The following is a 144,179-nucleotide window of genomic DNA, read 5'->3' on the forward strand; positions in this document are numbered from 1 at the left end:
TCTAGGTGATATTTTGTACTATGATTACATTAATGTGTTAAAGAGCGTTTATTAGATTTATGAAAGTCGTGTTGGTCATGTCACCCATGAAATGTTCGGTCAATGATTCGTCTGAGAATTCCTTGGCGTATGGTATAAAAATAGTTAAAGAGGCATAATAAATGTTAGTTTATCTGATTATGGGGATAACATGGTTGTGGTTGCTTTTTCAACCAAGAAAAAAATTGAAATTAAAACAAATATACCCAATTTTATAATAACGATAATGATAGTTGTCATTTTGTTGTCAAATTAAAACGATTTTAGCGTAGACCTATCTAACGCTAGAGAGATGATAGTATAATTATGGTCAGATGACCCCAAGTCGTCTCCCAATGAATCTAATAGTAAAATCAGTTAAATTCTTCCACCATTGAATTCTTCATAGGTTATCTAAAGATTACCACCCTTAAATTCTTACACAAAGTTAAACCAGATTGAACATGCGTCAATCTAATTCAACTTGAATCTCACCAGTAAAGCATGTGTCTACTAGTTTAATTAGTATCCACTTTATTCCATGCGTATACTCCATTAGAATAATTATTTCCTCTCTCTTGAATCATGCGCCCAATAAATTATCAATCATGCGTTCAAGTATAACCTCTCACAAAAGCCAATTTCCAAGGAGATTAGAAGATTAAAACAAGGAATTAAAAAACGAAAGGTTTATTGATAAAATCCTCAAAACTCAATCGTGAATTACAAAAGAATCAACCAAAAAGGTTTAACTTTCCATGTGGAGGCAAAAAATACTAAGATAAAGAATGCAAAAAAATAAACAAAGAAAACAACTTTGCACTCAAAGATATTGTTGGTGTCCTGTGTGTTTCCCTGACTCTGCTTAACTAGGCATGATCCATGCAACCTCCTTCAGATTCCATGTTGGAGGCACCACCTTTTGGTGAAAAAGATAGGGTAGAAAATGATGGAGAAGATCATGGAGAAAATTTGACTCCAACTTAGTTGAAGAAAATCTCTCTTACTTTACATAAAGTGCTCTTAAATATTTTTCTTATGTTTTGATTTAAAGAAACAACTTTGACTTTGAATATTTAGCCAATTCACAAAGCTAAACACTTCTTATGACCATTTAGTCTAAAAATACAAAATTAACAAAATAATAATTAATGTTCAAATAAACTCAATTATATGAATCTTAATTAAAACAATCAATTTACGTATTATTATAATCTAATAATTTATAATTAAATTGAGTGCTAATAAATTATGTTCATCATATCTATAACTCTAATTTTAAAAGTTATATATACTTCTGTAACTATTTTTTTTACATATTTTCTTCTAATTTTATCTTTTAAGATTGTGATAACTGTTTGTATTATATTACTATTTTGTGTTACTATTTCAATAAAAGTAAAGAAAGAGAATACTTCATTATATTACGTGATAAAATTTAACGCCATAAGTCATAATAAAAAAAAAGTTGATTTAAAGATCTCTTCTACCAACAAGTTCAAGTAAGTCTTTTATTTTTTTAAGTATTTTTTTATTATTAAACGAGTTTCACAAATTTAATAATTGTATATTTCACTTTTGTATAAATATTATTTATTATGTTTAATATTTTGAAACTGAAATTCAATTTTATTAATTAATTTGTTTTTTTATAATATTATATTATCATTTTTATTTAATTATAATATATTTTCTTATATAATTAAAGTAGCATTGAAATGATATTTAAATATAATAATTAAATTTTTAAGTTCTAAAAAGTTATTGTGGAAACTAAAAATCATTATATACTTTCTCTATATGGGTCTTTGTTGTTGATTTCATAATCATTGTCATCCACATTCAAATCTTTCACGAAGGTGTCACGCTCTTCGCAAAGAAGGGCATTAAGGATCGAGGGGGAGTAGTGTTGTGCATCATCATTGATAGTCATTCTCATGCTTCCCTTCTCCCTTAATCTCCTTTTCCCAATTTCATTTTCCCTAAAAGTTAAAATATAAAAAACAGAAATCCATGTCAGATAATGTCACAATACCAGGTGTTCAAATTGCACAATCCATGTGTGCAAACCAATGTCACCATGTGCACCAAGTCATCAACAATTAACGATTTTGGTGAAAACTTAACAAAATGGGCCAAATTGTACATTTTAAAAAAATTGGGACCAAATTGATTTTTTTTAAACTATTGTAGTAAATTGAATACTCACAAAAATGTATGAACCAAAAAGGTAACTAAACCTACATATTATTAAGTTGTTTGAAGAGATTGTGTGAAAATTTAAATAACTAAAAAAGATTATTAAAAGGAAATAATTAATTGTAAAAATCATCTTCGTGTGAGAATAATGTGTGAATAAAGATACACTCATAAAAGTTAATAACGTTTGTGACAAGTTACTAGTATCATGGACTCATACTACTAATCAAAATATAATCTCTATTGTTTGAGAGTTTTGAATTTTCTAATGAGATATATTTCTATACTTGCCATTATCGAGGATAAATTTCAATCCATAAAAGCAAACAAAACACCCATACTTATGCATGTGTCACATTTTGTTTGCTAGTGGAGATATTCTTACACTACAACAAAAATTACTTTAGACAACAACGGAGAATCCTTGTCTAAACTGTAAAAATCATTACTTAAACTTTAGGTAATAAATTGGCAACAAATTATGAGTCGTTGTCTACGTGGTCATGGACTAAAGTAATAGACAATATTTTTTGGTTTAGGCAATAAAATATAAAAATCCGTTATCTAAAATATGAGAATAGACAACAATTTTTTTGGTGTTGCTTATTCTTTTAGGCAATGGTTTTTTTTAGTGTTTCTTTTTCTTTTAAACAATGATTTTGTGTGTTACTTATTCTTATAGACAAACAATTTTTTAAGTGCCCAAATAAATTGTACTATATTATTTTAAATTTTGTTTATACATTTAGGTGATCGTATTCTAAATCAAATATTAATAGATATTTTTTTAAAGATATTAAATAAAAAAATGTATTTTATTAATGTAGTTAAAATAAAATAATTAATTAAAACACAATTTAAAATATATACTGGAATTTAAAATATATCTACAATGATTACAAACTATTAAATGAAAATGGTACCTTCATAAAAAAAAAGTCATATTTCCATTTGAATGGATATCATAAATTGTAATATCTAGAAAATTCATTATGTTACTTATGCGTTTTATTAACGGTTAATATTTTTTTTTGTAAGAGTTGCATTTAAACTTTGTTTATTATTTTGAATTTTGCATATATAATATAATATGTATATGGGTTGATAAACTTAAAGTATTTCTATCCAACCATATAAACTAAAGTACCTAAAATTGAGCAATATTAGATTTTTTTGTGGTTCAAAGTCTTGTAAATTTGGTTCCTACCACCTACTACGAAGAATATTTGTTCATAGACACAAAAAAATAAAATAAGAAAAAGATATTCTATATATCATAAATTACCTAGTTAACCTGACCACATGAACAAAACAAGAATATATAATTGAAGAATGAAATTAGTAGATTATTTTAAGTTGTACTACTAATGTTGGATTCATTTGCAAATTGTGCAACCGATACAATCATGGTGTGACTCTTTTAATTTACAAGCAGGCAAGCACAATGCACATGGAAGGCAACCATTCAACAATAAGAGCTCACAACTTTTTTAAGATTCAAAACAACTTTGTTGAACATCATTAGCAAAAAGAACACTAATATATTGGCTAACAAAAAGGAATTAGGTGTAAGGCTATTCTAAATGGCAAGATGACAAAACGTAACCATAAGCATCCAACACAAATAGAAAGATATACTAATAACTCTAATAATATAAATTTAAATTGTACTTTTGGATCATGATAATCTAAATTAAGATTATGAGTTGATGCAGATGAAGGAAGTAGTGTTATGCTACTTTGTTTGTCCAAAACACGTGCCATCAATTCATCTCCATCATCATCATCTAATTCAGGATTTTGTTGATTAAGCATGAATTTCATCATTGCCTGTATATCTTAAATTTGCTTTACCATGTCACTCCTTTCAGCTTTATATGTTTTTTTCATAACAGTCATTTCTTAATTTTTCTTCCAAACTTTGGTCGTCATAGTCCTTCCATAACAACGCACTCGACTGGGCTTTTCTTTTCCAAACAAAGATTCAAATGTTTGTTCCACTTAATCATTTGAATTTTGAATGAAATTTTGAAGTCTAGTCTAATAAAGAAACACAATGAAGACTAATAAATTTAAGATTTTAAAATACTTAGTAATTAAATCTTAAAATACTTATAATAGCATTTTGTGTCTTCATTTAGTGCTTTTCCTTTATGACTTGCACGACTTTGATGAGTTTTGATAAACATTTCAACATGACTAAGTTCTTCCCCTTCCTCCTTATTGACAAGTTCCATTAATTAAAAATTGGAAGGTAATCAACAAATAAGATTAAAATACATTTTCAAAAGACAAGACATAAACACATTACAATAATAATACCAATTCAACACAAACTCTAGCAAAGTTTATTGTACCGTTTACATCATAAATTTGAAAGGATTATGTGATCTTGTTGGAAGAAAAGCCCCTTATCTAGAATATGATAGAGTCCAAGTCATTTTCATATGTTTATAATAATATGTCATCCAATTTCATAGTTATAAGGAACAAAAAGTAAAAAAAAAAAAATAGCTAGTTCAACCAGTAGTAGGTCTAGAAAATGACATTTTATACTCTTAATTATATTATTGTGTTTCTTTGAATTTAGTTTTTTTTTTATATTTTTTTCTAGACAATTGAAGTATCATTATTGAAAATATATTTAAAGAGTTTTTACACTATGTACAAACGTTATGTTTTTAATTTTGTTTTCAAACTTTAATTTGAATATATATTTTGTCTTTGTTTTAAGGATGTTGACCTTTCAAATATTTACATCATATATGAAAGTTAATTTTATATCACATAAGGATGAATGTCTATTTTAGGTTTTATGGAAAGACTCAATGAATGTCACTCTTGACAATTGTTAATGGACATGTCTAATGTATTAAATTTAACTCTATTAGAATGACTGTGAACCTAAGGTATTATGATTGTTATATGAGTGAGATTTCTTTTGTAATAAAATTAATTGCAATTTTTGTTATTATGGTTATCACAAAATACAACTATAAGGACATATGTTGATTGAAAATTTTATTTTAGTATTACTAGTTATTTTTTACAATAAAGAAAAATAAACTTTAAATGGAGAATGGAACTACGTAAGTTATGAACTATTAATTTTAATAATAATTTTCTATGTAGTTGAACTCTTTATTTGTTATTGAAGGAACTAATGATTAGGTAAATTTGGTTCTTTAAAGGATGAGTTATACATAAAACTTAATAAAAGTGTTATAAACTCTAAATGATGGTGTGAATTGAATAGTCACATTTTGGTGACCAAAACTATCATTATTTTAATATGATTATAGAAATGTAAGGGTAGATTAATGTATCCAAACAATGACTTGAAAACTAAGAATGAAAATTGAATGAAGAATGCACAAGCTTAAACCAAATATAATCAATATACATACAAAATTTGAAAAGAAAGAAATATAAAACAAAAATCTCCTTATGAAAATTCAAAGTTTTGAGAAAATTCCATCCAATATAAACTATGGTCAAATAGTAGACGATTTATTGTATGAGAATGAAATGATAAGGAAAGTCATATCCTTGACTGCGTAAGGGAATAAAGGATAAAAGATTTGATCTTCGCCCCAAAAAGTGTAAAGCAAACCTCATGATATAGCAACATTAGGATGCTATACTAAGGAGAAGTACAACAAATAAGCAAAAAGTCTGATACTTTGTGGAAGTATTTCAACAAGAGGGAATCTTTGATTTGGTACTCCTTGTTGACTTGATTAACGGTCAACTGGAAATCATTGTGACACTGTAGTTTCCGCACTTCCATATCCTTTGTCAGAAGAAGGCCTGTTACCAGAGCTTCATACTCGGCCTAATTGTTGGATGCTTTGAAGCCTAAGTGTAGTGATTGCTCTATTATGATGCCTCCCGGTCTTTCAAGCCCTGTTCCAGCCTCGCTTCCGGTTTTATTGGACGATCCGTCCACATACAAGACCCACCACTCCTCTATGATGGGGTTGCCCTAGAGTTTCAAGATGAAATCGGCCAGACATTGAGTCCTGATCTGTCCTCTAGGCTCATACTTGATTCTGAATTCTAACAGTTCAATTGACCATGCGATCATCCTGCCTACCAGTTCTAGCTTTCGAAGGACCTTGCTGATAGGGGGCAATCAGTTTTAACAATAATCTCATAACTTTGGAAGTAGTCCCGCAACCTTTCGCGTTGTATGCACCAATGCTAGGGCGACCTTCTCGATCATTTGATATCGAATATCTGTATCTTGCAATACTCGACTATTGAAGTATACGAGTCTTTGTTCGGTGGTTCCTTGCGCGATTGTCGCGCTGATGGCTTCTGCTGACACGACTAAGTAAACGAGTAGGGGCTCTCCTCTGTTTGGCTTACTGAGGATGGGTGTTGCCGCCAGGCCCTGTTTTACGACGATGAATGTCTTTTCGCATTCCTCGCTCCATTTGAACTTGTTGGCCTTCTTCATTACTTTGAGTATGAATTTTATCCGTTCTGCTAACCTGGGCACAAATTGAGAAAAAGATGTCAATCGACCGACCAACCTTTGTACCTCTTTAAGGTTTTTGGGATTCCTCATCTCTTCTAGGGCTCTGCACTTTTCGGGATTTGCTTCAATACCTCAGCTTGTAAGTAGAAATCCTAAGAATTTCCCTCTTCCACCTCAAACACGCATTTTTCGGGGTTGAACCTCATGTCGAACTCTCGTAACCTTCCAAAGACTTTCGTCAGGTCCTGAGTATGTTGTTTGGAGTTTTCGAACTTAACGATCATATCATCGACATAGAATTCCATGTTGCGGTTGATTTGCTCCTTGAATATTCAATCCATTAGTCTTTGGTACGTAGCCCCTATGTTTTTTAGGCCGAATGACATCACTTCATAACAAAAGTTTGTCTTGTCGGTCATGAAAGTCGTTTTAGGCTTATCGCCTTTGTGCATGGGTATTTGATTATACCCTGAGCAGGCGTCTAAGGAGCTCATGACGTCATGCCCTGCCACGCCATCGACTAATCTATCGATGTTGGGAAGGGGGTATGCGTACTTTGGGCAAGTTTTGTTCAAGTCCGTGTAGTCGGTGCATATACGCCACTACTTGTTACTCTTTTTCACCAAGACGGTGTTGGCTAGCCAGGTAGTGGATTGTATCTCCTGCACAAACCCAGCTTGTTTCAACTTGCTAACTTCTACCTCGGCCACCAACCTTCCCTCCTCCCCCATTCTTCTCTTTTTTTGTGCAACCAATTTTGTGTCGGTATACCAATAGCCTATGCGACATTATCCGTGGGTCGATTCCGGGCATATCAGATGTTGCCCATGCAAACAAGTCTTTATTTGTGGTTAATACCTCCATGATTCTTTGTTTGTCAGCTTCTCCCAAACTGGCGTTGATTCTCGTATTTTGTCTTGACTTTCCGAGCTGTAGATGAACGATTTCGTCTTTTGGCTTTACGCATGACTCGTCATTTGGCCGCGAATAGAAATCCCCTTTAGCAGCTATTGAGTTCACATCCCTCTTAAGCCGGGTGTACCTCGACAAGATTCTCATACTCGTCACATAACACTCTATGGCAATTTTATGATGCGTTTTGACTCTTGCCACGCACCATCCATCTTCAACCGGGAACTTGATGGTTAGATGGAGTGTTGACACTATAGCCCCCGGTCGGTTCAAGGGTGGCCTTCCCAACAATGCGTTATACAATGTCTTAGCGTCAACTATCTGGTACCAAATTTTAACGGTCTTTTGCTTCTCGTTTTCACCGAACTTGGTATGTAGGTCAACATATCCTTTGGTATACACCTTTTCTCCTAAGAACCTGACAATCTGCTCGTCATATGGGATAACCTCGTCCCACGAGATTCCCATTCTTTTGAAGGTTTTGAGGAAGAGAACATTTATTGGACTTCCTTGATCAACTAGAGTTTTCATCATTGTGCAGTTTGCCACCTCGATAGTGATAACCATGGGATTGTCTTGATCCGTGTCTATTCTTTTGAAGTCCTCGTCGGTAAATTTATCGAGGGCATGGTGCGCTAGTTTCTTCCAATGTAGTTGACAAAATGTAGGTTTCGAGCGTGACGTTTTCGAGTCGAGTAAGTGGTCTCCCCTGTGAATCTTCCTGCAATGGTTTTGATAATCCGTTTTGGGGGATCGTTGGCTTCTTGTTGTCTGTCGTCCCTTCGTTCTGGTGTTCGCGATCTTTACCGATGATTTCTTTGGTGTGTCTTGGCCCCCCACCCCTTATATTTTCCTTCTTCTTTGCCATCCTTCCGCATAGAGCGCCTTAGGTGATCGTCTCGTATCAACTCCTCTATTTTGTCTTTTAGTACAACGCACTCTTCGGTGGTGTGACCATAATTTCGATGGTACCGACAATGTCAGGTTTGATATGCATTTGGGGGGATAGACGTCCTTTGAAAGGTGGTATCAAGTCGGTATTGAGGGTTTCGTCTAGAACCTTGATCTTTCGATCGTCAAGGGGGTGTACTGAAGGAACCTGACCGACTTTGGGAATTCCCTCGGTCTTTCGGGCGGCCGCATAGGTCGTCGTGACTCTTCCATCCGCCAATTTCCCGCATCTTTACTCACCTTCATTTTGAATTCTCAAAGCTCTTCCAACTGCATGAACTTTGTCTCCCGCTATCTTAACTCGTCCATGCTTCCAGCCGGTTGCATGCATAAGATATCGAAAAAAGGCCCCGACTTCAAGGCGATCACCAACTGGTGTAAGGCTACTTCCGGGCTTAGGTCCCAAATGCAGAGGGCTATCTTTCTGAATCTCTCCATGAAGGATTGAAGGGACTCAGATCTCCTTGCTTGATTTTTACTAAGGCTAGGAAGTTAAGTTATGCAGTTTGCTAATGGCAAACTGGGTTGAGAACTTTGATACTAGCGTGTTAAAGCAATCAATTGTACAAAGGGTATGTGAGTGAACCAGTTCAACACGACTCCCTTCAGTGAGGTGGGGAAGACACGACAGAAAAGGGCGTCGTCGACTCTATACAAATTGACCTGAGTAATATACGCATCCATGTGCTCGTCCGGGTTGCCGCCACTGTCATACTTATCAATCGTTGGACTCTTCCAGCTGGTCGGGAAAGGGTGTTTGTGAGATGACATCCCTCCCACCTCATTCAAACACGTGTGGGTCGTACAGTGCTGCGTACTATTCTCCCCTTCCATTTGCGTCAACGTCTTGCTTTCTAAGTACTCACGGGTTCTTGAGTTCTCTTAACCTGTCGGGGTGTGTCTGAGTTCTAGATTCTTTTTCATCATCTCGTTCTCGGCTTGTAGGGCCCTTAACTTTGTTTTTTTGTTTCAAACTCTCAAGTTCCTTCTTCATTGCCAACATCATGGTTATGGGGTCCGCGACCGACTCTTCGTTTTGCTTGTTGTTTCCCATCTTACTCCGGGTGGTTACCATGCGACTTTTCGATAGGTTTTTCTTTCGACCCACGGTGGACACCAAAATGTTCTTACAATTATCCAAAACCGAATGTCCCCTACCGAGTTTCTTCTATCCTCTCTTCAACTTCAAAAGTTCTTCCAGGATGTTTGAGAGAGGGGGTACCTGCAAAAAGCACTTTGGCGCTTAAGTCAGCTAAAGTCAATTTTAGTGATTCAATTCAAGATTCAAAATACATTACCTTTCATCATGAGGGTCCCCTCTTATTTACACTATTCTGGTGGGTCTTATTCTGTCAGAATGGATAAACCAGGCCCAATAGATGTTAATCACGCTTTGCTATCTCTTAATTGGAATTAACGTCCTTATTTCACGATATGACGTGGATCTTGGTTTTTACCGAAAGACTGTTAAGCTGTTTAGGAGGCCGACCATTCGGGCTCTTGGTTTCGTGGTATAACAATGGGTGTTCACATTAGGTGAAAAGTCTAAGTTCTAAGACCTAAGTAGCAAGAAAGGAGGATCAATTATGTTCAACCGAAACCAGAAGGAGAATATATTCGGTGTGACACAATGTTACACATTCTCTTCCATATATAGATAACATCTTATTAATAGAATATTTCAAATATAATCTGCTTAACATAAGTCTATTGTATCATAATTAATATAATGTTTTCTTTAACAAAGACTAATTTATAGTAAAATACAATGATGATACTATAATATTATATAAAAGAAAATGTAACTTCTATAAGATTGAACTAAGCGACTTATCAGATCAAATGGTCTTTTGCTTCATGTTTATAAAAATGATCATTGGGTAAGACACATAAAGGTGTGGATATGCTAGCTTAAGGTTAATGTCAATACTTCAAAAACACAAATTTGAATAGAGTTCCACATGTTTTCTAATAAGTAAAATCTTATGTGTGAAACATGTGTAAAGGCAAGCAAGTTAAAGTACATTTCCAAAGTACAAACAGTGGGTAGGAGTGAATGTTTTTGCGAAACCTATAAATAGAAGCTCACCATTCACATTAAATAATTGACAAAGAGTCGATAAACAAACTGCTTAAAATGCATACATTTACTTAATCTTTCATTCTTTCAAAGTTTGAGCACTTAAATAAATTATCTTCTAGACGACTTTGTAAAAGATAGTTCTTTGTTGCATGTCCTTAACAAATGTGAAGTTATCTCTTAGAATAATGAGTGTTTGTACTTGATATTCACTCATTTGAGTAAATATTGTAAACAATGTTCTTTTTTTGTTTTTATAGCTATAGTATGTCTCATGTACTTTGTTTGTAGAGACTTTGTGTATATGTACATCAACTTAAGGTGAGTAAAATATATAACCTAAAAACTTTGTATATTAATTTTGAAGAGAAATTGGATACTTGGATAGCTTGAAAAAACTTTATATATTTGTTATAAGTGATAATATAATACTTCTAAACATTGGAGAATTAGATATAACTCTTAAGATGACTTAGTATAAAAATTGTATTATTAGTGAACCTTCTCACACATATGATATTGGTTATCTCTTTTGAAAAGTCTTGTGAAGAATTTTGTAAAACCATTAGACAATCACTTATCCTCTCTTGTAAATTCTTTCCAAAGAGTGTTTTATTAACTCTTCAATAAGCTTTTTATAGTTAGTTATAAAATTCTAAGAGTACTTAAAAAAAATAAGCTTAGACTAACTATGAGATTTTATATCCATCTTTAAAATATGTTATTTTAGTGAAACTTTTTTTAATATTATTTGTGGAGATGAGTATAAATTTCGAAAGACTATTATAAGAATAATGCTTGAGAAGTTTTGCTTGAAAACAAGTTAAAGAATACTTGACTAGAAATCAAAAGTGAATAAAATCAGTATTAATAAATATTGATAATCCTTCATAATTAATAAAACTTAATTTAAAAAAAAACTAAATGTAGTCTCTGGTTAAAAAATTTTCAGTCATTAAAAGTTCTTCAAACTAAATATCGTATCAGTCGTTAAGGTAAATTAATATAAAATATACTTGATGCATTAATTTCTTTATTTACAAAGTTTTTTATTTTTAAAAAAATAAAAACAATTATATATATTAAAAAAATTATAACCTTCGTACTCATATTAAATAATTAAAATTTAAATAATAAAAAAATAGTTCATTGAATAAAGATAGGAACATTAATGGTTTTGAAAAATGTATTTATAAGTACAAAATTGAAATTTATGGAATAAGGTGTAAGAATAAAATAAAATACATAATTATATACGGCAAAACAGTTTTTACATTATGAAACAGTATTATTAGTATTAATTAAAGTTTATTGATAATAATAAATTTTAATATATCTCATTTTTTAAATAAATTTCATCATATTACAAAAAAAAAGTATTTCTATATAGTTGTAGATTATAAAAATTTTAAATCCCTTAACTTATTTAATAAAGCTCTCTTAAAGTTTATAATTTCAATAGTGTTTAATCACAATAAAATCTATATTAGTAATATTTATATTGTATAAATTATTGAATGAGTTATTAAATAAAAAACGCATTTTTTGTGTGTGGATAAAATTAAAAAAACACATCTATTAATGAAAAACACATCTAAGATTCATGCCATCAAGTACAATTACATTAATGCAATTTCAGAGTAAAAGAGCAAACCTTCGTCAAATGGTAACTGTTGCTTCACCAATAAGAAGGCGCCACGTATCAACACACCATGCGGTGAACCCCACCAGAACGCACCCGCATCTCTCTCTTCTCCCTCTAATTCCTCCCGATTCAAAGATCTGCAACTCTCTCCCTCCCTCTCTTTCTCTCTCTCTCTCTCTGTCGCTCTCTCGCATGAATTTTCTCTCTGCGTTGCCATGACGGAACCGACGGAGCCATGCACGTCTTCTTCATTGGCGAGGGACTCTAGCACCGTGATTCACCCAAGGCGGGAGCCCTTTGAGCACGGCCTCCTGCCAATCCCACGCCTCATCTTCTCCGACCCCGCGCAAACCCTAATTTCGTTGAAGCGGAAGCTTCTACAGTTATCCTCCAACCAGCGAGTCGACTCGGCGGCCATCTCCGAGGCACTGCAGATCTCCATTGAGCATGCCAGACTCGTCATCGATACGCTCGCCTCGATTCTGCACTCCGACTCCGAACCTCTTGTCGCTGCAAAGCTCGACGAAGCCGATTCCGTCGGCGTCGACGTCCATGATCTGGTACTATTCCTGTACATTCAATCCTACAAGAGGCTCCTCCCGCGGACGCACAAGGACTCCGCTGCCGTCGCCGATGTCTGGCCTTCCACTTCCGCCTTCGATGGCTACTTGTCCGCCCTCTCGCCGCTTCAGGTGAATTTTCCGTTTTCTTTCGATTCCTTCATTTGTTGTGAGGTAATTCGATTTGTTATTAAGCGCTACTAGGTACGACGGTGCTGTTCCGGACCAATCAATTGCTTAGTTACTATAATGTAGGATTAATTTTATCGTAGTGACTCTCACATTTGAACCCCTGGATTAGTTTTTTTAGCAGGTGTTCGTTGCTGTTTCGTTCTTTATGATTAATTTCTGTTTGATTTCCGTATTAAACTGCTGATAATTTTGTTTTGAGTGATTCTGTCGTTGATTTGGTACAAAATGTGTTGATTCTGACGTTGAGTGTTTTGCAGCTTGTGCGCAGCAACAGTAGGCGGTTTATGCCATCGCAGACTGATGAAGAGGCGCATCAGTTGTCATTTCTGCAAAAACACTTGGCTAACATTCTGTCTCTTCTAGCAGAGCCTGTGGATGGAGAAGGCGTAGAACTTCTGGTTTGTTAATTTGTTGTATTATTGAATGCTATTTATTATTTCTCATTTTCTCAATTCAAAATACTTGGTTTATTACAGCATTGTGTGTTTATTATTCTTAAATTTTTTTTTTCATCTTTGGGATATATTCTTGTAATTCAAATAGTGTTTTTGGCGATTTTCCATGCAAACCAATAAAAGGGATCTTGCATGGCATGGAAAGTAGTTTTGCATCACTTGTTGTATGCTTGTTCTTGTGTCCAACTTTTGCTTAGCTTCTGTAGAATGATATTATTTATTACTTAATCACATTTCTACATTGTTTGCGCTTTGCTATTAATTTTGTCTGAAGTCTGAGCATATACTCTGAAGACATCAGCTGTTAAGAATTTTGTAGCAGATTATCCTCCCTCCTGTGTCATCGTTCCGTATGTTTGCAACTAGTTACTTTGTTTTTGTGATATATCGTGAGCATTGCAGTATCCTAAAGGGGAGCAGAAAACAAGATTCTGTAGTTTGTCTCACTCTTGTTTGATTTATTTGGCCATGGAGTGTTTCATGTAAAATAAGAATATTGTGCTAGTGCCTCTATGTTGGTTGAAATTCATACTTTTTTATTATGAATCATGGATACAAATTTATCATTGATCTGTTTTGTCTTCTAGAGTTTCCAAGGGTTGTGATCTTCTAGTTAGGGATGTACCGACTGACAATTTGTACTAATAATGATTGAAATTTGAATTGATCTATTTATATACATGTCATGCATCATGCACTAGAGAGTTAGCATGACTGCTCCATCTCTATCGACAAAAAAACAACCAACTTTTATTTATTTGTTTTGAGTTGAGGGGTAAAAACAGGCAAGCTGGTTGCTGGCCATTTTCTGGTTCTTGTTTGTTATTGCGACATTTGTTCTTGTTTAGGATTCCAGCATCTACTCTTACTTGTTAATCCGAAACCAACTTCTCTTGATTGTAATGCTAGTCCCCTCACTTCTGTGCACTAATTAATTAATTCTTACTGTATATGCACATGGCACTGCATATTACCTTGTGCATTTGGCTGTCATTAGTAATTAGTAATCATAACAATTAAAGGATACGCTAGAGTGTAGAGTTACAGCAACATTCAATTTATTTTACTTGCTGAGGCATTGATTATCACATAGTTAAATGCTACCACCTTTTCATTGTGTCATGATAGTTTTAGGAAGTGGTACATTCCAAAGTTTTTCCCTCCCAAGTAAAACTGACTCTTAAGATCATATAGTTTGTTACTGGAAGGAAAGATTAATGAATTTTTGAACCTTTTTTAATTTGTCTTTGATTAAATGTTTCATTACAGCAATTTATTTTTTATTGAATCAAATTTATGTTTTTCTTTTAGTTTATTATCTTAATATTGTTTTGTTTAATTGATAGGTTTTAACTATGGAAAGATTTGAGCGCCTTGGGTTTCTAATTCAGTTTGGTGACAAGGGATCTGAAGGAAATTTTTTCAGTCAATTTTCTCCCTTTTTTGCAAATTCAGACCCTGACATGCCTGCTGTTCCTGTTCCTGTCGCTCAAGTTCAAGATTGGCTTCTACAGAATATAGCTGCTGCTTTGGAATATATTTCTGAACGGACTTCTTCTAAGGAAAATGGGCCAGCTAGTCCTTCTGATCACGATGTTGCTATGACTGATGCATGCGGTGCCTCAGTTAATAAGGTTTCAACAAGTACTAGAGGTGCAAGTTTCATTGAAGGGATTTCCAAATCGTCATATATGAAGCATGCACCTGACATTAAAGGTTCCACTGTTAAGGTATGTTTCTAATACATATATTCGGTTTTTCAAGTATAATGTCACTCACATTTTGGATTATTTTGAGGTCTCAGTGAAGCTATTGATCCTAAATAGCCATTTAACCCTTAATATTATGTTTTCATACAAGGATGCTAATAAGTGTGGGTATATGTTGAATTTAGAAGGGGAGATTTAAGATGAAATTGCTAAATGAAGAGAATATTTTAGTGAGAAATTCTGAACAAAAAGACCTTCTCATTTAGTTGCTTTTTATGCTTACACACATGCACACTCTTAATAGTCTAAGTGGGCTATTTTCTTGGCTAACATGTAAACGGGTGCAACTTCCTAGATACATGAGTAAAACAACTGGTGTACTTGAATGTGCAATTTCCTAAGCACATGAATCTACTATTTCTTAAGTACAGTAAGTATTGTTTGTTCCAATCCAACATACTCTAGATAGGCATTGGCTTCTAAATGAGTATATAGCTCATAGTTTTCCAACTTGATGTAATAAAAAATGGCCGAAGCTTTTTTTATTTTTTGTATTGATCACATGCAATTTTCTGTATGTTTGGAATCTGAAACTGCCAGGGTTTGTCTGTTTATATCTGAACAAGATATAGGTTCATGATTTGAAAATTATTCTGAATGCTTGATGCATTATGTTAGGCATGAGCTCCAGGATAGAGAATTGGGTTTGGAAGGTATATACTAGGTGGAGGAAACAACGTGGAGTTGGTGATCTGTTAAGGTTAGTTAAACAGACAGTTAGGGTTCAGAAATTTAAATAGGGAGATGGATACAACTGTTAAGGAAGTGGAAGTTTATTTTGTAGTAACTCAAAATTTCTGTTGTAAGGGCAAACCCTTTATAAGGTGGCAGTACAGACTCCTTGTTCATGTTTGTAGAATTAACAAATTTCTTTCACTATTTCTCCCATCTAACTTTTCCCTCTTCTTTCTATTTTATTTTGAATCGGAGACTAATCTGAATCCTATCATATTTCCACTCACTGTATGCATGAAAGATTTGTTTGTGCCTTGTATTATTGTTGTTGCATTGGTTTTGAAACAGTAGAAAGGGTGAAATGCATGTATAACCAATGTCTGCATTTGATGATGTCTGTTATCAATTGTGGATTGTGGAAAATGGAGGAAAACCAATAATCTGCTATGTCATGTAGCAAATAGCGTCACAGGATAATAGCAGAAGTCACTGAATGATTGAAATATATTGTATGATATCAATGATGTATTTGCAAATAATTAAATAGTTCACAAATAAAAATAAAATTCATAAAAATTGGCATAATATTAACTCTAAGGAGGTGTTTGTTTCATGGAATCTTTTTGCATTCTCGGGAATATGAAAGTGAGAATGTTTATTCCTAGTTTTTGTTGGGAGGTTATCAAAATATTCCTCAGTATCTTATATTCCTGGGAAAGTTGCATTATCTGAACTGATTTTACGTGCTAATGGGGTGAGAAAGGTACATTTCCATGGGAATGAGGAAAGTTATTTTTTAACTCTAGTTTAACTTCCATTCCATTTTTATATCTTTAATCATTTTAAAATTTAAAAACATTCCAAGGAATATGAAAAATGAACCAAGCATATTTTTGGACATGCATAGGAATAAGATTCTGACTAAAAATTCTCTGTAATGTTATTCCTGGTATTACAATTATATAACTTAAACCAAGTTCCCCCCTAAATTTCACCAAAGATGACTAGAGGATGTATGCTGTAACCACAACAATGATAGAGGTTGTAATTGAAGATGGATTCGCAATTGTGGATCCAAGAAATACCGCTATGCAGTTGAGCTATATCATCACTATGGCTGCTATTTAACAACTCTGATTGATATTGGTTATGTTATAGCCATATTTGAAATGAGGGCATAAAATTGCCAACTGATCAGTTTGTATTGGGTTAGGTTTGGTTTTCGTGCTTAGTTTTTGAACATCTATAGTAAACTTTTTAACATTTAGTTCCTTAAAAAGGATATGTCACCATTTTATGATATGGTATTGTTTGAGTGAATATATGTTTTTTCTGCTTGAATCATGTGTGTTTGGAAATTGAGAGGTCACTTCAGATTATGGTTGATGTATGTAGTAAGCTAATAAAAATTCTGTTTGATCGTTACAGGTTCTAAATTGCCACGAGTCTGCCATATACATCTTAGCACCTTTGAGATATGCTACTGTCTATGGGTGTTCAGATGCAACAATAGTTCTAGGAGCAGTAGGCAAGGTAATACTTAGTAGCTTTGTGTCCTGTTTGTGAAAGGAGCATAATGATTATACAAGGAATGAACAATTATGAAATTTGTTTTTGTACCATAGTGCAATATTGTTAAATGTTTGGAATGATGGCATATTGGCAGTATGTTACGGTGGAAAATTGATATCTCCCATACAAAGGCTATGGCATGGCATTTTGTTATGACAGGCCATGATGCCTGCAATGTCCGTGGTGCCTAATGTGCTTATGACAGAAATGAAAAAACTTCACACACAGAAATGGTGGAGCTGACCCAACTATTTTCATGGTATAACCCATCACCAAATGTTGTTTGAAACCCTAAAGCAGTAAAATACTTGTTCAGCCAGCAACCCATATTCTGGCTACCTACCGTTATTGGTTTATTTCTTTGTTTTTGTCCCTTTTCTCTTCCATTTTCTGACCAGCTTCTCCAATGACCCTCCTCTTTTTGTTTCAATCAATTCTGTCTCCGTTTTTTTAATTCTGTTACTCTGCTTTTTTCTTGGGCTCTAGGGCTCCATCCCACTGCATTCTGCCCCCTTGCAATCTAGTTCTCTTATGCTCATTTATTTTATTATTCTGTTGTTACTTGAACTTGATGTCTTTTGCTTTAGAATGAACTATTGAATCTTATTACATTGTCTTCAAAGTTTATGGAATATGCTATTTTTAGTCTATTGTTTTCTTAACATCAGTTTTTTGCTTTCTTCTTTCTAATTAGAGTCTGCAGTTTATGTTATTATATGTGTTTTGCATGTGTTATAGCCCCACACCTCTGCCGTAGGCCACAATGCCATCTGCCATACTTTTATGGTGGATTTGTGGCATGCTGTATGAACTGCCATCCACCTTTAATAACACTGTTGAATGTGAGAAACAATATTATTTGGTCATTTTAATGGTAAGGTGATATGCTTGGAAGATGATACTGGTGTGATAGATGTGCAGGGGCTTCAAGTGAATGAGATTTCCTTAGGATCGAAGTTCTACTATGTATGGGGAATGAAATTATGGAACTGGGGGGGTGTATAGGATTAGGATTTAAAATTATTTTAAAAGACTTATTTGTTAAAAAAAGTAGTATGGTATTCAATCAAGACTTTTAAATGATATAAATAAGCCTTGTGGCATTCAATTAATATAAGTAGGATTTTTTAAGAAGGGCAACAAAATCTAATGATATTCAATTAAGATGTTTTTCAACTTCTAAAAATCCGTTGAGTTCTTTCAAATCTAATAAATCCTTAAAATCTTTGCAATTAAATTCTTACATTATAAATCCATTCAAAATCTAAACTGCAAAATCTTAATCATAAAAATCTTTTAAGAATCCTAATAAGTCAACATTTATACACAATCTTTTAAGATCCTTAAGACTTTTTATTCCGAAGTAGTCTTATAGAATCCTGATCCAATACACTCACCTAATTTTTCTATTAGATATTCTTCTACTATTGTAACCTTGAATATCATCATTTCCTAAGGAATACTCTATATTATAACTAAGATGTATTTTAAGTAAAGTTGATTTTAGCTTCCATTGTATGGACACAATTTGGGAAAATGTTTTTTTCTTACTCGGGTGTACAAGGAAATGGACATTAAAGAAAGGATCATAATCTTGTTGATTCATGTTTGTGAGTTCCATAAGAAGTGACAGAAATTATGATCTTCGGAAAATTTTCAATTGTGTAAAAGGAGATTGAAGTTCATGTCTAAGAATGAAAAAGAAAAGCAAAATAAAGGATTGGTGAGATGCCCAATCAATCAGAAAGATTGAATGTTCAAAAGTAAAGACTTCAACTTTCTTTGGGTTGGGGTATGATAGTTGATATCTAAACTTGTTTGAAAGTGATAGTTTCTTGTGCAACTGTTGGTTCTTCACAATAAATTCAAAAAGTAGTATTTTTTTAATCATTAGCTTTTGTGTCTGTAAATTTTCACTTTGTGAAGGACGAGATAATGATTATTGTTTCATCCCCCACACTTATGCATGCAATGGTAATCTGTTATTACTCTGTTGCTTGAAAACCATTCAATGTGATGTTTTTTACTAGAAGTAAATGCATATTTGGAGAAGTTTTTTCTATAAACACTTCTAAGAAAGAAGAATAAGAAGGAAAAATGAAATCAGTTTCTCTGAAAGTTAAAATTAATCTATATATAAACTAATTTGTACGAGTTTTTTCCCTTCACCTTCTTCAGAATCTTATTTGTAACATATGTATAGGCTAATGTTACCTGTGGAGGGGCTGATTTCATTTTTCTTTCTTATTTTTCTCCCCTGGAAGTATTTATGGAGAATCAGATAAGGCCATAATTGTCATCATTTAATATAACACCTTTCAACAAGGTACTTTTTGGTGCCAATTTTGTTTTTATTTATAATGATTTATTCTTTTGGATTCACTTTACTGCATTTTACTACTTTCAGAGATACAATAGAACTATTTACTCATCATTTTAAATCCTTTTGGTAAGACTTGGTAATGGGAGGAGAGGCATTTTACTGATATTCTGCCTACAATTAGTACTAGAATAGCTGGCGCTTAATTTGCAGAAAAGAAGTTGATCTCTGTGTTTGTGTTTTTGTTTGCCAGGCTGTCAGAGTAGAACATTGTGAAAGAGTTCATGTAATCGTAGCAGCAAAACATATTTGTATTGCTAATTGTCGGGAATGTGTTTTCTTTTTGGGAGTGAACCGGCAACCTCTTATTGTTGGTGATAACCATAAACTGCAGGTGAGCTTCTTCATTTACTGTTGCATTTTTATGAAGTTGGTACTTTGCCCTTCCAGGTTGGCTTCTGCATGAAAATGTGCCTATAGATTTTGGAACTATGTTAAGGCATAATGCTTCTACAGAAAATTTTAAAAGATTGACTTGTGATGTTCTCTGTGGCTTAATTGGTATAATTTTGCACAATATAGGTTGATACCTACGAAAAATGGTCCTCTTGGGTTGAGGTGTAGTGTTGGACATTTCTCTGACGCTGTAGGTATACAACACATGTTAGGCACTCCTCACTAGTTGCCTACATATTTTCTTTCGACAAATTAGCTCAAATACTTGTTCCAAACCAACACCTCAATCTTGGAGTCTAAGTACACTTCAAGGACAGTACTATTATGAAAAATGTTCAATATTTTAGACCACTTGACAAGTCAGTTTAAAATATTAAAAAATAATGCATCTCACTTTTTTTTTTTCGGAAGGTCATTATTTGATTATAATAAAAAAATGTAAAACTTTGCAAGTTCTTTTTGAGGTGAGTACACTTGTATAGGAAGATAAAATTCTTCTTGTTTTTGAGATATTTTATAAGCAGAGAAAATGCTTTTTGACTGTGACTCAATAAATATCATATAGGAAGAAAGAGAATGAAAATGAATATACAAATCTTAATTTTTAATTTAAATAATTTGTTTTATGCCTTTGTTCCTCATATTTAATTTCGTCTGAGTCTCTCTCTCTCTCTCTCTATAGACACATACACAGAGAGATAGAGAGAGGGAGATTATAACTGAAAGCACTTTTATTATTTTTGTATTGCTGCTTCTATAGTTTACACTTTACAGGGTTAGTGTCAAGTGGCAATATCTTGGTATTTTTAATCATTGAAATGTCATTTGGCCTTATTTGTATTGTTAGTACATTTGTTTCCTCAAATGTGCAGAAAGGACATAATGAATGAAATCACTGCAAAATATTGGGCAACTATTTATGAAGTTACTCTCGGCCTAGTACTTTTAAATCGTGACACTGTGATACACGAGTGGATAAAATAGTTACTGTAAATAGGTGTACTTTGAGCTTGTTTATGGATCGTACTTTGTTGATGTACTGGTATTATTTGCAATTTTTAATTCTAATGTGTTGATTATTAAATTATTAAAACGCAGCACATACGTATTTATAAGGTATAACTGAGAAAGAAACAAAAAGACTAACTCCATCACCATGGAAAAGCTTTAAGTGGTGAAATGGATAAACCCTTAAAAGTCATCCTAGATTGGTATATTTGGTGCTTTGCAAGAACAAGCCTTGAGTTTGTCTTCAAAATCTCTAGTAACAGATTACTCAACTATTCTTTTAGAACACTGCAGATATAGTATTTGTTTAATTAGAAAAAATATGGTCTCTAAGAACATCTTACCGAAGTCCTTTTTTGACCACATTTATGGATCGTACTTTGTTACTGGTATTATTTGCAATTTTTAATTCTAATGTGTTGATTATTAAATTTTTAAAACGCAGTACATACATATTTAAGAAACAAAAAGACTAACTCCATCACCATGGGAAAGCTTTAAGGGATGAAATGGATAAACCCTTTAAAGTCATCCTAGATTAGTAAATTTGGTGCGTTGCAAGAACAAGCCTTGAGTTTGTCTTCAAAATCTCTAGTAACAGATTACTCAACTATTCTTTTAGAACACTACAGATATAGTATTTGTTTAATTAGAAAAAAATATTCTCTAAGTAACATCTTACCGAAGTCCTTTTTTTGATCACATTTATGCTTCTAGTGACACTACTAGCTTCTTTGTTCTTGCAATGTATGCATATTTTTCTTTATAATTCTCACTCTTCTCTGCTGAATTCCTGGTTTGAAATCTTCTTCCTTATAATGTTAACAGGTGGCTCCCTATAATACTTTTTATTCCCAGTTGGAGGAGCATATGAATGAAGTTGGAATTGTGCCCACAGTTAACCGATGGGATGAGCCTCTAGCATTGGGCATGGTTGATCCGCATGATTCATTGTCTCATCCAGCTGGTGTCTCTGATGTTCAAGCTGAGTCTGCTATGCAGGTGGACCCAGATCAGTTCACTAATTTTGTGGTATGAATTTTTTTCAACACTGCTTGTATGGAAAGTGTAGATTTTTATGATTAGGTAGTCTTTTAATAGATATTCATATGTTTTCCATTAGATAATATATCGTCCAGGGTTTTAAGTAGTGCAATATAGTGCTGCTATTGCAGTGGGGAGCGGCCCTTGCCTGCTACAGGGGCTGATGTAGCGCGGCCATAGCAGATCAAATAGTGGGCTGAATAACAGCCATAACAAGCACTATAGCGACACTTTGTGTTGATTCCAAAATAATTCCTCTGATGGAAGACATTAGGGCTTTGTAGGGATTTTATCATCCAAAATTGAAATCTATAGATGTACTAATAGTGATATAATGATAAAAATACTTGGAGTTAGAAGATGATAATTGATAATTTTTGGCTAGGAAACTTTTATTTGAATTTGTTGGTCTTTGTATGTTTTGTTAAGAGTTAAGACACCGGTGGCATTTTATTTTTAATTATGAATATTATGAATTTTGAGTAATTTTTATCATTATTAAGAATTTTTATATAGTAAATTAATTCAAAATAGTGGCTATCCAGCTATATTGTTTGTGGAACGGGCTACTATTTGGAATTTAAAACATTGATCTTGTATGATTTTTGTAAATTTTCAGGTATGAACAGTGTTAAAGGTGCATTTCCTTAATCTTTATTTAGTCGTGATTTTACTCTGTCCGCATTGTTGTCATGCAGATTCCAAACTGGTTTGGAGGAGAGTCCACTGGGTCTACAAAAAGCAACCCATTCACGTTACCAGATGCTTATATGGCATCTCAGAATAAAAATGTATGCATGCTGTTAATTGATGAGTATATGAACTATTTGATTTCCAATTAAGTGTTTTTTTTTTAAAGAATGAATTTATGTTTCAATTTGAATGAATTTTATCTTTGCAGCAAAAAAATTTAGGGGAGATAAGGCAGCTCTTACGAGAAGCACCTTTAGAAGAAAGTCGCAAACGAGAATTGTCATCTGCTCTCCATGTCTACTTCAGGGACTGGTTATATGGTAACTATCAGTTTTTGCCTTTTAGGCCCAATGTAAATGCGTTTTCCTACAAGTACTTGAAGGAGAAAATAAAGTGAATGTAGAAAGTAAGTTGAATCGAACTTTCCCCATAAGATAATATCAGCATGAAGTAATTAAAAGAATCAAAGTTCTAAATAGAAGTTTTAATCACAAGACAACTGATGGACAGTATATCATAAAAGAAGTCTGGTACAAGGCGGGCTGCTCTAACTATTTTCTGGAGGAGGCTAAGCGGATAGTGCTAATAACTTTTTTTCTGTTGCAGCTTCCGGAAACATTCGTCAGCTTTATTTTCTACAAGGCGATTGATCTTTTTCAGACAATGCAATGGCACAGTTAATGGTACAGGAACGAGGTTTCTGGTTTCCTTTTTGCACTTCCTTCTCTATTCCCCTTGCCAATTATATTGGCGGCATAGGTAGCAGAGTTCCGATCAGGTGAATTCGACTGACACCTATTTATGCCGTGACATCAGCGGTGCACAGAATCGATGAAAAATACAGTTGCTAATCTGATTGTAATATTTTTTTTTTGTTTATGAAAATAATTTACTGTAATATTTTGGTAGCCTAAATTAATGGCGCTTTTGTGGAAATTCCAGCGGCCACCATCTAGTTTACTGTATATCTCCTCTTCCATTTTCGTTTAGTTGGGAATTCACTTCGTACATTAAGGTGGCTGGTTTACAACTCATTGGGGGAGGATTCTACTTTCTACGTTAGGGCATAAGGGAGTGCACGTCAAAAGAGCTTTAGTTATTGGAAAACATATATTTAAAATTTTAATGAATATAATTCAGCACTCCCCTTACAAATGCACAACTTATTCTTCAAGAGTCATTAACTGCCTACATATTCAACCAGCCGTATATGCTAATGAATTATTTGTTTTAAAGTTTGAGTAACTCAAATAATTTTATGAATATGTTTCTAACATGACCTAATATCAAAGTCTGCTAAATGTGTTTTGTTTGATGAATATCTTTATTGATAAAATACCAGTTGAAGATTCATCGCAGAAGCCAAACCAAACATCCACTCCAAGCTAGATTTAGTGGCACGACTTTTTGGGTGGTTAATTTTTTGTCAAGTAGGGTATATTTGTGTTAATTAAGAGTGAATCTATAATTTAATAAATTAAATTAACTAACAAAATATGAAGTAAAGAAGAATGTACTAAATAGTGATTTATTTTCTTTTAGCAGTGTGTTGATAATGAATGTTTAAATTTAATAAGTTAAACTAATTATTATTTAAAATTTGGTGTAACAAAATATGAAGTAAATAATTGATGTATTAATCTATTTAACACTTGATTTTGCAATATTTTAATGAATTGTGTTAAAAATATTTAATAAACTTTGTTGTAGAATTAACTAGTATATATATTGTGGTGTTATAGTACTTTATTAAGTAAAAAAAGATGAGTAAATAGAGTAAAAATAAGAAAATTATTAGAGAAAATAAAATAAATTACATAAAAAGTAAATGTGGATCATAAAATTGTTTTTATTACATAAACTTAAACAAATTATTTAGGAGACATTATGTTACATGGTGGTCTTCCTCTCTGTCTTTAAGGTCATCTTTGCGACTCATGTTCAGTATTAAGAAGTGGTGGTACTGGACTATCATAATTGTGTTCTGGTTGGTTGTCGTCAAGAGGATTATCATATTCGTGTGAATGAATTGTGGACTCATAATAATGCATTGATGATACTGGACGAAATGTGGATGGTGGTGCCATTATGGAAGTGTCAAACATGTTTAATTGATTGAAAAACACATTTGGCTTCGATCGAGAAGTGGTGTAAGTGGATGGAACTTGTTGGTACAAAAATTAGGAAAACATGTTGTGGTGATAGTTCATATATCTGAGTATTTCACTTGGTTGAGCAAAAGTTTGTTGTTGAGCATTTGAAGAAGATTCAGGTTGATAACTGTTTGGAACTCTAAATGAGGTTGTTTAGTCTTTTGTGGTGTTGTCGTACTGATGGAAAAAAATATTTTGTTAGTTCATTTTAAATAAAAGTACAATAACATAGAAGAAATATGAAATGAACTTATATCATTGTCAAACGTAGATTCTAAAGACGTTATGTAGTGGATAGTATGTTCAATGTACCATTGCATGTAAGTTGTATTATCATGCAAGTTAGTCTTTTTGTGGAACTGGATTCTTTCAAATACACGATTATGCTTGCCATTCTACATTGTTATCCACCTTTCGTGATATTGTGGTCAATATTGATCAGTTTTTCCTCTCATGTCCTCTTTGTGCACCTGATCCAGGTTTAATGGGTTTGATGGAATATTTTGGAAAAACTTAATCTGCCACGTGAATCAATCAATTTCATGAAATTCAATTGTTGCAAAATCGATTATAGGAACAACCACCTAACTTACATGAGAAATATCAAAATTAGAGGACTAAGTTCATTGTGGTGATAAGGAATCCACAAGAACTGTCAAGAAATGTCATTATCATTAATAAGTGGTAAATTATGGTAAAATATATAAGTTTGTTGAATAGTGTGATGGAAAACCTATTTAGGATGAAGATGATCAAATATATTATGTAATTGAGTAACTGTAGTGGTGGTTGTGTTGATCCTTTGCATTATCCGAGACCACCTTACATTAACAGTAATTATGTTAGACTTAAACACTATAATGCTTTAGAACCACAAAGTTTATATTTGAGTGCAAAGAAAAATTAAAATAATCTTTACGCAAGAGGGATAACAAGACTTGCAACAACATTAATGGCTTAATAGCCAGAGAAATACATGTAATACGGTTTCAAGTCCAACATTGCATAAGTAATATGCAGTCTCCAATATTGTCTTGGTTGAAATCAATTACGTGGTCTAGATCATGATACAGACATGTCAAAACAGTTAAGCCCCAACTGTAATTTGACACATAATTCAAGTCAGTCAATAATAAAAGATACATCAAATAGACTTTGTTGGTTGATGTATCAGGCATTAATAAATTTTTAACATTAATATGTGTGCTCGTGCATGTTGTGTTGTGACAACGTATAATCTAAAACTTCCTATAGAGAATTGTTTAACCAAGACAATTTGATTGAATTTCTTCTTACCACCATTATGGGTGACACCAAACCTAATAGTTTTTTACATAGGGAAACCTAGTCACCATTAATCACACCACTGACAGGTTCTCCATCAATTGGAAGATCGAGTTGCACTGCCACATCTTTTAGTGTAGTTGTTTCCTGTCCTAGTAAGAGATTAAATGTGTGAGTTTTTGTTTTCCACATCTCCTTTAAAGTTGTGACCAAGTAGTGGTTAATCTCGATATGTGTAAAAGTCAATAACTGTTCAAATTTGACATATAATGAATACAAATTTGCACATGTTGGTCAAGTCGGTTGTGATGCTTGAGAACCTAAATAGAATGTCGTCCAGATCGAAAGTGTCTTTCATTGCCTTCCCATATTGTCTTACTGACATTTTTATTAGAGACGCAAGAGAGATATATTGATGAGAATTGAAATAAAGGTGAAGTTATGCTTCTATATAAAGACTTCTAATATATAGAAATCGTGCCCATGATAAGAACTTCACTTGTGGTGAAGTCGTAGCACATGAAGACAACTTCACATGTGGTTAATTTCAAATGTGATGAACTTGTGATATGTCAACATGACTTCATATAATGATCCTTAAACAAAAACTTATGAAACGAAAACTTAAATTACGACAATTGGTCAAAATTGAATACAATAATAAAAAAAATAATACAATAACAACTTTTCAACATTTAAATTTTTTAAAGTACGTGCTCTAATTTAAAATGAAAGAAAAAATAAATTTTCTAATTGCACAATTTAAATGATGTTACAATAAGTCCTTACAAATTTCAATTTCTATATGTGTGAGATGTGCACAATTTTTGTATTCATGAGTTACAAGAAATGGTCATAAAACCTACTTCAATTCACTAAAGCAAATTTCAATTCAAGGAATCTCTACCCATATCAACGAAAACAAAATAATTACCTAATCCAAAAGCAAATTTCAATCAATCAACCAAGATCACTGCCACATCCTCAAATGTTATATAACACCAATTCAATACCATTCTATACACATATTTTTGAAGGAGTTCAACAACAACAACCATTGTTGGAATATTGAGAGAGTGAATCACATTCTTTGTTGAGAAAATTGCATAGGTATATGTTTTTTCCAAGTTCTCATGTCGTAGGGGATGTTTGCCCGACATCGACATCCTCAACCCATCTATATCAGTCTAATAGTAGGGCGTGACAAAATATTCAATATGACCTTTTTGAACACATGTGCTTCAATTCAAAAGAGTCTATTTTCAATGAGAATAAACAATTTCACATTAAGCAAGACTACAAATTTCTAGTTGTCGAATCAAAGACAAACAAATTGTAGTAAGATGCATCTAGTATGACAACGATTGCCAATGACTACTTCAAGCATCTTATAGAAAAATTCAACATAAATGGGAGATAAAGAAAATTGAAGCGCCTCACATGTGTTTTTCAACCGCTCTTTCCCAGGATTAGGTAATTTTGGATTCAAACCAAATTGCTTTAATTGTGGTCAATTCAATGAAGACAAATCCTTCCATCCTGATTAAAATTTTAATCGCAGAAATAAAAAAACTGTCATGATTATTCTATCACATATAGAGAAGTCTGGAGTGAAAAATAAAAGAATCTTGCAATGGTACTCAATGATTGGGAGGAATCATATATCATATACCAAGATGGTTAGAAGCTATACAACAAAGTATTTTAGGCAAAATTGTACAATATGGTACTCGTTCGTATATTGTTAACAGTGTCCAAGACAACTTGTGTTACACCTTAGAACGCATGTTTTGGCCTCTCAAACCTTGCATAAACGAGTTTAATTATTGCAAGCCCATAATACAAGTTGATGAGACATTTTAGATTGGAAATAGAAACTCCCATCTCTAATGTCGACCTATGTCATTCACACTCAAATTAAGTGAATGGTGGTGTGGTGGTAGGGAGTTTCAAGCTCTCTACTTGCCTTGTCCTCATATCATCATTGTTTGTATTATCATTTGCAACTAATGACATTTGTTGATCTAATTTACAGTCTTCGCTATAATTACAAAGTTTATGAATCCAATTGCATCCAATGCAAAATGAAGATTATTGGTATGCTTATATAAAACAAAATTTCATTATCGATCCTCACATGAGACATACAAAATTTGAAAGAACAATAACTACACATATTCATGATGAAATAAATCAGCGTGTTCCAAACAAAAAAAATGCTCTTATCATCATACTGAAGATCATAATAAAAGCAATTATCCATATCAACAATAAAATATTGTGTCACTTGTAACATTTATGTAGCCACTTTAATTCCATATCATCACTCAACCTAACATTCTTATTTCTTTTACTTAGACTTTTTCTTTTCAACAACATATTTCTTACATGTAGTTTAAGTACATTAAATTGCCTATTCATCTAACATACATAAAATAAATTGATTCAAAATTTCATTTCAAAATTAAATCAATCATGCCAAATTTTAAAGTCATGATTTATCAAATATTAATTAATACAATTCAACACTTTATCATATATATCACCTTAATCCTAAATAAATATAACATTATTTTAAATATTTTCATAAAAAAAGCACTTTCTGATAAACAAAAATTAACAAGTCATATATTTTCTGTTGTTTTTATTTAATATTGAAATCATGTTACTATGCACCACTTCAATTAAATTTTAATCCAACTTTTAATTAAAGTTCTGCCTACCACGATTTCCCTTACAAAATTTTGAATCAATGTTGTTCTTCACGACTTTGTGCTGAGACTTCTTTCAAACAAAGTGGTACCATCATCAAAGTTGTAAATATTTTTTTTTTCTGTAGATTCTGATAATGAACAAACGAAAGTGAATATTTTGGTGAAAAAGAAATACAGATTTAATACTGCTTTGTATTTCTTGACTATTGAACAAAGCAGGAAAAGTGTAAGAGAAAAAAAGGCATTACATAACGAGAAAAATGCAAAATCCAGTAGCTGCAGCAACCACGGAAGCTCTCCTTACACTGCTCGCTCTCAGTGTTTGTACCTCAATGAAAAATTCCGTGCCGCAAAATTACAAAAGAAATACGAGTACTAATCTTCCAGTACAAATGCATTTAAATGTGATTTTCGAATTTTACCAATAGACACTGTTCAGAGGAAGCCAATCATAATGCGCCACGTAACCTCACGACCTTGAGGTAAACCCCACTAGAACGCTCCCGCATCTCTCTCTCTCTCTTTCTCTCTCTCTTTCTCTCTTGTGCCCGAATCAAAGATCTGCAACTCTTTCTCTCTCTCTCACTGTCTCGTTTTCCCATGTTTTTTCTCTCTGCCGTGCCATGACGGAACCAACGGAGCCATCCACCTCATCTTCATTGGCGAGGGACCCATGCACTGTGATTCACCCAAGGCGCGAGCCCTTCGAGCACGGTCTCTTGCCAATCCCACGACTTATCTTCTCCGACCCCGCGCAAACCCTAATTCCGTTGAAGCAGAAGCTTCTACAGTTATCCTCAAACCAGCGAGTCGACTCGGTGGCCATCTCCGACTCACTTCAGATCTCCATTGAGCACGCCAAGCTCGTCCTCGATACCCTCGCCTCGATTCTGCACTCCGACTCTGAACCTCTCACCGTCGCAAAGTTCGGCGAAATCGATTCCGTTGGCGTCGACGTGCATGATCTGGTATTGTTCCTCTACATTCAATCCTACAAGAGAATCCTCCCGCGGACGCACAAGGACTCCGTCGCCGTCGCCGATGTCTGGCCTTCTACTTCTGCCTTCGATGGCTTCTTGTCCGCTCTCTCGCCGCTTCAGGTGAATTTATCGTTTCAATTCTCTGTGACGTAATTTGATGTTCTTTAGCGCTATTAGGCATGGAGGTGCTGTTCTGGACCAATTCATTGCTGAATTCCTGTAATAGTTCATTAATTTCATATTTGAAACTTTGGATTTATAGCTGGTATCTGGTACTTTTTTGTTCATTATGATTCTATTTTATTGACTTCTTCATTAAGCTGCTGACTATTTCGTTTTGCGTGATTCTTTTGTTGATTAAATACTAAAAGCTAGAAAGTGTTGATTCTGATGGTGAATGTTTTGCAGCTGGTACGCAGCAACAGTCGGCGGTTTATGCCTTCTCAGGCTGATATAGAGGCACATCAGTTGTCGTATCTGCAAAAACACTTGGCTAACATAATGTCTCTTCTAGCAGAGCCTGTAGAGGGAGAAGGCGAAGAGTCTCTGGTTTGTTAATTTACTGTATGCTGCCTTTGTTGCTGATTTTAGCTGCAGTTCATTATTTCTTACATTCCCAATACAAGACTTGGCATATGGGATCCATTCTTGTTGAGGTTGCGTACTGTCCTGAAAGTCACCAAGTTCAGTGTCATGGAAGTTATTTTGCATCATTGGTTGTATGTATTTTTCACATACAGCTGTTGCTCCTAAAGCGTTGGCTCCGGTTAAATGATGTTTTTTGCTTTTCGCTTAATCATATTGGTCTTTCTGTACTCATTTTCCATGTATTTTATCCAAACTCAATGTGCTTACAGTTAGACATCTGCTGTTAAGAATTTTGGTGCAGATAGATACCCTTTTATATCCCCTTACAGTACGATTGCAAGTTTATACTCTGATTTTATGACGTTTCACTAGCTTTGCAGTGTGGAGAGCAAAAACATGATTCTTTTTATTGTATGTCTCATTCTGATTCTAATTTGATTTAATTGTGGCCATGGTGGTTTACATGTAAAAGTAAGAATATTATGCAATTGCTACTACATTTGGTCAAAATTCTTGTGTATAATGCATGTTATTTTTGTGATTCAAACACAATTTATCAGCGATCTATTTGTCTGTAAGAATGAGGCTGGGGTTGTGATCTGCTGTGAGAGCTTTGGTTCAGTGAGTTATGAATGTGCTGACAATATACGCTAATAATCAGTGAAAATTGATTTATGCATGCCTAGAGAGAGTAACATGACCAAACTGTTTTTTATTTTACGGACAAGTAGCCTTTTCTTTTGATTTTGGGGGATAAAAAAGGCAAGTGGCTTGTTGGCCATTTCTTTGTCCTTATATGGTATTAATTTGAGAATATATTCTTTCTTCTCCTCAGAGGCTTCACATACCAGTATATCATATAGTTAATCATACTACGACCTTTTCATTTGGGGAATAGTATATTGAGTCATCTGTGGACTTCCTTTTTAAAATCTACTGAATTAAACTTTAACACAGCGAGGCTTATTACAATTGTAAAGGTTACTGCCTCAAATCCTGGAAATAGTTTCTCTGCAATGCATTCTGAAATAATGTTGCCTATACCTTCTAGATTCCGTTTGTTTGGAGCCTTACAGACTGTCACCCTTTTATTAGTGAGCTCGACTTTGTAGGCTAATAGCATTTGTTTACTATGATAGCAAAGTATGAGGAATTTTGTGAAAGATTTATGTTTCCATAGATTAAAATTTACATTTTTTTTTCTTTTAGTTCTTACTTCTATTATTGTCTTGCTTATTTGATAGGTTTTAACAATGGATAGATTCGAGCATCTCGGGTTTCTATTTCAGTTTGGTGATAAGGGATTGGAAGGAAATTCTTTTAGTCAATGTTGTCCTTTTTTTGCCAACTCAGACCCTGACATGCCTGCTGTTCCTGTTCCTGCTGCACAAGTTCATGATTGGCTTCTGCAGAATATAGTGGCTACTTTGGAATATATTTCTGAACGAACTTCTTCTAAGGAAAATGGCCCATCTAGTGCCTCTGATCAGGATGTTGCCATGACTGATGCAAGCACTGTGTCAGTTAAGGTCTCAACAAGTACTAGAGGTGCAAGTTTCATTGAAGGGATCTCTAAATCATCATATACGAAGCTTGCATCTGACATTAAAGGTTCTTCTGTCAAGGTTTGTCTTACACTTCTTTTCACATGTTTGTTTTTTAAGTATTATTTTGCTTGTAATTTGATTTTAATTTTTGATATATCATTGAAGCTATTGATCTTAAGTAATATTTCAACTCTTCATTTTTGTGTGTGTATATAACGACTAATAAGTGCAATGACTTCCCATATAAACATATTATTCTGAATGAATAGCTATTTAGCTCTTAATATTCTTACTTGATGTAATAAAATGACTGATGCTTGATTTTGGGTATGGTTAAGAACTTCAGTTATAACTTTCTGTCTAAAAGTTTGAAATTTGGAACTGCTAGTCTGATTAATATCTGAACATTATGCACGTAAAATTTTTGGAATTACTAGTGTTGGACATCTTTGTTCTCATATTCTGTGTGGATCTGGTTGTTAATATGCATTAAATACCTGTACCATCTTTTCTAATTGTTGCACTGGTTTTACAGTAGAAGAAAGTGAAGGAAAAATCAGTAGTGGCAGGCTGAGTAGTTAGTTAGAGGGGATCAATTAGATAAATAAGGGGAAGAAGAGGAGAACTTTAAAGAAGCCATTTAAAGAAGTTGAAAGTTTGTAAGGAAAGAGAAACCTTAAAGTTATTTTCCTCGTATCCTCAGTTCAATAAAATTGTCCATTTCCTTTGTTTCTATAAAGTTTCATTTTTCTTTTCGGGTTCTTAAAATTATACAGTTGAATTTTGACAAAGAAAATTTTCAAAGTCCTTGATTGTAGGTCAAATGTTGCCCTACACTGAAAAGCTTTAAAGTGAGACATTTTTAATTTTTCATCATTTGTTCTACTGAAATGCCTATAAACCTTTATATGCCTATTGATATTGGTAATATAAACTTATTTGAAAAAACGGGATAAGATAATCAATGCTTGCTGATCAGTTTGTATTGGTTTTGATTGTTAGTTCAGGATGCGTTAAAATTTGAACATCCCTAATGACAGTTTAAGCTTTTTTGAGACAATTTTCCTTGAAAAGAAATGTCTAGCTAGCTAGATAGCTGATATTTGAAGTTTAGGTTGAGTGCTTGTGTTAAACATATTTTTTGCTCTAACTCAGTTTGCTTATGCATATTACTTCATATAGTTTTGGAAACTGAGATCTTGAATTTTTCACTATGGGCATGCTTGTAAAAATTATGTCTGGTCATTACAGGTTCTTAATTGCCACGAGTCTTCCATCTACATCCTAGCACCATTGAGATATGCCACTGTTTATGGATGTTCAGATGCAACAATAGTTATTGGAGCAGTTGGCAAGGTAACAACTAGTTGCTTTGTGCCTGCTTTTAGAAGGAACATAATGATTCTATGCATCTAGAAGAAACAATTGGGAATGTGTTTTTCTACTGGAATATTGGAAGCAATATTATCTTGTCATTCTAAATGGTATGGTGACATACATGTTACACGATAGATGATACTAATATGATAACTGTGAAGTGGGCGTGCCTTGAACTGAATGATATTTCCTTAGGATTATAAGTCCTAGTAGACTAGGGAAATGGAATTGGTTCTTTCTCTTAAGAGCCAATTTGGATAAACCTCCCAATAAAGTACTTAAAGGAGAAGAAAATAATATGAATCATAGTAAAATAAAATAAATCAAACTTATCCTATGAGTTAACCTTTATATAAGCTCTCATATAGGACTGTTAAATTTTTTTTGAACTGAACTAAATTGATACTAAACTGAGCTGCATAAATAAATTTGTATTAATATGAAAATAAAATTGAACTAAATGCTATTTTAATTTAGTTTTTATAAACTGAATTGTTCTTAAATATAACTGCTTGAACCGAACTATAACTATAATTGATTCTTTTTACCTATTCAGTTTGTTTATTTTCTTTACCTTCAAGTGTTTTGTAGAAAAGGTATCTTTCTTTCCAATGTGAGTTTGAATATCATCAATTCCCAAGGAATACTATAACCAACATATTGTTAAGGTTATTTTAGCTAATATAACAGAAAAGATAAAGTGAAAAGATGGAAAGGTGGCATTAAATCAGAAAGATTAAATGTGGGAAAGTCTAGACTTCAACTTTGTTGAGTGAGTGGATGATTATTGTTGCCTAAACTTATTTAAATGGAAAGTTTCTTTTGTCACTGTTTCTTCATTACATGAAATATGCGAGGAGTATTTTTCTCATTTGGCTTCACTTATGTGAATCCGTGCTTGGTAAAGCACTTCCAGGTATATGAGAAGAAGTGTGAGATAGTGATTAATGATGTTTGCCTGCTCTTATGTATGCACATTAATCTGATTTTCAAGCATCGCATAAACCTTTCAGTGAAGTACTTTCAATTGAATTTGTACTTCAAAAGAGGCAATGACATTATTTAGTTTTGTTAAATGCATGTGAGCTGTCTATGTTTGGAAAGACTTGGTAACTTAGAAACATTTTACTGATCTTAAGCTTAGCATAGCTGGCACTTAATAGCAGGAAGGAAGTTGATCTCCACCATTTTTTACTTGACAGGCTGTGAGAGTAGAACACTGTGAACGTGTTCATGTAATTGTAGCAGCAAAACGTATTTGTATTGCTAATTGCCGTGAATGTATTTTCTTTTTGGGGGTGAATCAGCAACCACTTATGCTTGGTGATAACCATAAGCTGCAGGTGCGCTTCTTATTTTCTTTTGCACTATTTATGAAGCTGATGCTTTGCCATTTTGTGTTTGTCACATTTGAATGCAACTTTAAAATTTTGGAATATTGTTTAGGTCTCATTTGGGAGGGAGGCAACTATATGAAGTACAAAACGATTTGATTTTTATATATCATATGTAGCTTATCTGACTATAACCGAACACCCCAAAAAACTCATAATTCTTGGTTATAGAGAGATTATAGTTATAATTTATACTAGTGTTTTAATTTTTAAATTATATTTACTCGGGAAACACAGTCTCTGACCAATATGTTATTTATAAGGTGTTAGTTAAAGCAGAGAAATAGATGAGAAGGTTAGTGATTAAGCTTTAAGTAATGAAATGGATAGTTTTATAAAAGTCTTCCAAGATTAGTATATTTGATTCTTTGCAAGAGAAAGCCTTGGAGTTTATCTTCAAAATCTGTTAGCATATTTCTTTACCATTATTTTAGAATACAAAAGTGTGGTTTTGGGTTTAAAAAAAAAGGTTATTTGGTCCATTATGAAAGGTCTACTTTTTCTGCTCACACTTCTGCTTCTTCTAGTTGTACTAGCTTCTTATAATTTATCCTCACTCTACTCCCCTGGATTGCATGAGAACTTCCTTTCATTATTAACAGGTGGCTCCCTATAATACTTTTTACTCCCAACTGGAGGAGCATATGAATGAAGTTGGAATTGTTCCTACAGTGAACCGATGGAATGAACCTCTCGCATTTGGAATGGTTGATCCACATGATTCATTGTCTCACCCAGCAGGTGTCTCTGATGTTCAAGCTGAGTCTGCTACCCAGGTGGACCCAGATCAGTTCACTAATTTTGTGGTAAGGATGTTATTTTTACACTGACTTTTAGGGAAAATTAAGATTTTTATTTTTAAATTGAGTCACATTTAATGGATTTCAATACTTGTCTGGTATCTTGTTTCCGATCTTTTTTGGCATGAAGAATCTTCAAGGTTCATATTTATTTCTTCCTTATTTAGTCATATTTGTTTTTGGTCCATGCTATTGGCACACAGATTCCGAGCTGGCTTGGAGGAGACTCTACTGGGACTACAGAAGGCAATCCATTCTCTCTACCAGATGCTTACATGGCATCTCAGCATAAAAATGTATGTGCAGTGTCAATTGACTAATATATTATTGATAGGATTTCCAAACTTATAGCAATCAAATTGTAAAGTGCTGTATTTTAAGTGAAATATGTTCTCATTTTAATGAAGTTGTATCTTCTCTGCAGCACAAAAATTTAGGGGAGTTAAGGCAGCTCATACGGGAAGCATCTTTAGAAGAAAGTCGCAAACGAGAATTGTCATCTGCACTCCATGTGTACTTCAAGGACTGGTTATATGGTAATCGTCTGTCTTTTTTATGTTGTGTTTTATTTCAGCACATGTGACTTTTACCTTTATAATGAACACTGTCTTCCCATTTAAGCAATTTTTTTTTTATGTCCTCGAAGTTGAAACTTGGACTAGTTCTCTACCAAGTTTATGATTTCTCTGGTAATTGTTGTGGAGATTTCGCTGGTACGTTTTATTGTGGAACCTTATACAAATAACCACTAAATTAAATAGTGAGTTTCATTCATTAGTCACGGAACATTCAATATTACTGCAATTGGGCTGTGGTACCACAGAATTTTCCATTTTCTTAATATTGCATTGGCCGTTTGGTCTGTCTTCCTGTGCCTTGGACGAAACACAATTTAACGGCACCTATAAGTAACGTGGTTTTTAATGGATTTGATTTTTCTCTTTCTGAAGTAATGCCTGCATCCATTTATGCAGATCCAGCAATAATCACCATCCCTGATTTAATGATTTAAGCATACATGCATTCATGTTTATAGGTTTCAGATATTCTGTACAGAATATTTTATCGACTCTAGTTGCTGATAGGAGATAGTTTAAGGGAGGAGATAAATGTTTATGATTTAAGTAGTCCTAAATTTGTCTGTCAGAAGGCAATTGATGTGATAAAGTTTGGTACAGAGCTGCCTGCCTAAATTCTAATTATTGGCAAAAGGCAGCTACGCAGATAATGCTAATAATTTGTTTTCTGTTGTGGCAGCTTCTGGAAACATTCGTCAGCTTTATTGTCTACAAGGCGATTGATCTTTGCCAGATAGTGCAATCAATGACACAATTAATGATGGTACAGGAACGAGGTTTCTGGCTTCCTTTTTGAACTTCCTCTTCAATTCCTCTTGCCATTTCTATTGGCTCAACGGGTAGCTGAGATCAGATGACGTGAATTAGAGTGCCAACCTATTTATGCCGTGTCATCAGGGGTACACACAATCGAATGAAGAATATAGTTGCTAATCTGATTGTAATATTTTTTGTTTGTGAAAATAATTACTGTAATATTTTGTTAGCCTAAATTAATGGCCTTTTGTGAAAAATTCCAGCTGCCAACATCTAGTGTACTGCATTGCATGTCTTCCAACTTCCACCTGTTCTATTTAATTAAACATCCCGTTAATTTCTGTTGGGTGCTCTCGCTTTCTGAATTTACTGTGTTAACGTTTCTGATTTACTAGTACTAATTGCAATTATGGATTTCAGATTCAATCGCTGACCTATATACCTGTTCTATCACTTTTTTAATAATACTGTAGGACAAGTGACTTAACTTCGGTTCATTGCACAAAACTGATCCAATTTTTAACCCGTTGTGTCTCCATCAGTATTTTGGTTTAAGTTCATATGGTGATCTGGATTGTGTAACAATGAGATGGAAGTGTTAGTTTGGTAGACGTTGGTGTATGGTGGACAACTGGTCTTCATATATCGCTCATTGCCTGATTGTTATAGAACACTAGAATGTCTCGATGGCCTACCGAATTGTAGAATTGAATGAGAAAATCATTCATTTAGTTAAATAATGGAAGTGAATTGTTTTGAAGTAATTAGAATAGCGTAAGTATATAAAAATGAGAATTATATATGTTAGATAGTTCTAAGACTGAACTCTGATTACACCTTAGTATAGTAGAAGAAAGAATCCCGAAAAAAAAAAACTATCTTGAAAGGAAAACTAACAGAAGTAGAGTAAGTAGAGATGAAGAGAATATAGGTAGTTGTCCTTGTAACGTATATTCGAAACAGCTGATACCTTGAACCTAGTAAATCAGCACACACCTTGCTTAATGGATAATACTACCGTTGGACAAAGTCTCAACTCTTCCATCATTTACTTCTCTTCATTTTAGGCTCCTCAATTCTAATCACACCTCCCTTGTTTATGCTACGCGCATGCATAATTAGTGGGGAAGAACAAAACCAGGAGAGACTATAATACAAATTTTCCTTGGATTCTCACCAAACCAGCTTTTGCCCACATTCTCCAACTCCGTCGATATGTTCTTAAACAATAATTGTTAGGCGTTTACTTCTAAAACTAAGCCAAAGAATTATAAAACGTGGTTCTGCAGTTTGAAGGAGAAATGTTATCCGTTCTACATTTAAGAAACCAGCTTCCTCTAACTTGTTTTCTGATGCGGCAGACCTTGAGAGTGAAAAAAAGAAAATCTCAAGTTAATAGATTAGGCTATTAAAACTCAATGCAAGTACAGCGGAAACTCAAGTCAATGGATATATATGTAGGAATTTTGTGCATCTTTTGTCCATACATGCAAGGGGATGGCGATGGGTAACATAATTTACTAAAGTCAAACTCTTAACATTCTCAATTATTTATGCAGAACACTGTGTTGATTCAGTATCTGCGTAAGTTAAAACAATTACACTTTCAACTTTTATATAAACTCTTTCATCTAACCTTTTAAAAAGTTGAGGTATATGATTTGGTTTTAGTTTATGAAAAAATATCATTTTGTTTATTTTATTTTTCCAAAAGTATTACAAATCTGTCTAAATATGCCGGGATCTGGCTAAGAATACCCAAACTCACGTAATGCTGGTCCTTGTTGGTAAATCATTCAGGTAAACTCTGCCAAGTCTCAGAAGCAGAATATGTTTTCTAAATCACAGAGGCCAAGATTTACATTTAGTTTATTACATACTTAAACTCCCTTCCATTCAGGTAATTGAGTTCAACTGCAGCTCTCCTTTCTCATTCTAAACTATACACTTAATACATATAATCTTTGCTCTGGCTGTATTCTATATCCCATTTTATTACAAAGTCAACTTTAAGTATAATTCAATCCTATAAAACCGGTTCAATGAGGTGAGATTTGCACCTACTTATATACAATGAAAGGCTCTAATTCATGTGCATGTAACGCTTTTAAAATATGGGACGATGGAGTGTAAGTTTTTTTGTACAAGTAGTCACAGAGGTGAAAGACCTAAGCACTATGACACTACAATCACTGACGCATAACAACATTGAAGTATGGAAATTATTAATATATAGGCAATGACCTTGATCATATTTCATAAAATATATTTGATAAGCTGATATAATAAAGACTGTCTTAGTTGGCCTGCAACGTCATGAAAAAGGTTGAAGAAAAACCAACCAACTTAAAAGTTTGGTGAAAGTTGGAAATTTCCCCAAGAAAGAATAAGGACAGGGTAGATTATAAGACATGCCATTAAACCTTTCCCTTCAAGTGCATTTTTTGACATTTTATTTTCATATATATACAGATTTCAAAATTTTCAGCCTCATCCCTTTTCACACCCTCTCCTGCATTCAAAAAAAATCAGAAAATGGGTCCCCAAAGCAACCTCCTATCTCTTTTGGTTGCTCTGGCCGCAGTTTTTGCATATTTGTATCTCATAAATCCAATTCCACAGTTTCTCATTAATCCAATTTCACAGGATCTCATAAATGCCTTGTCACCTTCATCTGCATACTTGGCAAAACCTTTAACAGGGAACTTCCACCGACATCACAAGAAACACCCTAGTGGTGGGAATACTGATTCTATTTGTGATGATTTTCCATCAGGAATTCCACCTCCAAATACCAATACAACTTCGTATCTTTGTGTTGATCGAAGAGGGTGTTGTAATTTCACAACAGTACAAGCAGCCGTGAATGCAGTTCCAGATTTTAGTGTCAAAAGAACCATAATATGGATAAACATTGGCATGTACTAGTAAGTTGGTCCTCATCATCATCAAATAAACCTCCTTTTTAAGCTTCCCTTGTTTTGTTTCATTGGATTTGAATCACTCCACTCATGTTTGGAATCTTTTTTCAGGACAAATCACTTAATTTTCTAAAATCTCTGAAAAAGTTTGATAAAAAAAGTGTGCTTAATTTATACGAATTATGACAGCATAACAAACTTACCATATATCTTATTTCCTTGAAAATAATTACTTTTAAACTAATCTTAACTTCATCTATGATGCCATTTATTTTTGGACAGTGAGAAGGTTATGGTGCCCAAAACAAAACCCAACATTACATTTCAAGGACAAGGCTATACTTCAACTGCAATTGCATGGAATGACACCGCATTATCCGCGAATGGAACATTTTATAGTGGCTCTGTTCAAGTTTTCGCCTCCAATTTCATTGCTAAGAACATAAGCTTCATGGTGAATGATTTTTACTTGTATGTCTAGAAGAAAGAAAATATAAATAACATATTACAATGTCACTGACACCAGAAACTTTGTACTCCAAATAGAATTTAGCACCAATGCCAAGTCCTGGGGCTGTTGGGGCACAAGCTGTAGCTATTAGAGTATCTGGAGATCAATCTGAATTTAGGGGTTGTGGATTCTTTGGAGCACAAGACACCCTTCACGATGATAAGGGTCGCCATTACTTCAAAGATTGCTACATTCAAGGCTCCATTGACTTCATATTCGGCAATGCAAGGTCCCTCTACGAGGTACCCTATCTTCATCTCAATTACTACTCTAACCATTCTAATTTTACTTGTTTTTAGTGATATTATTACAATTTACAAATACTGATAAAATGATGTTATGTATGTACTCAGAATTGTCAAATAGTTTCTATAGCGAACCCCGTACCAGTGGGACAAAGGAGCATAAATGGTGCTGTTACAGCTCATGGTAGAGTTTCAGGTGATGAAAATACAGGGTTTGCATTTGTGAACTGTACAATTGGAGGAAACGGTAGAATATGGTTGGGTCGAGCATGGAGACCTTATTCTCGTGTTGTCTTTGCCTCCACATTAATGTCAGATATTATTGCTCCTGAAGGTTGGAATGATTTCAACGACCCTTCTAGAGACCAGTGAGTCTCTTCTAATCAACAAACTCTTCTCTTCAAATAATTGCTAACTATCCATATATTTTAACACATGCATGCATGCATGCAGGACTATCTTCTATGGAGAATATAATTGCTCGGGCTCAGGGGCTAACACGAACTTGAGGGCTTCTTATGTACAGAAATTAAATGAAACAGAAGCTTCTGCTTTCTTCAACACTACTTTTATAGATGGCGACCAATGGTTGGAAACTTCTAAATAACCAACCTTCCCCTTCCAATCCCTGTTGTTATTTCTTTTTCCCTTCATCTAGTCAAAATTCAAAATGTGTTAACAAAGTCATTCAATATATTTAAAATTATTTCTTTTAAAAGCTGGAGATGTTAGAATAATATGATGATAACTTGTTCATTTCTTTATGTATGTTTGACAAAGTTTATCTATAATCTTGCATGGGAGTAGATTCAAGTCGCTCCCAATATTGACATAAATATAACTAATATTTATTTGTTTCTTTTACTTGTTTTTGAAGTATTTTGTCTCTATCTCTATTTTGTGTTTTACATTTTCTGACATTCTTATCCTCATAATTGAAAAAGGAGTGCTTATAGGAGATACTATAATGTTCAAGTCAATAATAAATGATGATTTGTAAGTATTAAATATTCATAAATAAAGTTTTTGAGTTGAGTATGAGATGTGATAATGAGTAATGTCTCCTTGACCCATAGTTAAAATAGATAAACAATTTTTATGCCTTAATTACTTGATTATATGGTAAAGTGTGCTTTTATTACTTGATACCTATCGACAAGATATGTGAAACGGGTTATGTTCTCAACTTAACTCTGTGAGCATTCGGTGAAGGCCTAGTATTTCTCTATCTCAAGGGTGTACAAATTTCCATCAACTTGACATAGTTGTGATCTTTTACAGGCAAAATTAAACAAATGTTACAAAGACTAAGTTGTTCTATCTACCTAAATGATGTGTCATATGGTAGTTTTAGCTTTTAATGCTTTAAATGGAATTTGTGACCTTAAAAAATGAGGCATCATATGTTCCCAACCGTTGATTTATAGAGATCTAATAGTATAAATGTTACATTGCTTGGACCTTTGTGGCTTGGAACCTATAAACAAGGACCATGGTGATTCATTTTGCCACATTCATTTGTTAGTGAAAAATTGGTATGAACAAGCCTTTGGGTACTTTATAAGTTTGTTATAGGTACATATTATTTTGACTATGGGTTCTTTCGAGGAGTCCAAGGACACATATTCGGGGAAGATGTTGTCAGCGGAGGTAGAAGGCATGAATACTATGGGTACATCATCAGATACCATGAAAGTATATTTGTTATCAAAGTTTGCTAAAAGTTATTGTGTAAAACAAGAAATAATATAAGAAGTTATCAAAGTTAGCTAAAAGTTATCGTGAAAAACAAGAAATAATATAAGAATATAGTGTTGAATTGTGTTTTTAAAAATTTGTAATCTTGAACTTATATCATTTGTGTAAGTGCTTTTACACTATACAAAGATGAGATGAATACACCAACAAAAATAAAAATAAATCTTCGATTAGATTTAACTTTTCCATATATATATAAAGAAAAAATATTTAGTATTTTTATACTAATTTTGTATAATCATACAAATTACATTCAGTTATTGACCAACCAGTCAAGTTTAACTAGGAAAGCTCACGTTGCGAAGTACACGCAAGTACTTTTTTCCAACCCATTTTTGGCTCAAACAAGTATTCTTTCAACAAGTTACTCCTGGTTTAACCCGAGTTATCTTTCAACTCCCAATCACTCCTAATCGATCCTATTCAAGTATTCTTTCTAAAGTCACCTCTAACTTAAACAAATATTCTTTTCCAAGTTACTTCTGACTCAATTAAGTATTCTTTTGACAAACCATTTTTTACTTTTACAAACACAAAGTTTGGGTGATCAACAAATCACATGCTTAGCTTACTAGAGAGAGTAGCGTCTTTTGACATATACAATGTCAGGCTATCTCCCTAATTCACTGAAATGAACATAAATTGTTCTTTACATAGCTTTAGAGAACAAAATATTTCAATAGAGTTTCAACACTTGCATATAATGACTCTCTTTTATATTTCTCTTCGAAGCATGTCTTCTTATATGTTTGCAAAAAGTAGTTATTACATTCTTTTTTCTGACCATTGAGCTTTAAACTCTCTTCGTTGTCTTCTTCTTCTACTTCTGCTATTTTTCGGTGAACTCTTTTGTTGAGAAGCATTAAATGTATGACATGCAACATTAATTTCTTTTATCTTCATACAAACTCTCTAATAGTTTAACATACTTATCTTCCTTTCTAATAATTTTTTATACCAAACAATTGTTAAAAGTGAATATCGTACATGATATACCACTGAGTTAGAGTTGAAAAATAGTTGTTTCAAGAGAGTTAGTGGTCATTGCAACTCCAACTCACATCTGAAGAGGTATTTGAACATTATTGTTTGGTGCAAATCTTCTCAAGTCAGATGTAGAAGGCATTCTCTATATCTTTAAACTCAAGCTTTGAAATATTCTTTATGTGTTTTAGCTTGAAGTCTTGATTTATACTTATTGTTTGATTGATCTTCAATTAACTTATCAGACGAAGTGGAATTTGACACAATACTCTATCGTTTGTCCAACGAGGCACATGCACTCATCATCTGATCACGTTTGCTAGATGTAACTATTACATTTTTTAAAGCTCCTCACTTGTTATGTTTAAATGAACAATCAAAACATTTAGGGTGTTGTATGTTTGTTCTTACAGTTATCTCCATGGGGTCAAGCAAGTATGTGGAAATTTTAGGAAGAAAATGGCTATGGTACTCTAAGCATCAAGCCAGAAGTTGTGTGTCATGAGGTGCATGTCAACTAATTTTTTTGTCAAACTAATAAAGTTGATAGAGAAATCAAGGTGAAAATTACTTTTTCGGGCAAAATTGGTGAAAAAGAAGGTAGTTGAGTACCATTCCAAGTACCACTCGTCTTTACAACTTGCCAACTTCAGGGATGCTTCCAATATATTAGGACCAGAGTGTTTTGGTTGCATGGAAATTGTCTAAGGAGGGGGAAACATTGTTCTTGAAGAATGATCACATGTCATGCAACTTCTTGATGTTAATGATTTGTCTCTAAAAGGCTTCTACATTTAGGTGCCCATTGATGAGTTCACAATTTATGATTTTTCTGTTAAACGTTACTTCAACATAGCTTCATTTAAATGCACGAATGTATATGTGAGCATTTAAAATTCCATGTAAATCTTTGTATGTCAGGCTGACTTTGGAGATTTTTCTCAACCACTAAACTACATGACTAAGAGATCAAATCAAGTTGCCATCTCTTTACAAGAATTTCAAAGGAGACTTTTTTAAGATTGTCATAAAAGATGAAGGGAAACCTTTCTTTTGATAGGACGGGAAAATATAAGTACCTTGAAAATAAAACTATTATCCAAGGAGATTGTTGTTTAAGAAAGATAATGAAGATCTAAATATTTTGAATTCCGTCTTGGCTTAACCCTTGTTGGGTTTATATTAGTTTTACGATTTGGTGTCACATTTGGTGGGTAAGGTGTTGCTCTTTAGAGTTTTCTACTATGTTTTACTTACATTTATTTATTATCACACTCTTCATTCCAAGAATCATGAGGATTGTCAACAACCCTTCCCACATGAGCAATCTTTTGAGACAAATATAACTATTGTTGGGGGTTCATTATGCAACCATTTCCTCTTCTTCTTGATACTAAGAAGAGGTACCACGGGAGACACCACAAAGGTAAGATGGGTTGGGAAGAGTCTTAGTTGAGTTTTATACCAAATTGACGGGAGGAGACTTGGAAGTCAATGTGTACAACAAGGTACTTTGCAATATGTCGCTAGTTTCTTTGGTGGTGATTGGAACATCCTAAAAGGTCTTCTATAAGAAGAAATTCAATCCTTCCATCCCGGTGAACTTGTCAACCTCTTTATCTTTTGGCAACAACTTTTGGCCAAGAAGTCACTAACTAACTAGGTCATGTTTTGCAAAACTTAGGCCTAAGCTATCTCCATTACTCACTTTTCACATGAAGAATTTGCCAAGGGAATTGGTTTCTTTTGTTAAATGAGACCCTAAACACTAACAATAAATTACTGTTGAGTTATAAAAGTCATAAAGTGTTCAAGTTAAACGAGCCAACAAGGTGAAGGTTTCTCTAAAAAATTGATAAGGATGTAAGACATAATTTTTTCAAGTTAGAGATTATAAATGGGAGTTTGTTCATAAAATACATTTTGGATTGAGACATACTCGACAGGGAATATTAGGAAAACAAGTACATAATTTGTACAATCATAAACCAAGAATAAACATTGTATTGTTAAGTGGGTGGATTATGAGAGTCTTGTTAAAACTTTAATGGAAAAAAAACACTTAAGGAGATTAATTTTTAAGGAAAGAGTACTCCACCTTTACCAGTGTTAAATATAATAGTACCTACTTAGTATTACTTCGCTAAATAGATGTTTTAGTCAATATATCTTGTTTCTAAGTTGCTCTTTTACTCTGATGTGGCTTTTCTAATTGGCTATTAACTTCCTTCGTGAGGATCATAATATGCAACTCCTTGTGATATCAACACAAAGTCTCACATCTTAAAGCTTCTCAATGATAACTTTGAGTTGTGGTGTCAAGCATCTCTAACTTTGTATGCTTTTTCCAGTGTGCTTTTGACTTCTTCGAGAAGGTAAAGGCCGTGTTTATGTTCTTATTCATTGCTCTCATGTTCAAAATGACTTCAACAAATAATTTACTCTTCAATTTGACAATCATGGCTTATATCTCTTATGTCAATCAAAATGAAAATTCTTGTGTGGTAGATTGGGGTGTCGTGGTACCTTTATAGTACTTTCTTAAGCTCTTTGGTGCACAATCCTTTAATGATTCCAAACCTTTTCTTTTAGTTTCCCTAAGATGACCTTATTATCTGTTTTTGCTTCCTTATAGTCTAGGAATGTTCTACTTAGATGACCTGTGATTGATGTAAAGATATTGAAGGAACTCATTGAAATTTTTGTTGGTAAATTGCTAATCATTGATAGTGATTATTTTTATGGGTACACCAAATTGATAAACGATATTTTTCCATGTGAATTTTTCTACATTTTGGACATTGATAGCCACTAACGATTCAAATTGTATCCATTTGATGAATTATTCAACTCCTACTAGTAATAATTTAAATTGATTTTTGGCTATTTGGAAAAGACCCATAATGTCCATTCCTTAAGTCGGGAAGTGTTAGGAAGTAATAATGGACTACAACTCCTTTGTCGACAAAAGAATGTGTTTCTTGTTCTTTTTGCATTCAATGCATTTCTCAGCACACATTTATAATTGATCTACAAAGTTAGACAATAATATATCAGTGTTATGATTTTTGGATATACATGTTGTGGTATACAAAAATACGTGCTCAAGTTAGTAATCACCAGTGATAGTTGTAAGACTTAAATATTTATAAATGGATTCAAAATGTCCTTTAAGTTGATTCCTTATTATACTTTTCTATTTAAATCTTGGTCAATAGTGAATAATATTATCTTAGCCTATAATTAAAACAAGATAAATCATGTTTATACCTTGAATATGTGGTTATGTATATTTTTATTACAAAATACCAATTTAGAAGACACAAAGAACAAGATAGTTTTTTTACTTGATTGTGTGGGATCTCAACCAAGACCTTCTAGCTCCGAACTTAGGATGCACATTTGTATTTACGTCATTTCCCTTATTATTACTACATTTTTTATATTTAATTTAATACTTAGCTTATTATGTTTCCTTATAAACTTTAGATAAAATAAGCAAGTTAGTTCTTTTAAGTTAGAAATAAAAATGAAAAAATGAACTTTTCTTAAGTATAAATGAATATTTAAAAGAAAAAATAGTTGACTTTTTTTTCTCTTTAAAGTTAAAAAATTAAAATTATTAAACATTTTGAAATCCTATTTTAAACTTAAATTTAAGAATGTATAAAGAAACATGTGTGAATTTGACTTTTATACACGTGAATTTTTAATTTTAAGTCAAAAAAAAAAGTTTGGGCTTAGGAAAATTATAGATGTTAGGAAATACTGTTAGATTTTCATGACACATCATCATTTCTCTACTTTGATTTTTCTGTGGATTCATGAATCTAGTTTGAATTCTTTTCTTGGGGGCCTTGTATCATCTACCTTCCATGGGTAAACAAATCATAATAAAGTTAATATCTTCATTTTCTTTTCTTGGTTACCTTTTTTTGTGTGGTGTTTGGTGTTTTGTCTTTGAAAAAACAAGTTATTGATTGTGACTAGCATGAGTTTTGTCCTACCCTAGGGATGTTTGAATAATGATGAAGTTATAGCTATTGTGGTTCATGTTCTTCGGCACTGAAAAATGTTTGAAATGGACTCAAGAAAACTTTTGCCCAAGTTTTGTCCAACACTTATAATGTTTCGTTGAGTCAGTTACTGATGTGTATGAAAAGGGATATGATCTCAGTTCCGTTACCGATGCCTTACGTGAAAGAGGATATGGTCACTATTCAGATCAATGAAGATGGTTATGTAGTGGGTATAGAAAATTGTAAGCTTCAGTTGCATAACAAAATTGTTTTGAACAAAGAAGACAAGCCTTCGACATATTTGAAATTTTGTTCAAAAATATTGAAATCTTGGACGTTCTTTGGTTCTTGGAAGTCAATTCCTTTGGGAAATGGATTCTATGAATTCAAGTTTTAGTCTTTGGAAGACATGTGCAGGATATACTAGTCGTGAGTTCTTTGAATCTTGTTCTCGAAATTTTATGGGTTTTTGCTTGGAATCATGACTTTGTGTCAACCATGGTAAAAATTACAGAAGCTCAGTGTTGGGCCAAGTTGAAGAGTTTACTGTATTGGAAATTACACATTGTTCTTTATTACTGGAGGGATAAACACCATTTATCCTTGGATGAGTGTTGCTTTCAAGATCTAAGGGGTTCTTTGCAAGGATTCTGGTGGATATAGATTTACAACATGATTTTCCAAAGCATATAATGGTTGAAAGGCAAGACTTTGCTTTGATTGGAGTTATAGAGTATGAAAAAATTTCTGATTTTGGCTATCATTGTCAAATAATTGGTCATAGTACAAAATTGTAGAAAAGTTAAGGATAATTCGAAAAACGTCTCTCAAAAGTAGGTCTTTATTCTTATGGTTTCATAGGTCGATTTCGATCTATTTAGGAACATTTTTGGATATGGTAGGAGCCAATTTAAAAAATATTTAATCGTTTATATATTTAATAAGAAATCTTGTTAAAACCTCTTAAACATTAAAGATAGTTTAAGAGTGATGAAAGTGTTGCAAAGACAATTTCGATATTTAATAATAAATAAAGACTAAAAACATAATCAAATATAGAAAGGAAGAGAGATTGACAAGTCATAAAAAGAGATATACGAGATTGAAAAAAATAAAATATAAATTCGACTATAAATCCATATGTTTATGGTTTAAACTGAATTATTTAGTTGAGATCACTCTTTCTTTACTAGAAACAATGTTGTAGAAGATACAATGGCTAATCGGGTTTCTGAATAGTATAAGAATGATAAAAGTAATTTAGAACACCTTAATGAGTGCTGCTAAAAATAAATTCCACATTTCACATAATCTAATGAAGAAGGAGGTACATATTATTTTGGGAATCTGACTGTTGCACATCATTCCTTGCTAGCTGATTTAAGGATGATTCTTTCTGCACCATATCATTTGTGATTGGCACCCAACATGTCAATGTGAAATTACTATTGTATTCTTAATGAAATAGAAATTAGGTTAAAGTTAATTGCACCCAGTAAAACAGTAATTTTTCATAAATCTTTTTATTTTCGGGTATATATATATATATCCATAATTGTGTTATTGTGTTCCAGATGTATATATCCAGAATAGTTCTGGATAATTATGTTCGGAAGAATATTTTGCTCGATTTGTTTCGGATGAAAAAATCCGGAATGTGCCCCCTGCCAATCCCTTTAACATTTTCGTTGAATTTCATGTGGCTCCTGCCAACACATGCCATTGTCCCATTCGTTGGGGGATAAAAGGATCTTACAAACCTCACTCTCTTGGTCCAATTGATTTGAGGAATGCAACCATTTCTTTTCATTGCACTTCCGCCCAAGAATTTCCGGAGTGCTTCACCAAACTATTGGAATTAGGCACATGGTTTCACAATTTTATTTTGTCTTTTCTAGTTGCTTTTGGATTAAAGTCCATAACATTAATTCTTTAAAATTGTTTAGTTTAGTGAGTTTTAATCCATTAAAAGTACCAAAATCATCATTGTCAAAAAAAGAATTGAGGATGATTGGCTTCCGGATATGTATATCCAGAAGCATGATGTGCCTTCCGGATAAAGATGTCCGTAGTTAAAGAGTACAATTCTGGATTACAATATTCATAGGCAAACATGACACTTCCGGATACCAATATCCATAGGCAAAACTAACACTTCTGAATGTCAATATCCATAGACAAAGATGACACTTCCGAATGCCAATATCCATAGGCAAATATGTGACTTCCGGATATTGATATCCATATACAAATTTGTGAATTCTGGATATTAATATCCATAAGAAAATTTGTAACAAGGGCAAAGTTGGGTTTAAAAGGTTACGTTGGGTGCATATAAAAAATGATATGGTGCCGGAAGAAATTGCCATGATTTAATTGTAAAAGCCAATACTTTTGCTATTTTGGTCACTACTGAATCCAGGCAATTGCCTCCTGCACCCAATCAATTTTGACTGGCACCCAACAAAAGTTTTAAAACTCTATTTTGCCTTTTCCATACATTTGCTTACGGATACCAATATCCAGAAGTAACATATTTGCTTATGGATATTAGCATCCAGAAGTGACAAATTTGTCTATGGATACTAACATCCGGAAGTATCAGTTTTGCCTATGGATATTGATATTCGGAAGTGTCAGTATAAACATTCGTAAGCAATTTGCAATTGAAGCTCCCGGACGCCTATGTCCGTAGTAAAGAAATGCATTACGGATATCATTATCCAGAATTGGGTTTTGTATTCCGGATGTACATATCCAAAATAGTTAACTGTGTTCTGGATGTGGGCATGCGAAAGTATATTTTTTGACTTATGGATTTCTATATCCGGAAGCTAAGTGATATTTTTTTTCAGCATTCTTAATGGATACAGCTGCCTTAGAAGATAAATGCGAACGGAAAAATGGCAAGATAACACTGCCCACCGCGTTCAGTGCGAAAACTAAGGTGGCAGTGACGGTAGCGACTGCTAAACGAAGGTGGCAGTGACGGTAGCGACTGCTGTGCGAAAACGAAGAGGTGTTGTGATTGGGTGCAGATCACTCCCTTAATCTATTTTCAATTTCATTAAAGATATTTTCATATATTCACAAATTTCATTAAAGATAGGGAAAATCAACCCTGAATCCAATGCTAAAAAGGATTTGAAAAAAGTAAGGGTGAATTTTATTGTTAATTTTGGGCTTTTATATACGTATCATTGAGAGAATAGGTCATTAGTGAGATATTAGATGTCAAGTTAATTAGGATGTTATATTCCCATAATGATGTTTTTTTAGTAATACTCCCTAAAAAAGTAATAATAAAAATAAAAAAATAGTTAAAAAGTTTCTAAATTATTAAATTATATAACTATTAGAATAAACACAACAGTAACGTCAATACTAGAATTGAATGGGATTTCATCCATTAAAATGATTTAAATTTAGTTTAATTGAATGTGTCATTTATGTATCAAATTCAATCTAAATCCAAACCACAAGTGTTAAATAAATAATGAATTAAGTTGAATTAAGTAATTAAATATTCAAATATAAAATTTATTTTATGATTTTAAAAAATAAAATCTTTCAGATATAACTTTCAAATATTTATATTATATCTGTATTTTGATTAAATAAAACATTTGAACAAATTAAATAATAACTTAAAGTAAAAAAAAGTAACACAAAATGGAGAAGATGTCTCTTATCATACATTCAAAATTCAATTTGTAAAATACTAACTTGGTTTTCATGAGGTTTACGATCAGAATCACACCATTAACCTTTCTTTCATAAGACAAACGGGGAAAAAAAAACTATCTTCAAAGGAAAACTACAGCAGCAGTGTAAATTCTAAATACTGAACAATTTGATTACTTGATCATTATAGTCATACTAACATTACTAAATCTACCATCACTTTATTCGTATTTCATCTTTTTTTTTTGTTCCTCAATTCTAATCACACACGTTCCTTAATTACTCTACATGCATAAAGATTGGGAAAGAACAAAATCAAGAAAGTTCATAATGGAATTTTTAGGCTTATCCTGTAGGGGCCAATTGAAATAGCTTCTCTGCTTGATCAGGGAAGAATGTAACGAATAAATATGCACCTGAAAATTTCATTTAAACAAATCAATAGCAGCATAAAAAGTAGTGATAGAAATATGCTAAAAGAAAAGACTCACAAACAAGAATAGTTCCCAACACAGTTGATATTTTTCCTTGGATTGTCACCAAACCAGCTTTGCCTGCATCCTCCAACTTTGAGGACCCAACAGAATCAAATGTCCCTACAGAATTGAAATAGTTTAATTGATTATCCTAAAATATAAGTTAACTTCTAAATATAAGTCAAACAATCACTAAACCTGGTTTTACAGTTTGAAGACCAGATGTTATGCATGCTATATTTTCAAAACCAGCTTCCTCTAACTTATTTGCAGCTGCTGCAGACCTTGACAAAGAACAAAGAAAATCCCAAACTCTTACATCAGACTATTAAAACTCAATGCAAGTACAGTGTAAATTCAAGCCAATTTATAGGAATTTGATGTATCTTTTTGTCCCACAACATCTAGAAGTCCTTGAGGTGAAGTTTGTAGTTTTGTCCTTTTTAGTATATTATTCAGGTGGCATCAATTTTCCCATCAACAATTGTCTCATTGTCTCATTGAAAATCCAACTCGTAACCTTAACTCTAATAGCAATTGTTGACTCAAACTCTTTATCATTAGACAAAAAATTATAACTAATAGTCAGAGTGAAATTTTTTCCACTTAAAAGCGTAATAGCTCCAGCATCACAATTCGATTGTGATTTAACTTACCTAACCTACGCCACAAGATAATTGATAACATATGCAACAATATATATAACATTTTATGTGGCATCATTTTCTCTCTAATTTGAGTCAAGTTACCCGTAAATTCTCTTGCACTTGCACGATAAATATTGGATGATGGACTATGAGCTTCTTTAGAAATAGTTACTTTGGTGAGACCTTGGAAGTTGGACACTAAAAGCATTTATGCAGAACGTTGAAGTATGAAATTCATTCATATAGGAAATGACCTTGGTCTTATTCCATAAAATATATTTGACTAAGATGAGAAAAAGACCGCCTTAAAGAAAAACAGGCAATGAAACTACAAGCATGAGTACAAATTTCTTAGATTGTCCCATAATGGAACAGTTCTTGAAAATCTTGTATCCCCCCTCTCCTCACAATCCAAACAAAACACAAATACTTTGTAGTTTGTGGCTTTAGATATGGGTTGTAATATATAGCTGTATAAGCTTGAATAACTGAGAAGCTTGACACAAGGATATCTTTTAACACATAAATAAAATTATATCTGACTAAAGAATTAATTTCAACAACTTTTTATCTCATTATTTAAAAGGAATATTTTACATCCTAAAAGACATGTTATATCATCAACAGTTCAGTACTCTTTTCAATGAGCTTTTATTTCAAAGCTAGAGTACAAACAAAATATACTCTCACTTCTTCCTCCTACCCTCATACAACCTCACTGTCATCTCTTCTTTTACTATTAAGTCACCAATTAGCCTTGAATAATCAAACCAAAGCTTCATCTCTTTTTCATCTAACATTTAGATATTAGACTCTACGTAGTTATTATATTACACAACCATGCTATGAGTATATGTAATATTGAAGCCAATCATATATAACGAAAAACAAACATGAGAGTTGGGGTCTGTGTGTTCTACGAAGGTGAAGTTAAGGACCAAAACATATCAATGCAAGCTTACTGTGAACATGACCAGATGGTGTAAATAATTTGCAGTCAAATTGGGTAGGAAATCATAAACAAACCTCAGTCCTTCCTGGCATACAACCAAGAGTTTACTTTCAGGTGGAAACTGGCTCTTAACAGATTGTATAAACTCAGGATTTGGCTTAGTGAATGGTAACCCATAGAACAACCCAGAAAAATTATTGTGCAGCTGCCTTTTTATAATAGTACCTACAGAAAGCGAAAGTGACAGAGTAACAAAATTGAAGCAGAAGAACATGCCCACATAAAACTTTTAGGAAGGAGAAACTCCATACCGGGATCATTGTCTTTGTTTTCAACAAAAAGAGGCACATGACTACAAGATTTTATGTGAGCTCGCTCAAATTGATTTTTGTCCCTCACATCAAGAACAGCATATCCATCCACTTCTACAAGTTCCTTCGCCTTGTCAGCGTTCACAAAATTCACTTCTGCTTTTATTGTCAATCTTCTCATTCCAGTTCCAGGTAGTTTCCCTGGCAGGGCCCTTGCATTGTGAGTTTTTAATACCAACCAACATGTCCCTAAGTTGCTGAAAAAACAACCTTAATCCCTCACAACCATGTCCACATAGATTTTTCAAACGTTAACTGAACTTTCCCTTCACTACTGTTTTCACCAACATGGTTAATTTGAAATGCAGAATATAAAGTTTTTTATTTTACACGCTGAAAATCTAGGAAAGAAAACCCCAAGATAAAATAAAGATACTTTTTTGTGGATTTGTTATGCTATGAGTATAAATAACCATTTGAAGATGTTAAAGAAAGAGAGAAGTTAAGATGAGTTAGTTACCTGGAAGAGGAAAGACAGGAAGCGTAGAAACCAGTTCCTGCCATTGTATGAAAATTGTTTCTAACTCATATCTATCCGCTGAAGCTGTCTTTCAAAGTTGAACTCACTCGTGCCACCTGTTAAATTTAATGGGCCATGAAATTTGCAATCAGCAATGGTTTTCTGCCACGTGTCAAATATCTACAAAATCTTAAAGCCTTCAAGATTCTATAACCTCATCACTGGTACCCTTGTTGGTGCTGGCTAACAGTGATAGCTGTTTGTTTAGCTCAACATGTATATTTTTTTTCATAAGACTTAATTTTCAAAAGATCTAGTTTTCAAAATAAAATAAAATAAAAATCTTCTAATTAAGCTTAATCAAATAGAAATAATTATAATACAATATGCCAAAGTAGAAACTGAACCATTAATTTCAGCCACATTTTGAGACAGCCATAAAAAAGGTCAGCAAAAAAAATATATAGGATATTTCTATAAATACTGTATTAATAGTTAATGAAATCTTAGTTTCGTAATGATTTTTTTAAAATCATTTTTTATTTAGCAATGATTTCATATATAATTTGTAAGAAAACACAATGATAGGAGAGTAATCATAAGCCTTGTTTTTTTGTTAAGAAGTTTGGAGGAAGAGAACAATATAATATAACCACTAATTATCCAATAGTCGACGTTCTTCGTTGGATGTAGTGAAAAAAACCATGAAGCTGAAACATGGAGATGGTTTTCAGTTCTCAATACTAAACATTCGTAGTACATGAAAAAATTGAATAGTTTTTTTTTTTTACAGTATGATATCTTTCTACACATTTCACTGAAAACATATTTCCATCTAGTCTATTGTTATTCTAAAATATATTACAAAAATAAGCATTCTAAAAATATAATATAATTTTGTGTGTTCAAAATAAGCATTACGAGAAAACATTACCAATTAACAATGCATTCCAAAATATATTTCCTTTAATACATTTAAATATCTTTACGAAATATAAATTCCAGAATATATTCATACATAATATATTATTTCTTTTATATTATCAAAACTTCGTTTCAAACTAATCCTTAAAAATAAGTAAAATTTGATTAAAAATAATTGTCGAAGATAAAAAAAGTATCATAATATACTATTTAGACATCTTTTCCAGACTTTAAATACACACACATAACAAATAACAATTATTAAATATCAAGATCAATTACTTTAACAATTAACATAATTCAAAATAAACTAACAAATTTTAAAAAATTATATTTTTTCACTAAAATTGTAATTTTTTTCTTATTACCTACTATTTACCTTTAAAATACTATTAAATACAAATTCCAAAATATCATTGTATTGAGAATCTCAAAACTATCGCCAAGGAAGAACATTGACTATTGGAGTAATGTGTAACATAGATTAACCCACAACAGCACACTTATTGGAATTTAACCAGTTCGGCATCACCAACTTACATAAGAAACAAAATGGAAAAACTGCGAAGTATGAAATTCCAACTCAAAACAAAGAGACGGGTCTACAAAAGAGTGATCCACTCTTTCCTATCAATTTGAAATGTCTTCGGTCATAGAAGTGCATAAATTAATAATTATTCTTCAGTACTGGTTCTTTTCTTTGTTGTGTAAGCGGCATACTCCTTCCCCTCGTCATGTTTTAATGTCTGACCACCGAAATCAATATATGCAGATGTGAATGCCAACGCTGATCCAGCAGAAAGTGCACTTTTGATGCTCCTTCCTGCAATAGAATGAACAGAACATAAAACTTGCTACGAAAACAGCAGATTCAGGGTGACTTATTTAGATTATAAAGTTGGTAATCCTGGTTTTGTAATTAATATCAGATTCAGAAAGGTAACTTAAAACACTTCCTAAGAAATTTTTAAGGAAGGCTGACTGTTAAACAACAACCTCATGATGAGAAACCATGTTTAAGTTAGACAATTGTAGCCGACAACAAGCAAATATGCATAAGGCTGCAAATCATGGGCTCTCTTCCATGTAAAAATATCATAGTCAACCAGGATGAACTTATAATGAACTGTGTAGGCAGGCAAATGGAGAGACTCAAAAGTTTGCAGTATAAGCCAACAGTGATGTGACATGAAACTAACAAATAGGTATGCTTGGGTGTTGGGATGGAGGGTTTTGAAGTGAAAGGAAATGGAGGATAAATCATTTATCTCAAGTAAATATTTTCTAATATAAGAAACTTATAGAATGAAAGAAATAAAATAGTGAATTCTCACAAAACCTTCCAATCATTCTTTATCCGATTTTATACACTACAAAACTTTATTAATTCGAAAATACCACCATCCTTTCCTTTCTACAAAAAACCTTAGAACAAAGGAACCAATAATCCAACACAAGTAATAAACAAGTCAGAACTTGAAGTAGAGGATTTCCACAAAAATCTTAAGACCAATATCAGCCCAATATATCATACTTTGCAGTTTGCAGTGAGAAAATGGAACAGTGAGCAACAAAAATAGTTACATTATACAATTATTAATAACTCCATACAAGGTCAATAGGCAGGAAGAAACAACATGTAGTATAGTAGCTAGAACAAACAATCACTTAGATTTCCTTTTAAAAATTTCAGGCACATGTTTAGCTAAATAATTCAACAAGTGAGCAAAATACAATGCATAAACTTCTTACACAAAATGGAGCTGCTTTACACCAATGACTGAAGAGACCAATAGAAGGGTATAAAATAAAGAAAGACAGATAAACATAGAAGCAGTAGAAATCAAGCATCCATGAATCTATAATAGTAAATTAGTAATATGAATAAAAATAAAATGAGTTTCTTCATAAGTTAAAATTAACTCATGCACAAGTTGAAAAATAAAAAAACTTAGAAAGTCATATGTGAGAACTTATACAAAGTAGCTTATGCATATACTAATTTTAACTTTTGGAGAAACTCATTTTTGTCTCCTCAAAAGTCTTGAAGAGAAGTTACTCCAAACAAACTCAAAGTAATGCTTAAAACATATATAAGGGAAAGAAATTAACCACAAAAATTACCATTTTACAACAATTCTATACAACAATCCATGACGCACAACACAGCTTGATATATAGACGCTTCCACATGTCAGAACCAGTTTGAACACAAGACATGGTGCAGACAAGACATGGAAGTGGTGTTGGACACAGCCCACCAAAACCAGACATGACCCAGTCACCGGACACACCAGTGATGACACAGTCCAGTCACCAGTTTCGTCAATGAAGACATGGCCCAATTACCAGACACACCAGCAATGTTAAACCATGTTAAAAAATAAAGGAGAAATGTTATCTTTACCCTTACCTTCACAAGAAACCAGAACAATTCTAAGAATGAACTGAGAAATGTCAAGCAGTATGGCACAGACGAGAAGAAACGTGTAGAAGTGGTGAAGACTCTGATTGCTACTGTCAATTGCAATCAAAGAATAATGCGACTGTCTTACGTACCATTCCTCACTGGCGAGTAGTGAGCAATTTCCCGCAGCCCAATAATACTTGTGTTGTGTCCCCTTTTCTCCCCACTCTTGTAACCATCTTTTTCTTTTCTCTTTCTATTGCTACTCCAATTCAATTATTTTATTCTATTTCCTCGCCTCCCATACATAACTGACTAACTTTTTCCGGTTTCTCCATAGTTTTACAATTTTTCTTTTACTATTGGAGTTATATTATGATGTGACCCCGTGTCTTGGGTTTTTTATATTTTGCAGTGTCTTGTGTTCAAATCAATGCTACATAGACAACAACAATTAAGCCTTTTTTCCCAGAAGGTGGGATTGGCTACAGTGGAAAGAAATAAGTGAAATATATTTCTGAGATATTTTACAAATGTGATTACAGTCTCTATTTATAGACTGTTTTACAACCTAATTAAAGAAAGAAATAATAGGCAATGAAAGCCAGAAATAATGAGTGTTTAAAGCTGTACAAATCAAATCAAATCACTAACAAATCTGTCCTAATAAATATAAAATAGAATCTGCACTTAATTATAACATAATTCTCCTGATTATGCAACACTCCCCCTCAAGTTGGTGAATGTATATCTATCATTCCCAACTTGCAAGTAAGATCTTCGAATTGTTTTGCGGGAAGTCCCTTAGTAAACATATCTGCCAATTGGAGTCTTGAAGGGATGTACTCAGTGGCTATAAGACCATCATCCAACTTTTCTTTAATAAAGTGTCGGTCTATCTCTACGTGCTTTGTTCGATCATGTTGAACCGGATTGTGTGCAATACTGATAGCGGACTTATTATCACATGCCAAACTCATAGGAGCTTCATATTTTATTTTTAGGTCATCAAGTATGATCTTCATCCATAAGAGTTCACACACCCCTTGAGCCATGGCTCTAAATTCTGCCTCTGCACTTGATCTTGCAACTACATTTTGCTTCTTGCTCCTCCATGTCACCAGATTTCCACCCAAGAACATGCAGTAGCCTGTGGTGGATCTCCTATCAACAATCGATCCTGCATAGTCAGCATCAGTATATACTTTCATGGATAAGTTTTCCCCCTTTTTGAATAGCAATCCTTTTCCTGGAGAGGCTTTTAAGTACTGAATAATTTTATCTACTGCTTGCAAGTGTCTTTCTCTTGGATCATGCATAAATTGACTAACCACACTAACTGCATAGGCTATATCTGGCCTAGTGTTTGAAAGATAAATGAGTTTTCCCACAAGTCTTTGATATTGTGTCTTCTCCACTTTTGGGTTTTCCTCATCATTCCCAATCCTATGATTTTGCTCTATTGGCACTCCAGTGGGCTTACAACCCAACTTACCAATCTCTTTGAGAAGATCAAGGATGTATTTCCTTTGAGAAATAAAGATGCCCTGTCTCGAGTAAGCAACCTCTATCCCAAGGAAGTACTTCAGCTTCCCAAGATCCTTCATTTCAAATTGAGCAGCTAGTCTCTCCCTCAAATTTTGTTTTTCAATCTCATCATCACCTGTAATAATCATATCATCTACATAGACCAAAAGTAGAGTGAGTTTACCATTCTGAGAATGTTTTATAAACAGAGTATGGTCACCTTGGCTTTGTCGGTACCCCAAAGATACCATAGCTTGAGTAAACCTTCCAAACCAAGCACGAGGTGATTGTTTAAGACCATATAGGGCCTTCTTAAGTCTGCACGCCTTATTCCCTTCATTAACAATACCATACCCAGGTGGAATCTCCATGTATACTTCTTCCTCCAAGCTTCCATGCAAGAAGGCATTTTTAACATCAAATTGATGCATTGCCCAACCAAAGTGTGCCGCCAGGGAGAGAATAATCCTGACGGTATTCATTTTTGCCACTGGAGCAAAAGTCTCCTCATAATCGATCCCATAGGTTTGAGTGTACCCTTTTTGCAACCAACCTTGCTTTATACCGATCCAGTGTGCCATCAGACTTATACTTAACTGTGTATATCCACCTACAACCCACTGCTTTCTTATCTTTTGGTCTCTCTACAATCTCCCAAGTCTCATTCCTTTCTAACGCGCTCATTTCTTCATTCATGGCTCGAATCCAGTTATCATCTTTTAAGGCTTCTTGTACCGATGTAGGGATTTTGATAGAATCAATAGCTGAAAGAAAACTCTGGTGCTGCATAGAAAGTTTTTCTGTAGACACAAATTGGGATATAGGATATTTGGCACAAGATCTTTTTTCTTTTCTCAAGGCAATAGGTAAATCATTTAGGTTAGGTTCAAAAGCAGTATTTAAGGTGTCCTCAAGAGTCTCACTGGTATGAGTTCTTACCTCCGGTTCAGACAATTGAAGTTGCTGTTCGACCAGGACGGGTTCTTGTTGCCTTCGCTGATATTGTTTTCCAAAATATTTGTCTTCATTATTCTTCTCTGGTAATGATGTTGGTGCAGGGTCTTTGTCATCCTTCCTAAGAACGAAATCCTGTAACAAAGGAAAAGGTGGCAACTCAAGGTCCTCAGCTTCTTGAATACTCTCCCCCTGAAGCTGAGAACTAGGAAAGAAAGACTCTGTTTCATGGAAGGTGACATCTTTGGAAATATAAACTTTACGACTTTGAGGATGATAACATTTGTACCCCTTTTTGTAGGGGGCATAACCGATGAAGACACATTTGATGGCACGAGGATCTAACTTACCCCGATTAGGACTATGAACATGGACAAAAGCAGGACAACCAAAGACACGATTCTGAAGACTATTCAACATGGGAATAGAAGGATAGAATGTGGTCATAACCTGAATAGGAGTAACACCCTCTAGAACCCGAGAGGGTAATCTATTAATCAAATAAGTGGCAGTCAGGACTGCTTCCCCCCAGTAAGATCTAGGAACAGATGTTTGGAAAAGTAAAGCTCGAGTAACCTCAAGGAGATGACGATTTTTCCTTTCAGCAACCCCATTTTGTTGAGGAGTGTCCACACAGGTTAATTCATGAACAACTCCATTTTCCTCAAGGAACTTGGAAAGGTTTTGGTTCACATATTCTCTTCCATTATCAGAACGCAATCTCTTAATTGAACTTTCAAATTGTGTTTGAATCATTCTGTAAAACTTTACAAACAAGTGAAAAACTTCAGACTTATCTTTCATGAGAAATAACCAAGTAACCCGAGTACAATCATCAATAAATGAAACAAACCATTTTGTACCCGAGATATTAGGAATAGGTGAAGGTCCCCATACATCTGAATGAATAAGATCAAAAGGTTTAGAACTTTTATTACCATTGGGAGGAAAAGTTGTCCGATGGTGTTTAGCAAACTGACAAACATCACAATGAAATGACTCAGCAGACACTTTTGTAAATAAAACAGGAAATAAGGACTTTAGGGTACTAAATGGAGGATGACCAAGACGTCTGTGTTGAAGCCATATCTGAGAGGATGACCAAGATTCACGACCTTGCTGAAGATTAGAAGTGTGTGCCTGTAGTCTAGCACCCTTTTTACTTTCTTCATGCTGTAAATAATATAACCCGCCCTGCTCTTTAGCAATTCCAATAGTCTTCCCCGTGACAAGATCCTGAAAAACACAATGGGAAGGGAAAAATACCACTGTACAATTTAAATCTTGGGTAATCTTTTGAATAGACAAGAGGTTATTGGATAGTTTGGGAACATGAAGCACATTTTTTAAAGGAAATGAAGGTTGAAGGTGAATGTTACCACGACCATTAATGGGGGTAGTGGAACCATTAGCAATAGTAATATATGGCTTACCGGATAAAGTAGTGTAGGATGAAAAAGAAGAGGAATGAGGTGTCATATGATCAGTAGCACCAGAGTCTATAATCCAGATATTTTCAGTACTAGAAGCATTAAAGGATAAAAAACTAGAACTCTTACCACTCATAGTAAAGGAACAATAGCTAGATGGCTTACTAAGGGAGTCCATGAGAGTTCAAAACCAACTGAGTTTTTCAGATTGGCAAAATTTGATCCTGTTCACACACACAGGAAAAAAAATCTGCCGGAAAAATTTTCCGGTGGCGGTTTCAGGCGGCCAGCGGCGGTTTCCGGCGAGCAGTGGCAGTTCCGACGAGCGGTGCAGTTTCCGGCGAGCGACGGCAGTGGTGGTCGGTGGTGGTCAATGGTGCAAGGTGGTGGTGGTGGTCAATGGAGAAAGGATAAGGAAAATAGAAAGTTGCAGCAATGAAGGCTGTCCAACAAATAATTGCAGCAATGAAGGCTGTCAAGGAAAATGATTACAGCAATGAAGGCTAAAAAAAAATTTGCGGAAGCAGAGTCTCCTAGATCAGGAGCTCTGATACCAAGTGGAAAGAAATAAGTGAAATATATTTCTGAGATATTTTACAAATGTGATTACAGTCTCTATTTATAGACTGTTTTACAACCTAATTAAAGAAAGAAATAATAGGCAATGAAAGCCAGAAATAATGAGTGTTTAAAGCTGTACAAATCAAATCAAATCACTAACAAATCTGTCCTAATAAATATAAAATAGAATCTGCACTTAATTATAACATAATTCTCCTGATTATGCAACAGCTACATTACATAGACCACATGATGCCAAAATGTTCTATCATAAGTTATATCTATAGACATATTATTTACCCCCAGTCCTTAATTGTTTCACCTGTAGCATTTCTAGGTCTACCTTTGCCTCTAGCCACTGGATTACCCTTCATCTGATCTACTCTCCTTATAGGGCTTCAACACCACCTAAGGAAACATACTATCATCTTTTCTACAATACGTGCTACCCCAACATTTTGTTTGATGCATTCATTCCTAATTCTATCTTGTCCACTAATCTATTGCAACATGTTCAACTTACATTGAGTTTATTCATTTGTCAGTGTTTTCCAACCCTCCTAGTATAACATGCGGGTACAATGAAAAGTTAGCATCAACAAAATATAACATGGTTATGACATAGAAACCTCCTAGGTCCAACAGAAATCTATTTTATGCTCTCCAAACACATAACAACCAATCAATGAATAATGCACAATTGAATGAAAGCAAAAAAAACTTGTAGCTTCTTTTTTGGGACAAAAAATGTGCCCAATATAAGGATCTCCCAGTGACAGTGGTGACAGTGGTGACAGTGAAAAGCAACAAAAGACCAAGCTTTCAATGAAAACCTAAAATGAAACAAGACCAGCAAAAAGGGTTAAAGAAGAAAGGGTTGGCCATAGATAACCCTCCCGTACACATAGAAACACACATACAACCACAAAAGATTATTCTCGAAAGCCAAAGAAGACCAGATGATAGATTGGCTTCCTAAGCCGGACATGAAAAGTGCCAAAAGCCATCAAGCACAATGACATAACCAAGTCAAAAAGACAAAAAAAACACAATGTTCAAATCTACTAATTTCAGAGTGAAATGGATCGAGTCATTGTCTGTGTGATGCTTCTTCAAAAATGAATGACAAATCATAGCTCAATAACAAACATTTTAGAATCCAGATATTAAATAAAATAAATTCTCAAAGATAAATATTTATAACAGAAAAGGGCTACCTTTGTAACCCAGAATAGTTGCACCAGCAACAAATCCACCAACAGCTCCATTGACTAGATCCCTCTTCATCCTATAGTGCTGCACCAACTGCTCTACACCTATGTAGACTCCTCCAATGGCAGCAAAGGTAAAACCGTAGTTTCCCATCATCTTGAAAGTCCTAATCAGACCTGGAAGGGCAACACTTCTCTCAACCCGAGGGACATCATACCAGGAGGCGACCACAGTACCCCAGATAGTGCCAGCAACTAAACCAGTTGTTGCACCCTTAATAGTTTTCATGAGTGGTGTATCCTCATCCTCTAAGTACCTACGTTCTGCTGCGTCCACCATGATTTTCTCAAGACACTATCAAAAAATTAACACTACTCATTAATCATGTCAAAAGATAAAAGCTACAACACAACATTTCATACCACAACCAATTACCACTAAAAAACACAGGAAAGACAGTTGTAATCTCTCCTAACAAGAACATTTTGACAGAAACCTAATCCAGATAAACGAGATTAAGTTTCCAAGTATCATAATGCTTTCAGAATACACACACAGCATATAAATTACTGACCATTTTTCCAATGATAAGAAAACATAATTACAGGAAACAGTGGTGGAATCAACAACTAGTAGAAATACGCCGAACCAATTCTACGATAAGACCCGGTGATAACCGATCCAAAAAATGAATTCCAAACCGGAAAACAACATTGGAAACATCGGCAACAGAGAATAACGCATAGAAATATTAACAATCATAAAAAAACGAGTATGAAGAATCACACATACATTCAGATCGAGGAACGTGCGCTACTTAAGAAAGTAAATCAAATGGAAACCCTAAACAGATGAGTGGACAAGGTGGGAATGGAGTTAGAGAAGAGAAATTGAGGCACAAATGCGATATTGATGAAGAGAAAAAGAAAGTGTTAGCGGTGAGAAGATAAATAGGTACCTCCGAGAAATTGAGAAGCGAAAAGATGGGTACTCGTCACTGTAAACTATGAATGAACACCCTCGACTGCGATATTACATCAGGATTTTCTTCATCATATTTTCAATTTCTTTTTTATATTTACTTTAATTTTATGTACAGCACTTTATTTTTATAAAATATACTCAAATTACATTGTTGATCTAAATAAAAATGCTTAGTCATCCAAGCAAAGTCTTGCAAATAAATAAAAAATAATTATAATAAAAAAGAACAATAGTCATTAAACAAAAGTACTTGAAATTAATAATCCGTGGAAAAAATAGTATATCTTCAAAGATAATCTTTGTAACTATTCGTTTTAGCTTAGTTCTCTAAACTATATTTTTAAAGTGAGTTCTTGAACTTGTGTTTTTTTTTAATTGGGTCATTTTGTCTGATTACCTTCACGAAAATAAAATGAAAATGTGTAATAGACAAAATTGAATAAAAATAAAAGTTTTATTTAGAATTGTTGTTGTGAAGCTCGAAGAGACTTCTGATGTTTGGATTAAATTGTTTTGTAAATATTAAAACTCAAATGGAAAAAGTCAAATACCATTTGTTACATTGTTTTTTTCCAGACATTTCAGAAACACAAACACCAGATCGGAACCAAAAATATGAGTAGTTTCCAAATCAACTTGTGTATCGACTTCTCATTATTATATTTAATTTATTTTTTAATTTAAAATATTATTATACTATTATATTATTATAATAATTTGTCAAATACATATATTTTAATTTTTGGGTTTCCACAAAATATTTCTATTCATTATATATTTATAATAAAATTTCTTATGAATTTCTTTTATACTTGCAGTTATCCATTGATAACACCAGATATTTTTTTATTAAACAAATAATTTTAAAATATAAAATTATATAAAAAATTTAAATAAATCACATCATAAAGTATAATTTTAAAAAACTAATATTTTTAAAATAATTTTAATTTCATACATTTAATTTGTAAATATAAATATATAAAATGTCACCATGGTCACATCTACCATGTTGGAATGTAGAATTGGTACACATCTCTCTCCTTTCTTTTTATTTCTTCTTATTACATTTCTCTAATTTCCTTTTATTTTTTTTATGAAATTATATATTTTATAAATTTATTATTATTTTATTTATTTATTTCTCTAGACATAAATAAACTTTTTAAGCATCTATAAAACATTTTCCTATTTGAAATGGTATATTTTGCTTCCATATGACAACAATAAATCATTTGAAAAATATTTCCAGCAATGTTTTCAGAGGCTATTATAAAATCAAGAAATAAGAGTGAAAACAATAAATAATTTTGACTGATCATAAAAATACATAAATATATATTTTAGAGAATGAAAATTCTGTCAGTAATCATTTTCTATATTATCTTTCCTATTTTTAAGATATATTTTAGGTAGAATTAGATTAAGTTGGGATAAATCCAACATTTAACCTAATTAAAAAAATTCATATTACATTGAATTTTTGCTTTTTTTTTCTTTTCAGATTCATCCTACTTATTTTATCATTGAAATGGATTAGGTTGAATTAATTGATCTCAAGTTTTAAAAATAGAAGTGTTAAATTTGTAATTCTCAAATATTTTTTTCATAATTTTCAAATATTTTTTGAAAATAGATTATATAATTATTATAAGTAAAATTTTAAAAACTAAAAATTTAATATTAAAATTTTTATAAAAAAAATCAAATTATCAACCAATGAACCTTTTTTATAAAAATTTTTTATCAAGGTCTTGAATTAAACATAAGTAATCTGCCCCTTAACTCATAAAATAAAAAATTAGATCAAGTAAGGTTTGGTTTGATTTCACTCAATTTCAATAAACTTTAATTAATTTTATTTGAATTGGGTTGAGTGAGAATTAGATTTTGTAGTGAATAAGACTTTAAAACACGAACAAAATTGATTTTTGAAGTTGTAAATGATTATTGTTTGTAAGGATTTATCTACGGTATATTGCGTAAGTCCCTAGGATACAACAGGAACTTCTCAAAAAATTTTAAGGATCAAAATTAGCAACATTCTTCAACCTCCGAAATATCAGGCAAGGAGTAGCGGAACATTCACTTGAAACGGTAACATTTTCTGTTTTGGCTTTTGCATAATATCTCTACGCGTTCAATCTATATGCGTTTGATTTGTTTGATTTACAACAATCCCCCACATATTGCAAAAGATAAAACATAGAGATAAATAAATAAAAAGAAAATTTTGGGTTCATCTAAGATGTAATGCATCAGAGCTGGTATAACAAGTTATATGAACCAATCTTAAATTGATGAACTTAACACATAATGTAGTTGGTATAACAAGCTATATGAACCAAAACACTCAGTATGTGTTAGAGGTTTATCAATCATAATACACACTCACATTACTTGTTGTTATCGTTGTGTTGCGCTTACTAGGTCATGCGCGTGTCTGGTATTCATGAGTGCTATAGAGATCTCGTCAAGATCTTATGCAATCGGCCTCACTTGACACTCATATAGGTGATTTCATCAGGTGTATGCTGCAAATCATACACCACCCATAAGGAATATGAAAAATCATTACAACTTTATAAATCGTTAAAACTCTTTTATCTCAGATTTTTAACCACAAGGTATATTTTCTCGATAATGCAATATCTAGCACTTTCACACACCATAGGAATGGACAAAATTGATTTTAAATCAATATTAGTGCTAACAGAACTAACAAGTGACTTGTTTTTACCATATGGGATCTCAAATCACAAAGGTTGGGTTTCCATCACTTGTTTGTTTGCGAGTGGCTTAAGTCTCATTCCCCTCGATGTTTCTAAAACTAGTTTTCTCCCTAGGGATTTTGTTAGAGGATCTGTCAGATCCCGTTCTGACTTGACATAGTCAATAAAAATCATTTCACTCTTTAACAATTGTTTCACCAAATTATGTCTCAATTGTATATGTCTATTCTTTCCATTGTAAGTTTTAGTTTTAGCTATAGCTATTGTCGATTGGCAATCATAATGCATTGATACAAATGTGGTTGGTTTCATTCCTAATGGAATGTTTGTTAAGAAGTTTTTCAACCACTCAGCTTCACTTCCAGCCATCTCGAGAGCAACAAACTCAGATTCCATTGTTGATCTTGGAATAAAAGTTTGTCTGACTGATCTCCATGTAACTGCATCACCCCCGAAGTGTAAATACATAACCGCTAGTGGATTTTGTCTCATCTGAATCAGAGATCCATTTAGCATCAATGTACCCTTCTAGCACAGCGGGAAATCCACTATATTCAATGACACAATCCATTGTACCTCTCAAGTATTTCACGAGTCTCACAAGCGCATCCCAATGATCCTGATTAGAACATTGAGTGTATCTACTCAGTCTACCTACTGCATAAGCAATATCTGGTCTAGAAAAGCTCATTAAAAGCAATAAACTCCTAATTATTTAGGCATATTGAGTTCGAGAAATAGATTCTCCTCTGTTCTTTAATTTAGAGTTAACATTATAAAGGGTGCTCACTGACTTAAAGTCATAGTAACCAAACTTCTTAAGAAGTTTCTTCGTATATTTTTCTTAGGATAGTAATATACTATCTCCCTTCTTTATAATTTTAACTCCTAGAATCACAATTATTTCACCCATGTCTTTCATCTCAAACTTAGATCAAAGAAATAATTTTGTTTTAAAAACAATATCATTGCATATACCAAAAATTAGCATGTCATCCACATATAAACATATTCAGCATTTCAAATCTAGATTGATAGAAAAACTTTCACCCTATAAAACATTATCAAGTTTTTCATGTCATTGTTTTGGTGTTTGTTTCAAATCATAAAGAGATAATGAGTAATGGTACGTGCACTTCCAACGATAACATTTTCTGTTTTGACTTTTGTAAAATATTTCTACGTGTTCAATCTATACGATTTGTGCGATTAACAACAATTTCTTATATCATCCACCACACAAAATTCAGACAACTCTCTTATATTTAACTAAAAGATTTCTCAACCAGTATATTAGAGAATTCAGTTTGAATATCAAGATTTTCTTTAAAGAATTTTTTCGTTACTTAAAAGCCATAAAAATGTCATATTTGTAGTTTTGTTTTAATTTTTTCCGTGATTTTTTTAAGATTTAGCAGGCTGATGCATATTATGGTAAACCAAAGCAAGATTAAAAACTGGGTGAGTTTACAGTTGTGCGACTAAAGCTAATTCATGTAGGTGGTCCGTACAAACGGACCAAAAACATGTTCCTCATATTTACAAGAGAAATCAACCTAAGATTTCTGGCCCCGTTAATGTCACCCAGTAGGAATTTGAATGTATGCCGCAACAGAAATCACACTCACACACTGATGATGTGCATCAGGTTGATGCATGGCTCACTGCGGCTGGAGAACCCAGAAAGCAATGTTGGTTAAGTGGAAAGACCTCTAAAATGGATCAAGTTCAGTACCATCTGCTACATCGCTCGTTTCATTTTCGTATAAAGATTTAAGAGACTCCATAACTTCGGTCATTGCAGGACGTTGTTGCCTTACAGGCTGCCATGCAAGAACAAAAATGACAAACATACAACCATTGAATAATTCAAGTTTAGCTTAAAAATTCATTTGTTAATACCTGTATACAGAGAGAGATGATATCAGCATAACGAGAAAGAGCCTTGGATGAAAATGTTCTTTTCATGCGGGGATCCACCAGTTGTTCCAAACTCGCTCTATAAGGAAGCATGGGGGGAGCCAATTTCACCAGATATTGCTCCTCCCCTAACCTGGCTCTGTGTCAAAACAAAATGGAAAAAGGGTCCATCATTCAATTAAACCACCTATGTGCTGAGTGAGTAGGCGGAAAGATAAAAAAAAAGAACACTGACGAGATATAGAAAACAAAAATGTACCTATCGAAAGCTTTCTTTCCAGTTAACAGTTCCAGAAGCAACACCCCGAAGGCAAAAACGTCTCTCTTTCTGCTGCTGGTTCCTGGTTGGCCATGATCTGGCGAAACGTAGCCCATCTCTTCAATATAAATCTCATTAGCCTGTTTCCAATAGTCACCAAAACGATCAGTGAACCAATGACTGCAATGGGCATACTTAGGAAGATTGAGACTGTAAACAAATTTCTGATTCATTTCCAATAGCTGGTTTAGAAAGTTTAAGTTGTTTTTAGCTACAATAACTTGTAAAAATACCATCATTATTCCTCAAAAAATTACAGTAACAGTCAAACAAGAATAAGGGCGCATCCTCTTATTATCAAACATTTGCTGTTTGTTTGGTTTTGAAACAGAATGTATTCTGTGACAACTTAAAACCACCCAAAAGATAAAGCAGCTGTAAGGTGTGAGTGTGAGAATTAGCAAATGTAACTCATATATCAATGAGTTATGAACTATTGCTCAATTTTAGGAATTACTTCAGAAACTAGAACCTTAGCAATGACTAACCGGAAATTCAACTTGATTGATATTCAGTGCTCTCAAAGTAACCAAGCTACAGTTACAAACATGAGGCATCAAATTTTCATCCAGTAGAACATTGGCAGCCTTCAAATTGCCGTGAGCCACGGGAGGGCAGAACTCTGAGTGCAAATAGCTGGAAACATTTGCGTCAGGTTTAAAAGTTGAGACACATAATGGCCAGAGACCCAATACCAAGACGCTAATCTCATAATAACGAGTAAGAAATTTGGGTGGCAACATTGAACTTACTGTAGAGCCTGAGCCACACCTAGAGCAATCCGGAGACGGTGAACCCATGACAGAGGTTTGCATGCCTCGTTGTGAAGAGCGTCGTTTAGAGTGACATTTCCAACATAATCGTAAACAAATAAACCCTTTCCGTTATCCAAACAGTAACCATTGAGTGCTACGATGTTGGGGTGCTTCAGTCGGGAAACCGTGCAAATGACATCCAAGAGCTTTTCCTCTTCTTTGAAAGAAAAGTTTATCTTCTTCACGGCCAAAATCTTCCACAAAAAAGAAAAGGTAAAAACATGTAATACAGTTTGAAAGCAGCAATTTGAAACCTGAACGTGATAAAAATATTATACAGATTAAGTTGTACTTTGTCATCCGGAAAATTAGCTCTATAAACAGGACCAAGAGATCCCTCTCCCAGAATGTTGGCTTCACTGAAGCAATTAGTAGCTAACTCGAGCTCTGCTACCGTGTAAATTTTCGTTATTCCAGTGGATCTGCCTCTTGTAGAAAAACTTTTTTTGAATGGTTCCTCGGTATTGTTATGGTTCATGGAAAGTAATCTCACAGGACCCAAAAAGGATGCAGAATTGAAGGGGGGAATGTGTGGGCTCTCCTGGAGTGCGGTAGAAGATACCCCTATCGCCCAAAGGGGGGAAAATAAGCATGATTAACGATATAAACGAATTCATAGAAATACTAAATGGAATGGTATACTAACCCTGAGAGGTATTTGTTACATACTAGAAGTGAATTTTCAATAAGATCAAGATTTTATTGTATTATTTGTTCTAGGTTTTCTTGAGATTACCTCAGTTTGCAACCATGACAAATGCCATATAAAGTGCCTCACAGTCCGTATGTATTTTTGTATGAATTACCTATGGTTGCACTGGTCGGATAAGAATGAAATGAACCATGGTTGTTTTCTGAGCTCTTCAAGTTCGGGCTCTGTAGACGAAGTTTATTCAAACGGATTGCAACAAAGAGAGCCACCCCTGTGGCCATCAGTGTTCCTCCACCAATCATAAATGCTATTCCTCCGGGACCTACATGATTTTTCTTGTGCTTAATTACTCTGAGAGGAGCCTCGTGTACTTGGGGAAGAACGTCACTTACTCTGGGAGGAGTCTCATTTACCCTGGGATGAACCTCATTTACTCTGGGAGGAGCCTCACTTACTGTGGGAGGGGAATAATTCTCTATGGCATTTGCCTGAGTCGTGGGTGGGCTACTAGTGTTCTGCACAACTGACACGGTATCCAGCGGAAAAGTCCAGGGAGGAGAGTTGTCGGCCACATGGAATTTATTCTCTCCAATCCTAATTGAAGGTATAGAGGTGATTACTTAATGTTTTGCGTTGATTGTTTCAATTTGATGCAAGAAACTACAGGTGATCCACACTTGAAATAGTTTTCACTGACCATAAATTCCGTATGGATTGAAAATGCTGCGGAAGAATGCCACTAAACAGATTATCTTGAATGTTCCTGGAAAAATAGGCAAATGAGCACGTAATAGAACCGAAAATACACGTTGGGAAAATGTGAATGATAACCCTACAAATCTGTTAGTGGAAGTTCAGCCAAGTAGGCGACTGATCCAGTGAATCTGTTATTCTGCAGGAACCTGCACATAAAAACCATTCTATAGATAAAATAACAGACCCCAATGAAGTATAGTTCTGCCTTAGAGTATATGATGAAACAAAAATCAAATTTAGAAAAATGAATATGGCAAGGTTTCTTACAATCTGGCAAGGTTTCTTAAGGAACCAAATGAATACGGTAGGTCTCCTGAGAAATTATTGTATGAAAGGTCCCTGAAGAAAGGAAATCATCCTTTACGAGGATCCATAAATGAATTTGAACAAGGAAGAATGTTATCGTTACACCTTTTTTATTGAGTGAAATCCATGAGTCCTACTCCGTACTTAATAGGTTCCACATCCTATTTAGTGGTCCAAATGAATTTCACCTAAAAGTGTATTGAAAATTTTCTTGCATTTCTAACTGAAAGCATAAGAATCAAAGTGTTTCAATTTGGTTGTCTCACTTTCTCACAACTCAATCAGGTTAATTTTCATTATATAATATTACCATTCATAGTGCTTGACTTCAGTTAACCTAAGAAAATATTGTGTGTTATGAGCTGCCGCCTTTCTCTGCCGCTTCTGAACTATCATTTGTCTTCATTCAACAAAACAAAGCAGTAAAGAGAATTCGCAATCTATATTTTGGTTTTATTTATTTACTTTTGGTTTGAATGATTTACTTTTACTTATTTTATTTATAGTTTTACGCATAGAAATTGATGCATCACGAATATTAAAAAATTGGGAAAGTTTATATCGTACTTAAGGTTCTTTCTCATGAATCTTGAAGGCTTTTGTGGTTGAATTGCTTATTCATTTTATACATATTCAAAGGCAGGTCAAAAGACCAGGAGAAAAAGACATACATTTCTTTGAGATTATCTAAATCAGTAAATACATCACCAATTGGTCCATGTAGTAAATTGTGGCTTAAATTCCTGCATGACAAGATACCCATAACAATGATGTCAGTCATTACTAAAGCTCGATCACTTTACTATGCTTAAGAGAAGAGAAAATGTGAAGAATAAACTTTAATTAATGTTCTGGTTAAGCATATTTCCTTGTATTACCATCTCTATCAAGCTTGGTTTAAAATCATCAATAATGTAGCAAGTAAACTACTATACTTGTTCAGTTTAGTTCTAAATTTAAATTTTTTGTATGATTCAGTGGGTAAATCGTTCAAGCCCGTTTCGTGTCTCTCCTTTTATTATTTCTGATGACCAGTAACTTGAAAAAAAGGTTTACATAATTTAAAGACTGAATCAAACACATAATTTTCCTCAGAACTAAATTGCAAACGTGGTAACTTTCCAACGAACGAAATTCCATTTTACCAATGTAGCTCAGATGTCATAGATTTTTACAACTGGGATATTTGGTTCAAATAGTTGCAATAGTTTAAGCTTTATTTTATTTCTACAATACTGGATCATAACTTCATAAGAACAACTCTGCTACATATATACTGGCATGCTTATCACTAGCATGGAATTTAATTTTGCAGAAACAAGGTGAAGAAGAGATGCTGACTTACATATAGGAGACATTGGGGGGCAAACCGAATGGTATCTCGCCCTTTATGTTATTTGAACTGACATCACTAAAGAAAAAAAACCTGGAAATAAATAAATAGCAGATTTGACAATAAATTATCCTGATAAGAGCCTAATACGATACAAACACTCACAGTTGCTTCAAGTTAGGTAGATTATATAGCAGGCTTCCAATATACCCAGTGAGGTTTAATCCTTGAAGTTTTCTGCATGTGGACAGAGAGAATTACTAACACTTATTAGTGACATTAACTATGACAAAAATAGGAAATTTAATCAGTGGAATTTCTGCACTACAGCTGTATAACTGATGGCCCAGAACAAGCAACTCCTGTCCAAGACTCTTCACAAGGATCGCTACCATTCCATCCTTTGAGCATCGGTGGGTAGTTAAAGGTCCTGTATAGATCCTGGAGAGCTGACACTGTTTATACCAAAAAAAAAGTAGGACAACTATATAGGTTAGAGACCGAGAAGAAAGATAGTCCGCTGTAAAAAATTATGTCAACATATAATAACAATAATAAAACCTGAATATGTAAGCTTAAAAGATGAAACTAGATTTTAGAATTCATTGAGGATGGCAGAATTACAAATCTAGAATATCAAACTGGATTCAGTCACAATCAAAACAAGTCTATAACATAGTCTAAAATTTTTGGTGGCAACCAAACGATTAATATGATGTTAACAGATCAATTTTTCAAATGTGTTTCCAGAAAAAAAAAATCTAGGACAAAAAAGGAGTGAACAAACAGTTATTTATCTGAGTTACCTTCGTGTTGATGCGTGAACGCCAAGCTCAGAGAAATCAAAATTGAAAATACAAAGAGATTAAGATGCACATAGAGAAAGTGGCGAATCATTTTCCTGAGTATCGGAAAACACACAAACACAGAAATATCAACAATGTATTTTCTTTGTGTTTTCTCTTTCTTTCTAAGCAAAGAAAAGAAAAGGAGAAAAGAATCAAGATTGCATCTAACTATAGTGACAGTGAAAATGGTGTCTTCAACTGTTTCTATGCGCAGCGTTAGTTTCTGTTGTGATGGGGTCCACGTAACTGAGTCCGTTATATTGGTTTTGGCGCGAAATGAGTTATTGGGCCTGCTTATTTACAAAGACCACTGGGTTTTGTCTGGGACCCATGTCTAAATGATTGAGCTGCTGTTACTGAAATATTAATGAAAAAAATGGAATAAAGTTTATAATAAAATCATTTATAAGCGTCAACACATCATGTACCGCAACACCCACCAAAGCATCACAACACCCAACAACCAACATCACCACGTGCTCCCTCCACCCGGTCCAACCTAAACTATATAGGGGAATATGAAATTCGGAAAACACAAAAATAGCCATAAGATGTCTTCACTCATCATTAGCACCCGGTCCAACCTAAACTATATAGGGGAATATGAAATTCGGAAAACACAAAAATAGCCATAAGATGTCTTCACTCATCATTATCACATTTACTAAATTTCCATAATTTTGGCTTTTCATGTAGATTGTTGCAGGGAATTCCAAAGTCATCACGGTTGTGTAACTATGAAGGTGATGCCAATGAATAATCACCATGACTTCGGATTTAATTTCACAGAGATTAGGTTGAATTCGAATTTTCAATTTTATTTTTGGTGCAGGGAGCATTATTGTGTTTTAGTTTATGCCTCTTCTAGCCGATTTGCAGCAGAAGAGGAAAATAAATTAAGAACCTTAGCAAGAAAACCACCATACCTTTTTTCATTTAAGACTTAATTTAAAAACAAATTTGACATAGAACGTGGTTTACAATTTGAATTCAACGGAAAATCAAACACAGAAACTTAGTTTTACTCTTTGGGCTGGGACCTCCCAAGCCAACTGAAAAACACATACATGCCTTGTTATCCAAGTCATTCTCAGGTGAGCAATGTGTGCAACACTGTTCAAAATAGTCAAAAGATAATATCAAATAGCTTTGAGTAGTGGTAGCAAATAACAAAGACACTGTCCTCCCAATCAAATAATTCCAGAGGAGACAGCAATGGCAGAGGACACCATACCTATGCCAAAACAGTAACAAACACTCTCAGGTGATTCATCTGGAGCCTGAAAGTTGCACAAATGCAGCAAGGCCACCCATACCTTGATTATCATTTAAAACAAACCAAAATAAGCAAGAGATATCAGTCTGGCAAGCAATCATGTAGTAGGCACAGGTTGTGCTATATGTTATTACAACCACAACAAAAAAGTGCATTAAAGTGACCAATGAGCAGATTCATATGTCCTGGACTGTTCTAGATCCATGTAATGCCTCCTGCTCTGTTGAGACAGATCCAGCTCACCATGAAGCTGGCCATTCAGTGGCTGTGAAATATGACCCAGACCTAGATTAGGGACCACCTCAGGCGAACAGTCACCAGAATCAATGCCCTTGAAACACCACGAGGTATTTGGAAGTTCATGGAGTGATGCACCATGGGATGAAGCAGTAAGTTGTGTCATGGGTGTCCCATTGAAATTTATCATGTTATTCAACCCAAGACTTGGTACTGTGTTTCTAGAACCCCATGCTTGACTTGACAGAAGAGAGAGAGCACAGCTCGAGTCAGAGACGCCTGGGTAACTTTCCCCTGGAGGATGACCGGCAAAGCTTGTCCCACCCACCGAACCTTGCAAGAAAATGTCAGATGGTGTCTCTGAATTGCCGTGCCAGCTAAGTGTGGAGGTTTGACTTCCAGGAGCTAGCTCGGATGATCTAGAAGTTGGAAGTGAATTTCTCAGACTAAGCTTTGGATACGAAGCCAATTCCATCAGAAAGTTGCCACCTCTGCCACTATTATCTGTCAAAAAAAGTGCCAGACATTAGAATGTGTTTCATATGTAATGCCAAGAATGGCACAGGCTGAAACTACATATGCTTCCCTATAGAAAATTTGAGAGGCATGAAACTGATGTTTTACTGATAGTTTCTAACCAAAAGCAGATGAAGAAAGTCTAGCATAGCGAGAGGTTAAGAGGGAGCTGGGTGGGGGCTTTCTCCGACGTTCATTATGGCCCGCTAGTCGCCTGCGGCAACTTCTTTTGCCTTGATCAAACTCAGGAAGCTGGTGAAATCTGGGCAAGGCTATGAAACATGATATTAGTTCTTAAAGTCATAAATTACTCCAATTTAAGTCAAAGATAGATGAATGAGTCCAAGCATGCTAACATGGCAAGACTACTGTTTCCTAGCATGGCATGCTATGGTGTTGTTGCCACAAATTGAAGTACCCCTTTGCAAATATTAGAGAACACAAGTAGTTTAATATGTATAAACAATAGAAGAAGGGCGTTTTTCCATAAGATAAGATGTAGTAATAACGTTCACATCTTGAAATGATGCACGTCACTAAGCATGCCTTGCACTGAATGAGAGAGCATATTAGCAGAGTATAAGATGTTCCTTGACACCTGCTTTACAGAAACAATCCTCGAAACATTGCTCAAGTAACATCATGTGGTTCCATGATACATAGAATTCAGCTTTAACATATTGGTATATAAGACCAAGACAATACCAACGCTCTTTCCCTTCTTTATTACCAAAAAGGGTAGATCTTTACTCTTAGTGAAAGACGCCCGAACAATTCAAAAGAGAAGTTAACAAGCTTTAATACAGCAGATAAACCACAATATAGATCCTCCAATAGTACCATTTGAAATGCTTGAGTGAGTTTGGATGCTAGAAAAATCCATCTTCAAAAATATCTTTGCATTATCTTTACTCTTTAGTGAAAGACGCCCGAACAATTCAAAAGAGAAGTTAACAAGCTTAAATACAGGAGATAAACCACAATATAGATCCTCCAATAGTACCATTTGAAATGCTTGAGTGAGTTTAGATACTAGAAAAATCCATTTTCAAAAATATCTTTGCATTATCATTGATAGTAATATGTATTTTATCTTCACATATTTAGGAGACTAATTTTCTGATTATTCTCACTATGGAAAATAGCTTGCTCCTAAACTACAAAATCTACAGATCAAAAGTATAACTTCTGACTTAGAAAACCCAGAAAAACCGTGAGACCAAAAGAGACAAAAATTACACTCGGAGCAGGTACCAGAAAGCTATCCCTGCTCCAAAAGAAATACTGCAAATAAAAACCACATTCATCATTGACTAATATGATGCAGACGGAAACCTTCCATAAAAGATGGTCATCTGTCTCCAAAATACAAGATTAGTAAAGAATTGAATACTATCCTAGAATGCACATAGCACAGAAGAGTCAAATCGAAATGGATATCAGATGTGACAAAAAAAGTCCGCATAGCATCATAAAACAGGATAGAAAGAAAAATAGGCACATCAGCAAGGCGTGTGGTTCGGATTGCATGATCCAGCAACACCAATTGCACTCATTCTCAATCAAGTAATAATAAGTCAAACTACAGAGAATGAAAAGTAACATGAGTCTCGGAGGCAATACATGAACAATTACGACAACCTATCAAGCTTACTTAAGTCATATATCTCATTATGTACATCCAGGACCCACTTTATGGATGGCCAGACAATGGAAGGTTGTGGCCACTCTCATATTCTAATTAGCAGAAAACTATCATTATGATAATAATGCAAGCCTTAACCAACAACCCAAGGCTCACTAAGATCAAAAGGGACTGCTCTTGTAGCACAAATAACACATGATAAAACACTTGATTCATAACACTAAACTGAAATACCTGGATTAATCTTTTCACAGATACGGACCTATAAAGTTTGCTCATGTTTGGTAATATATTATATTTGAGAAACAATAGATTTTTTTAACGGCTCTCTCAGTGATCTATAAATAGAAATAACAAGTATTATGTCTCCAAAACATGAAAGGCAATCACTAAACAGTAATTAGAAAATTACAACAGCACACGAATACAGAATAGAGGACCCATACCCCAAACCCACAAGGCCAGAGGTAAAACAGCAGTGTAGTGTAGTGTTTTGCGATTTTCAGACTACAAGTTGCACACCCATTTCAAACCTTTTCCGTACAAACCGAGTTATTATTTTTAATACCAAACACACCTGGGGGTGCAAGAATCAATTCGCTGAAAAGGAAAACAATATTTCACACGCGTTATCAGACAGCCGTTCAGATAAGCACTTTAAAGCTGAGCTAGAGGAAAAAGCAAAGTACACCGAGCATAATCAACCAAATCATCACTGAACAAAACATCGCCAGAACAGACACAAAGAATCACACCAAAACTTGAACAAAAGCATAACCACGATCAATGAACTAAACCAACAACTCCAAATAAATAACAAACCTATAACTGCAACGACAAAACACGATAACATATCTCACCTACAAACCTACACCGCAGACACACCAAACCGTAGAATAACGGACAATTTTTTTAATAAAATAAACCAGACCCTACCCTACTTTATCTTACCTCACCTATTATAGTAACATATTAAAACCGCACAAGAAAAAGAAAAGGAAAGAATTTTTGGTTTCTGGTAATAACAACAATGAAAGAAGGGTTGACCTGCTACACTGTTGACAAAACCTTTGTTGAAGGCCAGCAACAATGACTGTAGGGGATTTAGAGTGCATGCCACAGACTTTGTGCCTAGAATAGTAAGCTTTAGCATCACTCAGATCTACCATACACCCTTCAACTTGACACCTTGGAGGCTGAGCTGGTTGAACAGACCCACCTCTTCCTTTCCTTGAAGAAGAGGAAGAGGAAGAAGTAACTCCAGCAGCAGCAGAAGTAAGAGAAGAGGCTGGAGTAGCCAGACCCACATCCTCAAAATAGATTTTTTGGCCGAATTTCAAACCGTTGAGGGACTCAGAAGAGGAGAGTTTGGTGGCAGCAGCGTCTGAACCCATTGGGGGGAGGAGAGGTGTGGTGGGAGGCTAAAGTGTAGTGTTATTGATGTTATTATTCATTGTGGTCTGTATGACAAGAATAAGAGAGAAGAGAGAAGAGAGAAGAGAGAGAGAGAGAGAGAGAGAGAGAGAGGGAGAGAGAGGGGGGGGTTGGTTGTGAAGCTGTGAATGTGAAAGTGTTGTGTTTGATTCAAAGGAGTGGTAGTGGGAGAGTAAAGTGGAAGACAAAAGAGGAGGTGGAAGGGTAGGGAAAAGGAGAGAGTTGACGCTGGGCCATAGTGGCAGTGGGCAGTGGCAGCGTGTGGTACACTGAGAAGAGAGAAGGAGTGAGTGAGTGTAGTCAGAGAACCAAACACACCCTTGTCTGTCCAAAACCAAAAATAATGGAGGTAAAGCGCCAGCTACGAGAGACAGATTGTACCCTCTTTTGTTTTTCTCCTTTTTCTTCCCTTCCCATCTCAACTCAACAATTCAATTTCCTTCACTGCCTCCTCATCCAAATCCAACGTTTCAAGTTTTAACCATTCCCGGCCCTAACAAGTGTAACTGTCGTTTTGTGCAACTTTTTCTGTCCCTGTCACATACTTGCTATGCTAGCTGGTTCTACATACGAAAGGGATGTATGCATCCACCCAAATTTTACGATAAAACAAACCCATCTTTCTACCCATCTCTTCCTAAAATTCAAACACACATACCTTTCCATCTACATCCACATATTCATTTCAGAATCAACATATACATATTACTTTCAGAATCAAAACTGCTACTAACAATCATAATAATAATAATAATTAACCCTGCAATTCTTACCTTCTTCCCAGTTACACTACTCTGCGTTTTCCTCGTGCTTCCCTTTCGCACCTAATTTTTCTACCACAACAAACTTTTCATACTCTACAATACAAATCAGCGTTAATAGGTTCTTCAATTAACTCCTACAAATATCAAACACTTATTTTCCCAAACACTACCATATTCCCATACTTTTTTTTTTTCAAAAATAATATAAATATCAAAATGATAAATAAGAGAAGACATATTAAGAAATGATCGATTTTAATTACTTTTCTTCATTTTAAACTACAAAAAAATATTTACTTTCGTCCACATCTCACATTCAGCGCTCGCGTGGTTCAGTAAATGTAGAATTATTTAGGATCTATTTTAAATAAATTTCTTCATTGACAATTTTAGAATGTAATAAACAAGAAAAAACAAATAACTTCTTAAATTTAAAATGATGGGTTAAATAATAATTTAGAAAAAAAATAGTACATGCTTAAATAATTTTATTTTGTGAAAAAAAAACGCATTTAATTTCATTTCTTTCTATTTATGAAATTTTTTATGAGGGTTGGAAGTTTGTTTATTTGTTTTGTCTGCTTCTCCAATCACTTTCCAAAGTGGTCATTGACTTAGATATTTGCAAGTCCACGCGTGTCTTTATTTGTGTAGAGCATTTCACAATGTTCCTAAATTCATGACCACTTTTAGTTTTAAATCAACATATTTCTCATTATATATATATATATATATATATAAGTGGGTCTCTATGATAAGTGTGTAGATGCGGGTATATAAATAAAGTTATGTTATTAATGAATATTTTAAATTTGATTTGTGTACTTAGAAACTTTTTATTTATTAGATTTGGGTTTATAATATGTGAAATATACTTATTTTAACATATTGAATTGGATTACATCATCCAACCACTACCACTGTTTCAATTCTTATGAATATCCTACTATTTAGTTTTAGTTCTTAAAAGTGTTGTTTGGTTTATATGTCTTTCAAAAGTGAACTATTTGTCTCTTAAGTGACTCTGTTAACACAGTAAGTTAGAAGTTATAATCTATGCAATTATTCACACATGTACCCTCATCACCATCACGTCAACGTGTCCTAGTCAAGAAGAAAATAAATGAGAAGGAAAATTATATTCAAAATATTCGATTAAATATGTACATAAAAATATTCCATATCTTTTTATTTTCTCTTTATTCGTTACAAACTAAATTCAATAAAAAAATTATAAAATAAATTAAATACAATGCTGTACGTGCTTTCTCTTTTTTTTTCTCGTTAAAATTTTTATTAAATTTTTTTTTCTCTTCTTTTATGTAAAGGAATTGATAAGGATGGCGAAAAAGGGAACAAAAGATGAGATGAGGATAGTACGGCAGTGAAGTGATTCCGTACAGTTTCTGATTGAGATTATGAACATAGTTTAAAATATAACTAATTGTTAAATAATCAATCCAAACAAATGATAAAATATAATTATAATGAATAATTATTATTAAACTTTAACAACTTTAAGAAATTGTATTATTTTTAATACATATATTTTTATTATATTTCTGCTAATACTATATCACGCATAAAAAATACTTCATATATTATAAAATTAAATACATAATATAGAGTATAAATAAAAAGGTTTTTTAACATTCTACTTAAATCAATCTAAAGGAATTTAGTTTAATTAGTTGGTTAACGAAAGGGTGTGAGTTATTATTAAAAAAAAGTATATGTTCAATTCTTATCAATTAAACAAAAAAAATCAATTAACGTAAAACTATTCCAAGTTAACTTAAATATAAATATGTCATTTTATTAAATACTTATCATAATAACTTTATTCTTTTGATAACTCTACCTAATAACAAGGCCAATAGAAAATACAAATAAAAAAAAATTATCTTTCAACTATTTCAAATTACAACTTTTTTTTTCTTTTCGTATGAACATTTGATTTTTTTTTTCTTTTATCTCTTTTAATTTGCCTACTTTTTGTCTCTGTCTCTAAATTAAATTTCAATTTTAAGAAAATATTAATACTTAAGATAAATTATATAAAAGTTAAATGAAATTCTGTATTTAACTATTTATTTATTATGATGCATAATTATTTATTATAATTCTTTTATGGTCCATAAACCATATGTTCTTTGCACCTACTTCATAAAGCGTGATGCAAGAACCTTCATGTAGTTAGGATAGTTTAGTGCACCTATTCGGCAAAGTTTAGTGCAATAAATCTCTTTTATTTCTCATGACTTGATATATTAATACACTTTATTTAAACTATTAATGAAGACAACATATATCATGTTAGTAATGTACTTCAATATTCAACACTACAACCACCACAATATTGGATTACAATCTTAGGTAATAATCTATTTCTCAATCAATATCTATATATCACATCCCTTCTTTTAATCACCACTCAAATCAATACAATTATATTTTCAAATCAAAACACAAAATAAAATCTCTTACGAAATAATTCACTTTTATATTCACACTTTAAATCAATCTATCATTTTAATTCATTTCAATAATATTTTATATTAAAATATAGGCACTTATGAGGTTTTATTGTCAATTTACATATAAAATAATTCCTAATTTATGAACTAATACATTTTTACATTTTTATGATCTTTATTTGAATAAGAGCATTTTATTCCTAAATTTGGTGTTAATTGCAGGTTTCTAGGGAAGATTGGAGATTTGGATTAAAGAGAAATTATTTAAGCTAAAGAAGAGAAAGCTGGACAGTCTCAGAATGCATAAAAGCACTGAAAAAGCCAATTTTGCAGCGAGGATTCTCACTTGAGCGAGAATGTTTCCGTACAGTTTTAAAAAATTGACGTCTTTCTCGCTCAAGCAAAAATGCGTTAGACAAATTGGACTTCTTTTTATGTTTTATCACTTAGCCCATCAGCACAACACAAGAAGCCACCTAAACCTAGTAAATTAGGTTAAATAGGGGGCTAGAGGCTCAACCTTAGGGTATCATATTGAAATAAAAACATCATAGAGTGAATTGTAACCCAATTGGGAGAATGAAAGGTGCTAGAAGTATGCATGGCTAATTCTACCCTTTGGGAATTAGAGTAATCTGTTCCAACTCTTATGTATTGAGGTGATATTTACATATGGTAATATTCAGTTTTTGATTGATTATTGATATTGTTGTTTTGCTTCTAAATAGTTGTGACATGTTTGAGAATCTTAAATCTGACTGAAAGGTATTTTTATGATTCTGACTTAAATAACAATACTTAACATATTTGAGTGCTAGAAATATACTTGAAATGTTAATTGTCATTAACGTCTGAGTGTGATTCTAAGTAGTTTTTATAAATATGCGAGAAATTGATATTTAGAAAACATTTTTAAGAATTTTATATGCGAAAAATCAATATAAATGAATTTTCTACTGCCGGTAATTTCAATCAAACAACTTAATATTGACATGCTAATCAAAATACACGAGGGTGAGAGAGATGAAACCTAATCCTTATTTTTCCAAACTTGAAACAACTAATTATGTGTCTGTTTTCTTATTGATCATTGTCAACATAATTACTTCAACACTTTTTATATTATTATGTTCTATAAGCGACTATTGTACTTAATAATTCAACTATTTCTTGTGGGATTCATATTCGTCATTAGGGACAAATTATTACTTTTGACAACATGGTGCACTTACCGTAAAAAGTCATCATTTTCATAATCTACATTTTTAAGGAATAGTTCGTTAAATCATACAAAACATAATTTCAAATACAAGAAAATGTCACTTGAGTGACCAATACAGCATTTGAGTCTCATTCCTTTAGGGGGAGTGAAATTGTTAGAGTCCCTCTCTTTCTTAAGTGTATCACTAATGATTGAGTGTTCATTTTAGTGTTTGAGGAACTAAACTCTCTAAAGAGAAAAAAGAAATCTTAATTCCTTAAGCGATAACCATATTCCTTGAGCAATCCACTAAATGTTGTTATGGTGCTCTCTCATAACATTATATGTCACACTACTGAGTCTCTCTCATGTGACCAACTTATCCCTTAAAGGAAAAACTTCATAATCACAAAGAAAATTTGATATAAAGATAATTAAAAATTAATTATTACTTAAAGCAATATGATACATTAAAAATTAAAAACAAACTTTATATAACTATCCTAGTCATAAAAATATTACTTAATTAAATCACAAATATAAAGATAATTCAATTATCATGATTTAAAATATTTCTATTATTTAGTTAATACTTTTATTTTCAGTATTAAACTATATAGTTGATAATATAGATTAATAAATAATATTAAAATATATAGAGGTATAAAAAAACAAAATATTTTTATAAAGAGTATATATATATATATATATATATATATATATATATATATATATATATATATATATATATATATATATATATATATATCACTGACCATGACTTTATTTGGAGTGGAACCATTTTTAAATGTTTGAAGTGCTTTAAAATTATACTTTTTATTAGTTAAATAACAATTAAATTTAGAGATAAAAATAATTAATTATTATATTAACTAAATTAGATACTAATTTACAAACTAAAAAATTATTGGTATTTAAAGTGGTTTCTATTATTAATAAAAATTTATAAAAAAAAAATTAAATTAATATCTAAATTTTAGTTACTAATATTTTAAATTCTAAATTGTTCTCTAAAAGACTAATATAAAATATAAAAGTAGTAAGTAACTAAGGATTAGATACAGTATTACCGGGTTGCCGAGAAGGCCGAATGATCTTCTTAATCCAAACACAACCCATAAAATCACAATTAATGATAGTTAAGTCAAGTCAACAATAAATCATGATTAAGGCATGATTAAAGAGGTTTTTGAACTCTGTTGCTTAAGTATGTATCCAAGGCCAATGTCAAATACATTTTGAAGGAGCTACACCATGGCGCATGTGGCAACGAGAACAATGGCAACGAGAGTGCTTAAAGCAGGCTATTATTGGCCCATCCTGAGAGCCGATTGCACCAACTTTTTAAAGAAATGCTAAAATTGCTGAGAGCCGATTGCACCAACTTACGACTTGCAAAACATCAATTCTCTGTGACCTTTCGCCTTGTGGGAGATGGATATAGTTGGCCCTTTTCCAACAGCAACCGGGCAAAGAAAATTCTTGTTGATAGCGGTGGATTATTTCACTAAGTGGATTAAGGCAGAACCTCTCTCTAAAATCACTGCTCGACAAGTTCAAAGCTTCGTTTGGAAAGATATAATTTGTAGATTTGGTATCTTACATACTATCATCACCGATAATGGAAGACATTTCATGGACTAAAAGCTCGTCAAGCTCTATGTTAGCCTCGACATTCAGCTGAAGAAGAGCTTTGATGACTCCAAATCTCCATGGATTGCTTGAAGGTTGTTTTAAGCTTAGTTGGGTGTGTTCGGGGTAGTTTGAATTTGTTAATTCACTCTTAGTTTGAATCCAAAGTTGGTTTAATTCAAAACTTTTTTAAAAGAGTGTTTTATAAAGAAGCAGAAAAACAACCAGTTGTTTATTCGTTTCAATCGGTTGTTTCATACTTAAGGTTTTTGAAACTGGTTTTGGCATATTTGAATTTGGTTGACTTTGTTGTCAAACCAATTCAATCGGTTATTTCGACAAAACAACTCACTGTTTTTTTAACTGTATTAACAGAATTCTGTTAAGTTTGTTAAATCTGCTTTAGATAATTTGAAACTGATTTGGCTTTTATAATAAATGTTTTCAATTGCTAATTGGAGTATAAATGTTCTGTTATACGCTCCTAACATTAAGGTTACAAGATCAGTTTTTGAAATCAAGTTTTCTCTAAGAGTGAAGTAGGACTTGTTGTGTACTTTGATTTGTACTAGGTGTGATCAATCCTATTTCTTCTTGATTTGTAATTCTGTAAGTACTGGTGTTCACAGAGTCAGAGGATGTTCTGATTTGTGGTGTGTTTGTGGTGTGCCAAAGGAAGTGTGTGTTCTTGAGGGGATTAAGATCATTTCTTTGGTGGGGTTGTGTTTGTAATCTGGTTTTTGATTGCATAGTGGATACCTAGTGGTTTCTGGGAACTGGATGTAGCTCTTGGGATAAGAGTGAAGCAATATAAATCTGTTTGTGTGCTTATCTCTTTCCCTTAACTCTTTAATATCTATTTTAAGTTGTTTTTACTCACTGCTGATAAAAACAACCGGTTGATTTTCTGGAAATTAACTTAATCAGTTTTGTTCTTTGGCTTCCTTGATTTCTTTCTCTGTGATTCATCATTGGATTTCATTATACCTTCAAAGTTTGCAAAAAATTGTTTATAAAATATTCACCCCCTCTTGTTTAAGGCCATAAATTCTAACAATTCAGCATAAAACGAGTTTAGTGGAATACTTGCAGACTAATGGGCACGCCGAATCCGCAAACAAGGTCATACTGACCAAGTTGAAGAAAAGGTTAGGCAGCGCAAAGGGAAGGTGGACAGAAGAGATTGTCGAAGTCCTCTGGGCCTATAGGTGCATCCCGCATTCAGCCACAGGGGAAACTCCCTATAACCTCACCTACGACACAGACGCTATGTTACCAATTAAGGTCGGAGAGCCGACAATCCGATGAGAACTTGACAACCTCAAGATGAACGACGAGTGCCTGAAAATCGAGTTGGATTTACTTCAGGAGTTGCGTGATATGGCAAAAATATGAGAAGAAGCATGTAAGCAAAAGGCGTCCAGGAGATATAACTCGAAGACCAAGCCACGAGCATTCCAAGAATGTGATCTCGTATGGAGGATGAGAGGAGAAGCTTGCAAGGCTTCAATAAAGGGTAAGTTCAGTTCGAATTGGAATGGACCATTTAAGATCACGAAAAGCATACAAAATGGACCCTACTACTTAGACAGCTGGATGACCGAGAAGTTCTAAGGACCCGGAATGCGAGCCACTTGAAATTGTACTTTAGTTTATATGTATTGCAGATGTACTCTTTCCTACTATTGGTCTTTTTCTCCAAAAATGGTTTTGGATGAAGTAGGTTTTAATGAGGCATCAGAGGAATGAAAGCAGACTTGTCAGCTATATAATTGAATTACTACCGGCAACACGTCAAAGTAACCTCTCGGCTAAGGAAGAATTCACTTAAGTGAATCCCTGCCGAGAGCGCATTAAAGAAACCTCTCGGCCAAGGAAGAATTCACCAAAGTGAATCCCTGCCAAGAGTGCGTTAAAGAAGCCTCTCAACCAAGGAAGAATTCACCTAAGTGAATCCCTGCCGATAGCGCATTAAAGAAACCTCTCAACCAAGGAAGAATTCACCTAAGTGGATCCCTGTCGAAAGTGCATCAAAGAAACCTCTCGGCCAAGGAAGAATTCACCTAAGTGGATCCCTGTCGAAAGCGCGTCAAAAGAAACCTCTCGACCAAGGAAGAATTCACCTAAGTGGATCCCTGTCGAAAGCGCGTTAAAGAAACCTCTCAGGCAAGGAAGAATTCACCTAAGTGAATCCCTATCAAGAGCGCGTTAAAGAAACCTCTCGGCCAATGAAGAATTCACCTAAGTGAATCCCTTCCAAGAGCGTGTTAAAGAAACCTCTCGGGCAAGAAAGAATTCACCTAAGTGGATATCTTCCGAGAGCGCTTTAAAGAAACCTCTCGGGCAAGGAAGAATTCACCTAAGTGAATTCCTGCCGAGAGCGCGTTAAAGAAACCTCTCGACCAAGGAAGAATTCACTTAAGTGGATCCCTGCCGAGAGCGCGTTAAAGAAACCTCTCAGCCAAGGAAGAATTCACCTAAGTGGATCCCTGGCGAGAGTGTGTTAAAGAAACCTCTCGGCCAAGGAAGAATTCACCTGGTCGAGAGTCGAGTAAGAGAAGAAAGCAAAAGCAAGATAAGCGAAAAGGAATAAATGCAAGTTAAATTCATTAAAGCCTAACAAACCACCAATTTACACAAAACGAGGCACACGTTTACAAAAGACTAAATACGTGTGCCCATTCAAAAAGGAGAAAAAACTCCTAAGGGTCCATGTTTATCCTCTCGGCGTTGGGAGTCCCTGGCGGAGCCAACACAACTTCTTGACCACTTGGAATTTCTTCAATGGGCACAAGTTGACCCAGATAGAAGTTCTTGTCGACATCGAACTTTCCCTCGTCCAAGGGAATGTTGTAGAAGAAAGCCGCTTATTGAAGAGCTTTCCAGAAGTCGAGTTTGTGCCGATCCAAAATGTTATTCTTTGCGACCTCCAAGTTCTTCAGCAACTTCTCCACTTTCTCTTCAGACTGGTAGTTTGAGAGGGTCATGTTCGAAAGACTCTCCTTAAGCCCTCAGATCTCCTTATCAATCTTCATGGAAAGCTCCTTACTCACCTCTCGGCCTCAGCGCATAAGTTCTTCCAGTGATTAATCTTGGCTTCTAGGTTTTGATTCCTAGCCAAGAGATCATTATTTTCATTTAAGGTCGACTGGAGGTTGGCAGCCGACTGTTACAATTGTGCATGTAAGCTATCCAACTCAGTCATTTTTTTTATCTCGCTTCATCAACTCGGATGTTATACACTTGCCAAGTACCAAGGTGCGTGAGCACAACTCTATGAACACATCATGGACTTGGGAAGATCGAGCCGACAGGTAGGCATCTTGCTCGTAGAGGTTAAGTGTAATTGTCACCCCCTCGTCCACTTGTAGATCGTGACCCAAGAAATCATAGCCAATCGAGCTTGACCCCTCGGTCACGGGGCCTTTCCTTGGAAACTTGTCCGAAGAAGAGCGCTTTGACGCCGAGAAGAACGACCACAATCTTTTCCATTGTCTTCTTTCGTCCTCTTCTTTGGATTGATGGGAGGACAGTTGCCCTTTGGTGTCGACACCACAGTCATTGGAACGATAACTTATGCGATAGGTGTGGAGGATCTAACACCTATCTCGGCCCTTCCAGCCCTTTATGCTCTCGAAAGTAGTCCTTGTTGCTGCCTGCCAATGTCATGCCCGCCATTATCCCTACACACGACAAGAGAATTAAGTCAACGTCTGGATAGAAATAAGTTGAGACAAGTAGAATGACATACCATCAACATCAACGATTTTTTTAAGGGACAAGTAAGCACAAACGAGAGGTCGGGTTGGGATCTTGCGGGGAAGCTTGTCCAAGACTGACACTACTTCAAGGTCGTCCTCGGTCATCAGGGATCTCAACCACATATGGAACGTGTCGGATCCTCCTCAATCACGACCTTGAAGAAACTCCCCTCGAAGTTCTTATGAGATGTGGTAAAATGAGCAAGGAGGTTATTTTTCGGTTGGCCGACTAAAGATATTCAACTGATCCGGTCTCCCGACGTCGTACCAAAAAAATGTAAAAAAGACCTAGGCGTGGACTTAAGACTTAGCATCTCATAGCAACCGAAAAGCCTGAAGTGCAACCCAGTTATTCAGATGCAACTGGGTAGGAGCCACATTCAATATGTGCAACACCTCCGTGGTGAACTCATAAAAAAGAAAACAGACATGAATGTCCGAGATCAAACAAGAATAAAAATAGAAAAAATCTTTGGGTTCTCCCCTCTACCCAGAAAAACGGTTTCATACTCTATACACCTACGTAATGCAAAACACCATCTCGCAAACCTTTTAAAACGATATATACACTCTCGGCAAAAGATTAAAGCATAGATAAAAAAAAGTGGTGACGGAAAGGGAAGACATGGTTACTTCCGAAGACTCTTCAACCGGTACACATAAATTATAAGGAAATTCACTCAGCTCTCAAATTCTCGGAGCAAATTCACAATTTACGTGTGAACAATGGAACCCACCACCATCCCTATTTATAGGGGAGGAAAGGGCGAATACGAATCGCCACGCTTGACCTCCACCATTGAATCAAGTCGGCATCAACGGTTCAGATCATGCAACTCTGCGCTTCCTGAAAACATGTCACATTCATGCACCTCGAACGTACCAATGAACTCTTCTACTCAACTTTCATTTCATATGTCGAATCACACGGTAAAGCACTCATGAGGAGAAGACAATCACACGAAGTAGCGACTTCCCGGTCTATCAGTCATCTAAGATCCAACATAGAGTTCCTCTATTAGGGCCTGAGGGGCATATGACCTGGGGTGACCATCTAGCCAAAGATAAAGCAATTTTTCTTTTACAGACTCTATGTTACACTCAAATCACTCCACTCGAGTCTGGGAGGCAAATGTACTACCGAGTTCATCAAAAAGAAAACAGACATGAATGCCCGAGATCAAACAAGAATAAAAATAGAAAAAATCTTTGGGTTCTCCCCCCTACCTAGAAAAACGGTTTCATACTCTCTACACCTACGTAATGCTAAAACACCATCTGACAAACTTTCTAAAACAATATCTACACTCTCGGCAAAAGATTGAAGCATAGATGCTTCTCGGTACTTAGAGAAAACCCCTCGAACTTTATTATCTACCCATACATAATCGGTCTCTCGGGTTTCCTCTCCCTCATAGGCACTCAGGGAAGAGGAAGAAGACGACACTGCGAGCTCTAAGTCATTCCTACTCAAAGGACCAACAACCTGAGAGGACTTCTTAGTGCTCTCGGTATCATTAGAACTAGCATCTAAGGTCGTTGACCTTCCCTTACTCGGACCCCCGGACATAAATGAAAATAAAGTGGTGACGGAAAGGAAAGACATGGTTACTTCCGAAGACTCTTCAACTGGTACACACAGATTATAAGGAAATTCACTCAGCTCTCAAATTCTCGGAGCAAATTCACAATTTACGCGTCAACAATGGAACCCACCACCATCCCTATTTATAGGGGAGGAAAGGGTGAATACGAATCGTCACGCTTGACCTCCACCATTGGATCAAGTCAGCATCAACGGTTCAGATCACGCGACTCTGCGCTTCCTGACAACACGTCACATCCATGCACCTTGAACGCACCAATGAACTCTTCTACTTGGCTTTCAGTTCATATGTCGAATCACACGGTAAAGCACTCATGAGGAGAAGACAATCACACGAAGTAGCGACTTCCCGGTCTATCGGTCATCTAAGATCCTACATAGAGTTCCTCTACTAGGGCCTGAGGGGCATATGACCTGGGGTGACCATCTAGCCAAAGATAAAGCAATTTTTCTTTTACAGACTCTATGCTACACTCACATCGCTCCACTCGAGTCTGGGAGGCAAATGTACTACCGAGTTGTCGAAAAAGCTGAGAAGGCCGAATGATCTCCTTAATCCAAACACAACTCGTAAAACCACAATTAACGGTAATTAAGCCAGGTCAATGATAAATCATGATTAAGGCGTGATTGGGTCTTCTTTTGGACCCACGAGCAGACCCATGACAGTTGGAGCTCATCCAAAAGGTATAAATACCATAGGAGACCCAGCACCAGGTAATTTTTCACTCCCTCAGCTCACTTGTACCTTGTACTCAGACTAACTTGATCGTCAGAGTGTATTTGCAAGTTCCCCCCACTCATATTAGTGAAAGGAAGAACTAATCGGAGACCACCGCGTCTAGAGACCGAGAATACCGGAAGACGAATACAGAAGGAGTCACTATAGGAGGAACCCAACCTTTAAAAAAACAGATACTAATTTAGAAACTATTTTATAAATTTTTATTAATAATAAACGAATTTAGATGTCAATAATTTTTTTAGTTTATAAAATCATTTCTAATTTAATCAAATCACAATTAATTATTTTAATTTATAAAATTAATTTTTATTTAATAATTTAGATGTAAAACCAAGAAGTTAAAATCTAAATCCATCCACATGATATTTGATACGGTTAAGAATCTAGAATCTACATAGGTGCCTGTGTTGCCTCGTGGATTAAAAAGTTCATCACTCAGTGTTAGACACCTTCAATACAATGTTCAACTCACACCGAATTATTTGATCAACCTAAAAGTCAGTCTTAGAAGAGGAAACTTAATACCTTTCCACCAAATGCAATAAATATTGCATAGTATGTTACATGGGAAAAATAACTCAGAAACTATACAATACAGTGTACGTACTCTGTACACGATTTAAATTATTTTAAGAATGCATGAAAACTAGTAATATATATTGAATGACTTGCATGTACGTGCGTACATACGTAAAAGAAATGGCATGATAGTACATGACTACCCCCATTAAGTTCTCCATGGTAAGACTGAGACATGAATGCAGCCATGGCCAGGATCGTGCCAAGTGTTTCTGATGTAGGTCATATGAATCGATAACCAATATATCTGTCACTTTTAAATATTATATATTATTTAAAAATTATTAAATAAAAACTAATTTTACAAATAAAAAATAATTAGTTCTTATATTTATTAATTTAGAATTAAACAAATTATTAATATTTAATTAATTAATAAAATTTTAAATTATTTAAATTATAAAATTGGTAGATAATTAATTAAATTATAATTTAAAATTTATTTATCAATTATAAGCACTAATTTAAGTATTAATGGTTTTTTTTTCTAAATTAATGTATGATTTAATCAATATAATAAATAATTATTTTTTATCTCTATATTTAATTTTTATTTAATAATTTTTTTAGTGATAAAAATCAATATGAAGTGACCATAAGATGTCAAAGTTTTAAAGTATGATGAATTGTGGTAGATTATGAAGCCAACCATATACTGCAATTTTTTTGTCAGATAGAACTTTTTATGCAATTTCTATCTACCACCAAATAGCACACTATTGAAGAAGATATTTGTTTGCACTATTATGAAAGGAAAAAAAAAGAGAGAACAAGAGACACAAGAGATATTGTATTACACACACTAAACTAGGAGAACCGAGAGAATATAAAAGAAAACCAGAAGCTAGAGAGGCAACATTTCTGGTATAACACATGCCAGTTATATTGTTATACATTATCATCCCCTTGAACTTTTGGGGGTTTAGCAACCATCTTAAGTTTATCTCTAAATATTTTGAAGGAAGATTTACAAGATCTTTGTGAGAATATAAGCTACTTGAAGTCTTCTTGAAAAATGTAGAATGCAAAAGTTTTAACTGATTTGTATAACATTGGTATCTTCTAGCCAGTCTAATAGGATACAACTAGGAAAAAATATAGATAAGAAGCTTCATGAAACAAATATGTATTTTGCCTCCCTCAATGTTTGTTATCATTAAAACTCTCTTAAGAAGCTATATCAGGATTAAACCGTCTAGAGTCTCAACAAGCTTGTAAGGTTTAAAGACATATGGTCAATCAATTTTAAGATGTTTGACTATTATTAGGCTATGTTGTTACAGGATATGAAGTATGTTCCAAAGCTTCAGATGAATATTTTTTAGTTAGCATGTTAGATCTTTTGGGTCTTTCAACTGAAATTGAGAATGGTACTATAAATATTTCAAATGAAGCATCTACAATTGTTAATGGGGTTAAAAAAATTATTTTCTTGATGGCTCAAATGTGATTATGCATGTGTTTATGGCTAGTTAGATTATGCAAGATAAGATAAAGTCGAGATATCTAAGGTTAGGGCACGTCTGCAAGAGAAGTTTTGTGGAGTTGGAGAAGTATAACATCTTGAATGGTGATAGTTTAAAGAAACTGAAGTTTTATGAATCAATGTGTATTGAAAAAATCTCATAAATTAAATGTTAAGACTAGTAAACATGTGTCAAGTAAACTATTTGAGTATGTTCATGCATATGTTTGTGAGATTGTAGTGTATCTATATATCCTACTTTTTGACACACCATTATTTTTGTACCAAGTAAACTTTCTCTCAATAAATGGTATATCAAACAATTCTACATATTCCACAAACCTATTAAATTCATTTATTTCAGTTAGTTTCACTTCTAGTTGGCCTCAACTCTTTCTCTCTCTTGGTTTTCTTATCATGTTAAAATCTCCCATCATACACTAGATTATATTGTTATCACTTCCTTTCAACTTTACAAGCTCCTCGCACAATAATTTCTTTTATGAGAAAGTGATAAGTGTCATATTTCAGTAATATTTCATATTAAAAGACAGACACTTATGAATATTAATTGATAAAAGAACTATAATTTAACTCCTAATTTATGAATTTAAACCTTGTATATTTTGTGATTATAATATGAATGAGAACGATTTATTCCAAAATTTGTGTTAATTTCATGATTCTAGGGGAAAATGGAGATGAAATGGCTAAATGAGAATAAACAAGATGAAAAGGGAAAGTTGGAACGCTCAAAACTCGCCTAAGTCAGATCACTCCAAAGGTACTCACCCAAGCATGCCCAAGCTTGCCCAGGCGAGATCACTCTAAAGACGTTGGTAGTTTTCTCGTCCAACTCGCCCAAGCATGCTATAGCGCGCTTAGGCGAGAAGTCACTTAGCCCAAGCCCAACTAAGTTAAATATGAGGCATAAGGCATAACCCTTAGGGATGGCAAAGCGGGCCAGCCCGCCCCGCATTGGCCCGCCCCGCGCTTGGCCCGCAAAAATGCGGGACGGGTTGGTCCGCCCCGCAAAGTTATTGCGGGCTAGAATTCCCAACCCGCCCCGCATAAGAGCTGGCCCAAAGGTTTGCGGGCCAGCCCGCGTTCTTTTTTTTTTAAAATTAAATATTTATTTTTTTACATTTTGTTATTAAAAAATTGTCAAATTAAACCTATATATTTGTTATTATCAAACCTAATTTTTTTCCCTTCCTTTTCAAATATAGTCAAACATCAAAACATTAAGATAAATATCAAATATCACTATTCTTCCACTTCCAAAACATTAAAAATACCTAATTCCAAAACATTAAACATAAACATTAATTCAAAAACATTAAACATAAATATTATTGACATTCTTCCATTTCAATAACATTGGATGCCACCTTAGTAGAACCTTCATCCATTTTTTCATAATTATAATCTTCCCCGTCATCTGCATATATTAAAACAATGACAATTAATTAATTAATTAATTTTTCATAAAAATAATACAATAAAAATAAGATAACTTTTGGCTCAATTGATGGTTTGGTCATGGGTAACTTCTAAAATACCCTCTGCTTACTTCTCCTTCTCTAACTGGTGTCTTGCTCCTTTATCGTGTTTGAAATTGATTTAATTGGCATGACCCAGTTTAGGTTGCCCTGCTGCTACTAAGTGTCAATATTTTTTTCTTGCGGGTTTGCGGGCTAGCCCGCCCCGCCCCGCGCGGGTTGCGGGCTAATGCGGGTTAGCGGGTTGAAAAGGTCATCCCGCCCCGTGTTTTTTACCTGCGGGCCGCGGGCCGTCCCGCACGGCCCGCCCCGCTTTGCCATCCCTAATAATCCTATACATCATTGGGAGAATAGAATGTCATAGAAAACCCTAGAGGAGGCAGCCGTCAAGGAGAAACATCTTGGATCTTCTTTTCTTGCTTTTTATGCTTGTAATGGCCAACATGAGTGGTTATTCTACCATTTGAGATTGAGAGTAATATGTTCAAACTCTTATGTATTGAGGTGATATTAAAACATAATAATTTTTTCTTGATTGATTATCGGTATTGTCATTTTGTTCTTAACTCTTGTTTTATCATGATTTTAACCTTAGATTTGATTGAAAAATATTTCTAAGCATTTGACCTAAATGATAATGCTTAACATATTTGAATGCTATGAATAAATTTGAAATGTTAATTTCTATCAACATATGCTCATACGATAAGGATTTTTTTATAAATATGTAAGGAATAGATATTTAGGAGATTATCTTAATAATTTTATATGTGAGAAATCAATATAAATGATTTTTATATGGACATGAATACCAATCAAAGATAGAATATTATTATACTTTTCAAAATACAAAAGAGTGAGAAGAATGAATCCCAATCGCAATTGAATCAAACAACTATTTACTTTGCTTCATTTACATTCTTGCAATCATACATAACAAACTCCCAACAAACTTTATTATATTATTTTCTATTTAGTAAATCTTATACTTGAGAATTCAAATGTTTCTTGTTGGCTCGATATCCCTCCTTTAGGACAAATTATTCTTCTGACACAATACATTTATTGTAAAAAAAGTCATCAGAAAGTGCACGAGGAATATATGGTTACTATATGACAAGTTTTATCACTTCATTTTCCTTTTATCTACACATATCTTTTTCCAACTTGAGATTATTCAATTCTAAAATAGTCCTTCTGCCATATATATAGGATCCTCCTACCCCATTTATTACATGATTATGTATATATTCAAACTTCCTATATCCCCATATGCTTAAACATAATTCATCAATTATTAGAATTGTTTTTTATTTTTTGGATACTAACCATTTTAATGTCTTTTTTTATTAATTATGTAAAAAACCTCTTTTTTATTGATCTCCCAAACCTTGAATATTTATACTTAAAATATTTATTAAGACATATTTTTATTCCATTCCATCCCTTTCGCTCTATAATTATGATCTTTGTTTTCCATTTTCTCAAACTTTCTCAAACCTATTCTTTCATCGCATATGAAATTAACACCTAAAATTTTTTTTTGAGTTGCTAAAGTTTCTATGCTTTTATTGTTTCATTATTAAGACATATTATAACCTATTGAAATTTCTAATTGCTTCATCAAAATTTGAATTGCTAAAAGAATGGACGACTAACCTAATTTGGTGTCATTTTTTAGATTTTGGTATGAATTTGGTTCTTGTTGATTTTCTTTGATTCTATTACTTGACACTCCATGGAGAATGCTTCTACCTTCTTGAAACTTAGTTGGTGATAAGTGTCTAATTTCAGTAATATTTCATATTAAAATATAGACACTTATGAGGATTTATTGCTAATTTACATATAAAATAATCCAATTTATGAATTTATACCTTTTTACATTTTTATGATCTTTATTTGAATAAGAGTATTTTATTCCCAAATTTGGTGTTAATTGCAGATTTTTAGGGACGATTGAAGATTTGGAATAAAGGAGAATAATTTGAGCTAAAAAGAGAAAGTTGGAAGGTCCGAGAATGGAAAAAGATGCAAATAAAGGTTGAACCATTTTTATGTTTTATCACTTAGCCCATTAGCGCGACACAGCAAACCACCTAACCCTAGAAAATTAGGATAAATAGGGGGCTAGAGATTCAACCCTAGGTGCCTGATTGAGAGGAAAACACCATAGAGTGAATTGTAATCCAATTGGGAGAATGGAAGGTGCTAGAAGTATGCGTGGCTAATTCTACCCTTTGGTGATTGGGAGTATAACTGTAGATAAAGATTTTAACAAAAAGCTGGATGACTTCTTAAGAAGAGAGGATTGAGAAAAAATATGGTTTTATCTTTCTAATTCTCTTTTCTTTTTAGTTATTTGAATTTTGTCTTCTTTTATTTATTTTATAGGTTATTTTGTTTTTTGTTTATTTGTTTAGTTTGTTTTTATTGCTTATTTTAAATAAATTTCCTGTTTTGTTAGTTTGTTAGTTTTAAGTCTTGAATTATCTTTCTTGAATAAATTTCAGTTTTAATTTGTTTGTTTTCTAGTTTATTTTTCTCAAATAAAAAAAGAACTAGAATATTAATTTTAAATTTGTGTTTAAATATTAAATAGTGAGATGAATTAGACACATGTTAGAAAAGAAAATATGATTGAATCCCTATTCAAATATAATTGAAATTGTGATACATGAAAATTTAACAGGATGATTGATCAGGACAAATAATGACAAGACAAAAAGGAATGAGACCAATTAAACCAAGTGAGTGTGTGTGAACCTTAAACAATTTTGAGAGTTTTACTGATGAATTGACAGTTGTGGTTGCTTAATTTTTATTTTTGTTACATCATAAAAGAGCATGAAGATGATTGAGGCATTTGTTTTGTTAATTAGGAGCCATGACCAAATAGCCAACCTTTATCTTATTAGAATCCCATTTTTTTATATATATCCCCTTTGGGCTAAGACATTTTTTGTTAATATTGCACCTTAACTTTTAATAATATATTTTCCTACCCTTTAGCATGTTTAAGGAAGGAGAACATAGATGCAATACATATAGAAAAGGGAATGATTGGTTCTAATTGTTGAAAATTCAAAAAGTTGAAAATAGGAAGAATCTTTTCCTATTATTAAAAAAAAAAGAAACAAAAGAAGAAAAAAAAATCATGAAAAGTCAGAAAGAAAATGAAGAAAAAGGTGACATCGAAAGAAAGTGTGAATTAGATAACATATATGTTCTCTGTAATTAAATTGTAGGTATGTTCTTCTTCTTTAAGATGTGCATTTTGTTATCTAAGAAAAACCAATATTTTTTGGAAGCTCAACCTCATTACAACCCTGGAAAAGACCTCAAGATTCATGTTTCTAATATGTTTGTGATTTGAAGATGAAATGAAAAGCAACCGTGATTTGTTATGATTCAGTGAAAATAAAGAGAAACACTTACCTGTGAGTATATGAGAAGATATTTCTTGATGAATTGTCATTTGTTTGTTTTGATTTGATTCTAGAAGTTGATTGTGTCTATATTTTTCTATATTTGAATTTGGAAGCATCATAAGTTTCTAATTTGATCTGTTGTTTAGTGAATTAAGTTGTTTGATATTTAAATTGAAATATATTCATTTACTTGGCTTGAGGACAAGCAAGATTCTAAGTTGGGGAGAGTCATAAGTGTCTAATTTCAGTAATATTTCATATTAAAATATAGACACTTATGAGGATTTATTGCTAATTTACATATAAAATAATCCCTAATTTATGAATTTATACATTTTTACATTTTTATGATCTTTATTTGAATAAGAGTATTTTATTCCCAAATTTGGTGTTAATTGCATATTTTTAGGGACGATTGAAGATTTGGAATAAAGGAGAATAATTTGAGCTAAAAAGAGAAAGTTGGAAGGTCCGAGAATGGAAAAAGATGCAAATAAAGATTGAGCCATTTTTATGTTTTATCACTTAGCCCATTAGCGCGACACAACAAGCCACCTAACCCTAGAAAATTAGGATAAATAGGGGGTTAGAGGTTCAACCCTAGGTGCCAGATTGAGAGGAAAACACCATAGAGTGAATTGTAACCCAATTGGGAGAATGGAAGGTGCTAGAAGTATGTGTGACTAATTCTACCCTTTGGGAATTGGGAGTAATATGCTCAAACTCTTATGTATGGAGGTGATATTTTATATATTAATATTCAGTTCTTGATTGATTATTGGTATTGTTGTTTTACTTTTAATTTTCCGTGACAAATTGAGAATCTTAAATCTGACCGGGAGGTATTTTTAGGGTTCGAACCTAAACAACAATACTTAACATATTTGAGTGTTAGGAATAGACTTGAAATGTTAATTGCTTTTAAACGTCTGAGCTTCGTTCTAAGTTGTTCTTATAATTATGCGAGGGATCGATAGTTAGGGAACATTCTTAAGGATTTTATATGCGAGGAATCGATATAAATGATTTTTATACGGGCATCAATTTCAATTAAAGAACTTAATATTGACATGCTAATCAAAATACATGAGAGTGAGAGAGACGAAACCTAATTCCTATTTTTCCAATTGAAACAACTAATTCTTTGTCTGTTTTTCTGATTGATCATCGCCAACACAACTACTTTGAATACACTTTTAATTGTTTTGTTCTATATTTAGCGATTATTGTACTTGATATTCACTGTTCCTTGTGGGATCGATATCCGTCCTTAGGGATAATTATTACTTCTGACAAAGCGGTGCACTTGCCGTAAAAAGTCATCAGTTGGCTCCATTTGTGTTTGTTGGATTAAGACCATTCTTCCTTCCCCTTTCATACTTGTGCCTCTTCTCATAGGTTCTTTGTTTTTTATTGTTTGTCATCTTCATTTCTACTTCTTAAGTTTGATCTTTCTTCATCTTTGATGCTCTTCTATGTATTTCTTGATTTCTCTTTCATTTTTCCTCTTCGTGAAGACTTGGGATTTCTGCTTTTACTCACCATTTCACAATCAAAATAGATATTCATTGTGTTGACTTAGGTTTCTGACTTTTGTTTATTTTCAAGTGGGCCTTCCTAGGTTTGATCAACTTCTATACAAAGATCCCCATTTCTTTTTCCATACTCCTTGCCTAATAAGTTTTGGGTTTCGTAGGTTTTCTCTCCTAGCACCTTGTCTTAGTCCAAGCATTTATAGGTATTATGGTCTTCTTGCAATGAGTTTGACACATGTGTACATAATGTTGTCGTTGTGTGCTCCACATCATTCAATTTCACCTTTTGCTTCATTTCATAATTCATGAAACATTCACTATGCTTTTGTTGCATGTGTGGGCGACTTGTAATTGATAGCCATGTTTGGAAAGGATCGTTGTTGATTCTTCCTCCATGTTGACTTAGAATTTTCTTCGCCCTGCTCGCTGTCTTGCATATCTCTGATCAAGTTTAGGTTGTTGTTTTCAAAGGTTTCTTTCTCTGATTGGAAACCAAGGTCCCCCTATGTACATATTTTGTCAATAATTTTTGGTTAGACACTTGATCACCCCAATGTCATTTGCATAACTTATTTCTATTACTTTCTTTCTCTTATTCTACTGAGACTTGGTAGATATCACTGTTGATTTTGAAAGCTCTATTTATCTTAACTGAGTTTCCAATTGGTAGCCTAACACAAATTTGAGCATATTCCACCTCTTCCCAGTTTTCCGTCTTTTCATCACCATCATTGTCCCTATTGTGGCCAAAATCTTTCGAAAGCATGATTTACTCCAAAGTGATATTGAGATACCTCTATATCTTACCTAAATGAGCTTATTTCCTGTCACAAATTTTTCAAGCCATGAAGTTCTTACAATAAATATTATTTCAAACCATGTCGCATTTGTTGATATTCTTTTATTCAAGTTTAAACTTTTTTTTTCAATAAGGAGCACGTAGTTGTCTCATATATGTGGAATTTAATGGATTGCAGACCTCAAGAATGAAGTTGTTCCTCAATTCTTATATTTTTGTTATGTTATTTACACTTCTGATCATACTTCTTTTCATCCATTGTTTTTCTTGGTCTTCAATCTGGAACTCTAGTCCATACGATTCATACTTTGTTTTGACATCATTTTTGTCTCCTTGTACCACTTGTGCATAACTGACCTCCTTTAGAACTCTTCTCCACTTTTTTTGTACTCTTTTTTGTTTGTTATTTGTTGTTGTTGTTGTTCTTTTTGGCTCTATAGCACTTTTTCATTCCTTTTATATTGAGGGCGATTTACATGTATGTTGATATTCCCTATTTTGATTTGTTAAGTTGACACTCAGCTTCGTTGCGTCTTAAACTCTGAAAAATCTGACAACTTCAAAGCATTTACCGTTTCTATTCAATCTTCTAAAAATAAATACCTCTAGTACTTTATCCCATCCTTGAAAAATTCTTCTCATTTCAAGTTCACGAAAATTGATAGAAAAGTGCTAAAAAAAAGTAAGCCTTTTCCTTTTCAAATTTCTAGTTTTGCATCGAAAATAATATACAATTTGACAAGTTTTAAAAAAAATAATAGATTAATATTTATTTTATTAATCAATTAAAATATAATGAATGTTACTTCTGATTTAACTTAACCAATTAAACAAAACTAATTCAATTCCATAAAAATAGAATAATTGATTTAATTATCAAACATTCACTTAACATATAAATCATAATCAGTTATTTTTTACAACGGTTCTCACGTCATAGTAAAAACATTTTCACTTTCACTTCTCTCCCTGAAATTTTATCAAATCTCATTTTTTTCTACTTTATCTTCATATAAGTTTTTCTTTTGAGAAGTTTCATCTCCACAAGTAAATCCACAACTCTTATCTCTTCTTTTTTCTTCCCTTAATGGATTCATGCCTTTAGATTTATAAATTTAAGTTCCTTCTAACATTTATTTGAATTTCACTTTGAATCTAGATTTGTCTTCATGCTTTCACTTTTTCTTTTGTTATATAGTTACCTATCTTGTTTAATCTTAGGATTTCCATATCAAAATATTCAAGTTTTTATATCTCGTTGATGTTAGTATTTTCAGATTAAAGTTTCTAATGGTTTTTTTTACTGTTTATGTTGTGTAATCTCTCAAGTGAAGTATAAGTTTTGTGATTTTTTGTTTATGTTCTTGTAAGAATAGAGCTTATACATAGATTTTTATCATTTGACTTATCTTTTTCTACCCTAAACCCTAAATCATTTATATAACTATCTTACTTTGATAATTATTTATAACTTTCGGTCTCTTCCATATTTACAATTATGAGCTTTGGTTATTGGTTTTACTTGTTTGAGAATTACTGTGATTTTGTTCCTTTGATATACATTACAACTTGATATTAAAAATTCTTTTAATTATTTTAAAAGGAGCAACATGAAGTAATGATGATAATGAGTTCTCTTTCATAGTTTGATGACAACAATGTCAATTGTCAGGCATCTCAGAGATGAGAAAGTGCAATAAGAATAGAAAGTGTGTGATAGTGTAGACTTGTATCACATGTATTGGTGTTCTACTTTTCCAGTTATATATATAAAACAACATATATCTAATTTCGCAAACTAAGTGTTTTTTTTTTTACTTCTTGTGGGGTAAGAAACAACATCATAATGTTTAAAATTGATTTTACAATATCACATTTCAGAAACTAATATTTAAATAAAACGAGTAAGAAAATTAAAATTTGAAAAAAACTGAAAGGAAATTAAACTTAAAGTCTTTTGTTATCAAGGTATAAACATGTTTACTTATTTGTTGTCATCATTCAAAATAAGAAGTGTGTCAATGTTTTTTGGTTTAACATTAAACCTACAATTTTATATCAATAATATTTAATTTATATCACTTTAATATTTAGCATACTATATATATATATGTATATATATATATGTATATATGTATATATATGTATATATGTATATATATGTATATATGTATATATATGTATATATATATGTATGTATATATGTATATATATGTATATATATATATATGTATATATATATATGTATATTAAAATTAAAAATATTAACATATTTTTTTACTTAGTAATTAAAAATATTATTTTTTAATTTCAAAGATCAAATATAAATTAAGCACAAAATTTTAAAAATAATAATATTAGAATGTTATAATATTAATTAATAACCTATTTTCTTCATTCGGTTATATACTATGTTTGGATAATCTACAACTGATACTTCGTTTAGATAATCCATACAAGATATTTCGTATTAGACTTCTTAACGTGTTTATTTGTTTGTGCTCACACAAAATAAAAGTTTGTAATTTTTGTGTTTTAGTTAAAATTATTATTTTATGTCAATAATATTTTAAATATCCTTTTATATTTATGATAGTGTATGTAATTTATTTATTTATTTATACCTATATATTTAACTTCTACATATATACTATATCTTTATTTAAAGTAAAATAAATTAGCTTAAATTTGTTCTCATTAACTAAAAATGAATTATTTTATATTTTAGCAAGAAATGACTAATAAAAATTTCATAAAAAAAATATAAATTAGCCTCAAATTTAAAAATATAATTAAGACAAAAAAATATTAATATTAACATGCGATAATAGTTAATTAATTAATTAATTTTATTTACTTGGATAATTCACAAAATGATATTTTCGTCTTGATTTCCTTAACATATTCGTCTATATTCATCTTTGTTTTATTTATTTATTTTATTATTATGTCTATAATAGTACATCTATTTAACTAATTAAATAAATTCATAGTTATATCATTAACTAAAAATTAATTATATTATATTTTAGCAACAAAAGTTTTATAAAAGTTTCGTAGACTGAATCTAAATTATCCTCAAATTTCAAAATATGTTAAGACAAAAAAAAATCAATAGTGACTTGCGAAGTTGCGATAGTATTTATTTAATTATTTAATTAAATAATTTTGTCTGTTTTAATTTTCAATATTTCACATGGATAATCCACCGATGATATTTCATTTAAGTTTCTTTAATTGGTTTACTTGTTTGTTATTACTCAAAATAAGGATCTGTAAACATTTTTTTTAATATTAAGCTTATTATTTTTTATCGATATTATTTTAAATATATTATATTTTATTATATATTTAGCTTCATATAAATCTACATATTAATTTAAAACTAAAAAATGTATGCTTAAATTTGTACGTTGTAACTAAAAACTACTTTTTTTAATTTAAGAAACAATTAAGAAAAGTCAAAGACCAAATCTAAATTAATGTCAATTTTTTTAAATAAATATAATTAAGGCAAAAAAATAATATTAACATCTAATAGTATTTATTTAATCAATTCGTTATTTTATTTATTTTGTTTTCTTACTTCGTCTAGATAATTCACAAACAATATTTTACTTGGTAAACTCACAAATACCACTTCGTCTACTTTTTCTTAAAATATTTATTTTTATATTACTCAAAAGAAAGAGTAACATTTTTTAATACTAAGCCTATTATTTTATATAAATATTATTTATGATTTATTTTTATAATGGCATATTTATTCAAGTAAATGAATAAATTTATAACTTTATATTTAGCTTCAGAATACAACCTATATCTTTGTTTGAAGTTTTAAAAATATTAACTTAAAATTTGAAATTGGTAAAATAATGTATTTTTTTTATATATAAGATCAACTTTTCTTACAAATTTCTAAGCCAAATCTAAATCAACCTCAAATTTTAAAGTGAAAAATATAACTAAGAAAAATCAATATAAACATGCAACAGTATTTAAATTATTTAATTTCTTTGTGTTGATTTGTTTGTCTGGATAATCCATAAATGATAGCGTGGTTAACCCACAAATAATATTTCGTACGAGTTTTCTTATATGTTAATTATCACTCGAAATAGGGGTATTAAATTTTTTTTATTTAATATTAAATTTTTTTATTTATATTGTTTTATTATTTCATATTTAAAATTGTTTATTTGTTTAATTAAATAAAGAATTTACAGCTATATATTTAACTTAATTGTACAATATATATATCCACGGTCATGGACTATTTCAACTAATTTGATCATTAAAAGGTTTTATAAGTAGATGAAGATTAACCTCTGGTTTATGGAAAAAAAAAGATTCAAACAACTATTTAAGATCTAAAAAGAAAATCTGCTTTATCCTAATGTATTAAGAAAGCGTTTCGTAGGATTTTTAATTATGTTAATTAAAAATGCATACTCTCAAAGCACAAAACCCTTCTTCTCCACTTTCAATAAACCCTAAACCATAAAGAAGATTGGTGGGTCTATACATTTCAATATTTGGACTTCAACTTGAATTATTTAATCATCATAAGACATTTTTAGGCACGGCTTAAACTTTATTAAACCCTAATTCAACTCAAACACTTATTTAGAAGCTCCTAAGTATACCAACAAAGCATGCTATTATATAGGTTAATGGATTTAAGTCTTAAGACAAATTAACAAATATATAATGCCAAGACATACTGTAATAAAAAAAATCAAGAACATTAAAACCAATAATATTATGTTATTTATACTTGCATAGATAAATTGACTCATTAAAATTAAAAGATTTTGCAAATGACTATGTCTACAAGATTTACTTGTATAAGCCAGACTATGTCTATAGCCCCTTAAGTTCTGCCCTTTTCCAATATGATATAACAAAGGTCTAAATTTTGTACCAAAAGAGAGAAAAAGAAAAAAAGACAACACCAAAGCTCATGAAAGAGATTGCAGGTCTAGCTTCCAAGCAAGTCAACCAACCAGATCAAACAATACCTTAGGCCTTCTTTGGAGACTCACTCTCTACAAAAAAAAGGATCCCTATATATCAACATCATCAGGCTTTTTTCAGCTTTACTCCTGATCGATCACAATCATCACATGCACCCATTCTCAAACAGGAACATTTTATCCATGGCTTTTCTTTTCTTCTTTTCTTATGCATTAATCTTTCATATTTCCTCTCATTCTCCACTATAAATGCATATTGCTAGAGATACCTATGTTTCTTTCTCCTTCGAAACTAAAATCACTCAAAAGGCCAATATGTGATGGCAACTAGTTGACTAGATGGACGTGTGAGGCTTTATGTTGAAAACTTCAATGCAAGATTGGAGGATATTGAGGCTCATTGTTGACAAAAGTTGTAGAAGACTTTGAATATTAATTGGCATTGGACCATTCAACAAGATTAAGATTACTTGGCATCACACACACACATGTTTGTGAAGTAAACAAATGTATCTGTCAACAAAAACTTTGTTCATTTGAAAGAAGTGAGAAATCCCCTTATGCCTAACAATGATAAAAAATAATATCTACAAAATTTCAGACTTTCTTTTGGCAATAGTTTTATAGAAGACTAAAGGAGCACAGTCTGCTATGAATCATCAAAATTAAAATTAGAAATAGCATATGGAAATTACAAAGAACAAAATGAGTAATAACAAGCAACCATAACAAGCCTTACACAATCAAACAAACCCTGTCTCTGGTGATAACAAAACTCCATCAATACCAAGGGCCTTGGAACAGAACTTTCATGACAACCTTGCTGCTCACTTGCAATCTACCCCAGCCTCAGCAGCACGACGAGGCTTGTTCTTACGCCGGCTCCCATTCTGTCGGAATCCAGTAGACTTTATTGAATCGTCAGGGCCTGTCTTTGCTAGGATGCCATTGTCCTCTTTCAGGTGATCTATCTTTTCTTTAACCTGTGTAGATCTCTTCCTTTTCCTTTTATTTACTGTGATAGCCGGAGTTTTCAAATCATTGGTAGAGCCGTTAACTTTAACATTCTCCTCATCTTTCTCTATAATTTCAGTTACTTCCACTTCTTCAATTTCATCAGTCAGTGGCTTTAGAGGTCTTCCTCTTCTTCTGTAAGCTGGGACTTTATCCTCTTCGCCACTTCCAGGATCCTCAGCTATAACAGATTGCTTCTTTCCTTTTCCTCTGCCTCGACCCATTGCCAAAAGCCCCCTTGTTGATAAAATTAACTAAAATTTCTCTAAGAAAATTCTGCGCAGATCAAACAATTATACTTCAAAGGCCAAACAAATATCTATCATATAACTGAAACAAAACATGCTGTTTAAATCAATTTTGAGTGATGCTACTTGAAACCAATTCTTGATCACATACACTTTTGTGTTTTGAGTATCACTTGCATCAATTATTTGTTTATACTAAATTAAGAGTAACAAAAGTCAAGTTTGCAATTATAAATTCTCTTCTTGCTATTTAAGGATCAAATAAATACTGATGTGTGCTACACATCGAAATTCTGATGTGTGCTAGATCAAGGACTTTACGATACTATTTACATATGCTCACTCTTAAAATGGACAAGATCAAACACTTAAACAAGGTTTAGAAAACTCATTCCAGATGATTATTCCTTTTGTCAATAATCAGCAAAAAAAAATGCATAAACACATGCATCCCACTAATTCTGAAAATCTGAATAACCAATTTCAGAACAACCAACCAATTAAAGGACCAAGTTATCTTAACTTTCACCAAAGAAAAATTACCAAGACATCACGGTGAAAACTTTACATCGCATTTGAAATCATTTTCCTTAGTAAGAAATTGAACCACATCGCGGATCACCTAATCCTAAACCGAACAAAATGAAGACAGCTTCACTTTATGGCAACAGCTGAGAGGAACCCACTATATAACAAAACTCAATTTCAATGTAAACAGTGTAAATTATTGCAAAGTTTTTCATCTTCGATCTAGTTTAAGCTCATGCAAAGAGACTTCATAAACTCCTCTGCTTCAAAACAACATGAAATCTAACAAGAAAGAGGAATTCAAGCCAGTTTCCAAGTTTATCAAAAAGATCAAAACAGAAGAAGATAAACATCAGAAATAGAAAAAAGAAAGAAAGAAAAAGAAAAGGCAAGCAATAACATTATAGATTTAAACAGAATTGAGATTGACGAAGTAAGAGACATGGAAGAAGAGAAATGAAGCTGACCTCCTATCTTGAATCAACTTTCCGCATAACAAAGACAACCCATTTCACAAAATCAGATAAGAAAAATCCAGAAAGAGGGTAAACCCAGATGGAAGCAGCGCTGTTTTCTATTAATGGCTTGAAGGAAAGCATAAACAGAGAGGGAAAAAGGAGTCAAAAATTTGATCTGGGTCAAAGAGAGTGAAGAGACAGATCAGAGAAGTGATGTGATGAACAGCAATATAAGCTTAAAGACAGAGACTTGATGAGTGAAAAATGTAGAACTAGGTTATAGAGAGAGAATGCTGTGAGCAAAGAAAGAAGTGAAAGAATACAGAGAGAAAGAACACAAAAAGAGTGGAAAAATAGAGAATGGAAGATAGCAAGACTATGTGCAATTTTTCTCTCTTTCTATTGTTTTTAATTAATTACTTATAATAAATATCTGTCAGAAATAATAATATTTTTTAACTAGTATTCTGTATTAAGTTATTGTAATAATAACCAAACACTGCTATAAAAGGTTAAAACTTCTTATCTATTACAAAAAAAAATTCTGTTAAAAGAATAGGAATTTGAATTGTGTTTTTTCCGTCATTATTTGAAATTAAAAAAAAATAAAGAACTTAAGATTAAATGCATGTGATTAAATTAAAAAGAAAAACTACCAACAGAACAGAAAGAAAAAAAATTACTATTAACATTTTTAACTGATTTTTAGATTTGTAAGATCATTAACAAGGTAATTAAAATATTTATTAACACATTTGATATTACTATTTCAAGATTTTGATTATTATAAAAGTAATTTAACAAATTATAAAAATTATAAAAAAAACTTTGAAAATTGTTACTTTAGAATGAAAGAACATCATTTTAAAGAAAAAAAACACTTATTTTAACGTCATTTAATTTTATTTCTCAAAACATTAGGGTGATAATAATTTTTTTGTTAATAAATTATGAAAATATATTTTAGATATAATTTATTTTCAAAAATTAATTTCCATTATTTAACTTATTTTAAAAAAATACCTTTTCTCATTATATTTTTATGAAAATACATTTTATCATTTTATGATATATTGGAGGAGTATATAATAAATATATTTTCTAAGTGTCTTACTAAATAAATTACACAAAACATATATATATATATATAAGCAAAAACATTACAGTATTTAGGTAATTAAAATAGGAGTAAATGCTTCTGCCCATTTCAATTATTTTAATCTTTTTAGAGTTGGTAAAGAACTTAAATAATATCAAAGCAATTATTTAAAAAATGTGAGTGTTTATTGGTTTTTTTTATAACCTTCTCCGTAAGAGAAAAATAAAAATAAAGTTATCTATAAATTATAATTAGTTTATAAAAAAAATTAAAAATTTATTATGCAATTTCTTTAAATTTTTATTTTTAAAATTATACATAACTAATTTTAACTTTTAAAAAAATCTTTTTCAAAAATTACTATAGAAAACTTGTTAAAAGATGTCATATAATAGCACATATAATTACTATGAACATTGTTATCTTGTGTTTCAATGCATTAATTTTGTTTTTTGTTCATATTAATTTCACAGAGGATAACAATAGGTAGAAATTTCTATTTTTGTCTTCAAGTATTAACTTTTCTAAAAGACTATAGTTTCGCACTCTATATTAAACATGATATTTAAAGACTATGCTTATAGAGTTTGACATTGATATTTTATTTGGTTAGACAATAGAGGAATGTCTAGTAATCTTATAATAAATAGTATTTCATGTTGCTATTATATTATTATAGGATGAATGAGCCTTCAAAATTTTGCCTCATACACTTAAAAATTATCATAATAAAACTATGTATCTTTTAAACATATGAAATGCTAGGTTTCATCTCTATACATATTTAAAGTGATAATATTAAAATACAACATTCTCATTCATTTGAAACTTTGAAATATATAAGATTCACTTCTTAATTTTTAAGTAGACTTAACTAAAATATAGATTTTATTGATATCATGTAAAAAGTTTGTTGATTAAAATCCATTTCTACCCCAATCAATTAGCTATTTTTTCTTGCATATTTGTAAAATTAATTGTGTACTTGATTACTACAATTGTAACTTACATTGATTGTATTCCTTTGGCACAAACACTTCACCTTTAGACCCATTAAGGGCATTTAAGCATTACTCCTTATTAAATATTAACTAAAAAAAATCATGTTGTTTTTCTATATTTAGAAGTTAATTATAAGACATAGCAACTACTAGCAACATTTTAACAAGTCATTAAACTTAATAATTTGTAATTTAATTTAAGATAGTTCTTATAAATATTTTTATATATTATTAATTTTCCACGTCAAATATTAATCTCGTTGGTGAATTTCTTTAACTTTGAGTTCTGTATTTTATACATATTATCATCATTACAGCTAAATTATAATTTGTAGCATCATTATAATGTGGACATACACTAAAAGGAATTATATTTTTGAAATTTCTACTTTGTTGGTTAAACTTCGCTTTCATTTTGTTATATCTTTCAAATCATATTCAACATTAATTATCAATACATACATTTTTAGCATTTCCATACCAAAAAAATGCATGGTCACACACCATAACCATTTTGGTGATTATATAACCATTTTCAATTATAATGTTTTTTAAAATTAGTTAAGTATTAAATCAATAAATTTTCTAATATCTAAAAGAAATGTTAAAAAAAATCATCAAATCATCACTCATAGAAAATTAACATCACTTCAAAGAAAATTAACATATGTAAATTACCTAAAATGAATTTAATTTATTTTAATTGAGACCCAAGATACCTCAGATTTTGCTGCTTAACTTACAAATTATTGAGTGAATTAATTAAAAAGTATACAAATAACTTAAACATCATAATTTTAGCTAAATTAGATTTATATATTAAACATTGTTAGCCTCACTGTTGAATGATGGTGATATTTATAGTTTTACTTTCAAACAAATTTTGTAAATTTAATATAAAATAAAATACTTTATAGTTGAAGAAAAAAAAATAAAAGAACAACTTTTTGGCAAGTTTGTAGGACACTACACAATGTAAAATAAAAATTTATTATATTCAACATTTACTAGATTTTTTTTATAAATAACTAAAATTATCAATAAAAGAAAAATAAAATATATTAAATACTACTTAACCCCTACTCAAAATCAAATACAAAATGATAAATTCAACTTGGTAGTTGGGGCCGCCGTAGGGCCATTGTCCCTTTGTAATGATGTCATTTAACGAGTTCCAAGTTGAGTCCAATCTTTAATCATCTAATGAAAGGACAATTGAAATTAGACACTATATTTGCTCCACAAAGTATAGAATTGAAAACTTAGAATTCCAAGAGACAATTGAAGGGAACCACCTAAAATAGGATTCTAAAGTTAGGATTGAACGGTGGTTAGTTAAAAGTAGTTTGGTTGCTTTAAAAAATGTATTTAAAAACTGGACTTTTGCCCCATCAAGAAAGGCAGGAATTCCAACTTATCAGTGTGGAGGAATAACGAGCCACTAATAGTTCAAGATCACTTGTTTCCTCAATTTCTGATTTTCAAAAGATAATAATTCGTACTGTGGCAAATATCTAAAGATTACATTATTCATCATTAAGAAAGTTGATATTCTTGCTAAGTTGCTATGCATTGTGTTTGAAGGTTCTAAATAATTTTAGTTGGCTCTAAATATGGATACCAATTCAGCATAGTTGAAGAGGGACAACATTCTGAGATGACACGTGGGTTTTCTGCAACACCTAGATATCGTTTACCAGCCACTTATATCAATACTTGCACAATGTCTGATTTCAGAGGCAAATTGTTATAAAATGCCAAGTTGCAGAGAGCATGTATGTTCCTTAACAATTTCTTTGATTGGAAACATAATTATAATAACAAATTTATTCAACCCAGAAAACCTGGTCATCTAATTTTCAATTGGAAAATAATACAGTTTCTCATCCTCACCTCACCAGCTCCACTGCCCGTGTGGTTCATACTTGAGGAACAGATCTAGTCAGACTAGAAATTAAAACCTAGTGATCTGCAATGTAACCGGGGTAAGAAGGTGATCTTCACAAAAAATGATCTATCTAGCCAACGTTCTTTCCATCTACAAGACGTGTGATAAATATCACCAATCTGAAATCAGCAATCACCAAGATGTTAGACCTGCATTCATTAGTTGTTCTTTATGATTTCATGTCAATGCGATGCCTGCTAGCATATCTGACCTTCATTTGGCTGTCTGCAATGTTCACACCATATCCACCAACTTTAAGTGATTCATTCCAGAATACAACTTGCAGTTCAATCATCCTTAAAAGATGATGAAAAAATAGGGGATGCACAATTATCTGAAGCAGAACCACAACCAGATTGCCAGATTAAATCATTATTATCCACATCAGAAGCAATTAATCCCATCTCAGTGAAAGACTGGATTTATTGTCTCATGTATGCTTTCATCAAAAAATACAATTGAAGTGCAGGATTTCTTCAAACATCTAAACCTTCGAAGAAATTTGTGCCTTTAAATCCTGCCAAACTTGAAGGCCAGACGGATGGCGCTTCACGTACAGCTTCTCAAACGCTTTTTCAGAGCATGCAATTATAGTGCTCAAAGCAAGCCCTTTTTCTGCAGCTCCATGCTCTTTTAGCCAATTATACATTGAAAACCTCAGCTTAACCCTTTGAGCTGAATAGGAAAGGAAGGAAGGAAAAGTTTCCAAATCCGATATCGAATATCCTTCATTCACAAGAGACTCAATTTTCATGTTGATCCTATCCGTGGTCTGACTAAGAATCCGCGGGGAATCTCGAATTATCTTACAGGCAACCTCATAATCCAACCCAGCATTAACAATAAATTCAAGTCTCTCCTGAAGCTCAGCTCCCTTACCCCTGAACAACTTAATCGTCTCATCCATTGCTTTGGAGTTCTCTTCAAACCCCAACCTTAGCATGAACTCCTTCTTCAGAGCCTTCGATTCAAACTCCACATACGAGTTAACCAGAGGCTCAATTCTCCTTCCCAATGACCAACTCTTCATTACTAGAGGATCATCCCTCACAACTCTACACAGTCGCTTCTTGCCAACATTCAAGTTAGTAAGCAAAGTTATCGTTCTCTTCATGGTGAAGGAACCCAACACCAACCAGTGAGACTGCAAAACCCTCCCAATCTCCGAAGCCTCCATCTCAATCTCAGTCAAGAACAGAAAACACAGCCTCAAATTGGACAAAAATGTTACTACCCGAATCTCCGGAAACTCGTGCAGCATGACACAAACCCGGTTTACAGACAATCCAAATTTCAACAAAAAGTCAATCAAGGATAACACACAACCTCCAGACTCCTCAAAAATCAAACCAGGGTGACGAGAGAGTAAATCACCCCATTGTTTCTCATTGAAAACCCTAGAAAGCAAACTCAAAACCTGAAACATCACCTTCCAATTACAACAATCCTTGTTAATCAACAAATGCTCTCCAATCCAATCACAATCCTTTCCAATAACACCCTTCAACATCTCCACAACCTTGACAAAATTAAAATCCACACCTCCAACCAAAACGCAGGGGCTGGAAGCAACCACATTTATCAAAGTCTTCCGCGAAACACCGAGGTTTTCGTATTCTCGAAGCTTCGAGATCAAAACCCCGGGTTCATACCCAAAAACCTGAGGCGCGAGTTTGAAAACCCTCCCCATCTTGGTTCGGGGAATCCCGTAGTTGCAGAGCGCGTGGTGATTCTCCATTAGCAGAACGTCGTCGTTTAGGTAAATCATGTGAGGCGGGAGAAGGGGCGTGTACTCGGAAGGGGAGAGACCCGCGCTCTCGAAGAAGGGCTCGAACTCGTTGATCGGGTGGTAGCGGAGGTAGCGCGAAATGGAGCGTTTGGTGTCCACGTGCGGCGTGTGCGAGTGGGTTTTGGCGAGGAGGTCCTGGAGGAAGGAGGGCGAGTTTCTGCACATGTTGTCAGCGTCTAAGAAGTTGAGGCTGCGGGTGGAGTGGAGGTACTCGAGCAATGCGGCCTGGGCTTCTTTTACGGTGGTTTTTCCGACGATTTTGGTGGCGGGTTTCGTGCTCTGGAATCTAGGGTTTTGGCAGGGTTTAAGAAGGAAGAAGAAGCATTGAGTGTTGAGTTTTCGAAAGGGTAACATGGTGGGTACGGCGTCGTTGAGGGGTGATAATAGAGAGAGATGAAGAGTGAAGTTAGAGGGAAGAGAAGACACATCTTGGGGTCAACGGCGCAGCTAGGGCGAACCCACTGCCATGTTGGTGCGTTTCAGAAGCCACGGCGAAGCCCACAATCAACAATCTCCCAACTCATGTTACCGGCAGAGGTGGGTAAGTCATAAATACTTTTACAACACTGAATTTCTTATACAAACTTCACACCACCCAATCACTTAAACATGGAATTATTAATGGCTCTCTCATATTACAAAAAAAAAAATCATACAAGCAATCTTACAAAATCCTTCATTTCATAATTTTTTTTCAAACTATATTATTTCAAATAATAGAAATGTAAAATAAAAATGTTTGTATTTTCTCTAATAATAATAATAATAATAATAATAATAATAATAATAATAATAATAATAATAATAATAATGTTCTTCTATGTAATGAGAATGTGTCTTTTTTTTATCTTATTTATTTATTGAAACACTTGTATCTAAGCCACTTTTTGGATTTTGGTTGGAACGCGATATTTGTAAAAGATATTTAATACTCAAGTCAATATTCAGCAATGTTGTAAAAACGTATTTTTCACTAGAGTGATACTCATCTATTTATAGAGGTGAGCATGAGCATTGTTCACATTCAACCTATGTTAGCACGATTTTTTAGATTAATCTTGTTTTTACTTGATTTAGGGTTGTAGTTAGCCCCCTAGGCTCGATAGGCTTAACCTTAAGACCCTAAGTTTTATTTTTGGTCGAGATGCTCTCATTTCTCTCTCCTAGCCCTCGGTTCGAGTTTGTAGGTCGAAGAGTCTTTAGAAAAATTAGGAGCTGCATTCGTCCCTTCATGATTTGTGTCCAATGTTAGAATGTATGGCTTTAAACTAGAAGGGGGTGAATGGTTTAAAGAAGGTTTTCGCAAACTTTTAAGCCTTGAATGAAATTACTTCGAGAATATATTGATTAAGAAATCAGTTTTTCAAAACACAAAGCAAAAAGCACAGCACTAGAAAAATAATCGGTTGTTTCGCAAAAACAATCGGTTGTTTATACCAGTTTACAAATATAAAAATTGAATTTAAGGAGTTAAGGGATAGAGAAAATGCACACAGAAATTTATACTGGTTCACTCTAAACCCAGAGCTACATTCAGTCTTCTCATAAACCACTGAGAAATTTCACTAAGCAACCAAAGAAGTGACCTTGATCCCCTCAAGACACACACTCCTCTTGGTCAACACACCAACACTAAGAATGTTGATATTGATCCCCTCAAGAACACACAACACTTCTCAACAAACACACAAGGTTTCTATCAACAGATACAAGGATTACACTTGTTACAGAACAAATCTGAAATCAATACAAGAGAAAATCCTAGCTCACAATCTTTGATCAATCTCAATCTCTAAGCAATCTCAACTTTTCAAAAACTCAAAAACAATGAAAAACTCAAATATGTTTTTCCGTATATATCAAAAGATGTTGTTTGTTATCAAATCTTAACAAACTATTAATTGCATTTAAAGATTGGTCAAAGCATTAAAAACTGGAGCGTAAACAGTTAGAAAATCATTTAATGCTCAGTCAAAACACAAACCATTTTTCTGTTATGGTACCAAAACAAACAATTGGTTGTTTCCTCGAATCAATCAGTTGTTTTGGTTTTGACAGTAAGTCAACCATAAAAACAGTTTTCAACCTTTTCTAAAAACACCTAAGTATAAAACAATCGGTTGTTTCGACAAAACAACAGGTTGTTTTTCACTTAACTTGAAAAACACTTTTCTTTTAAAAGGATTGAGAGCGATTATGCTTTGGATTCAATCAAGAGTGGATTACATATTAAATCTACCCCAGATCCTATCTAAAGGACAACTCAACAATAGCAAGCACAACCAACCTTCATCATCCTTCAAAGGGTTTGGATTCTTCAAAGCTTGAACACCACTTGATTCAACTATCTCCCCCTATTTGATGAAGACAAATCCCTGGTGCTTGTGTTTGATCTGACTGAATCTGAAGCAGTACCTGCAAAAATAGCATATATACCATCCACTGCTTCTTACAACAACAGGTTAGATTTCCACACTTTGAAATCATAAATCCTGATAAACAATCGGTTGTTTCTATCAGCAGCAGCAGAAAACAACTTTATATCAGAGATTTTAACAGATTACACAGTTTCAGATAAAGATATACAAGAACCAATTAATTCTCCCCCTATTTGTCTTCACAAAAAGACTTTAACATGTATTTAAAACAGATTTAGGAGAGATTATTAAGATCAAGGATACCTAACTCATTTCTTAGGAAGAAGAACCTCTCTTTTGGTAGAGGTTTAGTGAAGATATCAGCTAACTGTAGTTTGGTCTCCACAAACTTCACTTCACAGTTCCCCTTGTTTACATGATCCCTGATGAAATGATGTCTTATCTCGATATGTTTTGTCCTTGAGTGTTGAATCTGATTTTTGGTAAGATTAATGGCACTTGTGTTATCACACATCAAAGGAACTTTGCTGATTTGTAATCCAAAGTCTGCAAGTTGTTGTTTGAGCCACATAATCTGTGCACAACAACTTCTAGTAGCTATATACTCAGCCTCAGTAGCAGAGAGAGCAACACATGCTTGCTTCTTGTTATGCCATGAGATTAGGCTTGAGCCAAGAAGGTGACAAGTGCCACTTGTGCTCTTCCTATCTAGCTTGCAACCTGCAAAGTCAGAATCTGAATAACCAATTAAATGAATTGGAGAGTGAGAAGGATACCATAACCCAACAGATGATGTTCCTTTGAGATATTTCAGAATTCTTTTTGCAGCTTTGAAGTCTGACTCTTTAGGATTTGCTTGATATCTTGCACATAGACACACCGCAAACATGATGTCCGGCCTACTAGCTGTTAGATATAACAAAGAGCCAATCAATCCTCTGTATTTGGTTTGATCTACACCCTTTCCAGCAGCATCAACATCCATGTAGCAACTTGATGGCATTGGAGTGCTTGCTTCTTTGCAACTCTCCATTTCAAATTTCTTGAGAATCTCCTTGCAATACTTTGATTGACATAAAAAGATTCCATCCTTTGTTTGCTTAACCTGCAATCCAAGAAAGAAAGAAAATTCTCCCATCATAGACATTTCAAACTCACCTTTCATTGCAGCCACAAATTCTTCGCACAAACTATCTTGTGTAGCACCAAAGATGATGTCATCAACATAGATTTGCACAAGAATTATTTCTGAATTTGACTTTTTGATGAAGAAAGTCTTGTCTACCATTCCCCTTTCATAACAATGAGATAGCAGAAAGTTGCTAAGCCTCTCATACCACTGCTTTGGAGCTTGCTTCAGTCTATACAAAGCTTTCTTCAACTTGAAGACATAGTTGGGATGTTGATGATCTTCAAAGCTCGGTGGTTGATCCACATACACTTCCTCATTGGTGTAGCCATTCAAGAAGACACTCTTGACATCCATTTGGAAGAGTTTGAAACCACTCATACAAGCAAAAGCCAGCAGCAGCCTCACAGCCTCCAACCTTGAAACAAGGACAAAGGTTTCACCATAATCTATGCCCTCCTCTTGATTGTAGCCCTTGGCAACTAGCCTTGCTTTGTTCCTTGTGATCACACCATCTTCATCAAACTTGTTTCTGAACACCCACTTCGAACCTATGATGTTCATCTCAGCTGTTCTAGGGACAAGAAACCATACCTCACTCCTTGCAAACTGATTCAACTCTTCATGCATAGCTTCAACCCACTTTTCATCCTTGAGAGCTTCATCAATTGACTTCGGTTCAATTTGTGAGACGAAAGTTGTGTGCCTGCAGAAGTTTGAGATGGAGCTACGTGTGAAGACACCTTCTTTTATCTGCCCTATGATGTTTTCCACTGACAGATCTCTAGGAAGCCTCCACTCTTTGGGCAGCTCACTCTGTTGCAGAATTTCAATCGGTTGTTTCTGCGAATCAACCGGTTGTTTTTCTGCACAGATTTCCAGCTTCTCCAAACTGATGCTCTGTTTATCCTCTTCAGCACTGGTCTTCGGGATTTGGATGTTTCTGCGATCTACCTCATCAAAGACAACGTGAACAGACTCTTCTACATTCATCAACCTCTTGTTGTAGATTATGTATGCATGACTTGTGAGAGAATACCCTATCAAGATGCCAAGATCAGCTTTCTCATCAAACTTCCCCAAGCTTTCCTTTCCATTGTTGAGAACGAAACAACTGCAGCCAAAGACTCTGAGATGATTGATGTTAGGCTTCCTTCCATTGAAGAGTTCATATGGAGTCTTCTTCAGAATAGACCTAATAAGCACTTTATTCATCACATAACAAGAAGTGCTCACTGCATCCACCCAAAAGTACTTAGGAAGAGATGATTCACTAAGCATTGTCCTTGCTAGCTCTTCAAGTGACCTGTTCTTCCTCTCTATCACACCATTCTGTTGTGGAGTTCTTGGAGCAGAGAAGTTGTGCAAAATCTCCATCTTTTCACAGAACTTGCTGAACTTCTCATTTTGGAATTCTCCTCCATGATCACTTCTAATAGAGCCTATGTTGCTGTTCTTTGTATTTTGCAACCTTCTTGCTAGCTTCTTGAATGCAGAAAAGACATCACTCTTTGATTCCAAGAAAAGAGTCCAAGTTTACCTAGAAAAGTCATCAACAATAACAAGAGCATAGTAATTTCTACCAAGGCTCATAGTTCTTGAGGGTCCAAAGAGATCCATGTGAAGAAGCTCAAGGGGTTTTAAAGAAGAAACAACATTTTTTATTTTAAAAGAGCTTTTCACTTGTTTCCCTTTTTGGCAAGCTTCACAAATGTGATCCCTCTCAAACTTGAGCTTTGGTAGCCCAATCACAAGATCCCTTGAAATTAGCCTGTTCAAGTGATTCATGTGAATATGAGCAATTCTTCTATGCCAAAGCCAAGATTCATCTTGCTTTGATAGAAGACAACCAATTGAACATGGTGAAGAGATATCTAGAAGATACACATTATTGATTCTCTTACCTACCAACATTACCTCTTTGGTGTTGGGTAGACAGATTTCACATGTGTTTGTCTTGAACATCACCCGATATCCCTTGTCACACAGTTGGCTAATGCTCAACAGATTGTGCTTTAGCCCTTCTACATAGAGCACATCATGGATGACCAAGATGTCTTTGTCTCATATGGATCCTCTCCCAAGAATCATTCCCTTGTTGTTGTCCCCATAGGTGACATGCCCTTCTTGCCTAAAGGAGATACTCAGGAACTTTGATTTGTCCCCTGTCATATGCTTGGAGCATCCACTATCCAAGTACCATTGTTGCTTGCTCTCCTCCAAGTTTTCCTACAAAGAAGATTTTCAAGTACAAAGATTTGGTCCCCTTATGAATGTGGGTCCATTTGGTTTACATTCATGAATTGAACCTTTACTGCACTTAGGAATCCACTTCATAAAGTCCCTAGGAACAACATATTTTCTAATTTTATAGAACCTTAGAATGGCCTTTTTTCATGTAATAGAAGCATGTAACAATCGGTTGTTTCGATGGTCCAATCGATTGTTTTTCTGGCATTTTCGAAAATGATTTTGAAAATCTATCTTGTTGGTTTTGTGGGTTAAAACCCAATCCAACTTTTCCAAAAACACAGTTTTGAGATGCCAAGACATTCTCAAAGTTGGATTGACCTTTAGAAAGCTTATCCACAATTTTAACAAGATAGTGGACATTCTTTTCAAGATTTTCGCAATTTTCACAAACAAGACTATCACACTTGCAAGAGGAGTTTTTATAAACAATTTCAAGGTTTTCAAAATCTGTTTTTGAATTTTCTAATTCCTCTTCCAGTGATTTGACTCTGTTTTCAAGCCAGCTATTCATTCCCTTTAACCGATTGTTCAAGAGGGTCAATCCGTTGGCTTCTTCATGCGTTTCTTGAAAGGCTTGAAGCAATTAACCATAATTTTCAGAGTTTGAGGAGTTAGATGAACTTACACTACTTGAGTCATCTTCCTTTCTGGCCATGAAGCAGAGGTTGAAGCTTTTCTTGTTTTGCCTTCTTTTCCTTCTTGATTGACTCTTTGACCTTGCTTCCTTTGGTTCATTGTTTCCATGAGCAGCCTTGAGTGTGTCCCACATCTCTTTAGCAGTTTTGCATTTTGATACCCTGAAAAACTCATTAGTATCTAGTGCGGAAGCTATTATGTTTTGAGCAGTACAATCAAGCTTGGCCATTTTACATTCATCATTGGTCCATTGAGACCAAGGTTTTGCAATGAAAGAACCATTCTTTTTAAACTTTGGAATGTAAGGACCATTCTCAATTGAATCCCAAATTCCTTGATCAATAGATTCCACAAAGATTTTCATTCTGGCCTCCCAATACTTGTAATTCAATCCACAGAATAAAGGTGGTTTGTAGATTGAAGCACCTTCCTCAAAAAATTGTTTTCCAGCCATAGAAAAAAGATTTTTGGATCAACTTGAAAATTTTTCAAGAACCAAGCTCTTAATGCCAATTGTTAAAATGTATGGCTTTAAACTAGAGGAGGGGGGGGGGTGAATGGTTTAAAGAGGGTTTTCGCAAACTTTTAAGCCTTGAATGAAATTACTTTGAGAATATATTGATTAAGAAATCAGTTTTTCAAAACACAAAGCAAAAAGCACAGCACTAGAAAAACAATCGGTTGTTTCGCACAAACAATCGATTGTTTATACCAATTTATAAATATAAAAACTGAATTTAAGGAGTTAAGGGATAGAGAAAATGCACACAGAGATTTATACTGATTCACTCTAAACCCAGAGCTACATCCAGTCTTCTCATAAACCACTGAGGAATTCCACTAAGCAATCAAACCTAGATCACTTACACCACAACCAAAGAAGTGACCTTGATCCCCTCAAGACACACACTCCTCTTGGTCAACACACTAACACTAAGAATGCTGATCTTAATCCTCTCAAGAACACACAACACTTCTCAACAAACACACAAGGTTTCTATCAACAGATACAAGGATTACACTTGTTACAAAACAAATCTGAAATCAATACAAGAGAAAATCCTAGCTAACACTCTTTGATCAATCTCAATCTCTAAGTAATCTCAACTTTTCAAAAACTCAAAATCAGTCAAAAACTCAAATTTGTTTTTCTGTATATATCAAAAGATGTTGTTTGTTATCAAATCTTAACAAACTATTAATTGCATTTAAAGATTGGTCAAAGCATTAAAAACTGGAGCGTAAACAGTTAGAAAATCATTTAATGCTCAGTCAAAGCACAAACCATTTTTTCTGTTATGGTACCAAAACAAACAATCTGTTGTTTCCTCGAATCAATCGGTTGTTTTGGTTTTGACAGTAAGTCAACCATAAAAACAGTTTTCAACCTTTTCTAAAAACACTTAAGCATAAAACAATCGGTTGTTTCGACAAAATAACAGGTTGTTTTTCACTTAGCTTGAAAAACACTTTTCTTTTAAAATGATTGAGAGTGCTTATGCTTTGGATTCAATCATGAGTGGATTACATATTAAATCTACCCCAGATCCTATCTAAAGGACAACTCAGCAACAACAAGCACAACCAGCATTCATCATCCTTCAAAGGGTTTGGATTCTTTAAAGCTTGAACACCACTTGATTCAATATCCAACACAATCCTGATCATCATGACCATGTGGTCATCTTGATCAAGGTCAATGCCTTGAAGTCAACATTGCTAAAGGTGATTGGAGGCCTCCTTTGCCGAGTGTGAGACATGATTGTGTTTACTGACTATATTGCAAATGTCATTTTCTCTTCGAGGTCGAGGCCCGACCCCGACAAACCTTCTGGCTATTGTATTGATGACTCCCCTAAGCGAAGCATCTCAATCAAGTTGTTCCTGGTCGACATGGGTACATGGCATTGGTCTTGACCTGTCATCATCATCTCGACAAGACTCTACTCGATAGTCCTATCATTCATAGTCTCAGTGTGGTCATTCCTCCCTTTGTTTGGGAGAGTGAGGCGTATACCGATATTCTTGTGTAACGAACCTTCGAACGTGCCTTGCTTGTATAAAATCCTCTATCTTATCTTTCAACGTCAAACACTCTTCGATCGAGCGGTCAAAATTACGGTGGTATCAACATTTCTTGCTTGTGTCGGTATTTTGTGGTGTAGGAACCTTTTGAGGGGTTGGGATTAGGTTGACTCTTAGAGCCTCATCTCGAATCTGGCTCCTTTCTCTATTTAGTAGGGTGTAATACGAGAACTTAGGCAATCAATTTTTCTTGATTTTATTTGATGGTTAAGGTCAGCTTGACGTCTCTTTCTCCTTAGCTTTCTCGGGTCCCCTCTCATCTTGGACCTAACTCCAAAATTCATGAAGTTCTTCTAGTTGCAGAAATTTCGCAGCTTTCCTTTTTAGCTCATTTATGTCAACGACGAATTTTTACATAAACTATCTACAAATGGCCTCTATCTCAATGTTGTCACCATGTGATGAAGGGCCACCTCCAGGTTGAAGTTTCAGATGTTCAAAGCTACTTTTCTGAACCTCTCCATTAGTGTTATCGATATCAAATAATAGAAAAAGTCGGGGATCCAAAAATTCTTTTTAAAGTTATAATTAAAACCATGACAAGTTATGGCAGAATCATTGTAGTCAAAAGAAGTTCAATATATACATATAGATAATTTTAAAAAATACAAAAATATAATTGTAACACAAAAATGATGAAAGAGACAATCATAACTAATAATAATATTATGTCTAGAAATTCAAATAATAATAACATCAAATCAAAACATTACCAATTTCAAAACTTAAAATAACAACAAAACATAAAATAAAGTCTTAAACTCTTAATTATCCAACTCTTCTTCAATCTCAACATAATTGTCTACAATATTTTCTAATGTGGCACATTCATCCTTTTCTTCCCTTTCAGAGAAACTCTTATCAAAGTTAGTAATTTTTCAAACTCAGAATCAGAGCTATCATGTAATTCATTCTCAACCACAAATAGAATCTTCTCTATGCCTTTCTTTGTCAGGGTTGAAGTTGCACCGGGACCTTTCTTAAAAGCATGGAAAAATCCAAAGACAATACCACCACTTGATGGTTGCTTTCTTTTACTGGTTCTTTGTCTCCTTGTATAAGTTATTGGTTCTCCAACACTCAAAACTTCATAAACAATTGCCCAATTAAGAGTGAGATCATCATAAAAAACAACTCATTCCCCATCCCTCTTCATTATCATTATCATCATCTACTTATTTTATTAACCACTCATTATACTCGTCAATGTCATATAGTACAATAAGGCTTATTTCATCCCTAATATTATATATTTGAACAATTTTTTTATTATACTTTATGTAAACCAAAGCATGCAACCTTTTGTAGTCTAGCCTACTCCTTTTTTTTAATTAATCAACATTATGAATAAGTAAAATGTGAATGAAATTTCTTTCTACGTTATACAAAAAAAAAGATAATAATGAAATGATTCATAGTTATTACTTGCTCAAATGCTTTGTTCATGTCCCAATTAACTATATGTCAAATTTAAAATCTTGATTGCTAGCTTTTGTAAGTTGCGAGTTGCATGCCCATAATTCTTCCACCATTGAGTTATAAAAGTAAAGAAAGTAACTTAGAATGTAACTATTATATGATATAATTTATATCTTAACGCATTTTAGAATATGTTTAAGTGTCTCACCTAGGGTTATAGTCTTCCTTGATTCCTTGGTAATGTCATCACGAAGAGTCCACTTCCACTCTTATAAAGAGACAACTCAGTTAAATTTTTTTATTACACATTTTTTCCAGGGAACCAACCTCTTAATGAAAGTATACAATCCATTTATAACTTTCAAATTATATTATATTCATGGGTTGGAATAATAGAACTCTAGGTTCAAAAAGTGACCAGTCGCATGCAAAGAGAGATGAAGTTAGCATGTCCATCTATTATCAATGATTGTAAATACATAATTGTATTTGCTTTCATTGTTATTGAATGACTTCATTATTGTTTCCTTGACTTTCTTCATTGCTTCATATATATAGCCCATAATTGCTTCTATTTCCCCATCCACTAGACAAATTATATGAACAAAAGGATTTGTGACTTTGAGAGTAAATATAATACGATTTCAAAATGAAGGCATAAGAACAATGTTTGTATCTTCCCTCTCATTAGCTTCCTTAGAAAACTTGTTCTTGCTCTATTCATATGAAATGAACATCTTTCTCAAATTTCCCTTCTCTTTATGCAACCTTTGTAATGATAAATACGAGGTAGCAAACTTTGTAATCGCATGTTCTACCAATTCCCTCTTATTTGTAAATTGTCTCAACAAACTCAAGGAATTAGAATGTGTATATATAAATCCAAAAAGACTAACTTTTCTTTGAATTGTCTTCTTTATCAAAGGAAGTTTTCCAATGTCTTCAAGCATTAAATGTATACAATGAGTAGCACAAGGAGTCCAATAGAGATGAAGTTTTTTTTCTTCCAATACTTACCAGCCAACACATAATTACTTCCATTGTCTGTGATAACTTGAACAACATTTTCTTCTCCAATCTCTTCCATAAAGGTATCAAGCATCTCAAAAAGTGTTTTCCATATCTTCACAAATTTAGAACCATCAATGGACTTTACAAACATTGTCCTTGGGATCTCACTAAAAAGTTAATCAAACATTGTTGCTTTTGTTTAGTTCAAGCACCTGGCATAATAGAACAATCATGTTTGCTCCACTGCAATTTGTGATCCTTCAACAAATTTTTAGTGTAATCAACCTTTTTGTTGAGAATTATAAATCTAATTTCATGTGAAGTAGGAGCAGTCAAATTAGGTTTATGACGTAGGATTTAGGGTTCCATAAGCACCTATAACATCAATCATAAGCACCTATAACATCAATTGTACCTTGAAAACTATTCAATCTTACAAGGTTGAGTGACAAACATGCTTGGTACCAAATTTGAGAAATGTATTGATGATCTGACACCTTTAAATTTTTGTTATATGATTCTTTGATATTAGCTTGCCTTAAATTTTCTTTTTTTCTTTCTTATTTATTGCACCACTTGGATTTCTACATAACATATCTATTGGTCATTTTTCCCACTACTATTTCCCCTTATCATTACTAGTTGTGGAAATTTTAACTTCATCTTCACTGTCATTATTATCATAAGTTGTATGTAGGATTGAGCGAAGATGTGTTTGCTCTTCCTTTAAATAATTTTCAAAGCTCTTCTCTCATACTTTTTGGAGTCTTGGTGCAAGTAACAATGTTGCCATTCCTTTCCATCGAATGTTCTTTAACTATAGTAATTTTTCCTTTCATAATTTTCACATGGTGATTACATACAATTGTATTTAAATTTCAATGTTTCCAACCAAGATCATTTATTTGGGATGTTCTTAAAGTATCATGGTCCTTTCCATTATGGTTGTTGGAAAATATGTATATTTTTTCAGAAAATAATTATAGTGGAAGTGGAAAAAAAGAAAAAAAAAATAGGAACTAAGACTAGAAGTAAATAAAATATTTATAAAAAAAAACACTTGCAAGAAAGTAGTGGTAAAAATGAAGACGGACAATGGTGACGAGGACAAAAGAAACAAAAGCGATGATCAACGGTGAGCAGTGGCGGTGATCGATGATGAGCAACGACAATAGGCAACAATGAGCAACTAATGGTTGAAGTGAACAAGCAAGTATTGATTGTTATATATAGGATATTATTACGTTAACTTATAACATTTCAATTGGGTCCAAAAACTTGGTGACTCCTTACGGAAAGTGATACAAACCACCTTGACAAGCAAATGACTAAGGACACAATAAATACTTCACAATTAGGTCAGTCATCTCAGCATACAAGACCAGGCCCCACCAAACTTCAAGAAAGCCTCAACAGAAGAAGAACCAGACATAAACCAAAATATCAGATGTTCTTCCTTCTAGTTTTTTCATAAGACAAGTTTATGTAAATAAATTGGGGCTCACTTTGGGGGTCTAAATAGAAGAATAAGCTAGAGTAAGATTCACTTAGCATAAATTGGGTGTACTTAGCATAAATTGGGCTTGTGTCAAGCTCGCCTTTCATGACAAGTGCACCTAGGGTTAGGGTTTTTTGACCTACCTTCTAGAAGGCTTCTCACAAATGACGTCCCTACCCCTCTCACTCTTGCTCCCCAAGTCACTCTCTCTTATATAAATGGTCCCTTGCCTAATGTAATTTACACATTATTGAACTTTGAATAGAAAAGAAACTTTATCATAGTGTTTAGTGAACCGAGTCTCCTATTATCGTTAGATCTTATCTTGAGTGTTCTACACTTCAAGTGGCAGCTCTACACCACTCATCTTGAAGTATCCCATCATCCAAGTGGCGTGACTCCTTACTCCATTTTTCCATAAGCTTTCTTTATCTCTTCACCTTTTCCTTTCCTTCTTTGCACCAGTTTTCTTCCATTTTTTATGTTTTTCCTTTTCTTCATTTACAATTCGGTTCATCTATTATAATTGTTTCCTTTTTTTGTTCTTAATTCAACACCTCATCATCATCATCATCACCTTATATTGTGTTTTTCTCTTTGCCCTCTAGAAGTAAACCTTTACACTTACTTAACCACTTCCTTAAGTTCGTGTCCAATGAGAATATTCTTTGGGTTTCTCACCATATTGCGCTTAAAACAAAAACCCAAAAACAAAGTGCAACCCATAAAATGTACAATCTTAAAATCAACTCACATCATGTAGTATTCAGAGCAAGGTTTCTGAGTTGATTTTTGCCTTTAAATTTCAACCATTTCAATTATGTTTTTATCTTCATGTAATTTCAATTTTACCTTTCAATTTAGCCTTTAAATTCTATCATTTACAATTTCGCCTTTTTATTCATTAAGAATTTAAAATTCTACTTTTGATATATTTGTGTCAAAAAAAATTCCTTACCTATTTTGCTTGAGTCTTATGTTCTTAGTGTTCTAGGAGTCTTTAAATCCATTCTGCTTATTTTGCTTTTAATTGTGAAGAACTAAAAGTAATTAGAGTTTGTTTAAGTGGTAGTTGATTTAGTGTCAAACAAAGAATTCAAGTGATCATATGAATTGATTCCCAATCTATTTGTGAAAATTTGAAAGTGAAGTAAAAATATGTGTCAAGAATGTGGACATTTTAAATCCATAAAAACAAATACAAAAACAATTTGAATGCAATTCACTTTTCAAGATTAAAGTATTAAAAGGATTATTTTCATGTGGCAAATTGTTTTCACATTTGTGAAACTTTATCCTTCTTGCTTTTACATGTTCTAAGAAAATTAAAACTTCATAGTTAAAAGTTTAAGTAAATTTATTTGAGTCTTCATAAGTGCTTTTCTTGTTGGTCTTGTTTATGTTTTGTCATCATCATACTTTTATTTTGGTTTAGCTTTCTTTCTTTAAAGTTTTCTTGCTTGTATTTAAAATTTTCTTAAAGTTTTGTTGGAGTTCTTTGTATGAGCAAGTGATAAGAGCTTTGACCTCTTTCACTTGAAGTGTTGCTACCAAGTGTAGACCCTTAGGAAAAATTGCAAAACCTTTATTGAGTGAAGTTAACCTTTTTCCATCCTTTACTAAACTGTTGAGTGATACACGTGAGTGAGTTCATTAAATTATTGTTTTCACTAATTGTTTGCTTTCATTTGTGCAAATCATGGCTCAATTGTGTTCGAGAGAATCTTCAAAACTGCTATCTCCTCAAAAGACACGTCTTTTGTGGGAGCTTAAGGATACCAAAAGGAGTTTGGCCCACAAAGAAGAGGAAATGCGGCAAATAGTGGAAAGAATACAAAGGCTAAAGGATACTCAAGAGAGACTAGTTAGAGAAAGGAGGCGGGAACCTGGACGAACTATAAGGTACCATATGCACTATGGAAGTGAGGAAGAAAAAGAAGAAGATTGGAAAGTAAAAAATGTGGGAACTAGGCACCACCAACACCAACCACCAAAGAATTATTTTCCTTTTGTAAAGTTACCTAGTTTTAATGAGGAAAGTGGCCCTAATTTGTATTCACTACAAGAAAATCATTAAATACAAACTAGTTTTAAAGACAAAAAATAATTAGTTGCTATAGTGACTAAATTAAAGACCATTTTAGAGACTAAAAAAATTATTAGTTTCTATTATTGATAAATAGTTTCTAAATTGGTATCCAATTAATGACCAAGGTTTTTGCTACCAAATTTAGAATCTAAATAATTGGTAGTCAAAACCTTTGTAGCTAATTAGATACCAATTTAGAAACTATTTATCAATAATAGAAACTAATTTAGAAACTATTTATCAATAATAGAAATTATTTATTATCCTGTCTTATATTTAGTGAATTACTTGATTATTCAATTGTTCCTTGTGGGTTCGATATTCGTCCTTAGGAACACATTATTACTTCTAGCAACTCGGTGCACTTGTCGTAAAAAGTTATCAGGAAGCAACACATATTCTATTGGGAAGGCCTTGGCAATATGAAAGGAAAAATTTACATGATGGTCATACCAATAAGATTTCTTTCAACTTCCAAGGGCACAAAGTTATATTAAAACCCTAATCTCCCAAGGAAGTTAATGAGGACCAAGTAAAAACAAAAACCAAAAGAGAAAATGAAAAAGTTGAGGAAAGTAAAATCAAAACAGATCTCATCATCTCATCTCACGCAGTCAAAACAATAATGTTGACCCGTACAAAACTAACTGTGTTTCCTAGGTATACTTCTTCCTTATCCTTTTCATTACCAAATCATTCTAAATACTTGACATCTTTGATAAAGAAGTATAGGGATGACATTCAAAAACCTCCTAAGGGTTCTCACCTTCTAAGAGGATTTTTCACAAACAAATCACTTCTTCCCTAAACATTCTCTAGAAACATGGCCTGTTTCTAAAACTTATCCATGCGAACTCCCAAAACTTCATGAACATAAGTTTGATTCACAACTCAATGCTATAAATATTCTATCTATTCTGTGAACAAACTAATTATGTTATTTACATGAGTTATTAATTCGAGGTCAAATTCTTTCCAACTTGGGGGACATGATACAAACCACCTTGACAGATGATTAAGGACACAACAAATACTTCACAATTAGGACAGTCATCTTAGCATACAAGACCAGGCCCAACAGGAGAAGAACTAGACATAAACCAGAATATCATATGTTCTTCATTCTAGTCTTTTCACAAGACAAGTTTATGTAAATAATTTGGACTCACTTTGGGGGTCCAAATAGAAGAATAAGCTAGAGTAGGGTTCACTTAGCATAAATTAGGGCGTACTTAGCATAAATTAGGGCGTACTTAGCATAAATTGGGCTTGTGCCAAGCCCACCTTTCATGACAAGTGCACCTATGTTTAGGGTTTTTTTACATACCTTCTAGAAGGTTTCTCACAAATGGCGCCCCTACCCATCTCACTCTTGCTCCCAAAGTCACTCTCTCCTATATAAAGGGTGACTTGCCTCATGTAATTTACACATTGAATTTTGAATAGAAAAGAAACTCTATTAGAGTATTTAGTGAGTTGAGTCTCCTATTATACTTGGATCTTATCTTGAGTACTCTACACTTCAAGTGGCAACTCTACACCACGTGGAGCGGCTTCTTACTCCATTTTTCCTTAAGCTTTCTTCATCTCTTCACCTTTTCCTTTCCTTCTTTGCACCACTCTTCTTCAATTTTTTATGTTCTTCCTTTTCTTCATTTACAATTTGGTGCACCACTCTTCTTTTTTTGTCAAAAATAATAATTTATCGTAAAAGACGGATGTCAAACCCACGAGGAACATTTATTTAAAATCCTAATCATAGTATTCACTAAGTATAAGAATATGTACAATAATTGAATTTAAAAGATATAGATATAAATTTGCATGAAAATTAAATTAAAACAAAATAAATGAGAAAAATAATTTAATTGATAAAATCGGGATTGAAGTTAATCTTTCTCACTCGTCTTTATTTTGGATAAATAAAAACATACAATCTTCTAACTTAATTTATATTGATGCAACATATAAGAGTCATTCATATTGATTCCTTAATTGTGAAATTATTTGGATTATCTCCTAAATATCGATGTCTCTTATCTTTAGAAAACATTCTTACCATTAAGAAAAAAAATATTATATAGCAATTAATATATTCTAATTTGTGTCTAGTATCAAAACATATCAAGTATCCTCATTTATGTCAGATTTCTTAGAAGTACTTTTCAGTTATATCCAAGAATCACGTTCATGAATAAAAATTTGAGCTTTAAGCACAAAATACTAGATCCAAAATTCATGTTCATGAATAAAAATTCAAGCTTTGAGCAAAAAAATATATCCATTTGCTTCATCTCTCCTTAAATTTTTGAAAATAACACAAAATTGGAAATAAATAGTTCTATTAATCTCATAACTCCAAAAATATATTATTAAATTCTATTTTTTTTCAAATTAGGGTTGAATCATAGCTTAATCAACAATTAAAATCAATAAATGTCTAACTTTTTGCATGAAATTTCACTAAATAATGACACTTATAAGGTATGGTATGACCAGTCCGCTCAAGGACATCCGGTAAAATTGGAACGATATAGAGAAGATTAGCATGATCCCTATGCAAGGATGACATGCACAAATCGAGAAAAGGTATGGTATGACCAATTCATTTTAGGGTTTTGTTGCAACTTTTTTAAAATTATCAAGGTTCCACACACACCACTCTAAGTCATGGGGCGCTACATAACAAATCAAACATGACACTTAGGATTTCTAATGTTGTCGTCGTCGCACACCCTCATCGGACCTCATGCCGCCACTGCACACCCTCGTCGCTTCTTGCATTGCCACTATTGATTTTGGCTTAATCCCAAGTCCCACATCGGTGGATTCATTGTTTGGGAAGGAGGTTTGAGGGTTATAAATTAAACTCTCCTCCTTCACTGTTATATATCCCAATTTGTAATATCTTCTCCCATAATAATAAAAGTGAGCTGTTTTTGCTGTGCTCGGAGATTAGGCTAAATTGGCCGAACTCCGTTAACAATTTTCTGGTGTGTTTTTTTCCTCTTTATCTCTTTTATTATTCTGCTCTGTTTATTCAATATTATTTGTCGGGTAGCTTTGTTAGGGTTCTGTTTTAGTGGGAAAATTACCCATTTTTCCCAACAACCTCCTTCTCGCATCCTTTTCCTCCATCTCCTTTCACCACTAGCATCCCATGATGCAAAAAGTGTCCACCAAGGGCCGCCATGACAAACATACATCGCCATTGCCATGTTGTGGCAGTAATCTGTAACTCCCCCACTGATTTCCGCCATGTCACCACAATAACCACTTTTAGATAACATTGTTATCCATAAACAATCTCAACGACTCACCCTTCTCTTGCCAGATATTAGTGGGGGTGATTGATGTCATGTGATGTGGTTAGCTTGTTACAAATTACATCCCAAACTTTGCCACCAAGGTCTTGAAGTTATCAATGGTGAATGGTGGGAGGCGAGTAAACTAACTCAATGTCACTCATTTCGAGGATGTTGAAAAAACATGGTAGAGCATTGTGTTGTTCAAGGTGTAAAGGCCCATTTGGGTCACATATACGTCAACATGCTCATCGAGGTCGATCATCCCATCATATCAGTCAATACTCAATCCCTTTTAGTTAGGAGGGAGTTAAACACTCATTATTTTATCAACAAAAGGGTGTCGACAGGTACTCCCCAATGTCATTGAGGTGTTTGTCGACATATGAAGATGCAATTATGCTTCCAACGTATGGGTATCATGACAGAGGGTGCTCAGGGTCTTGGTATTCCTCTTCTTAGGGCCAGGACAGGTGAGTCCCTTCCAACCTCCTTTTCATCTTCTAGTTCTCTTGTCTGAGGACACAAATTTCTTTGGTATTCCTCTGTTTCATTTCGACTACCTCCCTCTGAAAATCCAAAAGAAAAGTCATGTGTTCAGTCTCAATTACTCGAGTCTATGTCCTTTGATCATTAGTCAGGTTTCTTGTAAATACGATTGAGTTCTTTAGCGTTGTACCTTCTCAGCCCCATAGTGGACGCCAATTGTTTTTATATGGACTCAAAGTGTGTCTTATTCTTTAACTTACTTATATGAAACACTTGTGTATAGGTCACTTCTCGGGTCTCGTTCAGAATGGAAGATCATTGCAAAGGATTCTCTAACACTCAAGTCAATATGTGATAGTAGATGTATTAAATAATGTAAAAATGTACATTTCATCATGTGACATTCACCTAAATTGTAGTACCGAATGAATTGAGTTAGCCCAAAACTTTGAGAGTCTAAGGAATTAAATGGTCCAAAAGTGCTGATGATTTTTACGGCAAGTGCACCGCGTTTGTCAGAAGTAATATTGTCCCTAAGGATGGATATCGATCCCACGAGGAACAGTGAATTATCAAGTACAATATTCGCTAAATATAACAACAGAACAATAAAAAGAGTGTTGAATTGAGTGTGTTGTCAATGATCAATAAGAAAACAAACAAAGAATTAGTTGCTTCAGTTGGAGAAGTAGGGATTAGGTTTCATCTCTCTCACTCTCATGTATTTTAATTAGCATGTCAATATTAAGTTCTTTGATTGAAATTGATGTCCATATAAAAATCATTTATAACGATAAAATCCTTAAGAATGTCCCTTAACTATCGTTCCCTCGCATAATTATAAGAACAACTTAGGATGAAGCTCGGATGTTTAATAGCAATTAACATTTCAAGTCTATTCCTAGCACTCAAATATGTTAAGTATTGTTGTTTATGTCCAAACCCTAAAAATACCTCCCGGTCAGATTTAGGATTCTCAATTTGTCACGGAAAGTTAAAAGTAAAACAACAATACCAATAATCAATCAAGAACTGGATATTAATATATAAGATATCACCTCAATACATAAGAGTTTGAGCAGATTACTCCCAATCCCAAAGGGTAGAATTAGCCACACATACTTCTAGCACCTTCCATTCTCCCAATTGGGTTACAATTCACTTTATGGTGTTTTCCTCTCAATCTGGCACCCTAAGGTTGAGCCTCTAGCCCTCTATTATCCTAGTTTTCTAGGGTTAGGTTGCTTCATGTGTCGTGCTAATGAGCTAAATGATAAAACATAAAAAGACTCAATCTTTCTTTGTATCTTTTTCCATTTTGGAATCTTCCAGTTTTCTCTTTTTAGCTCAAATTATTCTTCTTTACTCCAAATCGTCAATTCTCCCTAGAAATCTGCAATTAACACCAAATTTGGGAATAAAATGCTCTTATTCAAATAAAGCTCATAAAAAATGTATATATTCATAAATTAAGAATTATTTTATATGTAAATTAGCAATAAATCCTCATAAGTGTCTATGTTTTAATATAAAATATTACTGAAATTAGACACTTAGTGCATGTAAATTGATTTGAACGAGGTATTGCAAGTGCATATGATAAGTGATAAGTCATTATGGGTTAAGTCATCATTTTGTAGGTGGTTGGTTAAATTAATCTTATTAATTTTAGGGTCATGTGATTGTACCATCAACAACAAAAAATCATGCTTGCACTTGTGACCCAGATGGTACTTCTTAATTTTGAAGTTCTGCAAGGGATAATATTTTAATGGAAAGAGAATTAAGGTTCAATTTGTGTTCTGGAAAATAAGAGTTGGTTTGGTTTGGGCTCGTGATTGCTTGTCAGGTGGTGTAAGAAAGTGGATTGTGACCACGGTGAATCTTGCAGTGGAGTAAAAAAAGTGATTTCTTATTTAAGCTTTTGTAAACTTTTCCTCTTGTAATTTCCCCAAACTTATAATCCAAGATAGAAAAAATCAATTAGAACGTTTGTCCTCTTACAAGTTTTGGGTTTGAGAGTTGAGACATAACAACTGAGAAAGAAAGGAGGAGGTAGACCTGCAATTCGATTTCCTTATGATTCAAATTGATTTTGATATTATTGAACAAGTGACGATTAAGAAAGTTTGAACAACATCCTTTTTTATCCTTGTAATTGGATGGTGCAAAACAAACATCTAATGCTTGGAGGAAGATTTGCCAAGTTGGAATTAAGTTTTGTTCTCGAACTAGGTTGGGGACTGGAAGAACGATTATCTTCAGATGTCACTCGGTTGGTCGTGTCTCACGTTCCTCCTTGTCTTCCTCGCCGAACGGCTCCTCCGACTGGTGGGGTACCTGCAGATGGCACTCCAACGCTCAAGTCAGTGGGGTATCGTACTCGGGTGGTTAGAATACTATAGATAATGACGTACCTTCTTCCTTGGAATGCGTGATATTTATATTACCTTGATGGGCCCTTGTTGTTGGGCCGGATTAGGGGGTTGTTTAGCGATTAGGGTTGGATTAGGTCGTTTCCTAACCATAGGTTAACCTTTGCTAATTGGGTCAACCTTTGACTTGAGCACCTTATGTCGGTCGGCCACATATGACATGTGGTCGACCTCGTACCTTAAAGTATGGTCTTGACGCATGGGTTGACCGGGTCAATAGACCGGTCGGTCATCCCGGTACAAGTTTGTTTTCATGCAACCATTCGAACTAAGTGAGGGCTTTGCCTTCCATGGAGAAAGAAGCCATTTTAATCTTTTTGATCTTTGTGGTTTATTGGTAGTAAAAAAACTACTTGATTTTGAAAATCTTTTTTATCTTTTGTGGTTAAGTGATAGTAAAGAAACTACTTGAATTTGAAAATCTAGACCAATGAGTAAGTCCATTAAAACGGGGCATATCTAACTTACGGTGTAACAAAATGGTTGAAGGATGAAGTTATTGGTCACAACTACCCAATCTCCCCTACGACCATTACGAGCCACTATTTGTGTCTCCAAATTATTCATACAAGTATTAATCTCTTCGAAGGTTTTTTGGTTTTCTAGTAGTTGAAGTATGATGTCCTTTTTATCAACATTTTTTATGAAGTCATGGTGTCCCTTGAGTTCAATGGATAATTTCTCTCAATGAAAACACCAAATTGTAATACGTCTCTTACAAGTTTGGTTTCCTTCATAAAGATAAGAAAAAAAATGATAATTTTGCTTCCTTTATTCAATGCAAATATTGACACACATGTAATATGATGGTGCCTGCCAAGATGGATATGTCATATTACAAAAAAAATCTATCAGAGAAGATAATAACTAAGCCTTTAATTGTTTCCACCTTTGTAGTGTTCTACAGAGAAAAGTGTGAAGCATGAGTGTTTGTATTTGCAAGTATGTGAAGAAATGAAGAAATGTTAAGACAAATCTGCAAGAGAGGAGGATTTCCACACATTGGAATTGTGAGAAAAAAACCAATTAAATTTAATGTTTTATGTTTTTACCCTTACTTTTATTTTTCTACTAACGTCCACGACAAAATGTTACCTTATATAACAATTGATTATCTATGTTACGCTGTATAACCTAATATAGTTAATTATGCTATATAATAAAATAACAATAATAATAAAAGGATAAACAATAGTAATGCTAATAAAATTATAATTTAATATTAAATTAAACTAATTTATAACAAGATAATTTTATATATATTTTTAAAGTTTTTATATCAATTCAATCATTCATAAATTACTTTTTATTTTTATTTTTCTTTTTATATGCTCAAGTGTAACTTTTCTAATCATAATTTACAAATGAAAAAAAAAATAGAAGTAAAAGATATGTAAGTTTTGTTATTCTTTGATTTTTTTTACATGCTCATGTGTTCTTCTAATAATAATTTACAAATGACAAGTGAGAAATATGTATGTTTTACTATTATTCTCCTTTTGGTTTGCTTAAAATATTAGACAGAAGAACTTCAAGTGAGATCCCACTTTAATAATCACTCCTTTAGTAATTATGAAACAACTACAATTACAAAATGATCTTTATTTTTTTCATTTCTGTATTCAGAATATTTGTCATTGTATCTTTTTACTGGGCAATTTATACATCATTTCCATTTCTATTTTCTCTTTACTTTTCTTCCTTCCACTTAATTTCTTTTAACCTGAACCGAATATTCCATTAAAGTTCCAAAAGAAAACTATACAACAGCTACGAGATGTATCCTGGATGGACATTGTACATCCTCCAGTAGTGGTGTGGTTCGTGAACAAATGTCAATAAGGGTAAGGCTGGGAATTTTAGAAATGTAAGCTGAGGCTAAATAACCACTCAAAAGTTAGCAATTTTGAAAGTTTGAAGTGCTAACTTATATGCAGAAAAAAAAATGTTGCTCCCGTTCAAGATATTCAGAAAAAATACATATAAAAAATTTCTAGTCAATATTACAGGTAATAAATAAGAATGCCAAAATTCAACTAAATGAAAAGCTGCAAAGTGAGGAGGCAGAGGTTCATTAACAGGTGATGGGATGACTTAAGAGATGGGTGGTAACTAATTGCTAAAATGATTTGAAAAGAAAAGCAAAGAAAGGAGTGCCAAAATAATCATATTCAGTTAAATACATTCATTCATTGCTTGGGATAGTAATAAGGGTAGTTGTTCATTCCTACAGGTTGGGTAGGCGGAAACCCATGTTGGTCTTTCTTTGCAGAAACTGGAGGGTAAGGAATCTGCCCTTGTGTTGGATAAGGAGAAGGTACTGTGTGAGGGTTTGGATAAGAAGATGCAGAATATGGTGCTACGGTTTGGGGGTAATTGTAATTTATTGGGGGGCCAGAGCTTTTACCAGGCTGCATATAGCCTGTGCTCATAGGTAAGGAAGCCATTGGAACCACTCCAGAGGGAAATGGCGGCTGCCCAGTTTTACCTTTGTTAGAATCAGCATATTTTACAATTATATTCCTTCCCTGAAATGAAAACAAGTACAATAAGTCATAACTTCCAAAATTTATGCAGCTTCAATCCTAAAGCTATAGCAGGCGCTGTAACAAGTTTTCAGTTTACAAGGTCCAAAGCAGTTGATTTAAAATGAAAAACATATGAATTGCAATTTCCATTTGAGGAAATAACAACTTCAATCAAAAACACATGAGATTATAATCGATCTTACTAGTTTAATGTCTATTTAGATAATTACCAATTAGAAAGGAACCTCCTCCAAAACAACTACATGAGGAGCTTTATATTTTTACATATATTTGTAAATTTTGGAGGTGTATAAAGAATTTATTTAACCCTAAAGTCTAATATGCAGATAAAACCGCAAAGTTATCTAAGATGGCTTTTTCAATGATCTTCCATTTCTTCTTGTCACATTCCAAGACAGTTTTAAGCCCAGAAATAACCAGGTCCCACCCTAACAGACTTGATATAAAATATGATGCGTTTGCTTACCCCAAGAACCTTTTCAAGATCATCTATGGCCTTCTTGGCAGCTTCAGCTGTCTTGTACGTGACAAAGCCAAAGCCACTGCAGTTGGAAATAAAACAATAATAACACGTTACAGTAAAAACCAGGAAAGGAAGCTACTTAGAGCATTACTGATAGAGAGATAATAAAATCGGTTGATAAACATGACTTTTTGAAGTTCATAATTTACAGAACAAAATTTTGGAACTTCAAATTGAGACTTCGATAGAACAAATCGGTACAAAAACAGATACATGATATTGATATATTGAGAGAACGAACTATTAAACTATAGTTTTTGCTCTATGTAACTGTGCAAATATATAGACAGAGCTCTATATATGACCGTTGCTCTATATAAACCAGTTTCTTTAAAAGAAAAATAATGAAAAGTCGCACCTAGCAGCAACCCTTTTCTGGGCTGCTACAGTGAGAACAAATAGATTTTTTCAAAAGTGATACTGGATGCTCTCCACCACTGAATACATACTTAAGTGGACTGCTGTAACAAATTAACAACTATCTTTCTCAGGCATTGGAGCTTCTCTCAGGGAAATTAAAAAGACTATAAAATTTTGTATCCGAGTAATACTGTTGCTACTTTTACCGTGATTCATCGGTATCCCTGTCATATGCAACTGAACCTTCTTCTATTTCACCATGCCTCGCAAAATAGTGAAGCAGCATTTCACTTGTGACTTCTGGTGATAAGCTTCCAATGTAAAGCTTCCTCAGGGAAAGATCAGGGGCACTACTTGTTCCACTTAGACCCTCACAGGCTAGATTACAGACAGCCAATCTTCCCTGAAAACACAAATTCCTACAATCAACCAGGGAATGTCGGAATGACGACTGCATACAGTTTCACAGATTAATAGTTTTTCATTTTTTGGGGGTTGGGGACGGACAGCACCTACACAAAACTAAACTACTAAAATCTACAGGTATAAATAAAATACTAATTACAAATAACCTTCCTGTGTATTATCGACCTTAGGCCCAAAGGTAAAAAATATCACTAATCCTGAGTGTTTCTCAACAGTATAAGGTAGATACATGTCAATTGGATTCTGCAACATGAGACAAAATAAGCATGCAACAAAGTGTTCAAACCCTAATCAAAGGTTGTCTGTTATCAGAAAATAAGCCCCCTCAAAAAAGAACCACATACAAAATAATCTTCCTGATACATCTCATAGTTTGGGTGTATTGGGATTGGGAAGTTAAGAAATTAAAAAGAGACAAACTCAGTTACCATAATGTTTCAAAAGCAAAACTGCAGATTCATGCATATAAGAGATCAGAATCCGAAGCAACAAAATGGGGTAAAGCTTATACATCAATTAACTTGCTAGAAGCTTTCAATGCTTGCTGAGTTGATTCCATATTTTTGAAAGTGATAAATCCATAGCCACGGGACTTCCCTGTTACTTTATCATGGATCACGGCTCCTTCCTCAATTTCTCCATGCTCTTCAAATGCCTGGAAAAACAAGCAATGTATAAGAGACAACATACTGAGAAAGAAGAATTTTATTTTTGTCTGAAGGCTTGAGATCAGAGACATGGTACTGGGTGGCAAATAAAGGGGCATAAAATTGGCGCTCTAGAAAATAAATTTTGTTGGGCTCATTCCATGTGACAAGGAAGCAAACACATGCATGACACACTAAACACAATCACCAATGCACTCACAGCACGCAAAGTTTCTGAAGTGGTATTCCATGCCAAGCCACGAACAAAAAGCTTTCGATGGGCAGGATCTGCACTTGCAATACTTTTTATTTCTTCTGCTATTGAAGGATATTGGGACCCTCTTTATGCCTCAACATGAAAACAAACACACATGCACACGGTCAATCACACAGCGTACAAGTGGGAGCAATTTCTTTTGGCCCCTTTTTATGCAAAGCACACCAAGCAAGCAGAAGGTACGAACAATTCAAAGCTGACAACTGCACATTGTATGCACACACATAAAGCAATGCCCAAAAAGGATTCTGTTCTGACCAACTGAGGCAGAAAATTAATATCTGCCTCAAAGTATACAAAATTATTTTCACCCAGCAATTATTGATTTTATTTTAACGTTTTAGGTACAAACACCGATTGTTTGTTTCATCTCGTCATAATTATAATAATGCTAAATTTGTCAATGAACAACAATGATGATCTGAGATGAGAAGCCTCGGCACACCAGTAACTAGTAAGGTCACTGCCTTGTGTCCTAAACGCATAAAGACTATTTCATAAAGACCCGTGCTTCAACAATTTTAAGGTCAAATCCTGCAAGTCCAAGCTTTATCACATACTCACAAATCCAACTACGTTAAAAAAACTATATATTACAGTCCCCAATGGACACTACTACAAGACAAAAGTTCCACACGAGCCAATTCAAAATCAAAATACCCTTACACAATTCAAGGAAAGAACAGCAAAAAAAACGGATAAAAGCGAAAAAAAAGAGAGCAAAGAAGCATGGGGAAACTGATTGCACGGAGAGGATGAGGAAAAACAGAAAGAAGAAGTAGAAGAGGGAAAGAAGTGAAATGAAGAATATGAAACGCACAGTTTAGCTAGAAGATCAACGAGCTGGGGTTTAGCTAGAGGTTCAATGAGGAAGCGAAGTTCTTCCTTGGAAGTAAAATCACCGTTTCCTGCTTCGTCTAGTTTTCTCTTCTTCAAATCTTCCATGTCTTCTTCTTCTTCTTCTTCTTCTTCTTCTTCTTCTTCTTCTTCCACTCAACACCTCCGAACCCAATGCTTTAGGTCTTTAATTGGGCTTCTCTTATCAATGCAGCGTGGGCTTCTCTTGCAAGAAACTCCAAGGCCCATGTCCGGCCCAGCCTCATCATAAATAAATTTGTAAATATACTTTCTATGTACAATCAAATTAGTTTGTCCTTTTTTACCTGAAAAAAAATACTTTGTTCATATATTTTTTTTGAATTGTTTTGCTATTTATGTTGTTTCTCTTTCCTATGACTTCCATTCCTAATCATTTGTGAGTATAACAAATTGTTTATTCTCTTCAACTTCACGAAACTTTTTTTTTATTTGAATTTAATTTTACATTATAAAAATTCTTAAAATTTTGAAAGTTAGTTCACAATATCAAAGTAAATTTATATTTGACCTATTATATAGTTTTTAAAAATGTATTAAGTAACTAGAATTTTTTCTTAACATTACAAATTTTTGAATTTATAATAGAAGGAATGATCAACTTACACTTTATTTAGTTAGATTGAATTAGATAGATTGGATAACAGATTTTGAATTCTTCTTTTAATTTTTTATTTCAATTTTTTTTTTGTTATATTTCTAGAGTAATTTTTTAAAATAAAATATACTATCGTTTTTTGAAGTAGATTTGTATCGTTTTTTGGGTCAAGTTGGAACAACTAGGAGGAGATTAAGATAAATCATTTTCATGTGATCAAATTTTAGTTTGGGAGTTGTTCCTACTAGGGAGATGGGACCTAGAGAACTATTGAAGTCTTCTTCTCCTTCCTTCGGTCGGTCAGGTTACTGGGTGATGAGTTGGGATTCCTCTCGTCCTCCTACTTCTCCTTCGGCACTCGGTCTCGGGTGAACACCAGATGGTGGGAGTACCTGCGAAGGCACTCCGACGCTCAAGTCAGTAAAGCGGGTGGTAAGCTCTTAGGTAGGTGAATAGTAATAAACGAGATACCTTACTCCTTGGGATGCGTGCTATTTATATTATTCTAATGGGACTACCTTGTTGGGTCTGCTTATCGGAGTGGATACCGATTAGGGTTATATTATCTAATTCTTAATGATGGATTAACTTCACTGATCTTGGTTTGAGCGTTAATGGTAATAGGGGTCGGCCGTCGACCAAGTTCTCCCTGGTATGGGTCGGCCATCGGCCAGATTTCCCTGGTCTCGGTCATCTCGGCCAGGTCTTCTAAGGCCTCAGCTAGGTAGGTCGTCGGCCTCATCGTCTCGACCAAGTCTCTTAGGTCTCGCCCAACTTTCCCTTGGTCTCGGTCAGATTGACTAGGTCTCGGGTAGCCAGGTGGGTCTCGAACAGAGAGACCAAGGGTCGGCCTCGCCCATACCGGTACAAGAGTAAATTTCTATTTTCAAATGCTTTAGTGTTTCACATTTCAATCAAGAAACTTATTATATCAATTGAAGTAGATTCTAATAAGTGTTTTGGTTTATTAGGTCAGCTTATTTATGTTTCTCTAAAGGTTTTGGAGGCTATCTTCTATCCTTTCTTTTCTTGGAATTTTTATTTCTTTGAAAAAAGTTTTTCAGCTAAGAGCTTAATCATATTCTTGACTCTATTTTGCATTGTTTTGTAAAACCTTTAATTGTTACTTAATATTGTGATTCACTTAATTAAGAGAGCGTGTTTTTTTTGTTTGATTTAAGTGTTGACAATGCATATATTGGTTAGTTGATAAATTTATTATTTTGCATGAAAACAAAAAAAGTTTCAAATGGTGTTTAGTGTTTGCATGATGTTAGAATGGTTAAGATTGATTAATTTGATTAGGGCATCTTATTAAAATTTCAATTGTTTTTGTTGGTACTATATGTGACTTAAGCCTTCATCGGTTATATTTAAGTATAGAACATCAAGCTAAAACACTATAAGAAAATAGTAATTTAGCCATCGATTTTAGCGACTGAAACACAGAGGTGACAAATTGTGACTGAAATAGTTATCGATTGACGTTAATCTCAAATATATGATCCAAATAACGCCTAAATGAGTTGTTAGTGATATTAATGTGTTTAGCGATCAAATGTGGAAGTGACACAAAATTTGGTTGTTAAATTGGTGGTAGTGTTGAAGAAAATAAAAGTGGTGTTTTTTGCAATCAACTTAGCAATCAAAGTTGTTTGTTTTTCAACGACCAATTTTTGTTCGATAGCTAAATGAAATTGTTAATTTTAGTCACCGAATTAACGATTGAATTAAGTTAGTGATCAAATATGCTTCGATCACAAAAGAAAATTTTGATTTCTCCAACTTAAGTCATTTTCTACTCCCCTCTAACTTTATTAAAATCCCCAAATCATCTAATCTAATGTTTAACAATGAAGTCCCGCTTGAACTTGCCAAGCTTGCTTTTGCGAAGAGTTTCTCAGCTTAGAAAAGGATTTCTAGCTCTCAAACTTGGAGGGAGAATTGAAGCTTTGGAGCTTAGGTTAGGGGTGACATCGTGAGCTAGCCCGCCCCACGCAATGAATGCAGACTCATCTCATTGACCCGCCCTGCATAAGAGGTAACCCATGGGCCAATTCGCATAAAAAAATATTTTTTTAAAATTAAAATTTCATTAATTATAAAAAACCTATTTCTCCTGTTGCAAAATTAAAATTTTATCCATGTTTTAATTCATTTAATTAAGATAAAAATATAAAAGGAATTCAAGTATGGAGGTTGTTATAAGGCTTGATTAAAAATAATTAAAGTTTTATTTTGTATCTATTTTCTCTCTATATGTATGTAAATGTATTAAACTATTTTATCAAACTTTTTTCTACAAAATATTTTAATAAAGATGACAATTTTTTTTATCAACTATCTTATTGAAATATTTTCTTAATATTATTTTTTAATAAATTTTAAATATAAGACTTTACTTAAAACTAAATTCACTATCATTCTTAATATTAACTTCTTTAGATTATAAAAATAAAACATTATTTTTTTAGTACATTAAATTCAAATTTTTAAATGAAATAAAATAAAGATCACATTGCTATAATGAGTGAGTTAGAAATGATTTCACTTTTACAAAAAAATAAATAAATTATTTTTTTATTTATGCATATCAGCGAGCCAACCCGTCTTGTCCTACTATTAGCCCGCTCGGGCTGCAGTTCATGCGAAACGAACCTAAACAAGTCAACTTACTAGATTAGTGAATCCACCACACCCACGTTTTTTGGTACCGGACTGTGGATCAACCTGCATGATCCGTCCCGCATTACCATCCCTATCTTATGTGTTGGTATATTGATTTTTTTTTATATCTTAACTTCAAAAAAATATTACATTTTTTTAAATAATTTAGAGGGAAAGAGAGAGAGTAACAAAGAGGAAGTAATTTTAATTTCCAACCTTATGGAGATAGGGTCATGACACAGGTAATTATTTATAAGGCCTTAGGCCCTTGATCCACAGATTTAATTTTAATAGTTTTCTACATGTTGACTATTTAATCGTTTTGATAATAATTAAAAATATTACCAAAATAATATTCGAATATATTGTTGGCAATTGCTTTTTGCATTCAGCAGAAAAGACGAAAAAGTCCTTAAAAAAATGAGATGCGTATAAAAATATATTTCGGACTCCCTTTTCTGGAATATGTGTTCCAGATTTTTTTTTGGAACGAGTTTTTTTAATTACGGATTTATTTATCTGGGCTTTTCATTTTTTTTTCTGGATTTTTATTTCTGAAACACAATAATCTCTCTTCTGGATAGTTTTTTCTAGAATATATTATTTTTAATTTTGGATTCTTTTATCTGGAATAGAATTTTAATTTTTTTTCTGGATTTTTATTTCCGAAACTCAATAAACTCTTCTGGATTTATTTTTTCAGAATATATTATTTTCAATTTTAGATTTTTATTTCCAGAATAAAAGGAATTTTTGAAAATAAAAAAAATATGTTGGGTGCATGTTAAAATTGATTGGGTGTAGGAAGCATTTGCCTATATTGTTTTTGTCAATTAAAAATGGCAATGTGTTTCACGAACTGTTATAAGAGGGCTTTAGTTCATTTATAGAATGACCCACAAACATGGAAATGGACTTGTACTTTTAAGTT

The 144,179-nt window shown here is 33.4% G+C and overlaps 10 protein-coding genes, 1 non-coding gene and 1 pseudogene across 16 annotated transcripts; 4 read left to right on the top strand and 8 right to left on the bottom strand.

Moving 5' to 3' along the window:
• The first annotated feature begins 12,254 nt into the window (after positions 1-12,254).
• Positions 12,255-23,997, top strand: LOC137814118 (uncharacterized). Its single transcript, XM_068616689.1, has 9 exons — positions 12,255-12,980; positions 13,298-13,438; positions 14,842-15,225; positions 17,368-17,472; positions 20,085-20,225; positions 22,124-22,327; positions 23,038-23,130; positions 23,241-23,352; positions 23,639-23,997. Exons 1-9 carry the CDS (start codon positions 12,504-12,506, stop codon positions 23,680-23,682), a joined length of 1,701 nt encoding a protein of 566 aa, XP_068472790.1. The 5' UTR covers positions 12,255-12,503; the 3' UTR covers positions 23,683-23,997.
• A 5,189-nt stretch (positions 23,998-29,186) lies between these two features.
• On the top strand, positions 29,187-37,544 carry LOC137814120 (uncharacterized). Its single transcript, XM_068616690.2, has 9 exons — positions 29,187-30,283; positions 30,572-30,712; positions 31,996-32,376; positions 33,550-33,654; positions 34,878-35,018; positions 35,672-35,875; positions 36,073-36,165; positions 36,294-36,405; positions 37,127-37,544. The coding sequence occupies exons 1-9, from the start codon at positions 29,807-29,809 to the stop codon at positions 37,168-37,170; spliced, it is 1,698 nt and encodes a 565-aa protein (XP_068472791.2). The 5' UTR covers positions 29,187-29,806; the 3' UTR covers positions 37,171-37,544.
• A 2,154-nt stretch (positions 37,545-39,698) lies between these two features.
• On the top strand, positions 39,699-41,744 carry LOC137816172 (Pectin lyase-like superfamily protein). The gene is made up of 5 exons (XM_068619252.2): positions 39,699-40,130; positions 40,407-40,578; positions 40,671-40,877; positions 40,989-41,248; positions 41,334-41,744. The coding sequence occupies exons 1-5, from the start codon at positions 39,739-39,741 to the stop codon at positions 41,485-41,487; spliced, it is 1,185 nt and encodes a 394-aa protein (XP_068475353.1). The 5' UTR covers positions 39,699-39,738; the 3' UTR covers positions 41,488-41,744.
• A 9,728-nt stretch (positions 41,745-51,472) lies between these two features.
• LOC137814121 (Rhodanese/Cell cycle control phosphatase superfamily protein) lies at positions 51,473-54,349 on the bottom strand. Of its 2 annotated transcripts, XM_068616691.2 has the most exons (6): positions 54,232-54,349; positions 53,712-53,968; positions 53,475-53,625; positions 52,000-52,085; positions 51,817-51,921; positions 51,473-51,741 (listed from the first exon to the last, which is right to left on the bottom strand). In XM_068616691.2, exons 1-6 carry the CDS (start codon positions 54,273-54,275, stop codon positions 51,671-51,673), a joined length of 714 nt encoding a protein of 237 aa, XP_068472792.1. In that variant the 5' UTR covers positions 54,276-54,349; the 3' UTR covers positions 51,473-51,670. The 2 variants fall into 2 exon arrangements, 1 of the variants encoding a protein (XP_068472792.1); XR_016521218.1 differs by lacking the exon at positions 52,000-52,085.
• Positions 54,350-55,547: 1,198 nt separating this feature from the next.
• Positions 55,548-64,335, bottom strand: OEP16-3 (Mitochondrial import inner membrane translocase subunit Tim17/Tim22/Tim23 family protein). 2 transcript variants are annotated; one of them, XM_068616692.2, is made up of 3 exons: positions 64,205-64,335; positions 63,252-63,600; positions 55,548-55,978 (listed from the first exon to the last, which is right to left on the bottom strand). In XM_068616692.2, the coding sequence occupies exons 2-3, from the start codon at positions 63,583-63,585 to the stop codon at positions 55,830-55,832; spliced, it is 483 nt and encodes a 160-aa protein (XP_068472793.1). In that variant the 5' UTR covers positions 63,586-63,600; positions 64,205-64,335; the 3' UTR covers positions 55,548-55,829. The 2 variants fall into 2 exon arrangements, with proteins under 2 accessions (XP_068472793.1, XP_090158958.1); XM_090302832.1 differs by having other exon boundaries at positions 64,039-64,272.
• Positions 64,336-68,391: 4,056 nt separating this feature from the next.
• LOC137814123 (protein STRUBBELIG-RECEPTOR FAMILY 2) lies at positions 68,392-74,084 on the bottom strand. 3 transcript variants are annotated; one of them, XR_016521228.1, is made up of 16 exons: positions 73,870-74,084; positions 73,392-73,518; positions 73,229-73,300; positions 73,076-73,141; positions 72,402-72,473; positions 71,692-71,763; positions 71,505-71,570; positions 71,366-71,431; positions 71,061-71,262; positions 70,823-70,990; positions 70,309-70,580; positions 69,954-70,210; positions 69,690-69,837; positions 69,142-69,281; positions 68,865-69,021; positions 68,392-68,785 (listed from the first exon to the last, which is right to left on the bottom strand). XR_016521228.1 is itself a non-coding variant. In XM_068616695.2 (15 exons), exons 1-15 carry the CDS (start codon positions 73,958-73,960, stop codon positions 68,675-68,677), a joined length of 2,157 nt encoding a protein of 718 aa, XP_068472796.1. In that variant the 5' UTR covers positions 73,961-74,084; the 3' UTR covers positions 68,392-68,674. The 3 variants fall into 3 exon arrangements, 2 of the variants coding, with proteins under 2 accessions (XP_068472796.1, XP_090158962.1); XM_068616695.2 differs by having other exon boundaries at positions 70,823-71,262; XM_090302836.1 differs by lacking the exons at positions 68,392-68,785; positions 68,865-69,021; positions 69,142-69,281; positions 69,690-69,837; positions 69,954-70,210 and having other exon boundaries at positions 70,448-70,580; positions 70,753-71,262.
• Positions 74,085-75,034: 950 nt separating this feature from the next.
• On the bottom strand, positions 75,035-79,471 carry SPL9 (squamosa promoter binding protein-like 9). The gene is made up of 3 exons (XM_068616696.1): positions 78,633-79,471; positions 76,063-76,202; positions 75,035-75,928 (listed from the first exon to the last, which is right to left on the bottom strand). Exons 1-3 carry the CDS (start codon positions 78,977-78,979, stop codon positions 75,342-75,344), a joined length of 1,074 nt encoding a protein of 357 aa, XP_068472797.1. The 5' UTR covers positions 78,980-79,471; the 3' UTR covers positions 75,035-75,341.
• A 26,689-nt stretch (positions 79,472-106,160) lies between these two features.
• On the bottom strand, positions 106,161-107,911 carry LOC137814125 (uncharacterized). Its single transcript, XM_068616697.2, has 2 exons — positions 107,771-107,911; positions 106,161-106,803 (listed from the first exon to the last, which is right to left on the bottom strand). Exon 2 carries the CDS (start codon positions 106,749-106,751, stop codon positions 106,341-106,343), a length of 411 nt encoding a protein of 136 aa, XP_068472798.1. The 5' UTR covers positions 106,752-106,803; positions 107,771-107,911; the 3' UTR covers positions 106,161-106,340.
• A 3,678-nt stretch (positions 107,912-111,589) lies between these two features.
• On the bottom strand, positions 111,590-114,175 carry LOC137814126 (transcription termination factor MTEF18, mitochondrial). The gene is made up of 2 exons (XM_090302843.1): positions 112,021-114,175; positions 111,590-111,928 (listed from the first exon to the last, which is right to left on the bottom strand). The coding sequence occupies exon 1, from the start codon at positions 113,950-113,952 to the stop codon at positions 112,294-112,296; it is 1,659 nt and encodes a 552-aa protein (XP_090158969.1). The 5' UTR covers positions 113,953-114,175; the 3' UTR covers positions 111,590-111,928; positions 112,021-112,293.
• Positions 114,176-122,893: 8,718 nt separating this feature from the next.
• On the bottom strand, positions 122,894-131,386 carry LOC150029646 (uncharacterized; annotated as a pseudogene).
• On the top strand, positions 130,595-130,697 carry LOC137816780 (U6 spliceosomal RNA). The gene has a single exon (XR_016517323.1). It is a non-coding gene; the product is annotated as a U6 spliceosomal RNA (small nuclear RNA).
• Positions 131,387-136,289: 4,903 nt separating the features above from the next.
• Positions 136,290-140,120, bottom strand: LOC137814127 (UBP1-associated protein 2C). Of its 2 annotated transcripts, XM_068616699.2 has the most exons (6): positions 139,928-140,115; positions 139,051-139,171; positions 138,695-138,838; positions 137,964-138,160; positions 137,341-137,416; positions 136,290-136,853 (listed from the first exon to the last, which is right to left on the bottom strand). In XM_068616699.2, the coding sequence occupies exons 1-6, from the start codon at positions 140,050-140,052 to the stop codon at positions 136,515-136,517; spliced, it is 1,002 nt and encodes a 333-aa protein (XP_068472800.1). In that variant the 5' UTR covers positions 140,053-140,115; the 3' UTR covers positions 136,290-136,514. The 2 variants fall into 2 exon arrangements, with proteins under 2 accessions (XP_068472800.1, XP_090158973.1); XM_090302847.1 differs by lacking the exon at positions 139,051-139,171 and having other exon boundaries at positions 139,928-140,120.
• Between the last annotated feature and the right edge of the window lie 4,059 nt (positions 140,121-144,179).

The sequence above is a fragment of the Phaseolus vulgaris genome, chromosome 1 (assembly GCF_051622355.1).
Source record: "Phaseolus vulgaris cultivar YP4 chromosome 1, ASM5162235v1, whole genome shotgun sequence".
NCBI lineage: Eukaryota > Viridiplantae > Streptophyta > Magnoliopsida > Fabales > Fabaceae > Phaseolus > Phaseolus vulgaris.

Bases quoted from the DNA above. Each gene is read 5' to 3' on its own strand.
- OEP16-3 (XM_068616692.2), bottom strand. From the start codon at position 63,585: ATGGTGGACGCAGCAGAACGTAGGTACTTAGAGGATGAGGATACACCA. The intron at 55,979-63,251 runs GTAGCCCTTTTC...ATTCTATTGCAG, and splicing joins AACTATTCTGGGTTACAAAG to GAAGGAGCATCAAAAGTGCA.
- LOC137814123 (XM_068616695.2), bottom strand. From the start codon at position 73,960: ATGATTCGCCACTTTCTCTATGTGCATCTTAATCTCTTTGTATTTTCA. The intron at 71,764-72,401 runs GTATGTCTTTTT...TCCTTTCTTCAG, and splicing joins TTAGATAATCTCAAAGAAAT to GGACCTTTCATACAATAATT. The intron at 69,838-69,953 runs GTAAGTTCAATG...AAATGTTTCCAG, and splicing joins GGTGTGGCTCAGGCTCTACA to CTATTTGCACTCAGAGTTCT.
- LOC137814126 (XM_090302843.1), bottom strand. From the start codon at position 113,952: ATGTTACCCTTTCGAAAACTCAACACTCAATGCTTCTTCTTCCTTCTT.
- LOC137814125 (XM_068616697.2), bottom strand. From the start codon at position 106,751: ATGGGTCGAGGCAGAGGAAAAGGAAAGAAGCAATCTGTTATAGCTGAG.
- LOC137814118 (XM_068616689.1), top strand. From the start codon at position 12,504: ATGACGGAACCGACGGAGCCATGCACGTCTTCTTCATTGGCGAGGGAC. The intron at 22,328-23,037 runs GTATGAATTTTT...GTTGTCATGCAG, and splicing joins ATCAGTTCACTAATTTTGTG to ATTCCAAACTGGTTTGGAGG. The intron at 23,353-23,638 runs GTAACTATCAGT...TTTCTGTTGCAG, and splicing joins CTTCAGGGACTGGTTATATG to CTTCCGGAAACATTCGTCAG.
- SPL9 (XM_068616696.1), bottom strand. From the start codon at position 78,979: ATGGGTTCAGACGCTGCTGCCACCAAACTCTCCTCTTCTGAGTCCCTC. The intron at 76,203-78,632 runs GTCAACCCTTCT...AGCCTTGCCCAG, and splicing joins TTTTGTCAACAGTGTAGCAG to ATTTCACCAGCTTCCTGAGT. The intron at 75,929-76,062 runs GTTAGAAACTAT...TTTTTTTGACAG, and splicing joins ACTTTCTTCATCTGCTTTTG to ATAATAGTGGCAGAGGTGGC.
- LOC137814121 (XM_068616691.2), bottom strand. From the start codon at position 54,275: ATGGCAGGAACTGGTTTCTACGCTTCCTGTCTTTCCTCTTCCAG. The intron at 53,626-53,711 runs GTATGGAGTTTC...CGCTTTCTGTAG, and splicing joins AAACAAAGACAATGATCCCG to GTACTATTATAAAAAGGCAG. The intron at 51,922-51,999 runs GTTTAGTGATTG...TCAATTCTGTAG, and splicing joins TCTTCAAACTGTAAAACCAG to GGACATTTGATTCTGTTGGG.
- LOC137816172 (XM_068619252.2), top strand. From the start codon at position 39,739: ATGGGTCCCCAAAGCAACCTCCTATCTCTTTTGGTTGCTCTGGCCGCA. The intron at 40,131-40,406 runs GTAAGTTGGTCC...ATTTTTGGACAG, and splicing joins ATAAACATTGGCATGTACTA to TGAGAAGGTTATGGTGCCCA. The intron at 41,249-41,333 runs GTGAGTCTCTTC...GCATGCATGCAG, and splicing joins AACGACCCTTCTAGAGACCA to GACTATCTTCTATGGAGAAT.
- LOC137814127 (XM_068616699.2), bottom strand. From the start codon at position 140,052: ATGGAAGATTTGAAGAAGAGAAAACTAGACGAAGCAGGAAACGGTGAT. The intron at 137,417-137,963 runs GTAAAAGTAGCA...TTCCAACTGCAG, and splicing joins AGGGATACCGATGAATCACG to TGGCTTTGGCTTTGTCACGT. The intron at 136,854-137,340 runs GTAAGCAAACGC...TTTTCATTTCAG, and splicing joins ATCTTGAAAAGGTTCTTGGG to GGAAGGAATATAATTGTAAA.
- LOC137814120 (XM_068616690.2), top strand. From the start codon at position 29,807: ATGACGGAACCAACGGAGCCATCCACCTCATCTTCATTGGCGAGGGAC. The intron at 30,284-30,571 runs GTGAATTTATCG...AATGTTTTGCAG, and splicing joins CCGCTCTCTCGCCGCTTCAG to CTGGTACGCAGCAACAGTCG. The intron at 36,406-37,126 runs GTAATCGTCTGT...CTGTTGTGGCAG, and splicing joins CTTCAAGGACTGGTTATATG to CTTCTGGAAACATTCGTCAG.